The 144,179-nt window shown below is 42.5% G+C and overlaps 1 pseudogene; it reads left to right on the plus strand.

Moving 5' to 3' along the window:
- Positions 1–12,706: 12,706 nt before the first annotated feature.
- LOC115658851 lies at positions 12,707–111,592 on the plus strand (annotated as a pseudogene).
- Positions 111,593–144,179: the final 32,587 nt, after the last annotated feature.

Here is a 144,179-nt window from a genome sequence, read left to right on the forward strand (position 1 = left end):
TAGACAAAGAGCAGACAAGATATGAGCAGATAAGATAAGAGCGTTATTATCAACAAAGTCAGTTCTTCATTCGACAGACTATCAGGCAGAGTCTGGCAGCAACATGATATTAACATGGTATTAAGCTTCAGACCAAGTTAAAAGTCCATAAAACAGTTGTGCTGTCCAACTTGATGTATGGTGTAAAACCTGGACCTGCTAAAGTCATCACATTAAGCATATAGAGTTCCATTTATGACATCTGCATACCATACTCTGCATCAAATGGCAGGATAAAGTTACTAATAGTAAGATTCTGGAATGTAGTCACATCACAGGAATTGAAGCCATGCTCATCGCATCACAGTTACTCTGGGCTGGTCTTGTGCCAAGGATGGATGACACCAGAATGCCAAAGCAGTTGCTGCATGATAAACTGAACATGGGCAACTGCGTACAAGGTGGCCAGAAGAAAGTGTCAAAGACACCCTGAAGCATAACTTGAAACAGTGCAACATTGGCCTTGACAGCTAGGAGTTGTGAGCAATGGCTAGACAATGTTGGTGAGCAGTAGTCAATGATGGGGTTAGCCAGTTTGAGATTAAACACCATATGAATCCTGAGGGACAGAGGCTGAGTCATAAACAGTGCCAGACTCAGCAGGCACAGATTGCGATCCCTTCCTTGGCATTGAGCCACCTATGCACTTCATGCGGAACAAACTACCACTTGTGCTTTGATCCTTTTAGCCACAGTCCTACACACAAGACATAAAACTGTCATCAGTGTCATCTTTGGTCACCAAAGCCAACAGCAACATGTACAGTGCACATAACAGTTTTTACATTGTTTTCAGTGGGCGTAGGATTTGCCTCTGTTTGCATGTAGGTACACGATTGCAGGAAGTATTTTGTTGCTTTGCTTGAAATAGCTGTGGATTTTGCACATCACAAAACACTTTTTTGGTAGATAGCATTTGATATGACCACACATCAGACCCATTAAACCTATGGTTGTAGCATGGGAAATATGTTTTAGAACACCTGAAGCACAGAACTCACACACAGAAAAGACCTGTTAGATTACCCAGTGAATCTCTTACCATTGCAGGATTATTCCTTCTGCACATATCTACTCTCAGATAGGAGGAGGAGGAAACTACAAAAGGCTTTTGTGGGTTTTTTTAAACCTGTCACTCTCACTATATGTATTAGCATAAAACTGATATAATGGTGGTTAATATTTTAATAAGGGGCTCTTAAGAACCGCTCCACAAGGACACTGAACCCTACTGTATAAGGAGCAGGGCTGGTTGAAATTTTTACATCAAAACTGTTTTACAATGGAAAATTGGGGGTTTGATTAAACAATTTTTTGATGATGTGACTGCCATGATCCATTGCATCGCCTCAGCAAGAGGTGAAACCATGATGCAGTACTCCTGGGAGATGTAGTCCTACCAGAGAGAGAGCCAATAGAGGAGAATGAGAGTATAAGGCACCTGGACTACAATTCCCATGAGGCACTGTGGCAACATTTCAGAATCAAAATATTTCAGATTTTGATTTTTCACCAAAACCTCCAATTTTTTTATAACCATTTAAAAAAGAAAATTCATCTGATTTTTTTCTGCTGGAAAAAAACCACAAACATACATTTCCTGTCCAAAGAGCAGGAAACTTATAAAGTCTGAGGCCTTTGTTCCACCTGAATTCGTCAGAAAGGAAGGTGGGTTCTTGTCACTCTAGGTTCAACTTTAAAAATAGTTCTTGCTGAGGAAAAATTACAATAATATAACTCTAAATAATCATTTTTTAAAACCACAGGATATATATCTCTTGTCAGTTATTTTGTGGAGCATCATTTCAGAAGACACTTATTCTCTCCATGTGGTGTGTGGATCCTTCCTTCGATTAGGAAATATATTCCTCTTTCAGAAATAATGAGCCTAGATGTGAGTGCAAAGACCATGAAATAGAATAGATATGACTGCATTTGAAAGATTCCTTAAACGGGTCCTGTATCAATGAATTATAATAGCACAAAAAATATAGCCATGGCCATGATGAAAAAAGGTTATACATTATAAAATGAAATCTATATGGAAAGGCATTCTGAAATAAAATAGCTGTTACAGAGGAGTCACTTTCAGGAGAAAGGGGGAAATGAGAAAATTATGTGGCATACGCTGTTTGTGAACGCAAATAATCTACTTTCCCTGGAATAAAATAATGGACTAGATTGTGACACGCCTTTATGCAGCTGTGCGGTGGAACAGGTAGGAGTAAGCATTCTTCATCCCCTTACCTGAAAAGTAAAGCTACCTGCATCACAGCTCTAGGACTTTGGGAGAGTACAGCGGATATGTGCTGGGTGCTTCCCACCTGGATGGGATGTGGTGGGCGAGGAGTAGGTATAGCTATGTCTTTGTGTACAGACAGCCAGAAGTGCTGTCTGGCTGTGCAAAGGGAAGTATGCTGCACCCTGTAGTCAGCCAGATCTAGTGGTCCTCTCTTTATGTCATTTTATGTTCCCCTCCAGAACACCCACTCCTGGGCACGCTCTCGATTTGCTGTGGGAGGTGGGCTCACTTCCAGGGTCCTTTGAGTCTAATTATCTCCAGTCCAAGATGCTACTCCTCAGGTCCAGCTGCAAGGCACTGAGCAGACATCCAGAGCCCCTCTCAGGGTTGCAGTGTCTGTCTGCCCTAAACAAGGGGCAGGAGGGAAAGAGAAGGCTAGTCACTGACTTGGGCTGGGCTCCCTGGGCTACTGAGCTCCCTACCAGTCTCTAGCAGCCTCTCTTCTTGGGAAAACTTTCCCCTCCTGCCACCCTGTGGCCAGCTCCTCCATTTTAAGTTTGCCTTCCCCAAGCAGAGCATGCTCTGCAGATGTGTCTAATTCATGCTGCCTGAAGTGCAGGGACACTCGTTAGGCTTGCTGTCTGAGGGATGGAGGCATGTCCCATCACACACCTCATCAAGGGATGCGTGGCAGGGCAGGGGTAAAACCCCTTTAAACCCCTGCCAAAATGCTGGCTACAGCCTGCTCTCTGGCCGGTAGGCCAGGGGTAGAGATGCAGGTACTCAGCAGGGAGCCCAGCTGCAAGCCCTAATGAGGGCTGGCTCAGAGGAACCTGCTGGGCTAAGTAGTGGCAGCTGGGCTGAGGCAGGAGAAGGCTGTAAAAGCCTTGGGCAAACCTCAGTGGGGAGGCTAGCCTGAGAGGAGACAGGAGAGCAGTATCTCTGTCTCCGTGCCAAGAAGGAAGCCTCAAGGGCCAGGAGACCCTGGGGAGGGTCTGTGGGGCACTAACTGTTGGGGGATCTGGGCACTGCATGAGCACTGTAAATAAAGACACTGGCGTGATTCAACAAAAGAGGGAGTGAACACTCCTTATTAAACCAGCCTAAACACAGGGTGCAGCCACACAAGTAGGAGAACAAGTGCTCACCCTGTGATAGGATGTTATAAATTATTCTTTTTTCCCCATTCAGCATGGAAGCCCAGGGAGGAATCGTATCTCTGTAAAGTACAATATTTTCCTCTGCTCCCCATGGCAGTGCACCTAGTCATCGCTCCTTAAAATGGGCAGCATGCAAAAATGGCATCATCTCATGATATCTAATTTAAAGGCCAGGGTTTCAGTAAAACCCTCAGGGCTTTTGTAATGTATTTATCATCTAATGGCCTGGTCCTGTTCTCCTGTTGAGTAGTACTGTCTTCTGCAAGCAATCTCGTTGATTCATTGAAGCTGCTTGCAGTGTAATGGGGACAGATCTGGGCTGTAAATTATTTTGCCCCACTGCAAGCTTCCCCAAAATAAACTAACAGCATGTTTAGGGCATCACATCAATTTTATTTTCCCTTCCTTATATTCCACCCTTGATTTTTATATTTTTGTGTATTTTATTAAAAAATAGAATTTATGAATATACTTTGGTCAGTACTTGAAATAATATTGTGGTCACAATTTAAAACACCAGTCCTGTTATTAAAAGGAGAAAAATTAAATTCAGAGTGGGAATCTTCCTTGCTGATATTAAACAAAAAAGGGTGAAGTGGTATCTCTCTCTCACACACACACACCTCTGAATATTCTTCCAAAACCTAAGCCAACACTGAACCAAAATTTAAGATTAGAAAGATTTTATTGACTATATGTCCTACTTTTTCTTCTTTCTGCCTGACCTGTACTTTCTCATTTTGGTCTGAGGTCAGGAGTAGTACGTCAAAATGTCGCAAGAAAAGTTGATTTGTGGTGTACTGGAAATGTCAAGTATAAAGGCTATTTTCTGCAAAGCTTACTTACCTGAGTAGGACTCTCTGACATCACTGGAACTTACTTGTGTTTACTTAGGGCTAGTCATTTTAAAGGTTGCAGGATTTTTTCTGTTCTTTTAAACATTCTGTGTCTATTTTGCTAAGCAAAGAGGTGGAGCTAGTCCTGCTTCACATATGTATCCACATTTCAAGGGGTTTTACTGCACATTCAAACCAGCAATTAATCTTTTTCATCTTTGCTGATTGCTACTGTGTTTTAAATCTAATTAATGTCTTAATTTACAAATTGCCATTGTTTCTCATTTTGCTGAAAAATGAATTAATCAATAAGATCTAGAAAAATCCAGAGCCACCTTTCTAGGCAAACTTGACTCTCCTTGTACATTTTACTAGCACAGCCAGGATACAAGGTCCAAATCATACTGTCCTTAACCTGGGAAAAACTCAGATATCTGCCAAGCATGAAACAGTCAGCGATCAACAATATATGGATTTTTAAAAAGTCAGATCTGTATCCTGGAAAATGACAATAAGAAACAACCTTCAAAAAGCAAACAGACCAAAACAAACAAAAAAGCTCTAATTATTTTGCCCTTGCCTGTTCAGATGGCAGATATTCATTCATTCAGTGCTAAATTTTTATGACGCATATTATCCTTTGCAATTAAGGCACATTTCATTTCTTAATTTTCCAAGATTAATGCTAGAAAGTTCAAGCTGGTGCACAAGCCTTTAGCAAGGCAAATTTTTAAATTAGTTTCAGTCAGCTATCAAATTATACTGAGTAATTTCATAAAGCAACAATGATTTATATTAAAGAGATAACCTATTCATTACTGCAAACTAAACTCCCCTGGAAATGTAGAGGCCAGACTCTCCTCTGATGTAAATCACCATAGTTCTATTGAAACCCATGGAGCTTTATTGATGTACACCACATGAGGATCTGGCCCAAGGCCTCCTGCCTTCCCTCTTGTCTAGTATGCAGGACTTAGCCTCTGACTGGTCCTTAGCAAGTGTTGCCACTGGCACGATGTGAATTAAAACAGACACAGTACAGTACGGTAGGTGGAAGACTACAGGCCATAACTTAATGAACATGTTTGAACATGGTAATAATACATTACCCTGATACAAGCTGGCAAACATTCCTTGCCTCCTTAGTCCTTATCTGACCTCTGATTATCCAATGCCATCTTCTCATATGCAAATGATTATAAATGCTTCTAAACCTGGCCCCACTGAAAGCAATGGGAGATTTGACATTGAGCTCAGTGGGCCAGATTTTGTCACTTTATGCTTATATTGCATAGTGCCTAACTCTACAAATAATTGTGTTTAAATCAATGGGGGCTACTTAAAGGAGTCAGGCACTACTCAGTGTGTGTGTAAGGGTAGCAGAATCTGGCTCTGTATGAACATCTCTGAGGCCCATTAGCCCTGTGGGGGGCAAATAACATCTGCCCAGCCTCAGAATCCTATCCCTGTTTGTGGATGTTAGTTTGAAACTCTGTATCCCCCAAAATGCTTATTTTCACCCAAATCCTTTAAAACCCCCACACATTTGGGCACCGTGGAAAATGGATACCTGCATTGTAGACAAATGTAAAGCTGAGCCAGTGAATAGTTTTCATAGGAAAAGGAGAGAATCACTTTTTGCCCTCTTTTTAAAACAAACAGATTTTGTTTTTACCTAAAGTTATTTAAAATTGTCAAATCCATGGAAACAGCTGCTATGTCCTTCAAGAATTCGTGGTGCCTAATCACCACCATTTTCATTTTTCCTTTTCTTTTGCCTTTCCATTTGTCTAGAAACCAGTTGGTATTTCCCATTAAATGCAGAAGTCTAATGCAGCCTTTATTATGGTGCTGCTTGCATGCATCCACTATCCATGCATCCATCCATATTGTGACCTTTATAAACTCAGGCCCCCACCATTTAGAACTGCACAAGCAATTCCATAGGCCTGTGCAGACTCTCATGGACTTCAGTGGGACTCCATTCAAACACAGAGCCCATCCATGTGATTCTCAGGGCAGGATCAGGCCTTTGGCAGACTGATGAAGAAGGAATATAACGTCACAGGGAAACAAAAAGAACGGTGCCAATTAAGGGTTTGGTTGAAGTCAATGGGAGGTTTTCTATCGACCTTAGGATTTGGATCAGGCCTACAGAATGCCTTTTTGTTTAAAAGAGTAATAGGTTTTTCTTTTGTTATTCCAATAGTTGGAGACAATGTATTCTCTGGCGAAGGTTAACTGGGTAGGAGGAACAAAGGTCTGAGCTCCAGTTTAGAAATTCAAACATGGTTTCATCTGGCAGGGTGAACTAAATTAAACACACTGATCACAGAGAATCTGTGAACTTTTTTCAAATTACTGCCCACAGCACAGTGTTTATAGATTTGATTATTTAATTGCATAGGAAGGTCTTGGTAATGCAAATATTAATGACAAATATCAAACCAATTTGAAACAGTGTCCATTATTCTTAAGTAGAATTTTTCAAAAATGAAAGAAAACAAAAAGCATTAGTAGAGAATATAATTACCCAAATTAGCTAATCACAGCAAAAAAACAAAAACAACCCCCCCAAAAGCAACAACAAAACCCTAAAAAACAAACAAATAAAAAAACCCCTCATTATCAGTGCCAAAGTGAGTTCCATCTAGAATTAATTGCATGTTATGAAAGTTTCAATCAAATACAGCATCCAATATATATAAGTAAATAGAATTAGCTCTCAGTCTAAATTGATTTTTTTTTTACTCCAGATTAGGCCTGCAGCAGCGAAAACAGCTATATTCATGATATGCTTGAAATAAAACAGCTTTAAGTCACCAATCTTGCAAGGGCAGACCTTTACACCCTTCCACTACTCCACTGAAATCAATGGGACCATGGGTAGGTAAAGGTCAGTGCAGAGCTCATGGTAGGTTCGGGGTCCAAATGTATAAACCAGCAATGGCTCGTGCTTTCTATCAATATTAGGAGTATTCCAAGTTCTTTTATTATCTTCTAGCCTGCATCCATTAGATCTCTGCTGTTGCTCCTGATTTATGACTCTGCTTTGCATAGCATCCTCTGGCCCCTGTTCATGACCACCATTGCTAACCAGTCAGTAGGTACCTCTGAGCATATTTTCTTCCATTTTTCTACTCTCAAAATCTTGCCTGCCTTTCACATTTTCCTTAGAAAACTTTTTATTTTCTTTTTCAATATTTTTAGGCTGAGATTTCCAAGGCTGCCTTATGGGATTTGGATGCCCAATCTCAAGTTGATGGGAATTGCGTGTCCATTTTGCCTAGGCAGCCTTGAATATCTTATTTCTTGGTATATGTTGTAGTTCCAGTCTAAGTCTACATGAAGGCAATAATGGTTGGGTGGTTATCCCTAAATAAAGGTATATTGTAGTCACTTGTTGTTGATATTGCAGTCTGACAGTTGCTACTCTCTATAAGGTGAAGGATCTGAAACAAGGGTAAATAATTAAGGAAACATGGTAAAGATAATAAATAATAAGAATAATTATGGTAAAAGTGAGGGTGGAATGAAGATAGCAAGTCAAATCTAGAAGATCCAACAATAGGAGGCTGGAGAGTTCACTAAAGTGAAAATAACCTCCAGGGGGAAGACAGTAGGTTCTGACTGTACATATAAAGAATACATTTTATCCAGGGGGACAGAATTCATATTCACACCCTGATTCCTTTCTAGTGGCATAATCCTTTGTTCCTCAGTCACATCAGAGCCAACTAGAATTTTTGCTTAAGGAATGAGTATGGGGTCAGACCTTCAGTGAATAATTTTGATAGTTTTCCACTTCACATTATTCATCCCAAGGACACTGATAATGCAAAGGCTTATGCACTGACATAACTTTACATGCTGTAAATCGTGAATACAATCAATGGAACCAGTCACAGTAGGTAAAATTAAGGAATTGCATGAATCTTGGCAGAATTAAAGTCTTACATTCCGATTCAGGGAAATATCCCTATTTGAGGAAGCATGTGAGCATATGTTTATATTTAAGAATATTCATAAGTCCCAGTGAAGTCAGTGGGACTCAAACACATGCTTAATACTTTCCTGAATAAGGATGTACTTAAGCTTGTGCTTAAAGTACTTTCCTGAATCAGGGTCTTAATTAGCAGCAGTTGACAATGTATTTATTGTATGTTTCCCACTAAAATGTTTAACTGAAGGAATTAGATAGTTAAGGATCCTCTTACAAGACTGAGTTTTAAAAAACCTATCAGTGTGAAAAATAACTTCCTCATTAATCTCAGTGTCATCAACATCCCTTTCAGATAAGCCCTAGAGTTTCAGTCCTGTATTTTGATTCACATAAACAAGTAAAAAGAAAATAGAAGGATAAACTCTAATACAAATATTTACAATATTACAACACTGGTGGAATGAATGAAATAACTCTTGCATTGGAAATTTCCAGGGAATGATCTACATAAGAACATAAGAATGGCCATACTGGGTCAGACCAAAGGTCATCCAGCCCAGAATCCTGTCTATTGACAATGACCAATGCCAGGTGTCCCAGAGGGAGTGAACCTAATAGGCAATGATAAAGTGATCTCTCTCCTGCCATCCATCTCCATCCTCTGACAAACAGAGGCTAGGGACACCATTCCTTACCCATTCTGGCTAATAGGCATTAATGGACTTAACCTCCATGAATTTATCTAGTTCTCTTTTAAACCTTGTTATAGTCCTAGCCTTCACAACCTCCTCAGGCAAGGAGTTCCACAAGTTGACTGAGCGCTGTGTGAAGAAGAACTTCCGTTTATTTGTTTTAAACCTGTTGCCCATTAATTTCATTTGGTGGCCCCTAGTTCTTATATTATGGGAACAAGTAATTAACTTTTCCTTATTCACTTTCTCCACACCACTCATTATTTTATATACCTCGATCATATCCCCCCTTAGTCTCCTCTTTTTCAAGCTGAGAAGTCCTAGCCTCTTTGATCTCTCCTCATATGGGACCCATTCCAGACCCCTAATTATTTTAGTTGCCAATCTCTGAACCTTTTCTAATGCCAGTATATCCTTTTTGAGATGAGGAGACCACATCTGTATGCAGTATTCAAGATGTGGGCGTACCATGGATTTATATAAGGGCAATAAAATAGTCTCTGTCTTATTCTCTATCCCTTTTTGAATGATTCCTAACATCCTGTTTGGTTTTTTGACTGCCTGAACAAATAATGCATGTCTTCTTTGCTGTACTAACACATTGATTAGGATGGGGTAGCTCATGTTTTGTACTGTACTCTTCTAAACATTTAATAAAAAAAAAAACAGAAGAAAAATCCATACTTGAAAGCACAGTAGTGATGTATGAATTTAGATCAGTTGCTCAGGTGTCTGAGAAATATTTCAAGTCTCGGTACTGTTGAGAATTTACTGATGACATGTTAATATGTATGTCTTTTTAGAATAATTTATCCTATCTTTCCATTTTAACAGATGAATCTATAACCCTGGATAATGATCCAGTCCATAGTGAAAATTAATATAGAATGGCACATCCCACTGAGTAAGATTGTGTGAAAATATGGAATTTCTGTATAACTTTATAAATTCTTTACATGTACGTGTCCCAGGAATGCTAGAATCAGGGAGCCTGATTCTCCACTAACTTGCACTGCGGAAGCGCAAGGGTAATTTAATTGATCTCAAAAGAGTTATTTTGGATTTCCATGGGTGTGAGATAAGGGAGAATTGGGCCAAAAACATTTACTGCACCTCAGAAATTTGAATTCAAACACCTTTATTTAAAGATACTATCTTTATATTTTTTACAGTTTATCCCAGCATTGGTTTTCATGCTCTCATATTTAATGTAATATGCCATTTTCTCTGCTTCTAAGATACTGGAAAATATTAAGCCATATTTTCCTGACATACAGTTTCCTCCTCATAAAGGGAATCCAATCTCCATCCTCCTTACCAAGAGTTGATGAAGATCTGGCCCTTTAAAATTAATTCATTCCAGAGAAAATGTGTATCTGACTTATATCGATGTATGAAATGTATGTTCATTTTAAAGGACAAAAGGGGAATAGTTAAGGTTGGGTGGTCAGTTAAAATTGATTGGGGCAATAGCATCTGTTTGACCCCATTCTTCACCATAAAGTTCCATTTAAAAGGAGCCCATTTATAAGGGGCTTATGAATACATTCATAGATGCATGTTACAGACATGAGTAGTATGTCACGTAGATGATTATGAGTCATAATAATAGGCAACCTATTGCCCTGTTGGACCCAAGAACATCTGAATAACCATTCATTAAAATATCCATTAATCTTTTATTATCTCTTTATGACATTATAAATGAAATCTTAAATTAAACTGTGTTCCAGCAGTAACAATGTGGTAGCGAGGCTTTTGTGTGTGTATTTGTATAAGAATTTATCAATACTGCAGACAAGATAATGATACCTGACAGTTAAGCAACCTGACTAGATCTTTGCTTTCCCACTTTTTCTCTAGTTAGAGGCTCCTTTCAGCAATTGAGTTCAGTAGTGAATTTGACCTACATGCTCTCCTTGTCCCTTCAGTCTCTTCTCTTTAGGCTTCACAGTGTTTGCCTTATCCTTTCCCTCGTTGATACAGTCACTTGCCACTGTTCTTTTTCATTCCCTGATTTCTTTCATCTGCTTCATTTTCACAAAGTTTCTTCCCATTTGGCTCCACAATCTCCCTTGCTGCAGTATGTGATAATAGTTATAGATACCAAAACATTCCGTGCCCCCATGAACTGTACCTGCATTTTGATTTCATCCATTTTCCATTTGTCCTAAGGGTTATTTCTCTTGTTTTGTCTTGGGGGAGGAGTAAAGGGGGAAATGAACTGAGATAGCCAATTCATTGATTTCCCTGTGTCTTTTGAAGGCTCATTAGCTTTACTAACAGCTGTCTTTTATAAGACACTCTTTCATAAGGGACTTAAGTGGTAGTTGGGGATGACATAATGGGGGCAGTGGCAGAAGCTGGGGAGACAAAGACAGCAATAGTAAGTGATGCATTAACAGATGTTGCAGCAGCAGTAGATAAAGTTAGTTACCATGTGGGGTTGCAGTACCAAAGTCCATGCCATAAACTACCATGCCTAGCTGTTCAATGGGATTCTGCACCAATATTTTGTTGTTGGGTATGTAAAAGCTGACCAGGAAGATAAGACATGATGGAGGGGAAAAGCACATGAAAACTCCCACCCTACATCAGACCAATTTTCCAGCCAGTTCCATTTCCTGCCTTTTGACAGTGGCCAGAGGGAATGAGCAGAACAGGCCAATTTCAAGTGATCCATCTCCTCCAGTCCAGTCTCAGAGGTTTAGGGACACCCAGAACATGGTGTGGCATTCCTGACCATCTTGGCCATTGATGGACCTATCTTTCATGAACTCATCTAATTCTTTTTTGAACCCAGTTATATTTTTGGCCTTCAGCATCCCAAGGCAATGAATGCCATAGGTTGACCGTGCATTGTGTGAAGAACTACTTACTTACATTTGTTTTAAACCTGATACCTATTACTTTCATAGCTGAACCCCTGTTTTTTGTGTTGTGTGGCACACTGTCTATGGTGAATAATTTAGAGCACCTCAAAAATGCAAACATTACAAGAAAATAATAGAAAAAAAATGAGGGACACATTTTGTTCCCCTTATGCAATTCTAAAGATATCTGTGCTGAACAGGCACATACACAGACAAGAATGTGGGCTAGGCAAACTGGTCTTAAAATATGCTACTAGAACCACATTTTGCTCTCCTACCTACAGTATCCAATACAACCTGAATCATATTCTTATCATGTGGAACTTCAGTTATGTAGAGAGATATTCAGATATATTCCATAAATTCTAAACTGGGAAACAAGGCACTTGCTTCCTATTCCTTTTAGTTTTAATTACAAAACTTCTTAACAACACATGAAGTTAGAAGCGGCCTAGCCTATGAAATCCAAATCTTGTATGAGGGAGGTTGCGCTCACAGGAAAGACCTGTCTTTCCTTTTATTTCCGTGGTGGGATCCTTATCCAGTGAGGGGGAACAATCTGCTCCTTGTTCCCATTCTCCCCCAAGTTGCTTGGATCTACGTAGTGAGAAATTGCCTTTAGACAATTATCTACTCCTCTTCAAGGCTAGCACTAAGATTATTTGACTTTTTGAGCCAAAGTAACTGATGATAAAATGTGGAAAATATTCCACAACAACAAAGTGAAACAGCAAAAATTAGTGAAATGTTGATCATTTGGAGGGACTCCTGTTATGTTTTAGTTTCTCTAAACATGTTTTTCCAAAACCAGTTGCATTTAACTGAGAAACAAACAAAAATTAAACACAAAATGAGCAAGTTGTTAGAAACATCATAATAAAGCAAATCACAGAAGCACATTTCCCGAACCTGAAAGAAATGATGGCAAAAGAGATGAACTTCGTAGCAGAAAGTTGTGATGCCCTACAGGAATCTGTCTCTGCAAGTGATGCAATATTTCAGCAATTGGGTTCACAGTTAAAAGCTACTAATGGGAAGATCACTGATTTGGTGATTGACCACGGTAACATGATGTCAGAATTAACAAAGAAAGGTTCTTAAAAGAAAATCAAGTTAGGCGTGCTGGAAAACAAAATGAGAGAGAAAAAATATTGAATTCCTGGAGCTTCCCTAAATTTTTAATCAGATCAAAGGGGAAGCTATTCTTAAGGAAGGATGGCTATAACTTTTGAGAAGTTACCAGCTTCTGTCTCCATTACAGTCCTCTTTCAGCTTTTCAATGCTAAGGTGACAGGTGCTTTAGAAATACAGACAGGCAGATGGATGCATGTAACGATGGGTAGAGAGATAAATCCTTTCTCCAACTGAAAGAAAATGCTAGCTATCAGGCTTTTGCATTTCAGTCCTGTTTTTCCTACAGTAGCTGTCTGTAATTGGACCAAGATTCTTGTGTGTTGCAAAATCAGTTATACTTTGTCTGAAAATTCAGCTGTGAGATTTTGCCCCAGGTAATAACTCCACTCATGGCCAAGAAATGCTTTTGCTGGAGGCAGAAGACAATAATATACTTTAGGTCATAAGTGTTCTGCTGTTTCCCATGAAATTCAGGATTGTGGTCAGCTGCCATGATTATGTTTCTTATTTTACAAGAGGAGATGATTCATTTTGTGGACTGACTTGAAATGGGACGTATATGGATTTGAAAAACTTTGATATGAGGAGAAAAAAATCTATTTAAAATAGGTTGAACAGCTCAAAAATTGTTGTTATACCCTTAGTTGTTCCTCTACATATTTCCCTGATTTGGGGGTATTCCCACATAATTTCTGAAATTTTAAATGTACTGATTGTGTGTAAATTTAAATGATGATATATATGATATTGGCTTATTTTCCCACTCTGTTTGCCTTCTGATTTAAAGTGATTCCAATACTCTCATTTGTTTGCTAAGTATAACAGGTTGGATAGTGGTTTGATTTTTTTAGATTTGGGACTGATTTTTTAAAAAAGTTGTTGTTGTTAATAATCAAATATATTGCACTGGTGCCTACAAGACTAAATCATGGAGTAAGACCCCAATGTGCTAGGGGATGTGCTAACACAGACTACAAAGACATGCCCTGCCCCAAAGAGCTTATAATTAAGTTTTACTCGGGAGAAACCATATCAACTACCTTCTAAGCGAAACTAAGCAAGTCTAAATTAGTATGTTAGATCTTCTCCTGCCTCTCTGAACATGTGAATTACCCCAGTTTGCCAGAGACAAGGGTATGGAAGGGAGTGTTTGCTGCATGTTTGTAAGTGGGCGCAAGTCTAAGAGAGTCTTACTGAAATAAGAGATAATGGGCACTATTGTGTAACCACTCTTCATGATGGTGAGTGTTCGCTAATCTAATTGAAGTCAATGGAACTACTCAGTCTGAACAGGAGTTGCAACATGGAGTCCTGGGAGTCTACATTGGCCCAGTGTAAATCTCTTTTATTAATTTAGATTGAATACGTGACCCAAAGTGTCAAAGGTGTTAACATGACTTTGAAACTGTCCAGCGTGAAAGAACTGTAAACAAAGTGTGTGGGTGGGGGGGTTGGTTTTCAAGACCTCAGCCTGCTTAATACCATGGGAAACACAATATTAAAACCTTTAAAACCCTTTATTAAAGATTGAGAAAAGAAGGAAAAAGAATGGAAGCTTTTGAAATGTAAAGTATTAGTAAGGTTTCATTTTAACAACATCCCTGGTTCCCTTTCCCTCTAGCTGGAGAGAATTTTCAGAACTCCCCTTTGTTTAACAGTCTCACAGATTGTTTTAAAGATGGTAATAACTGTCCATTTGAGGAAAAGAGGTGAAGTTGGTTGACATGGGCTGGAGCTGTCTTTGCTGGTGATGTTAAAGTCTGATCCTGTTTCCTCAAAGGCAAAACAGGATAAACACACACAAAAGGGGCAAGAAAAGAATGGCAAAGATACAAAATGCAGCTTCTCTCTCTGGTGTTAATTCTCACATGCAACCTCACTGTTGGAAAAAACACAGGCAAAGCACACGGTCTTATCAGTTTCTCAGTGCCCTGACAAATTTGTACCAGCCCTAGGCTGTTTAGCTTCCTTTCTGGTCACAGGTTTACAGCAGTGTTGCAAAAAAGACAGTTTTGGTTGGCTATGCCAGACTCTTTTTAGAAAGAAGGAAAAAGGAGAGAGAGAGAGAGAGAGAAAGGGAGAGGAAATACAGTGGGGGAAGGAAAAGGATACATTGCGGGTGGGAGGAAGCCAAAGTTTCACATCATAGGTGGTGGTCAAGATGGAGCTGGTAGTGACATCTGGCTTCCTCTTGCTGGCTTGGTCTGGCCAGAACATCTCTCAGGACTAGGACAAAGAAGGTGCCCAAGAAACAGGGGCATGGCAGCCATGACAGTGAAGCTTGCTTCTTCCCCTTCTTTCAGTCAACCAGTGTTGTGATAGCCACCTTTCCCCCGAAAGTCTTTTCTTTTAAAGCCCTCTAAAGGGCAGTGGTGGGTGGAATAGCCCATCCCATCATTATTTTGTCCACCAATTAGGCCTAATTTCCAACACATCAAATTTGGTTCACTCAGTTCTGGTCCCACACTTCTCTTGTTTAGCAGGCATAGTCCTAACACAGTCCTTAGAATTATATCATTTGGCCTTTTTGTTTGGACGAATTCAGTCTGTCTGTCTCCCTTTTATACCATTTCCCATCAAGATTTATTGACCAACATTTATTGATGGGAAACATTTCACTTGTCACAGCTGAGCTCACAGTTAGGAGGCCCAGTTATCACAACAGATCTTCAGTGGTAAAATCAGTTGAGGTCCTTTTTTTACATGGTAATATATGATATCCTGCTCACCCTTGAATGAATAAGGAGCTAGCCCCACTGCCATTGGCCTCAATGGCAAAATTATATTGGAATGAGCCCCAGTTTTGCCCAGTGGCTGGCCCTTGGCATGGTGTTGTCTATTTGTTAAAAAATACTTTTGGATTCATCATGATGGAAGGCACTACAATATTTCCAAAGCCAACAAATTTGCCACTTTGGGCAAGATTCTCAATGGGTGTAAATCAAAGTAATTCCATGGTCAGTGACATTAATGGAGCTATGATGAATTTCATCAGCTGATGGTCTTGCCCTCAATCTCTAAACACATTGGATTCAATTCTGCCCCTTTCAGATTCAATACCCAGACTCCTGTTCACTGCAGTGATGCAGAATTAGGTGCTTTGTGACTCAATTTCCAAGTTCTTTACTGTAACCATTGATATTTAGTGGTAATCAATGTATTGTAAATCAGTAAAGGGCATTTAAAAGTCCTGTGAATCCCAATGTTGTGTATGATGATTCACTTCCTAGGAGACGTCACCTTCAGCCCTTGCTTGGGTCAATTTCTGTGCAAAGTCTCTTTGCTTATGATCAGTCTATTGCCGTTTCCATTCAGCAGATTGTGAAAGAGTTGCTTTGAAGTTGTCAGGTTATTTTGTTTTACCTACATTGTAGAATGTTTCCCCTCCACTTTGCCCTCAGTAATTTCGCCATGCACAAGATGGCCAAGACACACCAGCATTCTGTTGTGAGAGTAAAAACAAATGAACTTTGGAAATTCAAAAGAAAATGTCCGTATAAGTCATTTTAAAAAGGATGTAGTGAACAGAATCTTTGCTGCTACCTGAATGTTACATCATCATAGTAGTGGTATCTTGTCAGTAAAACTGCTCTTTTGATTAGCTGCTTTACTCTGCATAATTCGCCTTGATATTTCTGGTTGAGCAGTTGTGTCAGTCAAACTCATGTTTAGACCAATGACACTACAGGGATATGTAAATCATGTTGGTTTTTTTTCTGAATAAAGTTCTAAATAGGCTATAATAATAATAATGGCCATAGCTCAGGGCTTTTCTTGGGGGAAATTTTAACAAACTAGGGCTAATGGGCTCAGTTAAAACTCTTTCATCTTGTCATTATCACCTGTAATGATCTGAACATCAGTTGCTGTTGCACCTTAATTATAGCCCAGAGTGAAACTTAATCCAGCATTTTAACACAGTGTCATTTTACAGCCATATCAGCTAACAATTGTCTGCATAATAAATACAATATTATATGTGGTTTGCAGCAATCCAATGTCTTTTTACAGTCAAATGATTGTTCGTGGATGATCATTACAGAAGGAAAGGGGAAAGAAAAAAATCCTTACATGTGCTGCTCTTGCGTATGAAGAAAATTAGTGTTACAATAATGGGTTTAAGAATATTGGTCAAGGTTAGGTTGTACTGTGTATTTTTGAGGTTACAGATCACACACTGGAATGAAAAAGAAAAAAGGCCTAGACATGATAGTGGACGAATGAATGGAGCATGCATAACAGCTATAGAAAGGGTAAAGATGGCTCAAGAAAAGTTTTTATGTGGAAGTAAGATAAGGTTATTTTAAGTGTAGATAAAGATAGACTGGTTTACATAATCTGCAACTTGTAAAGCAGCATGGCAGTAGGCCAGAATGCTAGCAGCAGAAGACTCACTCGGGTCTGCAATGGATCCTAGAGTTTTTGAGCTCCTGGAGTGTTTCTGTGGTATAGAGGTGAAGAACAGTAGATTTTTCTATCTCTTTACAATTCCTAAGGTCTATCCCAGTGACACAGTAAAGAGCTGGAGGGAAGCTAATCAGTCTAGAATCCCTCACCCCTGCAATAAAGTTTTTCTTATTGCAAGAACTTCCAAATCACTCATATCTGACTCCATGACTGGTGCTACAGATGCAGCAGCATACAGGATGATAAATGTTCCGACTTTTTGTGGGAGTTCCACATGGTGAAAGAGAGGAGGATCTGTACTAAAAAATCTGTGTGTGGCCACCTGCAAATCCAGCCAGTTGATACTGGCCTCATTATTGATAAAAACCGTTAAGGGCTCCTGTAAAAAAAAGCTGGATACAAACCACCCTGAAATGTGGAGGCAAAGGTTAGACTTTCTATTCAGGAATGACACACTGACATTCACCTACTCACTAATAATTATGCATTTGTATTCACGTACTCTCTGTTTGGACCCAATTATTCTATGCAACATACAAACACATAAAAGAGACTTGCCTCAAGGTACTTACAGTCTAAATAGACAAGCCAGACAAAGGCATGGAAACAAAGACAGGAAGTGGCTTGCCCGATGTCAGACACTAAATCTATGGCAGATTCACAAATAAAACCTAGATCGTGTATTTCCTAGTCCAACACATCCAGTGAGCCATACTACCAGTCTCCACAGTTCTATCAAAAAGCAATTGACATCTAAAAGAAAAAAATAAACACACACTTAGTTAACATGTTTTTATACCATTTGGACTCTGACCTGTAAGATAAAACAGATTTTCTTGTGAACTCTTATTTATGTTTCATAGAAATATCCTGCAAAGGTTATAAACACCATCCCATTTCTACTTTTTTATTAGCTGATGATGGAAGAGTTCAAAGTATTGTTCTCTTAAAATAACTAATATTTTATTTTTGTTGAAAATATTGTTACTGATATGAAATATTTATTTACAAACTACTAGGGTTTTCATTCTCTGAGTTAAGTTTTGGTGTTAAATCACATAGTTACATTTTTTGTTTAATCCCTGTGATATAGACTTTTGTATTTCAAATGAAACTAAGAGTTTGATAAGAAGTTTAATAATAATAATACATTATAATAATATATAACTACATAATTCAAGCTTTCCAAAGAGAAGGCAAGATGCCTGGGGGCAAAAAAAATGCTATTTTGGTTTTCTGAAGAATAGGGAAGACTGGGAAGAAAGGAGCACTTTAGGGAAGGAGGAAAGAAGAAAGAAAATTGGAGTGAGATTCTGTATGAACATGATCCTATTCCGATGAAAGTCAAGGGCAAAATTCCTATTGACATCAATGGTGCAGGTTCAAGACTTAGGTGCCAGGCGTATTGAACTGTAGGGTGTTTAAAATCTTTCCGTATTCTGTTTGGAAGAAGGAAGAGCATTCAACTTGGCTTCCATCCACGATGCACTACGTGCAAGACTTGTTAATCCCTTGTTGGTGGATGGTTCAGAGGCAGTGTGTTGTATGGGTGTCTTGAAGTGTATGTGACATACGGGACCAATGTAGCTTTGAAATGTTCAGCCTTGGTTTTTAAGAGTATCTTCATCAGTATCTATTTCATGTTATTCCTTTCTCCTTCCAAAACATCAGTTGAATGTCATCCACTCCTGGTAATTTACTGCTCTTATGTTTCTCGGGTTGATCCCTAATTTCCTCCTCAGACCTCAGTTTCTCTCACATCTATACTCCCATTTCCAACCACAGCTATCTCTGGAAAATTAATTTACTCCTCATTATCTTTAGTGAAAGACTGACATAGTAACATCGTTTCACTGCTTCTTTGCATCCATTTTAACTGTTCCATCTCCCCTTGATTATCTGGAGGCCCTACCATACAGTCATACATGCTGTCTTCTAAGGAATTTGTATTTATATACAAAATTATCTTCTTTCCTATAAAAATCTGATTTTTTAAAATCAAGGATACTTTTTTATATGCAATAAACTCATTCTCCAAATAACCCTGCAGTGTTTTGCTCTCCCTGCTTGACTTCATTGGTTCCATTAATTAATATGTTTATTTACTAAGTTGTTATCAAACCATCTGCTTCTTAATACAGTGTTTTCTTAAACATTTTCCAGGGTGAACCTATGGTTGTAATGCAAAGAAATGAAAACAGCTGTATGTTCAGCAAAGAGTAACTTGGAGGAGGAGGTGTTTGGGATGAAGGACATTAGCTTGAGATTCTAGCAAAGAATGCTTTTTTATTATATATATTTAATGCATTTGGTGAATGTCAAAGGTGAAAGCGACACTGGGAATGAACAGCTGGGACGAAGCAGATGGAATAGGGAGTGGTAAATGGCTGCCAGTCACATTAACAAACAAAGGAACATGTTATTTATTTTGAGCTGTAGAAACTTGAAGATAGAGTGGATTTAAGAATCCAGGAGTGAGGCAGCTAGGATGGAGGAGGGGAAATAGCTTCCAGAAACACGGGAAGAAGACATGGTTTTGTCAGATGCATATGTCAAGTCATATGCCAGCATGGATAACAAAAATGATATTTACAGTTGGTATGAATCTGTGAAGCAATATTCTATGTGGTGGAAGAAAATGTTTTTATGGACTTAACTTCCTAATAAATGTAAATGAACATACATGTTCTTCCTATGTCATTATTATAATGATCCTCGATTTAAATAGCACTTTTGGTGCCTAAAGATACCACAGTGTATTATAGACTTTACAAACTGATATAAAAACTACATATTGGTGTCACTTGATCCATCACAAAAATATAGCTGTTACCTCTGTTCCCCTAAAAACCAACCCAGGGTCATACTTGTATTAGTTTTATTACAATGCCGGTGTTGGGTCAGATAGAAAAGAGATGGAGCTTATTCATACACACACACACATTCACCACATTCATACCCTCATACACCCACACGCTTACACAGGCGGAGAGTTACCAGAGACAGCATGGAGGCTGAGAAGCCGAAGCATGGTAGATCTGGTGTGTCCACCTGCGGTCACGAATCCAGGCTGCTGAGCAGGTCAAGAAGCAGCAGCTGCTTGTCTGCATGGCTGCTTCCTTTTGCTGGAACTGGGCAGCTCCTGTCACGTACACTGTGTCCATCACCGAGAAGCATTCCCAGCCCAGTTTGTTTCATGCATATCAGGTTCTTCTTTTCTTTACAGCACTTAGTGATTGCCTTCTCAGGGCAGATTATATCAGACACACCTGGCTCCTGGCTCTGAGCTCCTTTCTCCTTGCAGGTTTCAGAGTAGCAGCCATGTTAGTCTGTATCCACAAAAAGAACAGGAGTACTTGTGGCACCTTAGAGACTAACAAATTTATTTTAGCATAAGCTTTCGTGGGCTACAGCTCTCTTCTTCAAATGCATAGAATGGAACACACAGACAGGAGATATTTATACATACAGAGAACATGAAAAGGTGGAAGTACGCATACCAACAGGAAGAGTCTAATCAATTGAGATGAGCTATCAGCAGCAGAAGAAAAAAAACCTTTGAAGTGATAATCGAGATGACCCATAGAAGGTGTGAGGAGAACTTAACATGAGGAAATGGATTCAATTAGTGTAATGACCCAACCATTCCAAGTCTCTGTTTAAACCTAAGTTAATTGTATCTAATTTGCATATTAATTCGAGTTCAGCAGTCTCTCTTTGGAGTCTGTTTTTGAAGTTTTTTTGTTGCAAAATTGCCACCTTTAAGTCTGTCACTGAGTGGTTAGAGAGGTTGAAGTGTTCTCCCACTGGTTTTTGAATGTTATGATTCCTGATGTCAGATTTGTGTCTATTTATTCTTTTGTGTAGCAACTGTCCAGTTTGGCCAATGTACACGGCAGAAGGGCATTGCTGGCACATGGTGGCATATATCACGTTGGTAGATGTGCAGGTGAATGAACCCCTGATGACATGGCTGACGTGGTTACGTCCTATGATGGTGTCACTTGAATAGATATGTGGACAGAGCTGGCATTGGGCTTTGTTGCAAGGATAGGTTCCTGGGTTAGTGTTTATGTTGTATGGTGTGTGGTTGCTGGTGAGTATTTGCTTCAGGTTGGCAGGCTGTCTGTAAGCGAGGACTGGTCTGTCTTCCAAGATCTGTGAGTGAGGGATCATCTTTCAGGATAGGTTGTAGATCTTTCATGGTGTGCTGGAGAGATTTTAGCTGGGGTCTGAAGGTGATGGCTAATGGCGTTCTGTTATTTTCTTTGTTGGGCCTGTCCTGTAGTAGGTGGCTTCTGGGTACTCTTCTGGCTCTGTCAATCTGTTTCTCCTTGCAGTTCCTCTCCTCCCAGTCCCACATACACTCCCTTGTTCACACTCCCTTATCTTCCCCACACACTCCCTTGTTCACACTGATTGTGTGGTGGGATATTACACTTGATCTGAGCCACAGCTTGGAAGTTCATGCAAGTGGTAACTTGAAAAGGTTACAGAGCTTGCAAAGGTTACAAAACTTAAAAGGCTATGCTAACAATAACTGCAGTTACAAAGTCTGTAAAAAGGTTGCAGGGCTTAATGATATAAGTTACAGATCTTACAATCTCATTTGAGAGAAGGCTTTACATAACAATAGCCACCTTTGAGGTGACATGTGGAAAGCTATTCAAAAGTTTACACCAGTAACAGGGCTGGAAATGAAGAATACTCTTTGCCTACTGGGGAGGAAGCATGGCTTCTAAGACTAGACCTGGGAATCATTATACATTGGTTCAACTCCCAGGTGTGCCCTTGGGCATATCAACTTGCCTCTCTGTGCCTCCATTTCCCTTCCCCCCACTTCTGTGTTTAGATCATAAGTTCTTCAGGGCAGGGAGGGTCCCTGCTGATATGTTTATACAGCACCTAGCAAAATGGGATCTCAACCATGGTTGGTGATTCTAGGTGTTACTGTAGTACAAATAAATAATAATAATAAATTACTTCAGAGTAGTTTGATACATTTTTGGAGGATAAATCTTTTTACCTTTTTTCATTATCTACAAAACATTCTATATATTAAAACAACACATGGTAGTGACAATGAAGAGCTTTCAGAATTTCTTATTGGTTACAGTTTTTGAATGTGTCTGGTATGTCTGGGGTGGTTCAAACTTAACCCATCACTTGTTAATGTCTTAGGGGTTGCAAAGGGTTAAAGATTGAGATAAAGGGCAAAAAGGAAAAATCTGTGTCAGCTGATCTATCTGAATGGTGATAGGACCAGGTGAAGGTTGTTATAAAGGATAGGGGCTAGCACAGGCTTGGGCCATGAGCAAAACACAGACACTTGGGAAAGGGGTTGACCTGGGTCTAAATACAATATAAACACTCTGCAGTGATTACTGTCTTGGAAAGAATGAGAAAAGTCTTAGGACGAGGTGATTGTGCTTTCCCGGCTATACTAAGATCAAGCTAGATACTTATTCAAAATCAACAGGGCTAAAGCCAGACCTGTGCAAATACATTGTTTATTATTTTATTGGTTAAAATGTGCATGTTACTTATAGAGGTTGTGGGATAGCTATTGCTGGGTTAATGGAGTGTCAGGGCTTTCTTTCACACAATCCTATTTTCTGCTAAGTTTTCCTTTGTAGCAGACTCTTTCCTTTCTTCACTTTATGCAGAGAATTCTTTAAAAAAATACAAAGAACCCCCCCACTTCAGCTGTATAGATGATGAATACATCTTTCCTCTCTGTATTTTAAAACTTAAAAAAAAAAACCAAAAAAAAAAAAACCCCAAGAAGTCAAAAGTCTCTAAGGGAACCCGTACCAGCTTTAGTGAATAGAGGACGGAGGAAAAACATAAGCCAAACTTAAGTCACTGAGAAATCACTTTGAAGCACTCATATTCCATTCTTGGTAAGATTTTAGCAGAGCCACATAAAGCCCCATTCACAATGAGCAGATTCTCGTCCCTTCAGTTAATACCATTCTTATTGAAGCAAAATAGAATTTTTGATCATGTAGGCTGTTTTCTTGCATCTTTTTTGGAAGAACGGCTGAGAGGTATAACAGACCAGTGAAATGAGACAATATTGGCTGAATTACAATAATATAAATTTGGCCCATATTTCCTCATGGAGTTCAACTGTTAAACTCTGATACTGGAAGGGTAAGTAATTCCATTTCTCTAATTCTTTCATTCTGGTCAACTATATTTCTCTGGCTGCTATTTGTTTTGCTACTCTAGATATAGGCTGCAGGCACAAGAATTCGAATCAGTATCTATCTGATTAATTTTAGCAAATCAAGACATTTTACTACCATGATAGCAATAGGCATTTGGGTGCTATATCATTGAAATAACTTTTTGAATCAATTTTTTTAACATTAGACCACACAGCTTTTCAACTAGGCACAATTCCTTCCAGCTTAACTAGTCTTGAAAAACAAAATCATCATTTCACTCTCTCTAACTTGACATTCCATAAGTATCCCACTGATAAAAGCAATCCCTAATTTTCAACTGCTTACTTGTGAGTAGTAATATAAAGCACCTTACTAACTTGTATAGGAGCCTTTTGTAGATTTAACTTTTCTACACACAGTGAACATTTTCTGGCTATACCAAAAGAAGCACAGGAGACATTGGACATGGGTTTAATTAGGATGCAACTTTATTATTAGATGTCTGGGTCTACCTGGCTGATAAAAGTAAATCACATTTATTCCATAATTACCCGAGGGACTTCTGCCAGCTCCCCTTCACCATCCCACCCCCAACCCATAAAGCACTGTTCCTTTCATTCGGCCAGCCAGATAAATTCCCCGGGCCCCTGCTTAAAGGTGTGGTGTGGTAATTTGTATTATTTTCAGTCCCCACAATTAAGCATAATTATTACTTCATTTGGCAAGAGCAGCAGAACTCTATCTTCCTTAGAAAATACTTTCCTCGTAAAATGGATGAATTGTCTGTGTCCCCACCCCCGTACATTTAAACAAGCAAATCTCTTAAGACAGCAAAGTGTCTAAATCCTTGCATTATTAATACTATACTAAAAAGCTCTCTCTCATGCCAAGTAGACTGCTCAATCATTTAAAATTTTTACTCTGAAATTATCAGGAGCAATTTTAATGGTGCAGCTGACTATAAATGGAGGCAGGTTGCCTGTGGCAATGTCAGATGGAATTCCATCATGCTGAAGGCCCTTGTGATAATCTGGAATGACAGCTTCCTCCATTACTGCTTTTCCCTCTCTGTTATATAGGCATGTGGCATGATGCAAGCAGATAGCACATGCATTGTGTGTGCAGTCAATGTATTGGCACTGTGCACTATGCTTATCAATGCTGAACGCACCGTGTGTTGCAAATGTTACAGTGAAAAGGGACAGCCAAGGAGTGGCCACTAAAAGATAAATGTATTAGTGGATTATCAGTAGGTGTGAAAGTGCATTCTTTAATCCTCAAGGGTACAACTATTCTCTGCTACCCATATACCATGCTGTGTTCTCGCTGTTATGAGCTTGTAGAAATAAATTGTTTTCAAAATTGATAATTTACCAATCTGTGAAAATGCTGCAGTGGACAAGGCAGCAGAGGTTAATGTGCACCTTTGAAATGTTGGGTAATCAATAATATTGTTCCATTTCAACTAGTTATTATGATTGTGACTGACATAGTTTTCTGTTTATGGCTCTCAGAAACTACAGCCTTGATTTAGCTGTGCATACTAAAAATAAATTCCTGGCCTACAAATCACATAAATATATTGTTCATCTAGAACCATGAATAGAAAAATACTGAATGGTTTGAGAAGCATAGAGTAGGAAAGGCAATGAAGGTCACTTTCACTCACATGCAGTTGCCAGTTTGGTCCCATCCTCCTCCTCCTCATTTGAATTACCTTTTCAAAAGGTCAGAAATGAGAACTTTTTTCTATGGGTTTATGGTCCCTAGAGCTATGGGGCCCCCATTCCTGTTGGGCCAATAGGCACTACTGCAACACAGATTTGCAACACGAGTTGTAGAAGAGTAAGTAGTACCTCTTGAAGAAGTACTAAGTCATTTTGAAAGCAAGGAAGTGATGCTGGCAGAAGTACAGTCTTCTAAGCCATCTATATACCATATGTTCTTTAATTTGTTAGTAATCAATGTGAATTCCAAAGACCTATCCCAAACTTTTCAGGTGCTTTTCAATCTAATATTGTATAAGCAACACGATCCTCAACATCGCACAATAGTTCACCTTCTTGTCCTGTTTTTCTTCAATATCTTTGCCTCTCTAGCCAGGTTTGATTATTTTGGGGTTTTTGGGCTGTGGCTATCCGAAGTAAAGTGATCTTATGAGACCAAATGAAAATGTGATTTGCAGAGTTAGTTTTCTTAGGGACTAGGTAAGAGTTGAGTCTAGAAAACTAAAGAAGAAAACTTTTAAGAGTATATTCAGAGGTCTAATCGTGACTTCCACTTAAGTGAACTTAAACAATGGATAAAGCCTAGATCATCAAGACTATTAAGGTTTCGGACAATTCTAATTTTCTTTTTAACCCCACGTCTCTTTGTGCATCTCTCCAATTTATTAAAATATATGTTTCTACTCCTGTATGAGGAAAAGAACACTGGACAGTTTAACTACATTCCTTTCAGCCACAAAACCAATTGCTATTTTTTCAAAAAGATAAAAATGAATCTTTGCCCTCTGTGAATCCTTAGGTGGAAGGTACTACTCAAGTGCAAAATATTATTATTCATTTTTCATGACAGTAGCTCTAAAAAAGGCAGATGGAGTACTTCTAAAATCTGGACTACAGGGAACTTATCCATTGACCTAAATGGGCTTTGGATCGGGTCTTGATCAAGCTTCAACAGTGCATGCAGATGTACACATTTCTTTGAAAATTATGGCATGATTCACTGTTATGTAAATGTGCTATTGTGTAATGGATTTTAAGGATCAAGCTATTTTAGCATCTAGTGTACCAGTGCATAAGAATGCACAGTTTAAAGTACATAGACATTATGCAATATAATAAAAGAAACAAATCAATTTAGACTGGGAGTTGTTAGAGGCCAAGGAAAATGTTCACAGAAAGCTTTGTATTACCCGTGTGTGTACTCATGTGTAAGAGTAAAGGTAACTAAAATGACTTAACTCATATAATGAAATAACAAGGAAGAGTTGAAAAGAAATGCATATCTTGAAAATAAAGTGTATTCAGGTGGCTTTAAACTAAGAAACTTTTCCTGAAAAATACAAGGAGATTATGAACTGGAAATTAAATTGGCATAAACCTACAGAAACCCAAAAGACAACAAAGAAATTACATGAAAGTCTGGAAGTGCTAACAGAATGCACATTATTCAAGAATACAATTTATGTATTGGTGAGTGGTATGTACATGTATATGGCAATATTTATCAGTCATTTGTACAGATCCATGTTTGAAAAACTTTATTATGTATAGTTTCTTTCATGCAAAGTGTACACTCCAGAATTAAATACCAAAAGTACAGTGGACATAGAATATATTAAAAAGGAAAGAGTTAAGATATGGCATGATGAATATTAAAGCATTAATTCAATTAGAGAATGAGGGTTTAAATTATATATTCTCAAATGAGATTTTAAATATGGACAAAGAGTCAATGAGTAAGAAAGGAATGGAAAGGCTGCAAAAGGCATGGGACTGTAGGGAATCAGACTATGGCACCAAGAGTGGTGAGATAGATAGAGGGACAAGGAAACAACACATTTTTAGAAATGTATTGGGTGTCAGTTGAGTCAAGGCATTGGCTTATAGATTCATAGATTCATAGACTCTAGGACTGGAAGGGACCTCGAGAGGTCATCGAGTCCAGTCCCCTGCCCTCATGGCAGGACCAAATATTGTCTAGACCATCCCTAATAGACATTTATCTAACCTACTCTTAAATATCTCCAGAGATGGAGATTCCACAACTTCCCTAGGCAATCTATTCCAGTGTTTAACTACCCTGACAGTTAGAAACTTTTTCCTAATGTCCAACCTAAATCTCCCTTGCTGCAGTTTAAGCCCATTGCTTCTTGTTCTATCATTGGAGGCTAAGGTGAACAAGTTTTCTCCCTCCTCCTGATGACACCCTTTTAGATACCTGAAAACTGCTATCATGTCCCCTCTCAGTCTTCTCTTTTCCAAACTAAACAAACCCAATTCCTTCAGCCTTCCTTCATAGGTCATGTTCTCAAGACCTTTAATCATTCTTGCTGCTCTTCTCTGGACCCTCCCCAATTTCTCCACATCTTTCTTGAAATGCGGTGCCCAGAACTGGACACAATACTCCAGCTGAGGCCTGAGCAGCGCAGAGTAAAGCGGAAGAATGACTTCTCGTGTCTTGTTTACAACACACCTGTTAATGCATCCCAGAATCACGTTTGCTTTTCTTGCAACAGTATCACACTGTTGACTCATATTAAGCTTGTGGTCTACTATGACCCCTAGATCTCTTTCTGCCATACTCCTTCCTAGACAGTCTCTTCCCATTCTGTATGTGTGAAACTGATTGTTTCTTATATGAGCTGTGTTGCACAAGTAATTGTAGGCAGATACATAGACATAAAGATGTCAGAGGCAAAAAGTTCATGGCCAGATGGAAGTAAATAGGCAGTTTGAGTCAAAGAGGGTAACATAGGTGTTAGAGTTGTGTTTTGAGGGTGCCTTTTTATCCTGGTGAAACAATTCTGCCTCAGAAACATTGAGATGAAACAAAGGCAAACATTTACATGGAGGGACAGATCATAAGGGTGAAGAGGGAGAAGTTACTAAAGATGTCAAAAACAAAAGCTAAGTTTAGTTTAGATCAAGAGTTCTCAAGCCCATACCTAACCCACACACTGAAGGTCTTGAGATCCACCACGTCACATGATACACAATGAACTGTAAATTGGTGCAACATGTTACTTAAACTTCTTTTCTGAACTGAGGCAAAAGATTCATTTGTGATTCCTTGGAGTCTTTTCTTTACCACACTCTTAACTGGATACATTGTCATTGAGATAGTTTGATCTCCTCAACAGGGTACCACCATCAGAAGTGACATAGCTCTGTCTCCCAGTCACCTCTCTAGGAAACTAGGAATCTAGGAAACTATCTCTCCGTGGAGTCGCCTCACTCCCAGTGGGCTTGGCTTTTGGGTAGGGTTCTCTGTCTCTCCATTCTGTGATGATTTCTGTCTCTTTCTAGGCTCTGTCTAGGTGTTGTGTCTGCTGGCTCGTGTCTCCTGTTCCTTCAGATCACTCGTCCCTCTTGTGCAGTCTTCTCAGATGACCTGGGTGCCTCTGCACTCCTCATGATTCCTTTAGTCCACTCCTTCTGGTGGCTTTCTAATGGCTAGATTCACACAGAAGTGTCTGTCACTGTGATGTGTAGATCCTTGGCTGACCTGTCATACTCTAGTGTCTAATTTCTCTCATTGTTGGTCATCTCTTCTCATCAGTGTCTCTGATGACTTTCATTTACAAATCTCTTTAATTCTGTTGAGGAAAACTGGGGTCCGTTGATGGTGAGCAGTGTCCAGAATGCTGTATCTCCCAAAGGAGGCCTTCAGTTAGCCAATCACTGACTTGCTTCTTGTATCAAATTGGGCATCAAACTCCAAAAAAAAAATAAAATTGAATAGTAGTCCACTGTAATAAAATTACTTTTCCAGGAAATTATAAATAGGTCACATCCAACTTTTTCCCATGGTCAGGTGGGTAGCTCATGTGGTAAGACAATCTCTTTCTGCTGGTTGTTATCACACTACTAACAGATGTCACATTTTTCTGCCATGGAGCTGTGTATTCATTCCTTGCCAGTAAACAAACTGTTGGGCCTGTCTAAGAAGATGGTCAATGCTCAGATGTGAAGCATGCATTTTTTGCATGACATCTTTATATAATGAGGTGGGGACAACACCTATTTTTCCTTGAAATATGATTTCAACCTTCACACACAACTCATCTTTAATTGGAAAATATGGTTTTACTCCTGCCGGTACTTGGCTTTTGTCTTCTATCCACTCTGTGAGAATTGCTCTCTTGACTGCCTGTAGTAGGATGTCGTTTTTCAAAGCCTCTTTTGATTTGTATCAGCTTCGCTGTTGAAACAGAGAGATATTGCAGCATGTTAATGGTCTTCCCCCAGCTCATTTGATATAGGGTATGTTTGCCATGCTCCAGGTGTCAGCTAACATCAGCAATCATCCTGGACAATATCTGATCTCTATCTGCTAGTGCTGGAGGCACATCAACATGTACTGCAATCTGTTTGGAGCACTAAGATGGTACTTTGCTGTGATTGTCTCTAGGGTTTTGCAGTCTGATTGCACTGTTACTGGATGGCCATAGCTGTGCTGATGGAATCACTCCACTACAAGTATCACAGCCAGAAGCTCATTGTCTATTTGGTCATACCCCGTTCTGTCTCTGACATAGCCTTGCTGGTATAAGCAACTGGTTGCTCCCACAAAAGAATGATACCCGGTCATTTCTCCAGTGCATCACACTGGAGCATAAGTGGCTCTCCAGGTTGGCAATACTTCAGGATAGGAGCATCTGTTATCATTTGTTTCAGCACCTCAACTGCTTGCCCTTGGGGCCGTGCCCATTCCCATGCAGCATCCTTCCTTGTGAGCTGATGGATGGTTTCTGCTACTGCAGCCAGGTGTGGACAGAAAATGTATCATTCCTGTGAAGCGCTGTACCCCTTTCACAGCCACTGGAGCTGGCATGTCTTGATCTTATAGGATCTATCTTCTGTTCTTTTCCTGTGAACAGAGGTCCACTGTATGTCATCTCACACTGTTTGAGTCACATTTTTTTTATGCATTGAATGTTATGTTCTTGTCTCTGCATCATTGTAGAAAAGCTTGTAGTGTTCTGTCATGGTTGTGTTCAGCTTCTATATCATTATGCCCATCAGCCAGCACGGCCATCTGTAGTGACCAAATGGTGTTGCAAATGTTAATATGTTGGACTCTTAATCCAGGTTTATGTGCCAAAACCATTCCTCACATTCCAGAACATAAAGTTTCTGGCTTTGGAGAACTACAGCAAGATATCATCAATTGTAGGCAGTGGCTAGTGGCATCTTTTCAATGCCCAGTCTAACGACTTTGGGTCTGTGCAGATGCATAATTTGCCTGATGACTTCTTTACCACCACCATGCTGCTTACCCAGGCTGTTCTGGTTTCTACAGGTGCTGTGATACCCCTGCTCTGCAGCAATGGCAGATTAGCCACTTTGGCCCAGTGGGGCCCCAGCCAACTGAGGGGCTCTGTAAAAATGGGTGGCCCTGCTCCCTGACCCGCTCTGCTCACCCACCTGGCACTCCTGCCAGGGTGTGGGGTCAGGGCACAGGAGCTTGCCCCACTTTGCCCACCCGCCCAGCACTCTGCCTGGAAGCATGGTTGAGGGAGTGCCAGGTGGAGTGGGGCAAGCCCCTGTGTCCTGACCCCATTGCCAGCAGGAGAATCGTGGAGGTGGGAGACTGCAGGTGGAAGGGTGGGGTGAGACCCCCATTTGCTCTGGCCCAGGGCCCCACAGAACCATAATCCACCCCTGCACTGCAGACTTTCAAGTTCCTTGCATAGTGGATTACATAGCATCACTAAAAGTTTCCTTCATGATAAGTGCACAGGTTCCACTGTGGGATCTACTTCCAATTTTAGCTTTCCTTAGAGGCACCTTTCACCTTTGAAAACATCCCCATATGCTTTTAAAATTGTCTCTGTTGTCCATGGGACTTCACCTTTCGCTTCTTGCACTGCAGCTATAAAATTCTGATGTTGCACCTTGATCAGATACATGGCTTGTATGGCTATATTTCCCAAGAGAGGGCTGTGGTGAATACCATCTGCCACCACAAACTTCAGTTGGTACTATCTATTGTTCAGGTTAATTCAGGGATCCGCAACCTTTGGCACGTGGCTTGCCAGGGTAAGCACCCTGGTGGGCTGGGCTGGTTTGTTTACCTGCTGCGTCCACAGGTTCGGCCAATCGTGGCTCTCATTGGCCACGGTTCACTGTCCCAGGCCAATGGGGTGGCAGAAAGCGGTGGCCAGCACATTCCTCAGCCTGCGCCACTTTTTGCAGCCCCCATTGGCCTGGGATGGCCAACCGCGGCCAGTGGGAGCTATGATCGACCGAACCTGTGGACACAGCAGCTAAACAAACCAGCCTGGCCTGCTAGGGTGCTTACTCCAGGGAGCTGCAGGCCAAAGGTTGCTGATCCCTGGGTTAATTACTAGGAGGTCACATTTTCCTATGAGCTGCATTATGTTCTCATTGTACATGATTATGACTCTTTGTGACTGGAGTGTTTGACTTCAAATTCACCCTGAGGAATCACATTGCAGGAAGCCCAGCTATCCAGCTGAAATCACATAGGACATTTCCCTGTTAACATTGTTGCATGCACGGAGCTTAGTATTGTCCCTTGTTGCTTTCCTGTCCTGACAGCCTGAACCAGATATGCTCTTGGGCTAATGGAGAGAGTCGTGATGTAATTTCCACTTTCTGAGGTGCCTTCCTCCTCTTTAAAGATTCCGTCGGACTTTTATGAGACCTTCTTCTATTCTGGCACACACTGCTAAAATGGTTCAACTTGCCACATTCCTTGCAGTGCTGTCCTAGCATGGAACACTTCTCCTCTACCTGTTCATGCTGTCTTGGACAGTAATGCATCTCATTATGGAACCCTGGGCAGCTGCTCTCCTCTGCTGTTGTCTCACTGCATGTTACTTGTGGGGATTTTGTGCCTCATAGGGGCTTTCATCATTTCTCGTGAGGTTTCTGCTGCACGCCTCATGTCTAAGCTTCTGTCTAATGTGACATCACCTTCCCAGAGAAGCCATCCCCACATGTAGTGATCCCAAGTGCCATAGATTATCTTGTCCCAGATTAGGCCGTCTGTCAAATCCCCATAATTGCATATAGTAGGCTGTGTGCTTAAGGCAGTAAAATAGGGGTCTTTCCCTTCCCTTTTTGATTGGTCTCTAATGAAAAAACCTGTGTCATTTCAGTTTCATTCTGTTTTGGGAAAGCAATAGATTCTCAGGGCCTCTAGGACTACTGTGAGGCTTGAGACAGTAATGAGCTTCTGAGTGGGACAGCTTTATTCCCAGGGGTGGCTCTAGCTTTTTTGCTGCCCCAAGCATGACAGGCAGGCTGCCTTCGGCAGCCTGTCTGCGGGAGGTCCTCGGTCCTGTGGATTTGATAGCTTGCCTGCGGGAGTTCCACCGGTCCCATGGCTTCAGTGTACCTGCCACCGAATTGCCACCAAATCCGTGGGACCAGCGGACCTCCCACAGGCAAGCTGCTGAAGCCTGCCTAACTGCCGCCCTCGCAGGGACCAGCGGGGTGCTCCCAGTGGCTTGCCACCCCAGGCACACTCTTGGAGCACTGGTGCCTGGAGCCACCGTTGTTTATTCCCAAATAAATTAAAACAATATTTTTATTTTCCTGCTGTTGTTGTCCTCCTGTATGGTTGGGGTCTTTGTACAGCTCGAACTCCTCCTTCTACTGGGCTGGGTTTGGGGCTGCAAATTCCAAGATTCCACGGGGCTTCAGACTGAGTGCAATGATTTAAGCTACCAGCTGCAGCACTGCAAAGAACTCAGATGCTGCCACTATGTTTCATTAGCAAAGAGTGAAGTTGGATGCAGGTTAAGTTGAACAAGTTGAACATGCACTGCTTTGTCCACGTGGCTGAGTTGCTTTCAGCCTAACTTCTGGCGTTCCCTGTTTTCCTGGTGTCCAGTCACAAACATTTCCCTCAGGGAACGCGGGACCTCTGACTCTAGTTCCACTGATCATAATGTGCTAACCAAACTTTTGCCTGAAACTGAAACGAAACCCTTCATTAATATTCATTAATTAACATAATAGTAGTGCTCAGAGGCCTTTTACTGGTTAGAAATCTTGAGGCTACTGTAATTTATGCTGGGGGCCCAGCATGCTTCACAGATAGTCAAGGATCAGGGTAGCAAAAGAGTGGCTTTAAGCTCCCTTTGCACATGCCCTTCCTCAGCTGCACTTTGCAGTTCTCAGGCATAGCTCAGGATCAGGACCTAATTTTCTTCTTGACCTTCGTGACTTCTTGAGGCTGATAACAGGGTGTGAGATTGCAAAAATAAAAATGAATGTCAGCTAACTGGCTATGTGATCAAATAGTGTGCAATGTGCTTTCTATTATGGCTTGGTCAATAAAAACAACTGACATTTGAAATAGGAGCAAGAAAAAGAAATCCATGATGAGTTCTGAATAGCATACACATTTTTCTAGCAAAGCAGGTGGATCTGCTAAGTAATGGAAACTCAGTTAACAGTCTCTGATTTTTTTTCAGCTCAAATCATGCAGTATATTCTTTAGAGTTAATTAAATCAAATAACAGCTGACAGGTGAATTTCAGTATGGGATGGTCTATTAGTTCCAAGAACAAATAACCCTGATTTTTATTGGGGTCAAATTGTACTGAAAACCTAGGGCAATATCAGATGAACACAACTTGGATAGATCTTGTAGCTGCTAGAATATTTGGAGCATGGGAATTTTACAGCTTTATTAAGAAGTAGAGATATCTTGGAGGGCCATTTATGTTTCACAAAGTGGATTTTTCACTTCAGCAATCACAATATGAAGACAACTTTTGCAGAAATGACAAATAAATCCCTCACCAACTTTAAAGAAAAATCCAGGATGGATTTAGTGTTTAGAGGTTATTACAGAGTCCTCTTAACATATCAACCATCATCTCCTCTGGAGGTAAACAGTTCATTTTAAATGGAGTGGCAGTACCTAACAGCATACTTTCTAGTGCTGTTGAAATACCAGTTCATTGGAATTATGCTGTATGTCTTCCATGGAAATAGGAAAAGAAGTGTTAACATATTTGTTACATAGCCAAAGGACTGAATCCTTGAATATGTCATATGTTGACACTTCTAGGCTTTTATGTAATTTTATGTGGCCTGTTAGGTAAATTGTCTGCACAGTGTTCAATAATCTATATACAATCATACAAATCAGCTTCTTTGGTTCAGTGTGTACTGTAAGATGGGCCAAGAATGACTTCTAGTGAGTCAAGCTTAGCACAACTCATTGTGGCTGTGGCCAGCAGCAGCTTGAAGCCACAGCTTCAGTAAGAGGTGTGACAGACAGCAAGAAAGAGATACTCAGTGCATCAATCTGCAAGTTGAAAATTAAATAAAAACATGACTTGTAGGATGACTATCCAAACCATTTGAAATGTGTTCCTGCTCTTCCTTTCTCTGCATCATTTTCCTCCACCCAAACCAATCATATTATTTTTCCAGCAACTCCATCCTTCATCAAAGATGTTTCCCATGTATATTTCCCTCCCTATTACAATATCCATTCTCTAGCTGACAATCAACTCTTCCTCCAAAAGTCTGTGGACTAAATTTTGCTCTCAGGCATAATCCATGTTCATTGCATGAGTGTAGATAAGAATGAAATTGGTGCTGTGTCTCATAAATAGAAAACTTGCTTCCAATCTTCTACATAAGGATCTCATACTACTAGTAGTTTCATGCATAATATCATGTACATAGCAAGATTCCTATTACCACCACTAAGAGGGGCAGAAATGCCAACTGTATTTAAAGCTCTATTTGGCAGTATATTTCAATCCATTCATAATCAGACATGGTTTATTTTAAGTTATGAGCTGAGAAAATAGGTGTTGTTGTAGTTAAGTCTCCCCACTAGTCCAGATTACTCACACAATGCAGTATTTTGCCCTTCAAGTTTATAGTACCAGGATCTGAATTCCTCATATAAAATGAAATAATGAAAGTTGCATATAGATACTCATGTATTTAATGTCTTTTATTTTATTCTAATAAGGTAGGATTTGTCTTGCTGTTGTTTTTTAAAGTAATATTACTTAATGCCCAGAATATAGCACAAATTAATGTTCTTCTAATTGTATGAATAAGGATAACTCTGGAAATGGGAAGTGGAAATCATGTAAGCTTTGCATGAGTTCATCTGTTCCTATATGTTAAAACAAACAGAATATACAGTTTAGAGCCTTCATATTTACTTTTCTCCATTTGCAAGCTAGCGTGTAGTTCTGAAAAACTCATCCAAGGAAATTTATCTCCTCACATATGTGTCTTCAATCATTTTTTAAAATTCCTAATGGCTTAATTTCTCTGATGTCATTGTTATGAGCATTTATTTGAACTTGTAGGTCCCCATCTTTTCAGCTGAAAATAACAAGTCTACCTCGAAGTTTTAGGGTATTGTACAGTACGCTGGAAATAAGAATATTTTTAAGAGAAATGTTTTGAATCTGTAGCAAATAACCTATTTGTATTTGGTGGGAAGCATACATAAACTTTGCTTTATGATTTTTTTTCTCCTTAGTTATAAAAATCTAATTGCAATTATGAGTTTCAGCAAAGAGATTTATGGCCAGAGTTCCAAAAATGCTGATTGCCCAGCAGCTCCCAATGAAAATATTTTTATTTGCTAGCTGTTTCACCCCCACTTTGCCCAGGTAAAAATGACTACACAAAGTGCAAGGCAGTAGAGAATCCACTCCATACTGTGAAATAGTGAGTTCTGGAAACAGACAACGAAAAAAATCTCACTGCTTAGGATCAGATTTTATCCCCTACTCCAGTACAGCAGAGACCCCCAACTGTAGAGAAACCAGTGTTGTTCCACTATACAGAGGCACGGGACAGATGGTGCAGGAAGAAAGATTTCTTTCACGATGGGGTTCCCGTTGAGTATGGGTTGTAGCTGTTTGATGATACTCCACATGGGTTCTGGTGTGTGGTGGTAGGTGACAAGCAGGTGTGTGTGATCAGAGGGGGGTTTAGTTCTGTACTGAAGCAGGTTCTTTCTGGGTATTTGGATGGCTTGTTCCATGATGTGATCTACTTCTCTGGTGGAGTGTCCTTGTTTGGTGAAAGCATTTTTTAATGTATTATGGTGTATACCTTGGACTTTCTCCTCAGAGCTTATTCTGTGGTATGTGAGTGCTTGGCTGTAGATAGATTTCTCAGTGTGTTTAGGGTGGTTACTGGATCTATGAAGGTAGGTGTAATGATCCGTGGGTTTCTTGTATTAATTTGATTAACTGTGACTGAAGAGTTTTACTGAATAGGGGTGGGATTTAAATGAGAGTTTAAGTGCTTTCCTGAGTCAGGACTTAACATCTGGAATTCAGTAGCTGTGATTCTAATGCACACTTTATAGAGTCGGGGATTCGGGTTGCCCAAATATCCATTGGATCCTGTAGCAGTGCGAAGAATGTGGGGGTTATCTATATTTTTTATAAATATTGGGTGCATCTTTCTGTGTTTGGTGGTTAATGTGCTGCTCTATGGAACACCAAGAGTTAATTCCTGCTGTAAGTCTTCATACATACACAGAACCAGAGGATGTTTAACATAATTGTTGATGCTTAATGGACAATACCTGAATCCACTGGTGAAGATTACAACTGATCCCTCTGGAGAAATCCACAAACTAGTTTGGCCAAGTTCAGATGTCCTACTTAACACCACAGGAGGTCTTCATGTGGGAACTCTTGAACGAAGGAACTTTGGAATAGATAAAAGAGAGCCTGTGATTTAAAGGAGAGAGACACTTACTTGGGAGTCAGATTGTCAGAGGGGCAGAAGTCACAGGAGTACAGCCTGTCTTGCCCAGCACTGATGTTTGGGGGTACTTGAGTCAAACAGAACCTACTTAAACTGGCAAGGTAAGACAATGTGTGTCCAGGCTTTTATTATTTTATAATTGTTTCTCTCTGCTTGACATATTCCTAAGGATGGATAAATCAGATCTGTTTTGAATAAGCTCTTATGTCACTGCATTTATCAATTTGTCAGAGCTCCTGGGCAATGCAGTTGGGCCTGCTAAGGTAAGATGATTCATAGAATAACAGGGTTGGAAGGGACCTCAGGAGGTCATCTAGTCCAACCCCCTGCTCAAAGCAGGACCAATCCCCAACTAAATCATCCCAGCCAGGACTTTGTCAAGCCTGACCTTTAAGGAAGGAGATTCCACCACCTCCCTAGGTAACCCATTCCAATGCTTCACCACTCTCCTAGTGAAAAAGTTTTTTCCTAATATGCAACCTAAACCTCCCCCACTGCAACTTGAGACCATTACACCTTGTTCTGTCATCTGGTACCACTGAGAATAGTCTAGATCCATCCTTTCTGAAATCCCCTTTCAGGTAGTTGAAAGCAGCTATCAAATTTCCCCTTATTCTTCTCTTCTGCAGACTAAACAATCCCAGTTTCCTCAGCCTCTCCTCATAAGTCATGTGCTCCAGACCCCTAATCATTTTTGTTGCCCTCCGCTGGATTCTTTCCAATTTTTCCACATCCTTCTTGTAGTGTGGGGCCCAAAACTGGACACAGTACTCCAGATGAGACCTCATCAATGTTGAATAGAGGGAAATGATCACATCCCTCCATCCGCTGGCAATGCCCCTACTTATACAGTCACAAATGCCATTAGCCTTCTTGGCAACAAGGGCACACTGTCAACTCATATCCAGCTTCTCATCCACTGTAACCCCTAGGTCCTTTTCTGCAGAACTGCTGCCTAGCCAATCGGTCCCTAGTCTGTAGCAGTGCATGGGATTCTTCCGTCCCAAGCGCAGGACTCTGCACTTGTCCTTGTTGAACCTCATCAGATTTCTTTTGGTCCAATCCTCTAAGTTGTCTAGGTCCCTCTTTATGTTATCCCTACCCTCCAGCGTATCTACCACTCCTCCCAGTTAAGTGTAATCTGCAAACTTGCTGAGGGTGAAGTCCATGTCATCCTCCAGATCATTAAAGAAGATATTGAACAAAACCGGCCCCAGGACCAACCCTTGGGGCACTCCATTTGATACCAGCTACCAACTAGATATGGAGCCATTGATCACTATCCGTTGAACACGATGATCAAGCCAACTTTCTATCCACCTTATAGTCCATTCATCCAGCCCATACTTCTTTAACTTACTGACAAGAATACTGTGGGAGACCATATCAAAAGCTTTGCTAAAGTCAAGGAATAACACATCCACTGCTTTCCATAAAGCCAGGTATCTAATCATAGAAGGCAATTAGGTTAGTCAGGCATGACTTGATAGGGGACATGATAACAGTTTTCAGGTATCTAAAAGGATGTCATAAGGAGGAGGGAGAAAATGTGTTCATCTTAGTCTCTAAGGCTAGAACAAGAAGCAATGGGCTTAAACTGCAGCAACAGAGGTTTAGGTTTGACATTAGGAAAAAGTTCCTAACTGTCAGGGTGGTTAAACACTAGAATAAATTTCCTAGGAAGGTTCTGGAATCTCCATCTCTGGAGATATTTAAGAGTATGTTAGATAAATTTCTATCCCGGAAGGTCTAGACAGTATTTGGTCCTGCCATAAGGGCAGGAGACTGGACTCGATGACCTCTCGAGGTCCCTTCCAGTCCTAGAATCTATGACTTGCCTTTGATGGATCCATGCTGACTGTTCCTGATCACTTTCCTCTCCTCTAAGTGCTTCAGAATTGATTCCTTGATGACCTGCTCCATGATTTTTCCAGGGACTGAGGTGAGGCTGACTGGCCTGTAGTTCCCCGGATCCTCCTCCTTCCCTTTTCTACATTAGCCTTTTTCCAGTCATCCAGGACCTCCCTGGATCACCATAAATTTTCAAAGATAATGGCCAATGGCTCTGCAATCACATCCGCCAACTCCTTTAGCACCCTCGGATGCAGCACATCTGGCCCCATGGATTTGTGCTCATCCAGCTTTTCTAAATAGTCCTGAATCACTTTTTTCTCCACAGAGGGCTGGTCACCTCCACTCCATACTGTGCTGCCCTGTGCAGTAGGCTGGGAACTGACCTGGATCGTGAAGACAGAGGGAAAAAAAAGCATTGAGTACATTTAGCTTTTTCCACATCCTCTGTCACTAGGTCGCCTCCCTCATTCAGTAAGGGGCCCACACTTTCCTTGACTTTCTTCTTGTTGCTAACATACCTAAAGCTCTGGTGGCCGGGCTGGGGCTGGATTTAAAGGGCTCTGGGCTGCTGCTGCTGTGGTCAACCCAGAGCCTTTTAAACCCCCTGCCCGCGGCTCTGGTGGCCACGCTGGGGCTGAATTTAAAGGGCTGTGGGCTGCCATGACAGCAGTCAGCCCAGAGCCCTTTAAACCCCCCGCCCGCAGCTCCAGTGGCTGGGCTGGGGCCAGGAATTAGAGGGCTCTGGGCTGCCGTGGCTGCGGTCAGTCCAGAGCCTTTTAAACCCCTCACCCGTGGCTCTGGTGGCCGGGCTGGGGCCGGATTTAAAGGGCTCTGGGCTGCTATGGCTGCGGTCAGCCCAGAGCCCTTTAACCCCCCCGCTGCAAGCAGCCCAAAGCCCATTGAATCCCTGCCGCAGCTCCAGTGGCTGGCCTGGGGCCAGGATTTAAAAGGCTTGGAGCTCCCCTCAGCGGCAGGAGCTCTTGGCCCTTTAAATCCCTGCCCCAGCCCCACAAAGCTCAGGGTTCCCTGCAGCATCCAGAGCCCCGGGCCCTTTAATTTGCCCCTGAGCTCTGGGGGCCTCCCAGCTACTTCTGCAGCTGGGAGGCCCTGGTTGATTTAAAGGCCCTGGGTCTCCCAGCCACAACTGGTATCCTAGGGTCTTTAAATCTTGAGGCCATGCCCCTTCTGGATGAGGCCATGCCCCTTCCAGATGAGGCCACGCCCCTTCAGGACTCCAGCAGTACCGGTAAGTCCTGTAAGTTACTTTCACTCCTGGGTATACGCCTCTAACTTGACAGAAGGGTCCATGGAGAGACTGAGAGATGACAGGTGAAGCTGAAACAGGGGGTAACAGTAAAAAGCCAGACACTAGCAGTATTAGCTTAAATGACTCTTTATATGTATATCAAATAAAATGTCTTTCCTAGCACATACTCTACCTAAAATGTGCTACATTTCCTCTAGTTTTACTTAAATCTCAATTGGATGATGACTCTTTAACTCATTCCAATTCTCATCAGTATTTAAAACAGGCAGGTTATTTCTTCCAGGGACTCATTGTAGATTCTGTTCAGTAACTAATAAAAAGCTTGGTTAGTAATGAGTCACCTTTTTCATATCACTCAATGTAGAGGCAAACGGGGACAGGAATTCAGTTAAAAATACTGTCATAGGTCAGGATAGAAGAATATGAAAATTTCCTATAATGCATATTATCTGTGATCTGCCTGTAATGCTTTTTTAATCTCAGTTTCAGAGAAGTTGACTTCATATCCTTTTTATAGGGTTCAGCGATCATGGTAATTATATTGTATATAGCACTGCCAGTAATCTGTGAGCCACATTAGACATTTGAATGCGCAAAGTAAGGGGTTGCTGAATGGGTTCCTGTACACTGTAAATTTAAGTGGTGCCCTTTCTGATACTAAGACTTTCTTCTTTAATTAATGCTAAACTGTTTGTGAAAACAAATTTCCACAGAAGCTCAGAAAAGCAAAGTTCTTGGTAATTGTTGATAGGCCAAGTGAAACAACTCTTATATTCAACTCAATAACATTTTTCTATCTGTCTGTCTGCAATGGCATTTCTCTGTAACACAATAATTTTGAACATTGCATCCAATCAACTCCAAAATTTCAGGGACTGTTCTCGGCATCAGTGGGCAGAGCTCTATTTATGTAAGCGCCTGGGAGTAGGATTCTTTCTCATTATGGGTTTGTATCGCATCTAGCAAACTGGAGTCCAGATATCTGTTGAGGCATGTGGGTGTTACTATAATACAAATAAGCAATAAGACAAATAGGTTTCTGAATACACTTATACTTTGGGGGAAACTCAGAAATGGATCCAAATTTTGCACTTTGATTCCATCTCTCAAATATTTTTACTAGAGGGTTGCCCACTTCATTGCTTGTTGTATGTTGAGCTTTATACTCATTGAGAGAGCAGCATGTGAAGGGGCTGCCTGTGATATCTGTAGGCAGCAGCAGCAGCAGGGGGCACCAGACAAATTTCTCTGCCTGCAGTATCACAGTGGCATTCAGTGAATCTGAGTTTCCTCTCACTTACACCATGGAAATCAAGTACACATGAGAGACAGTCCTTGCCCCTCAGAATTTACAGTCTAAGGAGACAGGATAGATACAGTGTGGAAGAAAGGATGTGTTGTTATTCACACTTTACAGATGAGGATTTGAGGCATAGACACATTACTGTAAAGCACTTAGCCATATATGTATTTTTTAATCAATTTAACATTACAATTAATGGACTTTAAGCATGTGCTTAAAATTAACCATGTGCATTACTGTTTTGTTGAATAAGGATGCACTTAGAAAAGCACTTATGCCTGAAATTAAGTGATTTTCCAAAGGTCACACAAGAAGTTTGTGACAGGGCCTAGAATATTTCCATATTTTGCTTTTAATTGGAATGAATGTTTCAGCATTCCTGAATTGAAACATTTTGTTTAGGTTTGCCAAACAGAATTGAAACTGTTCTTTTCACTCAGTTCAACATTAAACCGTTTCTGCCTGAGGTACCATGGTGCCACATGAAATGTGTAGTTCTGGTTCCTCAAGTTCCCATTCTCTTCAGTGAGGTGGTCTCCCCTGCCAGACAGCCTCTCCCATGATGTACCATAGTCATTCAGCCAGATGTCCAATCCTCAAAACATTTAGAAAGAAAAATTCCAACCAGCTCTCCTTAATTATGACCAATATTATTTGTTTATTGCGGTGGTCTACAGCCAAGTTGGAGAAATGGTGAGCTTTATTCAAGTAAATAACAAGCCAAGTAAATAAAACAATGCTAACATCAGGGTGCTAGATCCTTTAACATAAGCCATGAGGAAAGCCACTTGGGACAAACATAGAAATGTTGATAGTTCCCCTAGAATGTCCAAGTGAGGAAGAAGTCCATACCATCAAATACCCCAATGAGCGTGTAGTGGTTCTACAGGCAAAATTTAATCTGCTCCATGAAGTGACATAAGAATGGACACAGGAAAATGTTGGCATTTCCTACTGTCAAAAATGTTGTATTGGTTTATAGTGGGTCACATCATGTTAAATCACATCACATGTTGTACTGCATCCCTTCACAGAGCATCAACGATTTAACAGAATTTTCTGATACCTGCTATTAGCCAGCATTTGAAGAGACCATCATCCTGCCATGGCGGATTTTTTATTGTTTATGGTAATTAATATATAAATATAAGAGAACAGGTAGTTATGAATCATTGCCCTGACATTTGCTTTTCAGTTGTCCCATAAAATCTGGATTCAAGCTCTAGACAATTCCAGCTTTCTGAACCCTCGAATATCCAAATAGCTGAGTTCAAATTTATAGCTGTCCGAATATGCAACATTCATACAAAATCCAACTGTTTTTATATAACCCATATTTTACAGATGATTCAGATGCCCTCCCAATACTGTGTAAAACTCAAATTTTGCTATGTAGCCTCCTTTTCAAAGAGATTAAGATGGAGACAATGAGTTATGGATTACTTGCTTTGCTCTCTCTGGAATAGTGGCTCACATCAGGTCAAAACCTGGCCTTAATTTAATAATTGGCTATATTTTCTAACGCTTTCAAGTGTTAAAAGTACTGACATTTCTGAAAGTTCATCTCCAGTGCATCCAAATATACGTTGAATTGTTGGTGAGGCTTCAGAGCAAAATTACTGCATTTAAAATGCCAGTTCAGAATTCTGATCATCATTACTCTGCTAGTGATGGCTGAATTTCAAATTGTTCATTGGTATGCTTTGCAAAGGCCCTGAAAATTTTTGCATGTTTAACCAAACTTACTGAGAAGCTTTTGTGGTCTGCATCCAACGCTTCCCCATTGCTATTATCTGCTATAGCTGATAATCTGCACCCAATGAACTCAGGTTTCTCTGTCTTTCTTGGGTTCTAGTCAGCAACTGACAGAGGTAATGCAGTACACATTATTTCCGTCCTCTGATTCTGAAGGAAACTCGTGAGGTTAGATCGGTATCTAACACTGCAGAGACTGCCGGAGGCCCCAAGATGGAATCCAGTGAAACAGACAATGTGGAGGTCCTAGAATGGGATTAGAGGAATGCTTATATCAACTGATGATGACTTAACTACTAGTTTAGGTTGGATTTGGTTAGAGAAAGGGATGGATTTGGGAGTGGTTCCTAGTTTGTTTGTTTTTTGTTTTGGTAAACTGCTTTGCCTGTCCACATATATTACAAAGTCATTTTTGTTTTTCAGTCTCACTCATCTATTTTATTAACAGATAGCAGGGGTAGCAGAGCAATGTGCCTAGCACAAAGGGGTCCTGGTCTATGACTAGGGGCCGTAGGTGCTGTGGTAAATACTAATAATAATTAATTACTTTTCAAAACAAAGCAACATAAAGTAGTTGACCTGCTAGCTGGGAAACAGTGTCAGAAATGGCTTGTACGTTGCCAAAGGCTGTGTAATATGAAATTAAATTATGTCTGTGAGATCACAAGTTTGGATCCGGACAGTGACAAAAAGATGTTTTATCATTTAATCTATTGAGATCTAATTCTTTCTCATTGTAACATATTTCTGATACAGGACATACTTCAGCTGTGAATTTCATTTAAGTGAGGACATTTAATTCTATTGCTCTGATTTTAGTAATAGTGGAGTAAACCACAACTCTTCTGTCAAACAATCATTTAGAATCTCTCAAAAAAAGGAAGCCCAGGTTTTCACACTTGCACTGAACTTATGTGGGGTCAGAGTCAAGTGAAAAAATAGTGCATCTGAGGTTGACATCTTGCACACATTAAAAATAAATGAGAAGAAGAAGAGGATTTTCTTGTTCTGCATCAGGTGTTTTGGAGTGGGAGGAGAAAAGTAGAGATATCAGAGAAGAGGAGAGTGACAGGGAGGCTAGCACCGGAGCTGGAAGGAAAAGAGGGATTAAAATGAAATGATAGCACCAAATTTAAATAGATGGCAATTGTAGGTACAAGCAGTGCTGCGGTGAAGAGGTGAGAAAAACTTGACCCTAACTTCTTGTCCCTAAATTAGATGCCTCTGCTGTTGATGAGATATGGTATGGTGCTACCAGTCATCATGAGACCGGATAAGGATGGCTTGCAGTATGGTTTACTGGCTGTATATTTGTATTGCAACTCTCTGGATGGAATGGAAGACCTGTTCATTATGTGATTATGATCTCCTATAGTGGCTAGAGAGCTATAGGAGCCAGAACAATTATTTCTACTACAGCAAATGGAGATTCTCTTTTGGTATAAATGGTATAGACCTGTGTTTCAGAAGATGAAGATTCTGAGTGAGTCTTCTGCCATGATACAATACAGAATAGTAATTTGTGTGTATATTAATGTGTGATGTTGCTCTCTAGTGGCTGCCCAAATGATATGGAACCTTCAGCTGCTCTCAATTAAGTCTGTTCTCCTTTAGTTCAAGTGATAGAGGCCTGTGTTTCTTGAGTTGATGGGCTGGACTAAGGTATAGGTGCTATAGGGCCATTCCTAGGGCTCCAGCTTCTGAAATCATGTGATTACATCAAAATCTAATATTTCATTTTTGGTTAGATTTTGTTTCTAGCACCTGTGGCCACAAAGAAATTCTTGAAAATCTGATTTAAGTGTAAGTGACAAAGTCGTATCTGCCACCTGCCGGAGTCTACAGACAGTCTGAAACAATAGGTCTAAGAGGGGGAAACTGTCCCATTCATGTCTGTTGGGGCAATTCAAACACCCACTGACCAATGCCCTTGCAGAAGTGTCTCTGTGTGGCAGGAAGAGAGGGCAGCAGGCCTGACTAGGAGATATACCCAGTTGCTGAGTTAACTAGAGGGACCCCTCCCCACTCTGCTGCAGCTCTACCTTTTTGAGTCAGAGATGTGATCCTGCTGCTGACCCTGAGGGGAGGATATCCCTGCTGCTGCTTCCAGGGGGATGGAGGGCCTCTTGTCATCACCCTTGCCTCTCTAGAGCCCCTGCTAGTACACAGTTGTTGAGCCATACAGGGGCACAGCTATGTGGTTTGTCTGTTGTGGGGGGCATAGGACCTTTCGTTGCCTTAATCTGGCCTTGATCCTGGCTTCATGTGTGATATATAGACTAGTTATTAAGCTTGTTGTGATGGGGTGTCTACCCTGCATGAGGCCTGAGTAGGTAAAAAGGGCCATTTAATGCTGTGACAGGCTGGAGAAGAGTCAGGGCTGATGAGGCCTGAGGGCTGGTGAAGCCCACTGGGGGAGGATCTGGGATAGGCATAAAGAGAGGAAGTTGGTGAACTTTACAGTTTCTTTCTAGAGAGGAGGGGGAGTTGGCAAGAGATGATGAGGAGTCCTAGGGGGGAGAATAAGTCCTGGGATCCAGCCTGGGAAAACAGAGTCTGAGAAGAATCTGGGAGGGGGTGAAATAGCCTTGGGGAGCAGAGGAAGCTCCACCAAGGGTAAATCTGGGGGAGGGGAGGCGGGCAGCAGAAGATAGGAAGGAGACCACAGCAACAAGATCAGAGCTTGACTAGACTCTGGTTGCTGGGCATCGAGTCCTTGGGATGGAACTCAGAGCAGTGGGCAGGCTTAGATTCCCTTACCAGCCACTGGGGAAGTGGCACAATCTGGGCACTAGAATGGAAGACTGCCTGAGACAGATTGTCCAGTAAGACTTGGATACTCTGGTAGGGGAAAACTACATAGTCACCTGGCAGGAGGGCTAATCCACAAAAAAGACAGCATCCTGACTCTCAGAAAGGGGCTGCAGCAGACAGAAGGGGACATCAAACTGGGCAGAGCTATTCCCCAGATGCAGCCAAGGAGGGGTGCCCCAGTTGTGAATAGAGAACCCCATGATGTTTGTCCACAGCCCATAGTTCGTATTATACTGTCTGTAGCAGGGTGGACCCCTGCTCCTGCCCTGAAGGGGTAAAAACACTCCTGGGAGGGGGCTATGGTTGGAGAAAGCAGCTTTTAGGCTGGGCTGATTGGAGGCAGGGCCGGCTCTAGCAATTTCGCCGCCCCAACCACGACGGCATGCCACGGGGGGCGCTCTGCCACTCGCCGGTCCTGTGGCTCCAGTGGACCTCCCACAGGTGTGTCTGCGGGAGGTCCACCAGAGCCGCGGGACCTGCGGACCATCTGCAGCCATGCCTGTGGCAGCTCCACCAGAGCTGCCTGCCACCCTCCCGGCAACTGGCAGAGTGCCCCCGGCGGCATGCCGCCCCAAGCATGAGCTTGGTGTGCTGTGGCCTGAAGCCGGCCCTGATTGGAGGAAATGGCTGCAGCTGGGGCCATGCCCCAAACAGACTCAGCTGGCCCTATAAAGGCAAAGAAGCCAGGGGCAGACAGAATTCTTCATCTGCTGTAGAGGGAGAAGGGCCTGGCTGCAGGAAGCTAGACACAGGGTATCTGAGCAGAGCCGGGCTGGAGAAAGGCAGAGGAGCTAGGGAGCTCCAGCCTGGAAAGCCCCAAGCTGTGGCCTAGCATTGGGATAAAAGGTACTGGGGGTTGCAGAGGGCAGCCCACGGGTAGGCCAAGGCAGCAGGTCCAAACCCTCCTTGCCAGTGATGAGTAGGCTGATACTGCAGTCTGCCCCAGGGTGTGGCGGCTAGACGATGACTGGCAGTAGCCATATACTGAGGTGAGGTGGGGATAGTGGGTGGGAGTTCCCAAGGGAGGGGAGCCCCTAAGACTGAGAGGGTTACTGCCAGGGGGCAGCACCCCTTGTAAAAGGACACCTGGGTCCAGGGAGGGGCACGGGAGCCAGAGAACAGATGGATCTCTGGCCTGCAGGGGGCTCTCCAGAGGTGGAACAAGCTAATTCCCAAGAGTCACCAGCAGGAGGCGCCGCAGGGCTGAGTCCGCACATCTACACTGTCCTTGATTTAGCATATGTACAGCTTACCTTGTATCTGAAGAATCTGTTTGTGTCAGTGGTTATGTTACAACAGCTGAACAATTATGCAGGTAAACAGCAAATATTGCAAAAGGCTTGCGAAAGTTTACAGGAATGAAGCATTCCCTCTAGAACTCTATTTCTAGTTTCTGGGATGATGGACAAAATGCATTTTGTCCTCTGCAAAGCATAATGAGTTCACAAATGCTGACAAAGTAAAGTTTACCTAGAAGTGAGTAAATTGCAAATTACAAATCCTCTCTGCTGCCTATAGTTTTGCATGACTTTACGTTGTCACAAAGGATGGCCTACTCTGGAACTTGACCAGGCATCCTTAGCAGTTTGTTAAATCAATAATTACTGTCTAAATAGGAACCGGAGTAAAATCAGTGGGACTTTCAGTGCTGCTTTGAAATTCATTTTCAGTGGCATGGAAGTGTTGCTTAAAGTTAAATTCTCTCCGTGGTTAGTAGTGCTGCAATTAGGAGATTAAAATGTTAAAAATAAAAACAAATGACCCCTCACAGTATGAGCTGTTCCTTATAAGAAATAAGTCATTAATAATTATATCTATCTATATCGAGAGAGAGAGAGCGAGAGAGAGACCTTCTCACCAGTACATTTCACAGCACTTTACAAAGGCACTAAGTATAGCATTATTCTATTTTCCATGTAGGAGTGTCAAGGAGAGTCTTGTGTCCATGCATGTGCCAGTCAGATCTTTTACCTCTTGGTTGTGATCAAGAGGATGTTTGTATATATAGCAAACATCACAGGACTATGGCATGAACACTACCATGTATCAGTAAATGAGTTTATTGCTACTATAATACTATGGTGGCAATGCAAGATTTCCTAATGTACTGATCTTGTAGATTTTCTCCTTCAAGCTGTGATTTTTTAAAATCAGAATTAATAAAACAAGCAGTTTTGGTATAGCTTGGTACTTGGACGGGAGATCTCTAAGTAATGGCTTAGAGCTGCAGGAAGTGGCAAAGGTGGTTCAATACATAGTATTCTTCCTTCTGAGGCCTGGTATAACTTCAAACTTATGTTGACATAGCTTCAGTGCTCAGGGGTGTGAAAAATCCACATCCCTGCGGGTTGCTGCTATGCCAACATAAACCCCCAGCGGGGAGACAGCTAGGTTGATGGGAAAATGTTTCTGTCATCCTAGCTCCCATCACTTAAGGAGAAGGAATTACTGCAGCAAAGGAAAAACCCTTTTTGATGCTGTAGTGTGAGTCTACCTGCAGGATTACAGCGGCATGGCTATTGCAAGGTAGCTATGTAGTTGTCACCCCCATAATATAAAGAACCCTGGAAGGAGTATGGTATCAGTGCAGCTGCTCTGTGGCAGAAGTGGGCATTGTGCTGGTAGTGGTACCATCTTTCAGATGAGAAGTGAGAGTAGTCCTGATCATTTGGGGGCATTCAAAATCCCATGGCATGTCTTATGGAGGCGTTAACCAGGTTAACGTCATCTTGGGCAATAACAGTATGTTCTATCTACCTAAGTGATTCCTGTGATTTCAGTGTGATGTGGTATATTTAATTCCCTTTTTACAGTGTTGTCACGTGCTGTTTAAAGCATTGCCATGCTTCAGTCCAGAAGTGGCTGCATTTTACTAGCAGACAAAGTGGCTAGTATGTTTTATGAGTACCTAAGAGAGAGATTTTGTATAATCTGTTAGTAAAATCTCTGATCTGCTTTGGGATTCATTTGGATGATAGGCACTATATAAATGAAAGATTATCTTTAGGCTTCATCATAGTTGGGTAATCCTTAGAGATACAGTGGTGAGATGTCTAGTTATTTGCCAAATTACTGCAGAATATTACTTGATGTGATTACCTAACTATCAGTTACACAATTCTTGTCTCCACTGCATAGAAGAAAAATATATTATCACTACCCCTTAGCCTCCTCCATGACATCAAATTCCAAGCACTAAATCACTGAATTAATTTGTAATTTTGTTTAACAATTTCATATACTTACAAATTATATTCATAATCCCAGTGCTGAAATTAAAGGACGGAGAACATGAGCTATTCTAAGGGAACAAGGGATTATTCCTTTCTAACTCTGCTTTCCTTTATTCTCATTAATCTTTGCCATCTCCTCGTAGATCTGCTATACAAGAGCACTTCAATTGCAGTGGAGGATAACTAGCAGGAAATATGTTTTTAATAGGAAAGACCCAAAGTTGCTGCTCATCTTAAACAAGTGGAATGGTGTCTAGAAAAGAGTGACTCGGGATCAACCACTGGACTGGAATGGAGAGGCTGTTGATCTGCTGGATGACCTTGGGCAAACCATTTAACTTCCTTGTTAAATTTAGTTTCTCTATCTGGGAAATGGGAATATATTTCCCTGACTTTGTAAAGTGCGTTGAGAACTTCAAATGACAAATACTGTGTAAGAGCTAGGTTTTACTATGACATAATCTTGGTCAATACTGCCTGGGACTGAGGAGGAAAACTACGTTACTACAAGTCAACCTGTGTATCTAAAAGGTAAAGATTGTGTGTGAGTGCTCCATACCTTTGGTCCACTCCTGTCCTTTGTCTCTGATGATCTGTACTGCCCAAATCTCAGCAAAACACTTATCCAGAGCAGGGAGCAGTGACTTTGTCCTCCTAACGCAGGATCAAAAATCAGCTTGGAAAAAGCTCAGGCATTAACTAGGCCAACAAGCAAAACTTCACAAACTGTCAAATGTGAAAGAGGACAGAAATAGACAGCATTCCGAATGGGTTCTCAAAGCTACAAGCAATAACCTCCTAGGAAAATCCTGCAGTGATCTGATTTTCCCTAGAGTTGTGTGGGGAGTACAGGTAAATGCAGAATTCAACTCTATGCATCTAGTGACGTAATAATAAGAAATAATTAATCACAACTGTGATGGGACAAGGCCAGATGGCTACAGTAAAGTAGTAAGGAACAGGTATGTTAGCCCCAGGCTAAACAAATCCCTGGTACCATGGTAACCAAATGGCAGTTGCTCCAGGTTAATCAAGACACCTGGGGCCAATTAAGATCTTTCTAGAAGGCAGTGTAGATAGCTATATTGATTGGGACACCTGAAGTCAATCAAGGGCTGGCTGGAACTAGTTAAAAGCCTCCCAGTTAGTCAGGGAACACTTGGAGGAAGCACAGGAGACCCAGTGAACCCATTATAACCACCAAGCAAAGCTTCGACGGTTCCAACCAGGGGATCGAGTAATGGTCCTGGTGCCCACAGCAGAAAGCAAGATGTTGGCCCAGTGGCAAGGACCTTATGAAGTGATTGAAGCCGTGGGAGAGGTAAACTATAAGGTGCGGCAGCCAGGCCGCAGGAAACGGGAGCAAATTTACCACATCAATCTTCTAAAACCTTGGCATGATCGAGAGGCATGCTTAATCACCCAGGAGACCCTTCCCCAGGAGGATAACTTACACGAACAGGTGAGGATATTACCCAACTTGATGCCAATCCAAAAGATTGAGGCAGCCGACATAGACTCATAGACTCATAGACTCATAGGTCAGAAGGGACCAATATGATCATCTAGTCTGACCTCGTGCACAAGGCATGATTAATCTCAACCGAGATGTGTTCTCTACAAAACCGGGGCGGATGACTCAGACCGATCTCCCTATCCTCATGATCCCCGAAGCCAAGGTAACACTGAGACCCTACTGAATCCCAGCAGCCAAAAGAGAAGAAATCAAGGCTGAAGTAAAGAAAATGTTAGAATTAGGTGTTATTGAAGAATCCTACAGTCAGTGGTGCAGTCCAGTCGTTCTAGTGCCTAAACCTGACGGTACCACAAGATTCTGTAATGACTTTCGCCGACTGAATGAAGTATCGTAATTCGATGCATACCGCATACCATGCATCGACGAACTGGTTGACCGACTGAGTAGTGCCTGATTCTTGACTACACTGGATCTGACAAAAGGGTATTGGCAGATTCCCCTGGCCAAAGAAGCTAAAGAAAAGGCAGACGGGCTATTCCAGTACATCGTCCTCCCTTTTGGGTTACATGGGGCCCCAGCCACATTCCAGTGCCTCATGGATAAGCTGCTGCCCCCCCCATACTAGTTATGCAGCCACATACCTAGATGATGTCATCTAGGGCCGGCTCTAGCAATTTCGCCGCCCCAAGCACGGCGGCACACCGCGGGGGGCGCTCTGCCGCTCGCCGGTCCCACGGCTCCGGTGGACCTCCCACAGGCGTGCCTGCGGGTGCTCCACCGGATCCGCGGGACCAGTGGACCCTCCACAGGGACGCCTGCAGGAGGTCCACCGGAGCTGCAGGACCAGCGGACCCTCTGCAGGCATGCCTGAGGGAGGTCCACCGGAGCTGCCTGCCACCCTTCTGGCAACCGGCAGAGTGCCCCCCGCGGTGTGCTGCCCCAAGCACGTGCTTGATGCACTGTGGCCTGGAGCTGGCCCTGATGTCATCATCCATACACCAGACTGGGGAACCCACTTGGAGAAAGTTGAGGCAGTGCTACGCACCTTAAGGTGGGCTGGCCTCACCGCTAATCCCACTAAATGCACTATAGGACTAGCAGATGCTAGGTACCTGGGATATATTGTAGGAAGGGGTATAGTGAAGCCCCAAACTAAGAAGCTAGAGATGATTCAAAACTGGCCCAGGCTGACCCGAAAGAAGCAGGCCCGTGCGTTCCTAGACATGGTAGGCTACTACCGAAGTTTTATTCCCCACTTCGCCATTAGGGCAAGTCTTCTAATGGACCTGGTGAAGGTCTGAGGTCCAGACATGCTGAAGTGGACTGATGCAGCAGAGGGGGCATTCATAGACCTTTGTACGGCCCTCTGTAATGACCCCATACTCATAGCCCCGGACTTTACCAAAGAATTTATTTTACAAACAGATGCTTCCAAGGTGGGGTTGGGGGCCGTTCTGTTGCAGATGATTGGAGAAGAAGAACACTCGATCCTCTGCCTAAGCAGAAAGCTACTCCCAAGAGAACAGAAGTATGCAGTAGGCTAGAGAGAATGCCTTGCTGTCAAATGGGCCATGGAGACACTGCGTTATTACCTCTTAGGCCAGCGATTTACTGTTGTGACGGATCATGCACCCCTACAGTGGATGCAGAGAAATAAGGAAAAGAATGCAAGGGTCACCAGGTGGTTCTTATCCCTCCAACCATTCCAGTTCCGCATAAGGCACAGGGCTGGATGCCACCACGGCAACACTGATGGTCTATCACGAGCACACTGCCTGGCATCCCAAGTTGCCCAACCCTATGGTGTTGAGTGGGGGGGTGGGGAGGGTATGTGATGGGGCAAGGCTAGATGGCTACAGTAAAGTAGTAAGGAACAGGTATATTAGCCTCAGGCTAAACAAATCCCTGGTACCATGGTAATCAAATGGCAGTTGCTCCAGTTAATCAAGACACCTGGGGCCAATTAAGATCTTTCTAGAAGGCAGTGGAGATAGCTACATTGATTGGGACACCTGAAGCCAATCAAGGGCTGGCTGGAACTAGTTAAAAGCCTCCTAGTTAGTCAGTGAGGGGGGCATGTGAGGAGCTGGGAGCAAGATGTGCAAGGAGCTGAGAGTGAGAAGGTGAGGATGTGCTGCTGGAGGATTGAGGAGTAAAGCATTATCAGACACCAGGAGGAAGGTCTTGTGGTGAGGATAAAGAAGGTGTTTGGAGGAGGCTATGGGGAAGTAGCCCAGGGAGTGTAGCTGTCATGCAGCTGTTACAGGAGGCAGTATAGACAGCTGCAAACTGCAGGACTCTGCGTTGGAACCTGGAGTAGAGGGAGGGCCTGGGTTCCTCCCAAACTCCTCTAGCAATTTCGCCACCCCAAGCATGGCGGTGCACCACAGGGGGCGTTCTGCCGCTCGCTGGTCCCGTGGCTCCCATGAACCTCCCACAGGCGTGCCTGCGGATGCTCCACCGGATCCGCGGGTCCTGATCAGACACAGGAGGAGTTGACCCAGACTGTGGGTTCCAAGAGAGGGGAAGATCACTGAGGTGAGCAATTCCGCCAATAAGTGAAGGACCCACCAAGGTAGAGGAGGTTTGTCACACAACCTATTCTTACAGCATCTAGAAATCATGTTCAGTATGTGGCAGTGGCAATCTTACTCATTCTTGTCAATGACCATGACACTTTCTCTTGAGTCCTGCTTCCTGTCAGTGCGTGGTGCTACAGGAAGTCTTAAAATTCCTGTAAATCTCACAGCAGTGCTCTACTCCCCTTCCCCTGAACATATACAGGCAATGAATGTTTCTAGAGTTTGTCAAAGGTGCCTTTCCTGGCTAGCACAATTCACTTTACAGGGAGGATAATCCTCAGAAGCCAGGATTTTTGAATGGCAAAGCCTGACAGACCCACTAGCAGAGCAGAGCTAATGAATCCTGCCTGACCTAATCTTCCATAACTCAGTTATCTGTTTCAATAGTAATAACATTCCTCAATATTCTGATTTTAACAGAACATGCAAGAAAGATTCCTCACGTGTGTTGCTATATTGATTGTTGCATTAATAGGCTTTTTCACCTAAAGACCTTTTAAAAAAAATGGGAACCATCCTGTTTTAAAAAGTGCCTTGACACAAAATAAAAAAAAGATACATAAAAAAATCACAGAAGTGGATCTTAGGGTCCCTCTAGTACCTCCCCCCCAAAATCATTTTCTGTGCCCTTAATGTGAATCCTTAGAGTCCATAAATGTCTTAGAATTGCAAGAGGGAAAAAAAAGATGAAATGCTGATGGATTTTCTTTTGACTCTTTAATGAAGCTAATAGGCTCCTAAGAAGTATTTGGTAAGGTGGAGGAAAAAAAACATACACACACTATAAAAAGCCTTTTTAAGTCTAACTTTTAAAGTGTTTCTCCCTGAGGTACACAGCAATTTCCTCTCTTCAGATTGTGAGAAGCCCATCAGTAAATTAAAGAAGACTAGTAAAAAGAGCTAAACCTAGCAAACAAGCACACTGAAAATATAGTGAATCCTAGCTACCACTGATACAGTAGGCCTCAGTTTACATCTACAAGATTGTACAGCAGCTCCACAGCAGTATAATGGTCTTTTGTGGTCACACATGGCTATGTCACATCTTGAGTGCTATCAGTAAAAATCTCCTTGACTTGCTAATACGTGCCTTGGCTTCTTGTCTGTTTTGCCCATGTCAACTAGGATCTTCTGTTGTTGATCATGATTGGGGGTAAGGGGAATGCTTATAACCCTTGCATAATGACAGATTTCAGAGTAGCAGCCGTGTTAGTCTGTATCCACAAAAAGAACAGGAGTATTTGTGGCACCTTAGAGACTAACAAATGTATTTGAGCATAAGCTTTTGTGGGCTACAGCCCACTTCATCGGATGCATGCAGTGGAAAATACAGTAGGAAGATATATATATATATATATAGACACACACACAAAGAGAACATGAAACAATGGGTGTTACCATACACACTATAAGGAGAGTGATCAGTTACGGTGAGCTATTTTTTCTAGTGAATATGAATAAGACTTGAAAAACACATAGGGATCATATGATGCCACCAACACTACCTACAAATCCACTGAAGAAACAAGAAATTTCCTGGATTGCTGAGAACTGATCTCCATAGGTAGACCACTTCCCTAGAGTATATATCAACAAGGATATTTGTATGACCTTCATTACCATAATACCTGAGCAAATTACAGACCTCAGTAGATTTTATCTTCACAACACTTCTCTGAGGCAGGCATCTATTGTCCCCATGTTACAGATGGGGAACCGAGGAACAGCGTAGACTAAATGACTTGCCTCGAATGACACAACAACTCACTGTCAGAGACAAGACCACAGGTTCTGAGCCCTAATCTAGTGCCCTATCCTTTGCTGTATCTTTTACTGTGAAATTTTCTTAAGCTATAGCTTAAATAGCTCTTCCTTCTTGGTCCTTACCATCTGATGTATTTATAGAGAGCAATCCTATCCTCTCAAAGAAGCAAAGAAAACTGAGGGCCAGCAATGGCAGATCTTCTGGGACTTTTCCTGTCATCCATGAGTTCGCAAATAATATTCCCAGTGGCTCCAAGATTTCTTCACTAATTCCTTCAGCACCCTGGGTAAATAGCATCAGGCCCTGCTGACTAGAATTCATTCAAATTAGTCAGAAGATCTGACATATTCTTCACTTATCCTAATCTGCATCCCTTCCCCTTTATGGTCTATGATAACTTTGCTAGTCATCGGGTCACATGTTATTTGTTGTATTAAAACTGAAGCAAAGTGTGCATAGAGCAGCTCTGTCTTCCTATTATCTTCGGTTACCAACTCATCTTCTCCACTGAGCAGCAGAACTTTCCCTAAGCTTTCTTTTTTGTCTAACATATTTGTGGAACCCCTTTTTGTTGTCTCTAACATTTCTTGCCAGTTGTAACTCATTCCTTGCTTTGGCTTTCCTGATTTTGTCCCTACATGCTTGTGCTATTCCCCTGTATACTTCTTTAGTGACATGCCTGTCCATCCAGCCCCTGTTTGCATCTGGCTGTTAGATGGCTAAAATATTGGTCTCCTGTGGCTCTTCTTATCTTTCCTCTGTGTCTGAATAGCTTGATGTTGAGCTCCCTAGTATTACATCTTTTAAGAACTGCCAGGTCCCTTTGACTCCTTTTCTTACTAATTGGTCTCTCCATAGGACCTCGCCTACTATTTCTCTGAGTTGGTTGAAATCTGCCCTTGTGAAGTCCAGTGTCCTTGCTTTGCTGTTGTTATGTTCGTCCTCCTTTCCTTAGGATCTTGAATTCTATCAGATCATGATCACTTCCTCTCAAGTTCTTGACCACCTTTGCATTAGCAACTAATTCATCCCTGTTGGTCAAAACCAGATCCAAAATGGATTGCCCCCCAGTTGTTTCCTCCACTTCCTGAATCAGAAAGTTGTTCCTTTGTCCCTTTACACATGATAAGAACTTGCAGGACATATTATTTTTTGCTGTATTCATCTTCCAACAGATATCAGGGAAGTTAAAATCCCTTATTCATATTATTTCATGTGTGTTAGCTAATCTTGTTACCTTCTTGAAGAATGCCTCATACACTTCCTCTTCTTGATTTGGTGATCTATAATAGACCACCATAACATCACTACTATTCTTTTCCCTTTTTATCTTCATTCAAGTACTCTCAGTAGGTCTTCCACTCACTTCCTCTTGGACCTTGGAGCAAGTGTATACCTTCTTGACATATAGCACAACTCTTCCTCCTTTTGTCCCATATCTATCTTGGTTATCCAACCAAGTCTCTATAATGCCAGTTAAATCATAATTTTCTTCATATACCATGACTTCCAGTTCATCCTGCTTGTTCCCCATACTGTGTGTGTAACCCTCAAGGTGCTTACTCAGGTTCATGGGGCTCTGTGTACATTTAACTCAGGGAGAAGCATGCTGTCTCTGGGAGAAAGGGGGCAGACGCGGAGTCTGGTAGGCCACCAAGAGTGGGAGAGACTATTTAGAATGACAGAGCCCTTGTTGGCTTGGCGGAGGATTGCAGCAAAGGGAAGGAGGGGGCAAAGTCAAATGATTGACAAGGGAAAGTCATGGAAGAAGAGCTAGCCTGACCAATAGGAAGTGAGATGCCCTCCCCTCAGTGCCCTGGAGGAGACCGAAGCCATTTTGGGAGTTGTCTGGTGCTAACCACAGAAAGGGCAGGGCTGGCTGTGTGGGGAGCTGGTGAATCCCAGGCCTGCATGCAGGGTTTCCCCTGAGAACTGGTCTGAGGGGACCTGGAAGCAAGATCCCCTAGCTTAGCCCTTTCCCTCTCATAGGTGACTCCCAATTTAAAGAGCTTTGTTGGAAAAACATTCTCCAGCCAGGCTGAGTTAGTGCCTTGGCTCCCTAGTGAAAATCAGTCACCACATGACAAGCTCTGCTCTGGCTGCTAGTCCAGGGCTGCCCACCTATTGAGAGTGTATCTGCGCAGTAGGGTAGGAAAATAAAGTTTGGATTTTTACTATAGTTTTGTAACCTGCACCCTGAGCTCTGCACCCCTTTGTGGTGAAGGGAAATCCTGAAATCAGAGGTGGCCTGACTCCTACACAAAGAGGATGCCTGCCCGCAGCAATCATCATCCCCTCTGAAGTGAGTGAGGAGTCCACAGTCATCTCTGAACCTGAGGCTCATTCACACAGTTGTGAGTGCACCATCTTTTAGTTAGCTAGTTAGGGAGATTGTTTGGGAGACTTCCTATTCCCTGAATCGTGTCCTCAAGCCATGGGATAAGGGTTTGGAGATTTTTATTATCTGCTGCCTACTAAACTTGTGAATCTTCTGGGCTGTACTGAACCCAGTCAGCCAAGATGCTAACTGAAGCACAGAAGACATTGTGGTTACAGGTAATCAAGAGCCCCGATAAAGTGTACCAACAGTACACTAATTTTCACATTTGCCATATCAGGTCATGTGACTGGGGAAATTCATGGGTATTATTAATGTGGGCACTGGTGACCTTTAGAATAATGTTTTACCCTGTTATGTTGTATATTTACCTCATGTTTAATATAATTACTGTGTTGAATATATTGTATGTGTTTGTGTTATTTCCTGGGATAGTCTCCAACTATCTAGAAAGTAAGCAGAGGTTGCCCTGTGCTTAGAATTTTCCTCCCAAGCTGCCCTAGTGACCCTGCCAGGAAGGAGAAAAGGGGGTAAAGGCACCGTCAAATAAATTCATATGGGAAGAAAATAAAGAAGTCACACCCTACTGAGTGGGAAGCAGGATCCATATGAACCCAGACCTGTCCATCAAAACCCATCAGAAGACTGGCGCTAAAGGAGGTAACTGGATGTTTAGGGGGCACTACATTTGCATTCTTATACAGGCATTGAAGATATTTTGCACACTGCCTTGTTTTTCTTCTTGCCTCTTTAATGTAGTTGTGGTTTCTAGTACTTTATCCAGAATTTAGCCTCTTCCCCTTGTCTTCATTACTTGAGTCTAGATGTACATTGGCTGGATTTTTGTCACCATCCCCCAGAAGACCTAGTTTAAAGCTCTCCTTATCAGGTTAGCCAGACAAGGTCCAAATATGTTCTTCTCAATATTTGATAGATGGAGTCCATCCCAGCATAGTAATCCCCTTTCCTGGAACACCAGCTCATTGTTGAAGGAGCCAAAGCTCTCTCACCAACACAACCTATGTAGCCATGCATTTACTTCAACAGTTCTATGGTCCGTGCCCGGGCCTTTTCCTTCATCAGGGAGCAAGGACGAGAAGACCCCTTGTGCCCCAAACTCTTTTATCCTTCTTCCCAGACCAAATAGTTTGCAGTGATCTGCTCAAAGTCATTCTTGGCAGTATCACTGATGTCCATGTAGATAAGTAGGAAGGGGTAGCGGTCCAGGTCAGTCACATCCTGAATTCTAGCTCCAGGCAAGCAGCACACTTCTCAGGATTCCTGATGAGGACAGCAGATGGATGTCTCTGTCTCCTTCGGAGGGAGTCCCAGACCACCACCTCCTCTTGGGAGTCCTGGTCATTCTTAGGATAGTGCATCCCATGCTTTTTGACAGGGTCCCCTTCTGATCTCTTCCCTCAGATGACTCCTCCAAAGCATTCTCAGCAGTAGTACCTTTGCCAAAAGCCTGAAATACATATACACAAACATTGGGCAGAAATGAAAATGACTGGAAACAACTGTACAGAAAAATCATCTTTAGAAATTGAGGCCAACAAAGAAATAATTGTAAGCATATCATTACAGAATGAGAATAGATGTCTGTGCATTTGTTATTTCAGCCATTTTAATCACACTTCTTATCCACCTTACCACTAGGTGGCAGCATAGCAATACACATCATTGCTGCTCTAAAAATACAAAAATTACAGCATTAGAAGCTCTTGAAGTAGTAGTTTACTGTTTATAAATATATTAATTTAAATTAGTATTCCACTTCTTTCATTAATACGTCAGCACTATTTGCAAATATTTTCATTCATTCGTTTCAATTTCACAGAAGTTAAAATGTTCCTATACTGTGTCAGTAAAACTAGAGTAGTTATGAATAAGCTAGAGGGGAAATTTTCCCCCATCTCAGCAATTTAGATTTAAACTAAGAAGTTCTAAGAAGTGGACATATTGTTCTACTTTTTTCTTGTCTTCCTCTGAGTCTGCTTTAGTTATCTTTATATTTAGTTTCTTTATTTCATGGCATTGAAACTTTTACTTTCCCTTTTGGATGTATAGACCTTGCATGAACAATGAAAGAAAACAGAAGTAAAGAAACAAAGTTTAACAATGGACAAAGCATAAATTCACAAGTGGCCTTTTAAATAATATGTAGCTAGTAGATAAAGGATTTGTAAGAAGAAGAGTAATGTATGATAAGCTTGCAGCTGCAGCTATGCTTACTGGCACAATTTCTGGTGGATGGACAGTTTATGATCTATATAGGGATTGGTTCACAAAATCCAAGCCAATCATAAAGCATGTGATACAAGGTAGAATGCAATGTGCATGTGTTAGTCTGTTTTAGAATATGTATATAATCTGATTTATAGTTATATATATTAGATTTGTGGTGCACCCAAACTGCAGTTGCCAGCTTTCATGCAGTAAATAAGCACCCTGACTTTCACAATAAGCCAAAAATCAAGCTAATTCCATTTCAAAACAAGGCCAAAACAAGCCAGTCCCTAAGAATCCCAACACTCTATGTGACTAGATCTCCTGGCCTGCAGTCTAGGCCTGTGGTGGGCCTGCTGTGCACCCTCGACTCTCTCCCCCACTTGCCACTGCTTGCTCCTTGCCCCTGCTTGACCTCCCTAGCCCCTGCCAATCAAAAAAAAAAAAGCAACAAGCTACAAGCCAAACAAGCTGCAAGCCAAAAACTTGCCAACAAGCAACTCACAAGTCAGTTAAGTCAAAAACAAGCCCAATTTCTGTGTTTTTTTCCCTGCAGGTTTGGCATGTCTGACCCTAACCCATCCCCTATACCTGAGTCTAAGTTCATCCTTTGCTGGTGATTTTTCAGTGTAGTCTCCAAAATCTTGTATCTTGCTATTTTCTTTCCTCTTAAAAAAATATATATCAGTCCACAAGCAAAATTTTTACTTCAGGTCTTTTAATTATGTATGGAAGTGTATGGTAGAAGGATGCTGTATGCATCCTACTACCTGGTTTCTATTTACTATCTGAGTGACTTTGAACATGGACGGAATCACCAGGAAACAGAATCTTCCAAAACACCTCTGAAGATCTGTTGGACTGTAAGGCATCTTGTGGTTCTATCTGTTTGACTTTATTTGAGCCTTGATTTCTAGGCCATTGCAGATGAGGGGAATTCAGCAGATATACTGTACTTCAAGTAATTTTTCTAAACATAACTGACAAGTTTCCACATCAGGGATTAATGAGTGAGGTAAACAGTAGTGAATAATAAAACTGAAAACTGGTTTAGGATCAGACATCCAGGTTGCTATGCATGACAGAACTTTCAATTTTGAACTTTTAGATAGGAGTAGAACACCCTAGGGATTCTTTTTGGGATTCTTTTTCCTTTTTTCCCCTCTCTTCTTTCACTTTACAACGAGGTACCTTATACAATATGTATATGTGTTTATATATTTGAATCCCATTTCACAAGAAGTTTAACTCCTTTGGTACAGAGGAAAGGTAAAGACAGCCATGCACCAGGCTCAGTGTCAAACAACTATAAATATGCAATGACTAGCATCCCCACTTGGAGTCAGGAAATCAGTATAAATCTGCTAGATGACAAAACAGGAGCCTCAGAAAATCCCATGCCAAAATCACTGTATTTGTGACCAAACAAGCTCTGTCACTTCAGGGGAAATAGAACGCTGTAGTATGAAACAGTTAATTAAAAATCTGCTTAATTCAGTTTCTTACCTACATTAGCGAAAAGTGACAGGGTGTCCCTTTTGCATTAGATCTTGGATTAATTAATGTCACTGGTTCTATCTCAGCAGTCGGTCCTATGAAATAGCTGCTTTTTCCTGTACCATCCAAGTTCAGAATACCCAGACTTATTTTCTAGCCCCATTATATATAGATATAACGGAGCAGCTCGGAGGCCCAGGGTACTCCAGGGAGACAGCACCATAACCCTGAAATCTAGATGTGCACAATATTGCAGCTATTTAAGAAGCCAGTCAGACTGTGTGTGTAATATTTGGCTCCCAATCGATGACTTATACATAACTTGAATGAGTGTTTGCTTCTCTGACCTGGCTTTGAAAGTTAGGTACCTTTATCAATAGCATTCATCACAATTCAGACCTATTACGACTTTGTTTCAGGTGATGAATGGGATTTTATGGTTACTCTGAGCTCCTTTCTGTGGTGGAAAGATGCTAATAAAGTCTATAAAGGAGAAAAGTTTTAAGTCACAGCAAATGTGCACAGCTCTTATTACTTCCGTAAATGAACTAGAAAAATGTCTCATTTTGCGACCCTGCTTAGGGTATAGGGTGCTTCTCAACATTGGGAAGGATGACCCATATAAATGATGCATTGTTTTTAAAGCCAAAACATGGTTTGGGTGCTCTTAGAGTAATAATAGAAACTGCTCTTTCACTGAACACGGCATGACTTAGTGCACATAAGTTATAACCTATTGTGAGTCTGGAGAACATCTTCAGTTACACTCACTGATGGCGCTGATATGAAAAATCACAATTTGATCCACCATATTTACTCTTTGTCACAAGAGAGAACAGACGAAGGCCCAGGTGTTTCTCACAGGTGCAGTGAATTCCCTACTCTATCTCCTCGTTTTTCAAGAAGAACTAGAAGGTGGTTTAAGGTGATTTTTGCCGGCAGACTGATGTCACATTATCACTCTTGTGTCAGTTTCTGCTGTAAGGCAAAGAGGTGATAGGTGGGGGAATGAGCATATTTCTCTGAAGGTCTCCACTGGCTTATTAACAGCTTTGATTCCCTCAAGGGGAAGGCTTGTGTGCTTTCAGAATGATAATGTGCTAAAACCTTGAAGAAAGCAGATTTTCTGTAGCCAATTCAAGTGCACATTTTAGGCACTGTCCAGCTTTGTAACGGTTCAGTAAGGGACTGATTAAAGAAAATCAAGATGGATAGCAATCTCCCATAAAAAATCAGAAATGCCACATCTTTTGATGCTCATTATTTCCAACTGCGAAGGAAATTATATTTGATGTAAATCTGTTGACTTTTTAAATGTAAAGCTATTGGACTCTGAGGGCGGAGGGGGGAAGTTTGACACTGAAAGAGCCATTTTTATGAGTTGCAGGAACAGATATTACTGGCAGAAAGAATGAAGAAAGCTAATGTGAGGTGCCATTAAAGCTGTGTGAGCAAAGGCCTCTTTTAAATATCACTAGGGTCAAATTTCCATACTCTAAACAAAGCCCAATAAATTCCTGAGGGACACACAGAGTCTTCCTCCTCAGTCCAACATTAGTTGGGATTTCAGGAGCAGCGGATGCGTCTTCCAGCACCATGAATACATCTCAGTGCCAAAGATGGCGCAAGGATTGTCCCTTGAGAAATTAGGCCATGGTTAATTTAAATAATTTGGGAGACTTATAAAAGTTTTTGCCTGATGCAGCCAAATTGAAATTTGCCTTGTTGGGAGGATGGAGAGGGGGCAAGGGAGATAAGCATCAGTCAAATTTTTTATCAAAACTTTTTTTCTTAATTAAAAATGGTTTTTTTTCTGCCAAAAAAGACGGTTATTCACCTTTGTAACTGTTGTTCTTCGAGATGTGTTGCTCACATCCATTCCAGTTAGGTGTGCGCGCTGCGCGTGCACGTTCGTCGGAAACTTTTTACCCTAGCAACTCCAGTGGGCCGGCAGGTCGCCCCCTAGAGTGGCGCCGCCATGGAACCCGATATATACCCCTGCCGGCCCGCCCGCTCCTCAGTTACTTCTTGCCGGCTACTCCGACAGTGGGGAAGGAGGGCGGGTGTGGAATGGATGTGAGCAACACATCTCGAAGAACAACAGTTACAAAGGTGAGTAACCGTCTTTTCTTCTTCGAGTGATTGCTCACATCCATTCCAGTTAGGTGAATCCCAAGCCATACCTAGGCGGTGGGGTCGGAGTGAGAAGTAGCGGCATGGAGCACTGCAGATCCGAAGGCCGCGTCCTCTCTGGACTGCTGGACCAGGGCGTAGTGGGAAGCAAAGGTGTGGACCGATGACCAGGTCGCTGCCCGACAGATTTCCTGGATGGGCACACGGGCGAGGAAAGCCAGCGACGACGCCTGCGCCCTGGTGGAGTGCGCAGTCACACGGCCCGTAGGAACGTGAGCCAAGTCATAGCAGGTCCTGATACAGGACGTTACCCACGAGGATATCCTCTGCGAGGAAATGGGAAGCCCCTTAATGCGGTCCGCTACTGCCACGAAAAGCTGGGGGGATTTGCGGAACGGTTTGGTCCTCTCCACATAAAACGCGAGAGCCCGATGGACATCAAGCGAGTGGAGTTGTTGCTCCCTGCGTGAAGAATGAGGTTTTGGGAAAAAAACTGGGAGGAAGATCTCCTGGTTGACGTGGAAGGCTGAGACCACCTTGGGGAGAAAGGCAGGGTGCGGTCTCAGCTGCACCTTATCTTTATGGAAGACTGTAAACGGGGGATCTACCGTGAGAGCCCGGAGTTCCGACACCCGTCTAGCTGAGGTAATAGCTACTAAAAAGGAAGTCTTCCAAGAAAGATAGAGCAGGGAGCAAGTAGCTAACGGCTCAAAGGGGGGGCCCATGAGCCGAGACAAAACCAGGTTAAGATCCCAGGTAGGGGCAGGGGTAGAGACGTTCCAGCCCCTTAAGGAATCTAGTCACCGTCGGGTGAGAGAAAACGGAGCGGCCATCCCCACCCGGGTGAAAGGTGGAAATAGCCGCCAGGTGGACCCGCAGGGACGATATCGCCAGGCCCTGTTGCTTAAGGGACCAAATATAGTCCAAAATATTGGCCACCGAAACTTCCATCGGGAGGAGACCCTTCTCCACGCACCAACAGGAGAAACGCTTCCACTTGGCCGAGTACGTCGCTCTAGTGGAAGGCTTCCTGCTGCCCAAGAGTACCTCACGTACCGGGGTGGAGCAGCGCAACTCAGAACTGGTCAGCCACGCAGGAGCCACACTGCTAGGTGCAGCGACTGGAGGTCTGGGTGACAGAGAGTTCCGTGGTCCTGGGTGATCAGGTCCGGGTGAAGGGGCAGGGGAACTGGGTCGGCTATGGCCAGGTCCAGCAACATGGGGTACCAATGTTGCCTGGGCCACGCCGGGGCTACCATGATCACGCAGGCCCTGTCTCTGCGCACCTTCAGAAGGACCCTGTGGACCAGCGGGAACGGGGGGAACGCGTAGAACAAGTGGGTCGTCCACAGAATAAGGAAGGTGTCCGCTATAGACCCGGGCTCCCGGCCCTGAAAGGAGCAGAATGCCTGGCATTTCCTGTTCCCCCTGGACGCGAAGAGGTCCACGCGGGGACAACCCCACCTCTGGAAAATCGAGAGGGCGACGTCCGGGCGGAGGGACCATTCGTGCGCAAGGAAGGATCTGCTCAGGCGGTCCGCCAGCGTGTTCCGTACTCCGGGGAGGAAGGAAGCCGTGAGGTGAATGGAGTGGGCTATACAAAAGTCCCAGAGTCGCATCACCTCGTGACATAGGGGAGAGGATCTGGTGCCACCCTGCTTGTTGATATAGTACATGGTCGTCGTGTTGTCGGTAAATACCGCGACACAACGACCCCGAAGCTGGTGACAGAACGTTTGACAAGCAAGGCGGACCGCTCTCAACTCCCGCATGTTGATGTGTAGTTCCACCTCCTGTGGAGACCACAGGCCCTGTGTCCTCAGGGTTCCCATGTGGGCCCCCCAGCCGAGATCGGAGGCATCCGTCGTTAGGGACACCGAGGGCTGGGGTGAGTGGAATGGGAGCCCCGCACACACGACGGACTGGTCTAGCCACCAACTGAGAGAATCCAACACCCCCTGGGGGATTGTGATCAGCATGTCTAGTGACTGCCTTGCCGGCCGATAATGTGCGATGAGCCAAGACTGGAGGGGACTCATGCGGAGCCGTGCATACCCGGTCACAAATGTGCAGGCTGCCATATGGCCTAACAGGGTTAGACATGTCCGTATCGATGCGCTGAACGATCGCCGACAACGACTGGAACCTTGGCAACGGCAGAAGGGCCCTGGCTATGGTGGAGTCTAGGACGGCCCCAATGAACTCCACCCTCTGTGAGGGGAGCAGGGTGGACTTGTCCACGTTGATCATGAGGCCCAAGGTAGCAAACAGGCCGGTGATCCTGCGGACGTGGCTGCAGACCTGCAGCTCCGACGTGCCCCGAATTAACCAATCGTCGAGGTAAGGGAACACGTGAATGCGACTGCGCCGAAGATGTGCCACAACGACGGCCATGCATTTTGTGAATACCCTCGGAGCCGTAGAAAGGCCAAATGGGAGGACCGCAAATTGGAAGTGAAGGCGGCCGACCACGAACCGAAGGAAACGTCTGTGGTGTGGCCATATGGCAATATGAAAATAAGCGTCCTGCATGTCGAGGGCGGCATACCAGTCTCCAGGATCCAGGGATGGGATAATGGTCCCCAGGGATACCATGCGGAACTTCAACTTTACTAGATATTTGTTGAGCTCTCGCAGGTCGAGGATAGGCCTGAGGCCTCCCTAGGCCTTGGGGATCAGAAAGTAGCGGGAATAAAACCCCTTGCCCTTCTCGTTCTCCAGAACCGCCTCTATAGCTCCTTTGTTGAGGAGCGTCTGTACCTCCTGGCGGAGGAATTGCTCGTGAGAGGGGTCCCTGAAGAGGGACGAGGATGGGGGGCGGGAGGGAGGAAATGATACAAACTGCAGACGGTATCCCGTCTGCACCGTGCGTAAGACCCAGCGGTCGGATGTTATCCGGGACCACGCCTGGAGGAAAAACGAAAGGCGGTTGGAAAACGGGGGGAAAGGATCCATGGGGGATACTGGTATTACGCCCTCGGGCACACCTTCAAAATGAAGGTTTGGGTCCAGGTGGGGCTTTAGAGGAGCTTTGGTTTTGCCCCCCTTGATTGCCCAACGGCATGCGCCTGCCATTTCTGCCGCAGCGCCTATTAAGATCCTGCCGCTGGCGGAACTGGGGGTATGGCCGACGCTGCTGCTGTTGCTGCGGTCGGAAGGGTCTGCGTTGCGTCCCAGGCGTGTGCATACCAAGGGAGCGCATAATGACCCGATTGTCCTTAAGACTTTTCAGTCTGGGGTCTGTCTTCTCCGAGAACAGGCCCTGGCCTTCGAACGGGAGGTCCTGGATGGTGTATTGGAGCTCCGGAGGAAGGCCAGAAACCTGAAGCCAGGAGATGCGGTGCATCGTCACCCCCGAGGCGAGGGTATGGGCAGCCGAGTCTGCAGCGTCCAAGGAGGCCTGCAACGAGGTTCGTGCAACCTTTTTGCCCTCGTCAAGAATCGCTGCAAATTCTTGACACGCCTCTTGTGGCAGCAGCTCTTTGAACTTATCCGCTGCCACCCAAGAGTTAAATGCATAGCGGCTAAGAAGGGCTTGCTGGTTGGAAACCCTGAGCTGAAGGGCCCCAGCCGAATAAACCTTGCGGCCGAGGAGGTCCATACGCCTGGCCTCCTTGGATTTGGGGGCTGGGACTTCCTGTCCGTGACGCTCCCTCTCGTTCACCGACTGTACCACCAGGGAACATGGTGTCGGGTGAATATGGAGGTACTCATAGCCGTTGGAGGAGGCCATGTACTTCCTTTCGACGCCCCGTGCAGTAGGGGGGATGGAGGCCGGAGATTGCCAGATCGTATTGGCGTTGGCCTGGATCGTCCGAATGAAGGGGAGGGCGACCCTGGTGGGAGCATCGGAGGAGAGGATGCTGACGACGGGGTCCTCGATCTCAGAGACCTCCTCAGCTTGCAGGCTCAGATTCTGTGCTACGCGCCTGAGGAGGTCCTGATGTGCCCTGAGATCCAGAGGAGGAGGGCTATTAGAGGAAGTGCCAGCCACCGCCTCATCGGGAGAAGACGATGAGGAGACCCCTGGCAAGAGAGTGTCCAGCGGGGGGTCCGCCTCAGCCCTCGCCTCTGGCTCAGGAGGGAGATCAGGGTCCTGTTGCTTTGACCCGTCCTCCCCGTCCGGGGAGGGAGGGGGGCGAGACAACGTCACCTCCGGTGCCCTGTGCTCTGCCGTTGCAGGCCTAGGAGGAAGCTGTTGGGGGCCCTGGGCTTGATGGTATGCCCAGGATGTCCAGAACCCCCACTGTTGCGGACCCTGGTCCTGTTGCGGAGGGTCTTGGAAAAGCGCCGCTTGTCTGTCAGTGCCCAGCGCGTATACACTGTCCGCCTGCGATGACATCGACGGCTGTCTGGAAGGCCATGGAGGGGCTGACCGCGGCTGGTAAGAGTCTCCGCGTCCTGGCGCCGAAGATGTTCTCGGTGCCGGGGATCGGGACCGGGAGCCATACCGGTGCTGGGATCGGGACCGGGGTCTGTCATGGACTCAGTGCTGGGATCGGGACCGGTACCGGCCGCTGCCTCGGTGCCGGGATCGGGACCGGGACCTGCCACCGACGCGGTGTCGGGAGGTCAACCGGGACCGGGACCTGCCACCAGCTCGGTGCCGGGAGGTCGACCGGCGCGCTGATAGACGGCGGGACTGGCTCCTAGAGTCCCGTGCCGGTATCGGCGGCTGGAACCAGACCGTGACCGTCTGGAGGCCGATCGGTGCGTCGAGTACGACCGGTACCGCCGAGGGGAGCGGTGCCAGGACTGCGAGCGGCGGCGGGATCTTGAGCGACCATGGTGTCGGGACCTCGACAGCGAGCGTGAGTCCCGAGACGGCGCCGACATCATAGGTTTGCCCCTGGACGCTACCCGCACCGGAGGTACCGGGGGTGGAGGCTGAGTTGACTCAGTCAGGGCAATGAGGTCCCGTGCCGAGGCGAAGGTCTCTGGCGTCGATGGGACCAATAGCTCAACCCCAGATCTTATGGGGGAGCTCGGCGGGACAGGACTCGACGGACCCTCCGGGCCCGGAGTTGACGGTGCTGGTAGCGCCGCGGCCAATGTCAGTGCCGGGCGCTCCACTCGAGTCTGCCTGGATGGAGTTGCAGACTTCGAGGGTCTTGCTTCTGCACCCGGTGCCGGGGAAGGTCGGTGCCGGGGAGTCTTTCCGGTGCCGGCGCGATCCGGTGCCGGTGTCAAAATAACGGCCTGCGAAGCTGCCGGGTTGAGTGCCGCTTCCATGAGGAGAGTCCTAAGTCTCTGGTCTCTCTCCTTCTTTGTTCTAGGCTTAAAAGCCTTGCAAATGCGGCACTTGTCCGACCTGTGCGATTCCCCCAGGCACTTTAGACTCGCGTCGTGAGGGTCGTTGGTCGGCATCGGCTTCTTACAGGCCGCACATTGCTTGAAGCCTGGCGAACCAGGCATGAGCCTGGTGCCGGGAGCCGGGGAGGGCTACGGCCCAAGCCGGCTAACAAATATCTACAATATTATCTACACTATTAACTATATATAACTAACTACACTTAACTACTAACTATCAACCGTAGAACAAGGACAGCTAGGGACTTGGAGGACAGCTATGCCGCGCTCCACAGTTCCAACGACCGACACGGCGGTAAGAAGGAACTGAGGAGCGGGCGGGCCGGCAGGGGTATATATCGGGTGCCATGGCGGCGCCACTCTAGGGGGCGACCTGCCGGCCCACTGGAGTTGCTAGGGTAAAAAGTTTCCGACGAACGTGCACGCGCGGCGCGCACACCTAACTGGAATGGATGTGAGCAATCACTCGAAGAAGAACTTCCATTTCATTCAAAATGTTGCAGTTAATTGAAAACCTGGAAATTAAAAAAAAAGTCTTTTGAATTTTCTCACAGAAAATACATTCCCTTTCCCGAATAACTCAATACTCCGTATTCTCTGCTGATCATGTCCTGTATGTTTCTATCACTGGAGACTTATGTTTAAGAAGAGGACATTACATCTCCCCTCTTTATTTACAGCCAAAAGAAACTTGTCTTCAGTTCTTCCTTGGATCAAGCATTGAATCAGAAAATCTTCCAACTTTTTTCAAACATACTTATGCTTATTAATTTTGCAAAGATTGTGAACACTATTCAAAAAGGCATTATGTAAACTTTCCTTCATCAAGTGCAGATATCATCTGCTGAGAATCTAATCACCATTCCTGGACAAGTTCAAAGCCATGTTAGTTAAGATTACTTTATGTAATAAACCTTAAAGATCATTTATATTGAAATAAGTTGAGTTAAATTTGATCGCTTATAGTACATACTGCTTTCAATTCAATAATGAATTGTTACAGGTGCTATTTGACATTCTAATAAAAGTTATGGCTTAGTTGCTAGTTTTTTATGCTGATGTAAAGTAGACTCGGTATCACACTGCTCATTACAGTACATTGTTATTTTCTTTTAAAGTGCTGAGCTTTGAGTATTGTACATCATGCCTAAAAATAATTCAGTTCATTCAAAAAGAGATTTGAACAATTAGAAATCTAAGATATATGTGTCTTAAAATTGTTTTCTTTCACTACTTTCTTCCCTTTGCATACAGAAATAAACATATAACATCAAAATCAAAACAGTCTATTTACTTTGGTCACTTTGGAATCTGCCATGGAGCTTGGACACGAGTTTTTTCCTTGGCTCCCCCATTAATGGCATCTAAGTACCTTTCCTCTAGAAATCAAATACATACCATTACTCTACACTTGGATTCTGTTGACCCAAGGCCACTCTAAACCTTAAGTAGTCTCAAACAGCAATAAGAAATGCTGTTTGCATACCACCAAGTCAAAACATACTTCATATTTTATATTTCAAATCCTATTTCAGGCCAGTAAAATTCAGCAGCATGAGAATCTATGAGTTGTAAAATAACCACACAGTGTGTGTAATTCCTAGTCGTGCAGTAGTTTCTCATTTCAATCACATTTCTGATTACTTCAGGCCTGTTATATATGTGACTTAGAATTAAAAATTAGAGGCCTTGCTATCAACCCTGCAGCATCGCTGAAAAACCATGGCAGATAAGATATACAGTATCTTGTTCACTTTCAAATGTATGCCATGCTTATAACTCTGAATCTGATCAGGAACTGGTGGTTTACTTCTTGCTAATGCTGGGTAGTCTTTTTCTTTCTCTGATATCAATTTTCAGTATTGAGAGGGGAAAATCTACTATTAGAAATGGAAGCTTAGCTAAATTTCTGGTAATTGAAACTAAACCCACAAGATAACAGATTTGGGAACAATCTATCTAAAGTCTCCATTAACTGATAGCCCACCTAGTGCTAAATTACAAATGCCTGTGGAAGCAAACTGGGTGCTTGCATTGTAACCAGGGCTGTAATCAGTAACAATGAATTTCAGGTGAACTTTAGTGCAAGGCACTTATCTGGATTATTTATTTATTAATAGAGCCACATCACCTTCTAGAGCCCATACATAGTAGGTTTCAGAAGCAGGGCGGGCTGGAGAATGATAGTTCTGTTTCATGACAAGTTTCCAGGTTTAGACATTTGTTTTCATTTCCCATTGGAAGGAAAACAAAACCTTTTAAATATTTTCATGAAGTGGAGTTGTATTGGAAAGTCCTTTTCTGATCAAAAAGGTCAGGTTTTCTATTGCAAAGTGGCTGGAGATTCTATCCTGGACTTCAGAAACCTTCCAGTTGAAAATATCGTTGCAATTCATATGTCTGTGTGAAATGTTTTGGCTTCAACAAAATAACCTATTGAGATGCAAAATCCTTTAGTCAAAAATGTTCCAAGTGGCTCTGTTCAGAACTATTGTAGATGATGACGGTTTGCAGAACATAGAATAGCTAGTGAAGATAAATCAATTTTTATATCATTATGTGGTGCTAAAACAATAATATGAGCCTAGAAGGCCAAGGGAATAATTAGAATCTGTTTAGAAAAAAACAGGACACTAGTCTCAAATGTTACCTCTCACTGTCACAGATGAGCAGTGTTGGCTAGCAGCATTTGTCCTGCTATAACACAAGAAGAGAGTGCTGTCTGGTTTTTAATGTAATTGCAGGACATCATCTGCAATCCAGTTCATGGGCCACAATCCCAGGGAAATCAAAGTCTGGACTTGAACATGTGGTTCTCCCTTGAAAAGTGGTATTAGATCTGGCTCTGTAGGGTTCCATATCCCTATGGCTCATGGATTTCTATATCAAATTTGCTCAGTTTGCAGGTAAAATTTTGCCAGCCCCACAAGCTCATCCTGGACTCTGACTAGCATGCTGAGTTCTTCCTATCTTGTGCATTATCACCAGTAAATATAGACTGCAGATCAAGTTATAGCTTTACCTACACTGACTCATCCCCAATGTCTTCTAATGACAATTCTGGAAAAACTCACTGAAGGCTAGTGGTTTTGTTGCGTCAGTGTCCTGAGATAACTACAACAGTGGTCATGGAGTCAGTGGATACTGACTGTTGTTATATGTCATCCCTAATTTGTCACAGTCATATGTTCTACTTAGAATACTGTTTGAGGACAGTCTGAAATGGAACTGACAAGAGAAAAGCTTGACAAAAATAGTTTCTATAGGAGCACTGATATTGAAATATGTGTAGATTAGCAAAGAGGTTACAATCTCAGCCAATCTAATATCCTGTGAATTACAAGATGTCCTTCTGTGAGATGATCAAACAGTGTATATACTTCTAAAGTCCTGAATAATATGATGGTTGGGACAATGTAAAATGTTTGCAGATTTCCAGAAATCATAGAATATGAGAGTTGGAAGGGACCTCAAGAGGTCATCTAGTCCAACCTCCTGCTCAAAACAGGACTAATCCCCAGACAGATTTTTGCCCCAGATGGCCCCCTCAAGGATTGAACTCATAACCCTGGGTCTAGCAGGCCAATGCTCAAGCCACTGAACTATCCCTCCCCCCCAACTGAGTGAACTTATTTTTGCAGATATATGCGACTTATTACATGACATGTCCCCTTTGAATTTTGGTTTTGAAAACTTTTTCTGCTTGAGCAGACATTTCCACTACATGCATCTGACGAAGTGGGTATTCACCCACGAAAGCTCATGCTCCAAAACATCTGTTAGTCTATAAGGTGCCACAGGATTCTTTGCTGCTTTTACAGATCCAGACTAACACGGCTACCCCTCTGATACTTGATATTTTTACAAAGTTTTCAAAAAACTATAAAGGGCGACATTTTGCCATTTCTCCATACAAACACAAAGGCAATCCTAGAAGGAAGGATACCAGACTATATGGTCTGAGTCTGCTAAAGAAACTCCTGCTGTATGTATTGCTTTACACTCTTATCAGTGCAAATTACTGAGACTTGGAGATTTCCTGAAGCTCCTTTAAAAATAATTCTCGTATCATTTGCTTTGTTTTGAAAAGCACTCAGATCAGTGCAAAGATGTCTTGAGCCATGGATGTGAAGGATAAGTAATGGAATCACACACACCTCAGTATGTGAGATGTACTGAAGCCAAGACATTGTTTTTAAAAAGTTTTTCATAAATATTTCAGAGCCAGTTGAATGCAGACGACGAATTATACAAACTGGCTGGGTAGTGCTATAAAAATCAAATACACGTTCAGAAGAATGGCAGAAATACCCAGACCCCTTTCTGTCGTCTGCATGTTAATATTCTCTCCAATATTGTATACAGGTCAATGCCAAATAGCTAATGAATCTTAATGTCATCTCAGTAGGCTAGTTCTAAACCTTCTAGTTGTTTGAATGTGAGGTGGGGGACTTTTTCAATGGGTAAAATTTTAGGTCTGTCAACCTTGACAGTGTTTTTAAACAAATCAACATTTTAAGAACTCTTGACATATTATTAAGGGTCAGTGAATTCTGTTCCCAGGTGGTGAATGGTGTGTGCTTGGGAATTGAAAAGAAGCAGTAACAATAATAATTTGTATATTGTGTAGTTGTCACCATGTCCGTCCCAAGATATTAGAGAGAGAACATGGGTGAAGAAATATAATGTATTGGACCAACTTCTATTGGTGAGAGAGAGAAGCTTTTGTGCCACACAGAGCTCTTCTTCAGGTCTGGAAAATGTACTCTGAACATCACAGCTAAATACAAGATGGAACAAATAGTTTAGGACAAGCAGTTAACACACATTTTAAGGGACCATTTAAGGTAGAGTGATCCATTAATACCTTTGCAGTCACAGAACAAAAAAGGGAAATTAGTTGTTCAGATTATTATAATAAGCCATAAATCCAGTGTCTCTGTTCAGTCCATGAATTTTAGTGTCTAGCAGAGTTGCAAAGTTAAGCTTCCGGGCTTGTCTTTTGAAGGTGTTGTGCAGGTTTCCTTTTCAGAATGAGGACTGATAGGTCAGATACAGAGGGATCATTTTGTGCAAAGTGTTCATCCACAAGTGATGGGGTGTTTCTGTCTTTTATCATTTTCCTGTGAGAGTTCATTTGAGAGTATAGAGATCATCTGGTTTCACCCACATAGTTGTTATTCGGGCAATTAGGGCCCTGGATGAGGTACACCACATGTTGTGATTGGCATATGTAGAACCCATGGAACTTGAAAGGTGTGTTGTGGGGAATGTTGATCATTGTAGCAATGGAGATATGTCTGCAGGTTTTGCATCTGTTCTTGCAGGGTCTGGTGTTGCACCATCATCAAATGCATGTGTTTCTAGCTGCTTATCCACTGTGACCCCCAATTCTTTTACAAAGTTATTGCTTCCCAGGTTAGAGTCCCCCATCCTATAAGTATGGCCTGCAGTCTTTATGCCTAGATATTTACAGTTAGTCATATTAAAAGGCATATTATTTGCTTGTGCCCAGTTTGCCAGACAATCTGGATTACTTGGAATCAGTGACAGGGCCTCGTCATTATTTACCACACCTCAAACTTTGGTTCATCTGCAAACTCTGTAATGATGATTTTATGTTTTCTTCCAGGTTAATGATAGAAATGTTAAATTACCATCGGGCTGACAACCGATGCCTGCGGGACCCCACTGGAAACACATCTACTTGATGACGACGCCACCTTTTACAGTTATATTTTGAGACCTATCCATTTAATGGGTGCCATGTTAATTTTCTATCATTCTAAGTTTTTTAATCAAAGTATCATACCGTACCAGATCATACTCCTTACAGAAGTCTCAATATATTGTGTCAATACTGTTACCTTTAGCAAGCAAACTAGTAACCTCATCAAAAAAGGTATGCAGTTAGTTTGATGGGATCCATTTTCCATAAACCTAAATTGACTTGCATTAATTATGTAGCCCCCTTTTAGTTCTTTATTAATTGAGTCCCATATCAGCTGCTCCATTATCTTGCCTGAGATTTATGTCAGGCTGACAGGCCTGTAATTGCCCTGGTAATCCGGTTGACTTTTTTTTTTTTTTTAAATGATACAACGTTAGTGTTCTTTCAGACTTTTGGCATCTCCCCAGATATAAAACTATCATAACAGCCCCCTGGCTTCCTAACAGCTGCCATACTCCAGTTGTAGGAAAGAGAGGTTACTTGAAGAATGATGATTTTGAGATTAAAATACTAGATTGGGACTAACAAAATATGTGTTCATTTTCTAGTTCTGCCAAAATCTTTGTGCAATTTTTGGTTAAATCATTTAATCTCTTGGTGCCTCAGTTCCTTGTCTGTTGATAATTCTTTATTTCACAGTGTTATGAAACTAAATTCATTAATAGATGTGAGTCATTCATATACTACATTGATAGTTACCATCTAAGTAGCTAGATAGGCTTTCTGTTCACATGAAAGCAGTTTGCTATTCAAGTGCTAATCATAAAACATAACAAAAGAAAGATGTGCATAACATTTAGCAAACTGTGATTAATGTTATTTTCAGATTTGCATCTACAGTTATACACATGGAAATCATTGTCAACATAATATATTAGATTGATTCTTAAAATATTTTTATTACATTACACATCATCATACAATTCTTCTGGTCCTTGTAAGAGAAGAAGAAATGCAAAGATTGAGAGCCCAGAGATAACCTCTACTGAATATTTGTCAACCTGCAAAGGGGTATGAAAAGGGCTTTTCGTACACAACAGCTGTAACTTTCTTGAAGGCATAAACAGGGTAATGAACAAAAGAAGCAGTGGAATCCTTTACTGCCGATCCTTCTAAAAAACTGAGGTCTAGCTTTTTGCTTCTAAAGGTTTTAAACCCACTCTTCTGCCAGAAGATCATTAGTAGCACCATCTCCAGCTGCAAGCTGAAGCTCAGAAAGCTTTAAAGCTCCTCTTTTAAATTAGTCCTGGAATACTATGTCAATTCTGTAGAGAAACACAGGGAACTATTTCTGCCAGAACAGGAATGAAAAGGACAAAATATTTTATAGGGAGTGGAAGGGGCTTGTACAAGACTCCTAGAAACCGTTGCAGTGAGAGAGCTACTTAGCTCAGGCAATAATGAAATACTCAGGTACCCAAAACATTGTCATCTAGACAAGGCCAGTGGGACAGATCCAAAGTCCAGTGAAGTCAAAGGGGGTATTTTTGTTGACTTTGATGGCTATTGGCTCACAAGCCGATTAGGAGTGACTTGAACAGGAAATTATACTTCACTGAATGGTTGGTATTTACAAGTGACCCCACTCAAAGGAGTTTGGTGTCAAGGCACTATGTGTATTCTCAAGTAATGTACAGCCAAATTTTCAAAAGTGTTCATTGAATTTAGGAATTCCAGCTACTGAGTTGCTTAACTTAAGACCTCTATGACTTGCTTGTCAGAGCTATTGAGAACCTATAGTTCCCACTTGTTTCACTTGGAGTTTTGGGAACTCTGTACTTCTGAAAATTAGATATTGCTTTGGCAAACTGATCATCCAAATGCCAATGGACTCTTCTGAAAATGTTTGCCATAATTTTCTGAAAATTGAGAGAACTTTAGTTGCAGCATAAATCCCTTAGGACTGACCTAACTTGTGCTTTCCTAGGACCTGTGAGGGGCAAAGGTGGACTTCCCCATACAAGGTTGTGTACTTTCATGAAATATAACATGGAATCTGGCTGCAAATATAAAATACCATCAGTTAGTTGAAACAGATTAAATCCCAGAGAAACCAAGTTCCATTAAGAGAAGGTGGGACTGACAATGGACATTTGTGTATGCTGTTTATCTTGAACAGTGAGGCGTGCAGTATAAGAACTATTTGGTGGAGGTTCATACTGCAAGGACAGAAATAAAGGAAAATAAGAAGCATAATATACAGTGATCTTTGACCAAAACAGAATAAGTAACCTTCAAAACACAGATCCTTTTTGTATTTTATTCTCAGGCTTAAAGCTCCAGTGGTGTAATTATTACTTTGATTTCTGATAGGGATTCTATTTTTCTCTTGCGATGTTTACAGCACCATCAGATCTAATTATTTCTGTCTCTTCTGCAGTGCTTTTACGGAGGGAAGGAGCACTACCACATATATCTTCAAGAGACTAGAGATGAAGAAATAACAGTTGCTTTATATTGGTTTCCTATCTTCCTGGCATTCAGGCTCCTAAATTTCAAGACAAATTAATATATATAATTGGGTCATAAAGAATAATAAGGAAAAGTTTGTGTTTCATTTTCTTAAATTAGAGCACTTTGGACTCTCTTATCATTTATTATTTATTTTAATTAGTTCTAATTGCTGTGACAATTTGCATTTTAATAGATACCCAGATGGTTAAGAGAAAAACTCTTCCAGTGCCATAATCACTCTATTTCTAGAGATTTGAAATTCAGCTTTATTGCAAACATTATCTCAGCTGTGTATGTTGAGACCCGCACAGCTACTGGCATTCAGATTTCTTTGCAACTTAGATTTTTCCTCAAGGTGCAGTAAACTATTCACTCCATTGGAAAACAGTCCCTCAGCACTATTGTTCTCCCAGAGGCTCACTTCCCTGCCAATTTAAAATGACTCTTCCTAAATATGGCTAGTTCAAGACTTTTATTAATCCTGTCACACTGAGCTCAAATGTTTAATTCAGTATCTCTGTTAAAACATAGCTGTTGGGCTGTCTTTGTAATCTCTCCAGTGGCTACTGCAATCCTTTGGAGAGTTTGTGTTTGTCCTCTGTGCCTGATCCCTAGAGGATATGAATCTGTTGCATCTTCAGCTAGGGAGCCTTAGCTCTTGAGCTCAAGCTGTAGTATCTGATGCTTTTGTCTCTGGAGGTCCCAGAATGTGTCAGTCAAGATGTCAGCCATCACCCTACTACAGTCTGCGATGCTGAAGATAGTCTAAATGTCCCCTTCTCGTTATGAATAGGAGTCTTTGTGTTGACTACAGCTGTCTGGAGTCAGATCTTATAGTCTCCTCCAAACTCTTCTACTTGGACTAGGGAACTTTACCCCCAGGGAAAGAGGGCAAACACAAATTGTGATTGAACCGATAGAACTTCTATAAAGTCCACCATCACCCACATCTCCCATGCATGGAACGTGGGTCCCCAGATGTACTACCATTGCCCACTAGCATTACAAATCTTACAGGTTTCTGGGTCTAATTCATTGGTGCAACCCCAGAATGTCATTCTCTTACAAAAAACTATATTGGAGTCTGGAGGAAATTCCTACAGTCAGAAGTCCATTAAAACTCCAGAGGAGGAGAGCTCTCTAACCCTTCTGTTGCATCCACTGGAAGATGGGATGTCAGAAGGGAGGGGGTGGATATTAGAGTCCCGTTTAGGCAAAGAAGCGGTGATTAAGAATGGTTTAGTTACCATCAGAATATAGGGGCAGAAATATTCTGAGATTACAAACTAACAACTGAAAATACAAGCACCATTTGTATTAAATATATTATAAATTGTAAATAAATTGTATTTAATATCCAACAGCTCTTCATCAGGATATTTCAGTGACTGCAGTAAATCTTTCCATATGAGCTACACATCACCTCCCTCTCTCATCTTTTTATGCAAGACTAAGGGTATGTCTACATCTACAATTTTGCAGCGCTGGTTGTTACAGCTGTATTAGTACAGCTGTATAGGGCCAGCGCTGCAGAGTGGCCACACTTACAGCAACCAGCGCTGCAAGTGGTGTTAGATGTGGCCACACTGCAGCGCTGTTGGGCGGCTTCAAGGGGGGTTCGGGGAACGCAAGAGCAAACCGGGGAAGGAGACCAGCTTCGCCACGGTTTGCTCTCGCGTTCCCCGAACCCCCCTGCAAACCGCAGGGAAGGAGACCTGCTTGCTCGGGGATTCGGGGAACGCGAGAGCAAACCGCAGGGAAGGAGACCTGCTTGCACGGGGGTTCGGGGAACGCGAGAGCAAACCAGGGAAGGAGACCAGCTTCGCCACGGTTTGCTCTCGCGTTCCCCGAACCCCCCTGCAAACCGCAGGGAAGGAGACCTGCTTGCTCGGGGATTCGGAGAACGCGAGAGCAAACCGGGAAGGAGACCAGCTTCGCCGCGGTTTGCTCTTGCGTTCCCCGAACCCCCCTGCAAACCGCAGGGAAGGAGACCTGCTTGCACGGGGGTTCAGGGAACGCGAGAGCAAACCGCAGGGAAGGAGACCTGCTTGATTACCAGAGGCTTCCTCAGGTATGCTGGGATACCTGCTTATTCCACGGAGGTCAAGAAAAGCGCTGGTAAATGTCTACACTTGATTACCAGCGCTGGATCACCAGCGCTGGATCCTCTACACCCGAGACAAAACGGGAGTACGGCCAGCGCTGCAAACAGGGAGTTGCAGCGCTGGTGATGCCCTGCAGATGTGTACACCTTCAAAGTTGCAGCGCTGTAACCCCCTCACCAGCGCTGCAACTTTCTGATGTAGACAAGCCCTAATATGGAGAGAAATCTGCATCAGTAATTTCCAGAGGTGCGGGAGGCAGTTGGTCTCTCCTAAAAGGCATCATAACATGGCTTTTCCTTGTCAGCCTCCTTTTTGGGGAGGCTGGTGCAACATAGGGCACAGTGACGGAGAAGTCCCTATGTTCAAGGGAGTGCAGGGAGAGTAAATATACTTGGCTCTAGTCACCATCTATCTCCAGAAGAACTATATTTGTGGCTAAGAGATGACAAAGGAAGGACAAGGTCAGTATATAAAATATTTGAAAGGGAAAACATCTAAGGACACAGAGAAGTAATTTCATGTGGGACTTAGTGTTATAGCTGGGAATAGTGGATTGAAATTGGGAGAGATAAATTTAACCTGAATATCAGCAAAAACTTCATGACGTGACCTGTTAGTCTGTGGAATAGATGATAGAATCAAGCAGATATTTGATGGAAGCCTCAACATTTGGGACACTTAACACTAGACTGCACAAAAGAATAGAAAATAGTTTGTAGAATGCAATCCTTAATGAAAGGGAGAATAAGAAGTCTCTGTTTTTAACTTCCATGGCTAATTAATGTACAGCTATTTCTACCTAATTAAAATATTATTAAATGAACTGTCATAATAGCTCCATTTTGCCAAATAAATACATAAATAAAAAATACAGGAATGATTTTAAAAGTAAGAGAAATAAACTAAACTAATGTAATGGGCTATATGATGGAATAATAGACAGACTGATGTATCTCCACTGATAAGGATTGAGTTACGCCAGAGATACATTTGCTCATTATGTAACAAGAAAATTTTGTTACTCTTCAGCATCACATAGTTAAACATCTGTTCCACTTTCTGCTTTGTAGGAAATATTTAAATGAAAAATATGAGACAGACATCACGACTAACAAAAGGGACAATCAACATAATAATTCTGAAAAATAAGAAACAACTAAAGACTGGAATTGTAGAATGCCTCAGCAATACAAAGGAGATAAAATCACAAGCATATGCTATACCAAAGACTTGAAGCATTGGCCAGTGTGCAACTTCTCCATTCTTTTTTCTAAAGGATATCTCACCCAGATGTTCTTTTCTTATTATTCACATTTAGAATACCCACTGATGTGCCTATGAAAAGCCCCAAAACTGGTAGAAGAATTAGCAACTTGGGATAAATTAAGTTCTTAAATAAGAAGTTTTTCAATAGAAAAAGTACACACAATAAACAAAATATCTACCCCAAAACTTAAGATTTTCAAGTGATTCCAGAAAAAAAACAACACTATGTAATAGGTCAGATTCTCAGATGGTGTAAATTAGAGTAACTTTGATGAGATCAGTGGAGCTACACTGATTTATACCAGTTAACGATCTGGCCTGATATAGTCAAATAAGCAAACAAGTGCTTTAATGACTACTACACAAATATTTTATTTTTTCCTTCACTGAAAATCTAAATGAGATTATCCGGCAACTTCCTCCAGCGATAGCAAAGAACAGTCTGGATCTCCATTAACAACTAAATCAGGTCCTATTCCTAATCCCACTTAAATCAAAGACTGCCATTAATGTCAGTGGGCTTTGATCAATCTCTTAACCATGGAGCTGCAAAGAGCAACACATTGGAACAACTTGTTAATGACAGGCCTGCTCATTACCCCAAGATCCAGCTGTGGAGGGGATCTTCTGTGCATGGAGTTCTCCTTTCCGCACTGAAAGGGGAGTCCTCAGACACCTTCAAGCATTCTCATCTTTCTGTAAAAGCAGCAAAGAATCCTGTGGCACCTTATAGACTAACAGACGTTTTGGAGCATGAGCTTTCGTGGGTGAATACCCACTTCCTCAGATGCATGTAATGGAAATATCCAGGGGCAGGTATATATATGTGTGCTAGCAAGCAAGCTAGAGATAACGAGGTCAGTTCAATCAGGGAGGATGAGGCCCTGTTCTAGCAGTTGAGGTGTGAAAACCAAGAGAGGAGAAACTGGTTCTGTAGTTGGCAAGCCATTCACAGTCTTTGTTCAATCCTGAGCTGATGATGTCAAATTTGCAGATGAACTGAAGCTCAGCAGTTTCTCTTTGAAGTCTGGTCTTGAAGTTTTTTTGCTGCAGGATGGCCACCTTAAGGTCTGCTATAGTGTGGCCAGGGAGGTTGAAGTGCTCTCCTACAGGTTTTTGTATATTGCCATTCCTAATATCTGATTTGTGTCCATTTATCCTTTTCCGTAGAGACTGTCCAGTTTGGCCGATGTACATAGCAGAGGGGCATTGCTGGCATATGATGGCGTATATTACATTGGTGGATGTGCAGGTGAATGAACCAGTGATGGTGTGGCTGATCTGGTTAGGTCCTGTGATAGTGTCGCTGGTGTAGATATGTGGGCAGAGTTGGCATCGAGGTTTGTTGCATGGATTGGTTCCTGAGCTAGAGTTATTATGGTGTGGTGTGCAGTTACTGGTGAGAATATGTTTCAGGTTGGCAGGTTGTCTGTGGGCAAGGATTGGCCTGCCACCCAAGGCCTGTGAAAGTGTGGGATCATTGTCCAGGATGGGTTGTAGATCCTTGATGATGCGTTGGAGGGGTTTTAGCTGGGGGCTGTATGTGATGGCCAGTGGAGTCCTGTTGGTTTCTCTCTTGGGTTTGTCTTGCAGTAGGAGGCTTCTGCGTACACGTCTGGCTCTGTTGATCTGTTTCCTTATTTCCTCATGCGGGTATTGTAGTTTTGAGAATGCTTGGTGGAGATTTTGTAGGTGTTGGTCTCTGTCTGAGGGGTTAGAGCAGATGCGGTTGTACCTCAGTGCTTGGCTGTAGACAATGGATCGTGTGATGTGCCCGGGATGGAAGCTGGAGGCATGAAGGTAGGCATAGCGGTCGGTGGGTTTTCGATATAGGGTGGTGTTAATGTGACCATCACTTATTTGCACCGTGGTGTCAAGAAAGTGGACCTCCCGTGTAGATTGGTCCAGGCTGAGGTTGATGGTGGGGTGGAAGCTGTTGAAATCATGGTGGAATTTTTCCAGAGTCTCCTTCCCATGGGTCCAGATGATGAAGATGTCATCAATGTAGCGTAGATAGAGAAGGGGTGTGAGTGGACGAGAGCTGAGGAAGCGTTGTTCCAGGTCGGCCATGAAGATATTGGCATATTGTGGGGCCATGAGGGTGCCCATAGCAGTGCCACTGATCTGGAGATATATATTGTCATCAAATTTGAAATAGTTGTGTGTAAGTATAAAGGCACAGAGCTCAGCAGCCAGTTGTGCTGTGGCATCATCAGGGATAGTGTTCCTGACAGCTTGTATTCCATCTGTGTGTGGAATGTTTGTGTAGAGAGCCTCTACATCCATGGTGGCTAGGATGGTGTTTTCTGGGAGGTCACCAATGCATTGTAGTTTCCTCAGGAAATCAGTGGTGTCGCGGAGATAGCTGGGAGTGCTGGTGGCATAGGGTCTGAGTAGAGAGTCCATATATCCAGACAGTCCTTCAGTGAGAGTGCCAATGCCCGAGATGATGGGGCGTCCAGGATTTCCGGGTTTGTGGATCTTGGGTAGTAGATAGAATAACCCTGGTCGGGGCTCTAGGGGTATGTTGATTTCTTCTGGTGTTAGTGTAGGGAGTGTCCTGAGTAGATGCTGTAGTTTCTTAGTGTATTCCTCAGTGGGATCTGTGGGAAGTGGCCTGTAGAATTTGGTATTGGAGAGTTGTCTGGCTGCCTCCTTTTGATAGTCAGACCTGTTCATGATGACAACAGCACCTCCTTTATCAGCCTCTTTGATGATAACGTCAGGGTGGTTTCTGAGGCTGTGGATGGCATTGCGTTCTGCACGACTTAGGTTGTGAGGCAAGCGATGTTGTTGTTCCACGATTTCTGCCTGTGCACGCCGGCGGAAGCATTCAATGTATAGGTCCAGGCTGTCATTTCGACCCTCAGGAGGAGTCCATGTGGAGTTCTTTTTCTTATGCTGTTGGTGGGAGGGCACCCGTGTATCAGTGCACTGTTCAGTGTTGTCCTGGAAGTATTCTTTGAGTCGGAGACGGCGAAAGTAGGCTTCCAGATCGCCACAGAACTGTATCATGTTGGTGGGGGTGGCAGGGCAGAAAGAGAGTCCCCGAGATGGGACAGACTTTTCTTCTGGGCTGAGTGTGTAGTTGGATAGATTGACGATATTGCTGGGTGGGTTAGGGGTACCACTGTTGTGGCCCCATGTGGCAGGTAGGAGTTTAGACAGCTTACAGTCCTTTTTCCTTTGAAGAGAGGTGAAGTGAGTAATGTAGATCTCCTGTCTTATTCTAGTGAAGTCCGTTTGTATAGAAGTTTGGTTATTAATGAGAGTCTCCAGGTTGGAGAGCTCTTTTTTGATGTTTTCCTGTTTGCTGTATAGGATGCTGATCAGGTGGTTCCTCAGTTTTTTTGATAGAGTATGACATAATCTCTCACTGTGGTCTGTGTAGTATGTAGATAGCAGTGGATTTTTTACCTTTAGTCCATTTGGTATGATGTCCATCCATTTGCATTTGGAAAGGAAGATGATATCTGTCTGTATTTGTGCAAGTTTCTTCATGAGGTTGATGGATTTCCATTCCATACGGAAAGTCTCAGGGAGGTGTATGTGTGGGGAGGGGAAGAAGTGAGTGAGCCAGGGAACGTGAGGTGGAACAGAAGTGGGAAAACCAGAACCAAATGCAGTGACTATTAATAACCCATTCTGGCACCTCAGGATCGGTCAGATACAAGGGATACATGCCTCCTTTTGCTACATGTACCCCCATACAATGAGGCAGAACAGTGCAAAGCCATTTAACTGCCATTATTTTCAATATACAGAATAATGTTTGTATACACATATAATATTATAGAAACATAAAATAGGGTTTGGGTGTATTCAGAGTTCCAGGAATTCTGCAGTTGGTCTTGTTGGTTCTTGTTATTATGGTATGGTATAGGAGAAACTCACACCATGTAAGTGAAATGTGTTGTGGATTTCTATTGTTTTTCCTGAAGAAACTGGTATTAGAAGTCTTTTGGAATTAGAGGCCAATTTTATGAATGTCCTATAAATAATGAGAATCCTGTGACTGATAGTGATTTTCTTGGCCAATAGTGAAGTCAATCACTCTAAAAATAATTTATTTCAACAATAGAATTATAATTCTTTCCTTTCCTCATTTTAAAATGCCATTATTTATGCCATTGCATGGTGACATTTCCTCTGCTATTATGTATAATAATATTTTCTCTACTGTTAAATTAAATTAGTTCAGCAGCACTAAAATATATAACACATGAAAACCAATAGCATTATTGGAAAAAATATAGCCCATAGTTGAGTAATTCTCTTTTAAGTGATTTGTCATTCAAATGCTTTGGCTGTTGAAATTTTAAAAGGCAAGTCTACTGTGATTAAAATAATAAAGGTGGCACTCATGCCATTCTCTGTCCTTCCCTCTGAGTGCTCCAGCAGACATGTTATTTTACTGGCAGCCTTCTCAAGTAAGTCAAGAAAGAATCCCAGCATAAGAACACTTGAGCCCTAAATCTTCAGTACAGCCATCTTTACATTCCATTGACCCTGAGACTAGGAAGTTGATTCAGACCTGGTGCAACTTTGAGTACCCCGCCCCCGCCCAGGGCTGTTCTTAATGGCACCCAGCTGCCTATGATTCCAGTGGCCCATTCCAGCAGCCATGGATTGCCAGAGAACAGCAGTCCTGATGCAATGTTCCCTTTTGCCTAGCCACGTCTCCTACACCAGAGAGCTGTGAGGGGACAGTGTTGCATTGATCTGGCATAGCTGACTCCACCCCACCTAAGGATTGCTCCATGCCGGAAGAACCAGAGAATCAGACCCAGGAACATCAATATGTAGAAGAGGTCAATGGGTCAGAGTGCTAGAGTAATCTAATAAGGGTCTCCACATGGAACATTTGACTTCCTTTTTACTGCACCATAATTACTGCTAACAGATGCTGAATCTTTGAGGTCTGATGTGATTACTATTAAGCACACATTTATGTCCTATTGTAGTCCTCTTCTAAAATGCTTTCTTTGGATGGAAAATATAGACTTTGTTAACCATTTTGGCTGGGGCTATTGGAGTCCTGGTGGTGTGTAACACCAATCTCTTTCATAATGTGAACATCTAATGAAAGATTGCTCATGAGGATCACGTTGACTGCCAAAAGGTTAAAAATGATGAATGGGACAGTTAAGGAGAAGTTCTACCTATAGATCAATGAACATGGGAGAAACCTGCTTGCCAGTAACAACAAGATGGGCATTTATGATCTTCTTTACACAAATGTCCTTGACCTTGACTCCCAGGGCTGTGATTTAGCCTCATGACAATCTTTCTCTTCAGAAGTGCGCCCTCATGTGGTCTGTCAGGGTGGGGCATAGAGATGAAGGCTGAGATTTTCTCAAGGAATCAGATGCCTTGTCTATACACACACTAAATCAGTTTAGAAACCTATCATAAACATATTGCTATTCTTGATATTCTATACTACTCTGTGTGATAGTGCTCTGACTGTTGTAAGAACCCAGCTGATGTTACAGTTGTATCCTCAATATCAAAATATCTGAAAGAGGTATATTTGTTTAGTTGAAGCACCATTAATAATAATCTACTTTCATTATTCCACATCCATGTAAAATTTGTCATCTTATGCACACACAAGCAAATGCTCATCTCATGTTACATATACCATACACAGTCACAGCATATTGTACATATTGGGTCAGATAGTCAGCATATGAGATGGGCATTGGTATCAATAGAGTTTGCCAGTTTAAAACAGTGGATGATCTGGACCATCTGGAAGTATCTCTGTGATTCATAAGAAGTCCCAGAATATTTTGCCAACCCAAGAATCATTTAAGCAGTTACAAAAATGCAACCATTTCTGGGACAGAACACAACAGCTCTTTAACAGTTCACAGCAACCCTAATGTATACAGTCATTTAACAAAGGAAGGAAGGAAGAGACTATGCACAAGTGAAACTGCAGAGAGGGATGAGAATGAGGACTTTAGCTTGACACTGTACATAGCAAAGTTGGAATTTGTCCAGTATTGAATTTTTGTATTATTATTTTCTGCATACATGTAAATATTTAATAAAACACTTCAAAGCACATAATTATTTTTAAATACAATGTTTGCACTGTAGATATTAGTTTTGGAATCAGAAATCATTGTCATTTACTGTTTACAGATATATCTGACATGATAAAATGAATACAGGTGGAATCCTACTTCAAACACATGATAAGCTGAAAGCACTGGAAAGGTTTGTGGATGGAAAGGGAGGGCAAAGACTATGATCCAGTGAACTTGGAAGATCAGTGCTTGTATTTTGAAGGTAATATACTTTGTATTTTAATATGTAGAACACTAGCAATATAAACACTAAAAGTAGTCCTGAAAATGACTTCTGAGAAGTTTTCCATAAACTTACTAAATTTCACTTACTGTAATAGTTCTTCCCCCATGCTAAAGAATAAACAGTCTGTTCTTGTTCCTAGTTTGCTAACCAATTTAACAGTGCATTTATTTATTATTAATCAGCTGTGCTGTCACTTTCCCTCTATTGTTCTCAAATAAACATTTGTCTATGTCACAATGTATAAATTCTGTGTTTGCCTTTTGATCAGTGAGAGGGAAATTCACATTCACATTTTCTTTGTTTTCATTCTGCCCCATGAAGGTATGAAGACCCATATGTTATTTTGTTACTCATGTAAGGCATCTGATTCAGAAGAAAATATTCATGTTATATAGGCTGACTAAGCTTGGATCCTAGGCTTTATTAAAGAGAGATCTAGAAATCAATAAATTATTCTACTGACCAAATACTGAATGTTGATAAGCATTTAGATGTACAATATTATAGCACTGTACAGATGTAATGAATTTTGTTGTTCAACTGTTTTAATATATATACTTTTAAATGTTTTCTTTCTAAAAATTAATTGAGACCCAATTCAGCAAAGTAATTATGCACGTTTATAACTCCACTAAATTCAATGGAAACACTCACATGCCTAAGGTTCTGCACATTCTTAAGAGCTTTCCTGGATAATAACTATAGATAGCATACATGTTTGCACAGCAAAGTTTTCAGTGAAAGTTGCCTGGGTGGCTGACTAAAATTTTGGCTCAGAGTTAATATATTTAAAAGGGTGAAATCAGAAGATAGTTAAACTGAATCAAATAACGGCTAAGATGAATGCTATGCTGTACACTACATACTAGACTGTAGTTTACCATTGATCTTCCCTTGTCAAAAGTCAGACTATATGAACTTTGAATCCAGATTGCAATTCAGTGCATTTTAAGCACGGTAAAATGAAGAAGTATGACTAAAAGTAGGTTATGCTTTATTACTATGTCGTTTCCACCTGTTTTCCAGATATGAACCAAGAACGTATTTCCCAAAATAAATGTTGCTATTCCAGATGTCTTCACTATAAACATCCCAGTAACACTTTCATGCAGACTGTAAACTTTAATTATGCCCAGAGCCAGACACCTTTGGGCATTTTATTAATCTAATCACAGATGTTATGATGATTGCTGTTCTGCTTCCTACAACTCATGATACCTGTCTGTTTCCTAGTATTTATTAGGGAAGTAACTCCAAAGCAGCACACTCATTTATATATATATATTTATTGTTAGCCAAGGACTGAATTAAATTGCACTGGATGTCCAAAGACCATATTCTCAGGACTCACTCTGGTTAACTGCCCTCCTGGATCCTGTTCTAAGAAAACAAATCATAATCATTCATTTAGAATTCATGTTTTGCCTTTTGTTTAGGAAGGGCTGTGCTAATTAAGCCAGTGCAACCAGAAACTGTATAGGGATCTATGCTGACTTGTAGTTAATAGCAGTTCCATGTGAGGAGAGCTTGCAAAAGCAGGTGAAGTCAATGGGAGTTTTAGCATGACTTCAGTGAAGTCAGGATTTACCCTCTATTTGCATAACATACTGCTGTTTGTATTCTTTCTCTGCTCTGTTAGTATCTGCTTACCTTTGGATCAAGCTGAACAGCAATGCTCTAAGAAACTGTGGTATTTCCACATGCATCAAACCACTTTTCAGTCCATTGCAACATACAGTTTTTCCTCCTTCAGAAGAAGCTGAAATGATTTAAAATGCACTTAGCAATTTTGAAGCAGAAACTCACCTCGCTTTTTGAAAACATATACAGGATTTAATACTAAAACGTCTTTCTTTGTTTCTCAATAGGCACCAGGATAATACGTTACTATGTACCGCAGACCTCCCACCAGGCACTGTGGGCACCTGAGTGTGGATTTAATGAAACCTTAAATCTTCCTGGGTTCCTGCCAAGGTTGCTACCACACAGCTTCAGGCCAATGAAACTATATTCCCTAGATAAGTTGTGTTGCTGGGGCTGGAGACCAGGAGGACAACATAAAGGTGCTTGGAAACAGTGCGATGTTTCTAGGATCTGGGTACACAGGGCCTGAGCCAAAGCCCATTGAAGCTGAGCAAAAGATTCCCCTGACTTCAGTGGGCCCTGGATGAGGCTCAAATTCTCAGACTCCTTGGTTTAAAGGCCCTCTCAACTTTTAAATCTCCCATGGCTTTTTAAGCCTTTCCTATTTGTTGTGACATAAAAAGAGATTTTCTCTCTGCCTCCAGATTTTCCATGGGAAGATACAATATGATCTAAAGAAAATAAGTTTAGACAATGAAGAAGTGAAAAAGATCATATAAGAATAACTATTGATAAAGAGAAAATACAAGGAAAACTTGAACATATGTAAATAAATCAAATGTTCAAGAGTAAGTAAAACCTCGGCAGTATTAAGGAAATTATCCTACAAAGTTTTTGTCCGACGTACACTTTTTCTGAAAAAGTGTGGAAAACTTGGTTAGTACCAAAAGACTGGAGAAAAGGTAACACACAGTACTTGGCGTCTATTGTTAGAACAAATATTAAGAAAAAAAGAAAGCCCCTTGAGTGTGCAGAGGATATCAAAATCGTAAGTAACACAAGGTTTACAGAATTAATCTTGCCAAGCAACTTGCCAAGCACCCTGCATGACAGCCAGTTGCAATTGCAGTCCGAGCATGTAAGGACGCATAGGGACTGCTCTCTCTGTGTGTTCTACCAGGAATGCATTGCCCCAAAGGGGGCAGGGAGGAGGCAGAACTATGCCCAGCCTCACCATTTACACTGGGGCCCAATCTCTCCTTGAGCTCCCCTGAGGCAATGCAAATTTATGTAGCCTTTTAACTCAAAGGCACAATCTAGGTTCTGGAAGGGACAAAAATGTTCTAGTACATTGCGAGGGAATTTAACTAAAAGTCATTGGGTGGAATTAAGAAAAGAAAATAATATTTGAGGGAAACATTGTAGCTGTGAGATCTATTAGGTCACAGAATTACCTTGCAATAGAAATGGTGGATGTCTTGGGACAATGGAAAAGAATCTCAGAATGAGTTGGTTTCTTCTTACACTGAACAAGGACCTCTATTGGAATGAAAGAAACAGAATTGTCCCAAAATGTTCTGTCTCTTCCTTTACTTCATCATAGAGCTTTTTCCTAAAATATTCCATGAGCTAGTCCTGTGGGCTTTCTGCTACAGATTTAAAGAAATGTATACATATTCTCCCTGTGGAACGCCCATTGCTTCAACCATGTGTAATGAATCAGGGCAAAACTGAGTGTCACCAATTATCTCTATTTTATTGCAGATCTCATGATATTTGGTGTTGTTCTTAAAGCTGTAGCTCCTAGATTTACATGATTAGGTGATAATCTCAGGTTTCATGTATTCATAGATTCTAAGGCCAGAAAGGACTATTATGATCATCCAATCTGGGTCTTGTTTAAGATAGACCATAGAATTTTCCCCAAATAATTCCTTGAACAGATCTTTTAGAAAAACATCCAATCTTAATTTAAAAATACTCAGTGATGGAGAATCCACCATGACCCTTGGTGAATTGTTCTAATGATTAACCCTCATCCATATTCATAGAGTAATATTGTACACTGTGCAAATATATATATTGCGATAATTCATGAACTATTGGCCTTCCAACTATCCTGTTTTAGGACATTGCCACCTAGGCACATGTACATAATTCATCAAAAAAAATAGCATGAAAATATTTTTTTGTATCAAAAAAGTACGTGGGGCACAAATGTACCCCAAACTTGCTGTACTGCTATCATGTAGTGGTTCTGTGTAAACATTTATTTCTAGTAAGAACCACTGTAATAGATAGCATATACTAACTGATAATGCATCGCAGTGACAGTGGTTGCTTCATACAGTCACCCTTAGATATAAGGTACTGCAGGGACGCTGGTCCCTTCAAATCCAGTTTTAAGTATCCTCAACATAGAGTGGACTGATGCTGGCCGAACACTCTTGAGGGAATTTTCTTTCTAGCTATTGCATTTCAAACACTGCAGACTCAGGAGACTCTTAAAGAGATTGTCTGTGTTGTGTAATTCAGTATGGCAAACAAGCAGGCACAATATCCTGCTTCTGACCTTATAAAAATGATTTGCAACTCTGAAAGCGAGTCATTGTGTCATAATATATTATATGGTAGTGACTTTGTGCCAGATCATGTTGAGAGTTACTTTGAAAAGGAAGACCATGTTTCCATTGATAGTTCATCAAATTCATCTTCAGATGATAAGGAGCTCATGCTCAGCCTTGGGATAAGTCTGGAAGAAATGTAGTTGAGGATAACTTCTTCACCAGTATTCACCTTGCTGAAGATCTACTCAACAAAAGTTTGACCGGTGTTGGAACAATCTGACAAAACAAGCCAGATATACCTGGTGAGATGTATCCACCTTGAAGCGGAAAATAATTATCAGTATTTGGATTTGTTGAGCAATCACCCTGGTTTCATATTTTCTTGAGAATGGTGTGATACGGTCAACAATTCATCCTGACAAGGTTATAGAAGGAAATACAAAAAAGCTGCACATAATTCTCCACTACAATGGCACTAAAGGTGAGGTTAATAACTTGGACCATCTTGAAGAATGTACTTCTGCTGGCACAACATACGTATGTGGCCAATGGTTCTTGTCTTCAATATGCTTGATGTTGCTGGCATTACAAGTTTAATCATTTGGGTCTTACAAATGATCCTGCTTGTCACACTTGATCAAAACAAAGAAGGTATATGTTCCTTGTCAATCTAGGAAAATGGCTTGATACCCATCATCTCACCATGTCCAACAAAGCAGCACTCTTGTTCCTTGCTACCACCAAAAAAACAGCCACCATGGGACCACCGAGCATACTTAGTAGTAGATGCTGACGCATTTGTCCAAGGTCAGCTGACTGGAAGAGATGGAGAATGCTTTGAATTTGTATGTGCTGACCACTCCAATCCTTATGTATGAAAATTGTATATAGACTCACACTGAATTAGACTCCTCTAGTTCTTTCAATTTGCTAATTAAATCAGATTTTTTTGTCTGATTATCCACCATGACCCCCAAACCTTTTTCAGAGTCACTGCTTCTCAGGTTGGAGTTCCTCCATCCTGTAAGTGTGCCCTACATTCTTTGTCTCAGAAGTATACATTTACATTTAGCCATATTAAAATTTGCACCCACTTTACCAAGTGATCCAGATTGCACTGAAGCAGTGACCTACCCTGTTCATTATTCATCACTCCCCCAATTTTTGTCTCATCTGCAAACTTTATCAGTGATGATACATTTTCTTCAAGGTCACTGATGACGATGTTAAATAGCGTAGAGCCAGGAACTGATCTCTGTGGATCTCTATTGGAAACAGCCCCACTGTATGATAATTCCCCATTTACAGTAATATTTTGAGACCTACTATTAGCCAGTTTTTAATCCATTTAATGTGTGGCATGTTAATTATATATTGTTCTAGCGTATTAATCAAAATGTTGTTTGTGGTACCAAATGTGGTACCAAATCAAACTCCTTACACAAATCTAAGTATATTACATGAACAATATTATCTTTATCAACCAAATTTATAATCTCTTAAAAAAAATATCAAGTTAGGCTGACAGGATCTATTTTCTATAAAGCCATGTTGACTTGTATTAATTAGATTACCCTCCTTTATTTCATTACTAATCAATGATGATTTAAAAGAAAAGATATGCTTCTAACCCCTGTGGTTGCAGAGAAAAGCTTAAACATGTGACCCAAGTACACCCTAAAGGCTCAGAAATCAGCAGATGAATATAACAAACCTAAATATATTTTTTAAACTATCTCAAGATTTTTAAGCCCGTCTCATGACTTTTTGAGTCCTGACTCATGATTTTTGAACACTTGGTTTTGGCAATATTAAAAACTCCAGTAAATGTACTAATAGGGAACAATTGTACATTAGCAGGGAATTTGACTAGATGACCTAATAGGTCTTTTTTGTCTCTCACTTCTTTAACTCTATGAAGACAATTTCTTCATTGCCAATGCTCAGAGGTGTATGTGTGTAGCGGCTAAAAGACAATGTGGTTATTACATTTCTACCTGCTTTGAATGTGTGCTTCATGTTGTTTAAAAGATCTTGTAAATCCCAAATTCATATGAAATCTCTGTTCATGTGTAAACAAGATAATTAGTCCGTGTCCATATAAAGTATGAGTTCAAAGTGATTTTATTAAGCAGGATCTTTATTTGTCATATTTTATGGATGAGATATTTTTCTGTAAGGTCTCCTGGCCTTGACTTTTATTTAATTTTTCACATTAAATTCCTTTCAGACATGTGAGTTTTGTCAATGTTGCATATCCCAGCATCTCTGATTTCTCCCTCAAAAACAGTTTGAACTATGGGTTGTATTTCCCTGGAGCCCTGTTTTCCTTCACAATGTGCACCTCACTCTTTTCATGTGTTAGGCCTGCTCCTCAGCCTTTCAGCTGTTTTGTGTCTTTTAGCCTGTAAGCCTTATGGGGGAAAGGATTGTCTCTTGTCTGTGTTTACATGGAGCCCATCACTTTAGGGTCCCAGTCCATGCTAGGGCTTTTGAACTGACTACCTTGCAAAATAAAACTTATCATTATGCACTCTGGTTTCAACTATGCAAATAAAAAGGAATCAGCTGTGTGCTGGACAGTCTCCATTTGGAAAGATTGAAGTTTTGTATCAGTTTCTGATGAGTGACAATTAAAAAATAAATAAATATAAAACACCACCACCACGATGGAAACTCATAAATTTCTTGTTGCAGTGAATGAGCTATCAAACAAACACAATGCATCAAGTGTATTTAAATAAATACATCTTCGGGATCATCTCTCAGCTCTTGCTTTTAATCCCAAATGTCCATAGACAAATGATACTGTGCCAGTAGCTGAACATTTTAGAATACCCAAGAATGAATGGACAGTGCTGTTTAGTCTAAAATGTAAAGCAGCCTTTATGCTGCTGACCTAATTACTTTTGACTAACTTTGATTTTCCTACATATTTAACTTGGATCATAGTTTCTTTTTGCATAAAAGCAGCTGTTTTGAGGGTTTTTCATGTATTTGGTTTTCTATGGGTTCACGATGATGAGGTACTCTAGGTGAGGTGCTCACACATTTTAAAAGGCTCCTCGTGCCATGCATCTCTGCCTCTTTGAGGACTGATAAAAGAAAAATGCCTGACTTGACTTGTTTTTTTAATGCATGAAAAATCAGTAACATAGACTCATAGACTTTAAGGTCAGCTCTTATTCTTTTCAAACGGGCATCATGAAGTCTGGTTTTCTTTTCTTTTTCACGTGAGGTAATTGTTCCCTCTGCTCTATCAGCAGAGCAAGAGTTATTTGCACTCACAATGTATTATATACAAGAGAGGGATGGCTGAATATCAAGTGGTTTCAAGGTTCTCTTCAAATATGTGGATGCCTATTGGAACTTATCATTCCATTTGGTATAGAAATGCTTGGTCAGTTATTATTTAATCATTTTCTAATTACAGAAATGAAGCCTTAATATTCCTGAAATCTTTACTCAGGCCATGCACCCAATTGACCTCAATGTGGCTTTTAAACATGAGGGGGAGGGATAGCTCAGTGGTTTGAGCATTGGCCTGATAAACCCAGGGTTGCAAATTCAATACTTGAAGGGGCCAATTAGGGAACTGGGGTAAAAATCTGTCTGGGGATTGGCCCTGCTTTGAGCAGGGGTGGACTAGATGACTTCCTGAAGTCCCTTCCAACCCTATGATTCTTTGAAAGAACTGAGTAAGGGTAATACACGGGGTTAGTGTGTATGAGCTTGTCTCTGCTTAGTGGCTGGTTCCAGTGATGTTAAGGGCCTTTTATTTACTAAGGAGTTTACCTTATCATTCAGCTGATACAATCTCTGCTTCTGAGGCCCAATCCAAAATTCCCATTGACTTCAATGCCTGTTGGTCAGGGCCTTCATGATGAAGATTCTTTGTGGTCTGTACAAGAATGATATAAACACATATAGGCAGAATGTCCTTAAATATGCCCATAGATTCATTATATATACCTTTACCCCTATATAACGCTGTCCTCTGGAGCCGAAAAATCTTACCGCATTATAGGTGAAACCGCATTATATCGAACTTGCTTTGCTCCACCAGAGTGTGCAGCCCCATTTCCCCCCAGCCCCGAGCACTGCTTTACTGTGTTATATCCAAATTCATGTTATATTGGGTTGTGTTATATCCGGGTAGAGGTGTATCTAAACAGACCTACAGTTTCTAGCCCATATGGATGGGCAAGGCATTTGGCTTATGGTCCTACCATAGGTATTTCCCATTGAAATGATCCTGGTTGTAATAAAGAGTAGGTATTAACTACTAATGCAATCAATCTATCCTTTATCATTATTATTTATAATTAGTCCCCCTTTCCCTTTAAATAAAATATTGTCTCTTGTCCATTAACTTGCTGTGTTCTGTTTCGAGTTTCTACTGTTTTCATGGCTTCGGCAACAATTGTTGCATGAGCTTGTTTGATATCAATGTGTTAAAGCAAAATAGCCATGCCTAATTATTTCCCAAACTGAAAGCTCATTCCCTTCCTTGAATTTCCAGTGGAATATGGCATGGATCACTTGCAGGACTGGAGCCTAACTGTAGATTTTCATATATAAGACAGAATGAGGAACTATTGTCCCTTTCAGGCAGAGAGTCAGTAAAGGTTGTCTTGTTCTTTCAGCTTTTCTTTCTGATGACACCTACATTTTTAGAACATATTAAATAATTCATCCTAATTAACTATTGTATGTAGTTTTAAAATATATAATATGGTTCTCAGACTCTGAGTCACCAATTAAATGACATCATCTAGGATTTAACTCATTGATTCAATTACTGAAACTTGGACTTCAAAGCCATCAAAGTTTTGATTGTTTTCCCTTAATTCTTTTGAAAAGCTAATTCAGTGTGACTCATTAACTGCAGATGGCTGCAAATTTGGATAATGCCTTTAATCAAAGAAGCTTTAAGCACCTTTGATTAAAAGATTTTCACAGATGTCTATTTAACTTTTGAAGTTTATACACTGAGTTTCAATTAAAGAATGGGTTTAATTCTCAAACATTTAAACTTCCTTAAACTTTCTTAAACATGCAACAGGACTAGATTTTCCCTCTAAAATTATAGGGGATCTGAATGGTAATTGCTGTAGAGTACAGCATTTATGCTAATTCAGGGTCATTATAATAATTCCACAGCAACTGAAAAATCTGTGAACAAACAATTGCATAAATGAAACAAAGAGATAAGCATACTATATGGTTAACTAGGTAATTCAGCACATTAAAACACTGAGCTACTGAATTACCTAATTAAACATGGTCCTGGAAGTGTACATTCATGAGTGGGAAACCAAACAAGGGCATATGTTATAATCTGACCTGACAAATCACAGCACCAGAATTAGGCTTGTAATCATTTTTTGTCAATTTTCTAAAGTTTGGAAGTGGCAACGTGTGGAGAAAGTATTATATATTCTCCTCTTACTCAGCCCCTCCCTAGACTCTCCTCCACCATGAGAAAGAAAGTGAGTATAGAGGTCTGCCCTATCCTACCATCTGTGACAGAGAATTAGTTTTATGTTGGCCAGAGCTAAGTGGGGGCTGCACCGATTTATACAAGCTGAAGTTCTAGCAAGATATTGTTTAGAATGTGAGCAATTATGCATGATTGCAACAAAAAGGAAATAACAATATAAATTAGTGTCCATGTCTATCAGTTTAATCTGTTTTATATATTTATAGAGTACAATTTGTACCACAGTCTTGAATTGCTAGAGTTTACTGTTAAATGTCGATTAATACAGGCAGAGACAATTACTACATCCAAATGCTAAGGGGATGTTATCAGTACTAGTATTATAAAATGATGAATTATCAATAAGCACTATGTAGCAGGTACCCAGCATGTCTAAGCTGAAGACTGAAACTGACAACAATCATCTATTTTTTGTGCCTATGTATAATGTTCCACATGGAAGTATGAATAAAATTGCATAAAGATAATAACAAATAAAATAGGTGAGAAACTTTTTATAAAACTTTGCATAATAAATATAAAATGTTTTGTTGCACTGTGTCAGGTTATCAGTGGGTAAATTATAGTTGCAATTTGTGTATATATTGTGTTGATCTCATGAGTAAAATGACAACATTATATTCAAATAAGGAAATGGTCTGTGAAGGGCACCATCATAAGTAAAATGAAAGGTATATATCATCTAAAATTGGGTATTCAGAATTGTTCACATTGGCCTTGATTCTGCAGTCCCAGCATGAATGGACATCTATTTCTATGGTTAACACATGCTGTCTCATGCACACCACATTATTTACCTCTGTAAGGTCATTTGAGGGATAGCTCTCCTGTATGTTTATCTAGGAAGCGCTACTAATTAAAAATATCTTGCATAACTACACAGACCTGTAGCACCCCAGATTCTTAGTTGATGTAACTCTACATAGCCCCACTCATTTCAGTGGAAGTCTGTGCTGAGGACCTGGGTCTAAAATGCTAAGATTGCATCACCACATCAATTAAAAAAGGCAAATATCTAGTGTGCTTTGCTATTATAACATGATACATAGAAATATTACTACTGACGGTTATATTTACAAGACTAAGGTGACAGCTTTAGGAGATCAGAATTTCCTTTACATGCCATCTTGAAACATGAAGAAAAACTGAGGTTCATGCGGGGCGTAAATGAAAGGCTTTAGCATCACAGAGGTCTCATCAGAGGAATAAATACCAGGGAGGGAGAGGAATTATTTAAGCTCAGTACCAATATGAACACAAGAACAAATGGATATAAACAGGCTGTCAGGAAATTTAAAGTTGAAATTAGACAAAGGTTTCTAACCATCAGGGGAGTGAAGTTCTGGAACAGCCTTCCTAGGGGAGTAGTGGGGGCAAAAGACATATCCGGCTTCATATCTAAGCTTGATAAGTTTATGGAGGGGATGGTATAATGGGATAGCCTGATTGTGGCAATTAATTCATGTTTGACTACAAGCGATAAATATGCCCAATGGCCTGTGATGGGACACTAGATAGAGTGGGATCTGAGTTACTACTGAAATTCTTTCCTGGGTGTTTGGCTGGTGAGTCTTGCCCACATGCTCAGGGTTTAGCTGATCGCCATATTTGGCGTTGGGAAGGAATTTTCCTCCAGGGCAGATTGGCAGAAGCCCTGGGGGGTTTTCGCCTTCCTCTGCAGTGTGAAACACGGGTCACTTGCTGGAAGATTCTCTGCCCCTTGAAGTCTTTAAACCATGATTTGAGGACTTCAGTGGCTCAGACACAGGTTTGATATAGGAGTGGGTGGGTGTGATTCTGTGGCCTGCATTGTGCAGGAGGTCAGACTAGATGATCATAATGGTCCCTTCTGACCTTAAAGTCTATGAGTCTATCTTTTCAGTCACATACACAGAATTTCTCTCTGCCTTGCTTATACTACATGACCATTTGGCAAGGTGAAAATACAAAGGTGTGGGTATGTGAGTTTATGTGAGAGAGACAGAGAGAGCTCCTACTGTGGTCCCTAGCATCTTTGATGGTAAAGTATTTTGACAAAGGAGGTTACTAGTTCCATATATAATGAGGGAGAGGAGCCCTTTACTGCTGTTTCCTGCTTCTACCATATGTCTTCTGAAGGCTGTTGTAGCTGTCACTGCACCTTGACGACTGGAATTCTCCCACAGACTGGACACCATCAGCATGATTCCCTTCTCATTACAGATACTGGTGGTGCTTCTCTCTCTCATGCATGCGTGCACACACACACACAATAATGGAGATTCTGTTTTCTATTTTTCTCCTCCAAATATAATATTTTCATTTTTTACCCACCACTTTAAAAGAGTTTTAGCAAATTTAGTACTGGTAAAAGGTGTTAGATTAGTAGCCCTGGATACCAGAATCCCCTATTTTTATTCTTTATTTGTATTTACCTCTGTATTGTCATTTGAGGAACAGCTTTCTTGTACACTGATCTAAGAAGTATTGGTAATTAAAACAATCTTGAATAATTATACAAGTGTCTAGGTCTATAGAGATACATGGGGAGAGACAGACGCTGTCCCAGAGAATGTACAGTCCAACAGAGGAAGATGGACAATGTCTTTGAGGGGAAATAGCAGTACATAGAGGTGACTTGGGCAAGCTTGCACAGCAGGTGTATGGTCAAGCCAGCAATAGAATGCAGGGCTTCTGCTTTCCGGTTCAGTGTCCTATCCACTAGATGCAATTGTTTCCCTTCCAGTCAGTCACAGCCCAAGTACAGGCAACAGCACTGCTCAGCTCCCATCACCATCAAACATCAGCCAGCCCTCAACTCAGCTGCTACATCTGAACTCCCCAAGGGCCTTGCAGACAGAGGGGCTATGCGCACTGTACCCTTACAGCTGAAAACTCCAGTAACTGTATCACCTGCTCTCACCACCTGCCTGTGTTCCTGTCTCTGGCAGACCTACATTTTGACAGACCTTTTCATATCTGCTCCACCTTCCTTTGCCTGTTGTCCTCCTGACAAACAAGATGGCTAAACACACCCCAGCGGCTTTGTGCTTGCTTACAGGCTTGTTAGTGCTCAAACAACCAGAGGTTGAAAAGGAGGCTCAGTTGCACGTGAGGAGAGAACTGCCTGGGGCCTTGGTAACACTTAGGTTTAGCAGTACCCTTGGAAGCCTCCTGTAGGGGAGAGAGAAAGCAGAGAACTTCACAATGACAGAAAGGAAGGTGCAAGCCACTGACATGGAACAAAATGAACTGTAGGTTTCCAGTGGGCTCCACAGCTGCAGGAGGGAAAATCTGTTTCAGGAGTAAGCAAGGTCGATTGCAGAGGAGGAAAATAATAGAAGCTAAAAACAATGGTATCAAACTGTACACAGAGTTTGGGAAGCTGTGCTGCAAGGCAAAAACATGGTATATTAAAAGATTTGGAAAACATTGTAAAGCCATTATCAAAATCTAATACTTACTGAAGGATCACAACCCCCATGCACTTCTCGGAAGCTGAGATTTTGAAATGGTTTAACAAAACTTAGCAGACCATGTTTTTGCTCTGCACTGCCACCTCACAAGTTCTGCAACTGGAAGAATGATTTTTGTATTGACTTTAACAAACATTGTGACTGCCATGTACTTGTTTTCTGCTCTCGTTTCTAGTATATAGGACCAAGCACCATATATAGCAAGAGCAGCTAGAGACAGTTGCCCATTACTGCACTAACCCAGATCCATGTGACTGGGGGCCAGGGAATCAAATCCAGATTTCACCAGCACTCCTGTGTATCGGACACTATTTTATACATGTCATGGGACTTTTCAATGATTCTGCATCATGAACATTGTCACCTTCATTTTGCATTTAATTAAATAGAAAATTGATATGATAGATATAAGCCATTCCCACCGTTGGAAGCAGGTGCCCAACTTGATAGCCACAGCTTCCAGAAGTATGTCTGCACTTAAGTTTCCCTTATTTGGGACAGAGTCTGCCACTCTTACTCACCATTGAACAACACCGTATTCAGTGAATGGTGCAATGAAATCAATGGGATGGCTTGTGGAGTTAGCTAACCTCAGTGTGAATAGATGTGGCAAAATCAGTCAGCTGCAAAGAAAAAGTCTTCTTTGACCTTGAAGAGCATACCCTGAAAAGCCCGAATTGTAGATGCACCAGCCTTTAAATAAGGCTTCTTAGAAGTCACTGTTAGAATGGCAAACTCTAGCACCCAGCATTGCTAATTGACGCCAGTGTGTGGGGGACTTTCCTTGCTTATCTTGTGCCTAGGTGCAGTGTAGTGCACACATTGTATGAGTCATGTCATATTCTTTCCCAGTTTAAACTTCTGTGAGCACTATAGTCATGAAAGCTGCTAAGTCCATGGGAGTTTTGCTATTGATGTCAATGGGAGCAGGGATCTTCCTAAAGTGTAATTGAAAAAATGATTGTCATGCACTGAAGTGTAGTAAAGTTGTGAAGTCAGACAAATTAGTATTATCAGAAAGTCTGTGAGCGCAGGTGAAACGGGCAACTTAAGAATCATGACACGCCCCTGTGATGATTCAATTTACAAGACAAATCTTTGCCTTCGCAGTAAGGCAAATGATTTGTTCCTCACCCACAAATCTTCATGATAAATTTTGTCATTTTCTGTGGAAGGCACACAGCGGTTCAAAACACATCTTTTTTGAATTGCACACAATGTTTAAAATTTTGCAATTGTTTCCCTTTACCAGCAGGGCCAGTGACCCTGTTGCAGTACAGTGATATGTTTTTTAGCATGACACAGGGGACATTCCATTTGCCGGTAATCCAGAAACAAGCACACTTACCCTGTTTGCCGTACTGTGATCCCAAAGGATGCCTGCTTCATTCTCTGTGACACCTGTTTATCACCTCATTGCTGTGAAACCTTCTATACTCACTCCTGGAAGGTATTCCAAAATAGTGACACTCTGTGAAATTTTCCTCTGTGCAGAGGACCAGCGCAAGACTGATGCACCATGTAAATCCCACTTAAACTCTGTTTTGAGGGGATAAGTGAGATTAAAGTGGTACATAGACCTTGTGTTTGCCTTCTGCACAGGGGTGAGTTCCCGCCACTGTATGTGCAAAACTGCATGGAAAGTGATGTGTTTTAGTGGTGTGAGCACAGGGATTGGATGTGATGAATGCCCTGGTTCTACTACTGACACACTGTAATTTTGGACAAGTTACTCACTCAAATGCTCTGAGTCACTTTCTTCATCATGCAATGGGAATATGACTATTATGATTCATTATGTGTAGTGAGGGCCAATCAAAGAGCCCAAATTATGACCCTGGACCATGTTATGCTAGGTGCTGTACAAACACAGAATAAAATGACATTTGCTACACCGAAGAGTTTACAATCTAAGTATAAGAAAAGATACAGCAGAGAGGCAGGTAGGAGTGCACCAGGAAACACAGAGACAATATAGTATAGCATGTATTATTAACCTCCCTCATAGCAGTGGTATGATAAGAAAGCTTTATAAAGCCCTAACCATTCCAGACCTCTGTGTGATTGGCTCCCCATACGAGGGCAGCCCCACTGATTTCAAACAGATGGGCTTTGCCGCAGGCAATACTACAAATGAACTGATTTAAATATGCTCTCCCCACACACAATTATTTTTGTGTGATTATTGGATACATATTCAGAGACACTTGAACTGCTTCCAGACTGTTTGACAGGCTTTCGGAAAATGTTCTCACTTATTGCTGGAGTCAGTTTACCATATCATCTGATTTCATTTCCCAGCTTATCAAACACAGTCTTTTTCTCCTTCACTGATCTTTCTTTTGGCAAGTCCAGCTTTGTATGGTCTCACACTTCTCTTTACATTTCTAGTAGCCTCCTTTGCACCTCTTAACACCCATCTCTATAGCCAGAAAAATCTTAATTTCTTGTTTTCTCTAACCTTGTATAATATACTGATATTATCATTAACAGGCAATAGGAAGACCTAAGTTCAGTAAACAGAGCTCAGATGTCTCTAGGTATGGGTAAGCAAATGTCATAAAATATAGGCCACATATAATGAAATTGATAAAGGCAGATTGAAATACTTCTGTAAAAGCAGTATATGTATATAATCTAATCCATCAGAGATGACTTACTAGGTAAACAAATTCTTGAACCTTATGGCTTAGATTCTTGGTTGGTGTAAACTAGTATAGCTCCATTGATTTCACTGGAACTGGGCTGATTTCCCCTAGCCATGGCCCCATGACTTTTTATCAACAGTGTATTACGCTATTTGCCATTTTCTGCCTCATTCCTTTTCTTTCAAAGTCTGTTTATTTATGGGTTTGGGGTTTATTTCTTCAACATCCCTGTTCCTAATTTTACATAACTGCTGATTTTTCTTTAGCAGCAATCCGGGACTGTTCAGACAGTAAGGAATTTATTAGTCAACCTGAGAGCACATGGAAGTGCCAGCCCATAATTTTTTTTGTACAATAAAGTCCAAAATTCAGCATGGTACTTTGGTACATACCTATCCTTAAGCACCTGAATTGCCCTATTAATGTCAATGGGTTTACTGATATACTTAAAGTTAGGCATGTCCTTATATACCTGGTTGAAAAGGAATCTCTACCTGTAGCTCAAATCCTTCCAAATTAATAAGAAAGTCAGATAATACTAGATAATATGTAGTCCTGCCATAAGTGCAGGGGACTGGACTAGATGACCTCTCAAGATCCCTTCCTGTCCTATGATTCTATGAGTCTATAAAGTAAGTGTAATAGTAACAAATGGTAATTAAATAAAAGGGAGATTCTCCTTCTGCATACAGACACCTCTTGCTGATAATAAATGTCAATGCAGCTGCAAGACAGACTGTGAATCAAATAAATATTCAGCTAGAGAAAGAAATTAGGAACAAGCAGTTCCAGATTTAACCAAGCATGCAAAGCCCTCTGTTGATGTAGAATTTAGAGATTTCCATAGTCTTTTGAGCATATCCCTGAGAGTATCTAAATGCTCCCCAAGGTTAATTCAAGAATAAAAAAGTATCTATAATCATTGTGATTTCATGAATATTTCCATTAGATAAAGTTAATGGGATTTGTAAACTACTGTTTGGTTAATCATTAGCTATTTGCTTGGGAAAATGATGCAAAATCCTGTTTATTAATGCATCAGTACATCAATGGGAACCAATAACAGAAAATATTCCCTTTTTGAAATGTCCGTGGGTATTTTTTCATGGATTGCAGGACCAGGCCATTAGATTAAGTATCCTAATATCAGCCCTTCCAAGGGCCTGATCCAAACCCATTAAAATCAGTGGAAGGACTCCCACTGATTCCTACAGGTTTGGGATCAGACCTAATCTGGCAGCGCTCATGTTTTGAAAATTTCCAATAGTTAAACAATTAAAGTTGGTGATATTTAAAGGAGTAAACTGTGTATAGCGACATAGATATGGAACCAGCACAGGACCTAATGCAGGGAAGTCCCCAGTTGAAGCTATTGTGCACTGTCATGGGAACTTTACTTTTGCTCTTTCTTATTCTGTCCCTCCCATCACTCCTGAAACTAAAATACAAGACTTTCAGAATGACAATATATGGTTGCTCTTTGTTTGTGGAGATCATCAGATTGTACTAAAGCCAATTTAGGATTCTTTATTTTAAATGGCATGAGCTGCTGGTAGGGATTTCCTTTTTAAATCCCTAGTGGCTGCTCTAACTTCTGCTGGGGAAGAGCAGATACTTAGCTAAGCCCAAGATTAAAGAGAGACAGAAGGGGTGTCCCTTCCCCATTCCTGGCTGTAGCACCTGAAAGCCTCAGCTCAAAATTTGCACTCTCATTGGGATCACACTGCTGTAACAGAATAGAAAACTAAGCCTCATGTGGTATATAGTCTCCATCCTCAGGGCCACCCAGAGGGGAGGGGGGCTAAGAGAGGCAATTTGCCCCGGGCCCCACAGGGGCCCTCATGAGATTTTTTCCGGGCCTCTGGAGCGGGGTCCTTCACTTGCTCCGTGGGCCCCAGAAAACTCTCACGGGACCCAGGGCCCTGGAGCTTCTTCCGCTCCGGGTCGTCCTCAGCAATTCGGTGGCGGGGGGTCCTTCTGCTCCAGGACCCGCTGCTGAAGTGCCCCAAAGACCCGCAGCAGGGGGCATCCTTCTGGCACTTCGGCAGTGGGTCCCGGGGTGGGTCTTCGGTGGCAGGGGGTCCTTCCGCCCCGGGAGCCACCGCTGAAGTGTCGGGTCTTCAGCAGCAATTCAGCGGTGGGGGCCCCCCCACAGCCGAAGATCCCAGACCCCCTGAATCTTCTGGACAGTCCTGTCCACCCTATGGCCACGCGTTTGATTTTGCTTTTTAGTATCACTGTATATTTTTATATTGATAATTAATAAAACCAATAGAAAACTTTTAAAATGTTGTGTAAAAATGTAATTTTTGCTGTTTCTCAAAATACGTTTCCCAGCTTTATCAGCATATATTTGTCACTTTATATATGAGTTCACTGGTTGATTGCTGCTTTTCATGGTGTTGCTTCTCTCTAATACCATATTTATTTATAAATTACTCTTAAGTCCTTTAAGTTCACTCATATAATAATACCAGCATGAAGCTGATTTATGTTTTAACTGTTAATTTCACTTTAACCAATTGACTAAGAGGTTTCTCTTCATGTATATTTTAGTGGAAGTCACAGAATTTTATGTCTACTGAATAAGAATAATTTTCAGATGCATGACATTGCCAGATGATATGATGGAACCAAAGTATGAACTGTTAAAATGAATAAACATCTAATATGCTGATTAGAAAATTACACTGTAGCTGCTTCATTTGATGCTGTTTTGCTGCTTCATTTGATGCCATTTTGGCGATGGGATGGGAAGAGAAAAGCAGAGCTCTGAGCTTCTCAGTTTAGGAAGTGGAAGTAAAATAATAGAAATCCAAATGATGGAATATTGAAGGATCTCAAAGTCCTTTGCAAATGTTAGTTATTGATACAATGCCCCTGTAAAGTAGTAGTGGCAAATACTATCACATCCATTTTACAGATGTGACATTAACACATAGAAAGGTTAAGGGACAAGTTCTGCCTGCAGGTACAGTCCTGGTCAAAAAGGGATGATGCCACCAAGAAAACCCTCTGAATCAGTATTCCCTCCCTACTTTCCTCTTGGTCTGGGAAAAGGGGTAGCTGTCTAACATGTTTCTGATGCCTCACTGCCCACTGGCACTGAGTAGCCCATCTCTCCTGCATAGGCGTGTAGCCCAAGTCACAGCCTAGCCCCAAGTGACTTGTTAAAGCTGGCACTGGCTCATTGTGCAGAGAGGTGCTTTCCCTTTACTCTTTCCTCTAGAGAACATTCTCTCTGAAATACATGTATATCTATCCCCAGAGTTTCTTCCTGATGTTAATTGGATTTATTCTCATGATTGTATTTCCTGATTCTAATTAACTAAAAATTACAAACCACTGAAGTGCTACATGCCAATCGAGGTAATTGCTGATGCTGTTGAAAGAGCCAGGAATCTTAGCTCTATGACTAAGAAATTATTCTAGTCAGAGGGTGACTCAGGCAGACAGAACCAAGTGTATTGGTGATATGCACAGCTTCTAAAGAACTGCACCGCAGCTAACAACAAGAATTTCTTTAAGATCTTACTACCTTATAAGGGGGGCACATCATCACCTTAGGAGAAGGGAAGCTAACGAGATCTTTGGGCTCAGTCTGAACTAACCAGACACACCTACAAGGCATGCTCTGCCTAGAAAGAGGAACTTTAGAAAGGGAAAGTCTACCACAGGAAGGAGTGGTAACTAGGAGAAGACTGCTGTGCCTTGGAGACAGATGGCTACAGGGATATCTCAGCAAAGAGGAAGACAGTTGGAGACTCTGCTGCCTCTGAGACTGTATGGACCAGGTACAGAGTGGGGTAACCAAAAAGAGGGGGACTGAAGAGGGACCCTAACCCTCTGGGACACTAGAGCCTGCAGATAGATTGATCCCCAAAGGGCTGACTGAGAGACTGACCACTTTTGTCTTTTTTTTCTTTATACTCTGCTTCTCCCTGTCCCTGGGGAGGGACAGGGAAAGAACTGTGTTTGTTTTTTGAAGAATCTTTAGTATGCTACAGGCAGGGGAAAGACTCTGTAAGTGTCAGAGAGGAGAAGCGACCCAAATTGTGGTCTAGTGGGGACTACAAGGAGTTCCTACCAACCATGTTCCCACATGTTTAGTTAAACAAAACGTGTAAATATCTGAAATGACTATCTAGTGACCTCATACTACATTACACTTCCTCAACATTTTGAAATACAGCAGATGTGGGGGCTACTGAAGCAAATCTTTGGTTCAAGGCATTGGAATCTTATAGGTGTATCTCAAAGTCCTGGTGGCTCCTCATAATAATGAATAGAGATGGTGTTCAGTCTGGTACTGGAGTCTTCAACTGCCTTCATTTTAGGAGCTTTCATTATCCAAGTGGAGAACATATCTGACATGCTCATAAGGCCATCAGTCCACAAAGCAACACATGCACTGGTTCTGATCTTTGACCTATGGGCAGATAGCAACTGCATAGTAACATAGAATCTATCCTTATCTATATATCATTTCCTTTAGGTACAGGCCAACTGGGATGTGAGACAACTGTGTTGGGCTTAGAGACTCAGTGAGTTTCAGAGGAGCCTGGTGGAGATGCAAGGAAAATGTGTTACAGACTAGTGACCACTCTTAATAACTGCTCTGCTACTTTTCCATATTTGCACCGGTCTTTCAGGGGAGGAAGTAGTTGGAAAGGGATAGAATAATTTGTCCAGTCCTGAATGAATGGCAGAGACTGCTAGCAAGGACACAATTTATTATTACCAACTATGGCACTTTCTATAATGTAGGACATCTATTTAAGGGAACTGGACTTAGATTACCAATCATTCTCTGTAGACAACCAAGCAGTTAGCAGATGACAATGACTGTAGGGAACTTCAGCTACTAATGGTGGTAGGATCCGCACTGGTAACAACCCTGGTCCACACTACAGGGTTAGGTTGAATTTAGACGTGTTAGGTTGATTTAAAAATGACCGCGTCCACACAACCAACCCTGTTCTGTTGACCTAAAAGGCTTTTAAAATCGATTTCTCTACTCCTCCCCGACGAGGGAAGTAGCGCTAAAATCGACCTTGCTGGGTCAAATTTGCGGTAGTGCAGATGCAAATCAATGGTATTGGTCTCCGGGAGCTATCCTAGAGTGCTTCTTTGTGACCACTCTGGACAGCACTTTGAACTCCGATGCGCTAACCAGGTACATAGGAAAAGCCCCGGGAACTTTTGAATTTCATTTCCTGTTTAGTCAGAGTGGCGAACTCAGCAGAACAGGTGACCATGCAGTCACCCCAGAATAGTAGAGCATAGACTGTTTCTACGCTCCCCGTATCATCTCTGTCCTGAGGTTATTGCAGATTAGAAGGCGAAAAAAAATGCACTTGTGATGACATGTTTTCCAAGCTCATGCAATCCTCTCGCACTGATAAGGCACAGCTTAATGCATGGGGGCATTCAGTGGCAGAGACCAGGAAAGAATTAAGTGAGCATGAAGAGTAGAGGCAGGAAGCAATGCTGAGGCTAATGGGGGAGCAAACGGACATGATGAAGCGTCTGTTGGGGGAGCAAACGAACATGATGAAGTGTCTGTTGGAGCTGCAGGAAAGCCAACAAAAGCACAGACCCCTGTTGCATCCACTGTATAACCGCCTATCCTCCTCCCTCTGTTCCATAGCCTCCTCACCCAGACGCCCAAGAACGCAGGCGGAGGGGTTGGGAGGGGGGTTCCCGGTACCCAGCCACTCCACTCCAGAGGATGTCCCAAGCAACGGAAGGCTGTCATTCAAAGAGTTTGATTTTTAGTGTGGCTACAATAAGCAATGTGGCCTTAGCCTCCCCACCTCTCCTAACCCATCCAGGCTACCTTGTCCGTTATCTCATTTTTTTACTTAATAAAGAGAGAATGCATGGTTTCAAAACAATAGTTACTTTATTTCGAAGGGGGGAGGGTGGTTGGCTTACAGGGAATTAAAATCAATAAAGGGGGTGGGTTTGCATTAAGGAGAAACAGACACAACTGTCAAACCGAAGCCTGGCCAGTCATGAAACTGGTTTTTAAAGCTTCTCTGATGCGCAGCGTGCCTTGCTGTGCTCTTCTAATTGCCCTGGTGTCTGGCTGCTCAAAATCAGATGCCAGGCAATTTGCCTCAACCTCCCACCCTGCCATAAAAGTCTCCCCATTACTCTCACAGGTAGTATGGAGCACACAGCAAGCAGCAATAACAATGGGAATATTGGTTGCACCTGTCTGCTACAGCTGTCCCCCTGCTGCATTCCTTTTTCCCCTCTCCTTTCTGTTTGTCCTGTGTGGCCGCCCCTCCTGGCCATTGTGCTAACTAAAGTCACAGCCCTATTCATAGGAATGGCTTGTACAGACTAAATGGAGCCATTGCTCTGCCTAGGAAGGGGGCTTCTTGCTTCTTCATTTGGCTCCTTTGTTCAGACCCGGGCTCAGTGTGGGGGGCGCTGCCCAGAAATGTAAGACCTGAAGTGGCCAACTAATTAAGCATATGAGTCATATCTGTGGCTCAGAACATGCCCAGGCATGCCTATGCTTACCTGCAGCCTTTCCCTGCCTTCTCTCCTTCCCTGTATCAAGAGGAGCCAATCAAAAGTACTGGTGGGAAACTGCCTGAGTTTGCCTTTAGGGCTGGACATTTTCTGATCAGACCTAGGAGAAGATCCTTGCTTTGCCACCTGGTTTGATCAGCTAGGAGTCTTTGGGGGGCCCTCTCCTTGCTCTCGTTTGTTTTTGAGCGTACCCCAGTTTTTAAACTTCCCTCCCACGGACAACGAATTTGCGCCCGGAGATCTCCTGATTATTGTAAGCGAATCGAGTCCTCTCTCCATCCTCCGATGCTACTGCTGTTCCTGCCTCTGTGCTTGCTGCTGTCCTGGGGATTGGTAAGAACTCCCTCTTGCAGACTCCCCCTGTCCTAGCTGCTGGCCTTGTTTCCCCAGCAGACAGACCCAAGCTAACTCCTTGGTCTGTATCTGTAATCTGTTTCTTGCTCCGCAGCGCCTTTGCTGCTAAAAATAAGCCTGTGTCGCTGCTAAGCTGTGCCTTCCTGGACTGTATCCTGGGCCGGCGGCTTGCAGCTGCCCCAGTGCTGCAGCTAGCACTCGCCCCCCCCGGGGGCTGTACCCTGGGCACACACACTCTGCCCTCTGGAACTGCTCTCCCTCCCGATCAAAGAATCGGCATAGTGTAAGGTGCACCTATTGGAATCAGGTTCTTAGTCTAGATAAGTTGTAATTTCATTTTGCATAGCTGTGGTTAAGTTAGGTTTAAAGAATTGTTTGTATTGTGCTCTGTAAGTTAGGTTTAAAAAAGAATTGTTGCATTGTGTTCTGTTACTTGCTAATTGTGTAGTCTTGGTTAAGTTAGATCATAAATAAGATTTTGCTGTGTTCTGTATAATTGTGGTTAAGTTTGTCTTCCCGCTGCCCTAACCCCCTCCCCTAAGCTTGCCCGTGTCGCCCCCCGAGCTCCCCAGTCACTCGTTGCAGTCTCTTTGCTGTTTAAACTTGCAGCCTGTCTGCTCTCTGTGTCTCCCTGAGTTTAAATCTTCCTCCGCTGCACCTCTGGCTTTGGTCTCTGCTCCACCACGTGCTCCTCTTCTCCCATCTCCCAACCTCATTCCTCTACCACTGCCTTTCTCTCTCTCTTTCTCTTTTAATACCTTCCCCCACGTGTTCACCCCGCTCCTACTGCTGCCAAAGCTCAATTGTATTATTGAAGTCTAGCATAAAACCCCATTGGTTACCCTTTTTCTCTCTGACACACCTCACATTTTACATTTACACCACTGTGACACATTTTTATCTAGAGTTGTTGGTTATTTAACACATTTTACCCATAACTGTTAATTGGTTATATGCTGCTGTGACAAACCCTTTACATAGAAATTGTTAGCTACCTGTTACATTTATACTTCAGTGTTAATCGGTTACCAACTGTATTGTACCCCACTGTATTGTACCCCACTGTATTGAAACCCCCTATACTATTTACTAAAAGAAACCCCTCCCCAATTGTCTACCTTAGCAAACTCCATATCCCTCACTATTGAATTTTCCCTGTTTTTGCATTTTCTTAATAAAGTTTATTTTGCACCCCACCAGTGCAGTAGTTGTCCCCCAAAATCCCCTACCTGCTGGCAGGGTCAGCACCTAGGTCTGACCTAGTCAGCAAACAGCGCCAGCGAGCTTTTAAATGTCTGAAGGCACATTCTACCACCGTTCTGCACTTGCTCAGCCTATAGTTGAACTGCTCCTTACTACTGTCCAGGCTTCATGAGCCATGGGAGCAAGGGGTAGGCTGGTTAAGTGCAACCGTGCAATTCTGCTGGCTGGAAGAGCAGCCTGAGGCAGAAGCCTCTAGCTCACATGACATTCCAGGCAGGATTGAATCTCCATGAGATAAAACTTAAAGAAGAGAATGACCTGAAGTCTCTGGCTCCCATTTGGTGCTCTAAGAGGAGGATGGCTATGTCCAGGCACCCCGATGGACCTCGCTGAGGAGGATTCCAAGGAGTCCTCCCAGAGCAGCAGTACCATGTCTGCCAGCAGCATCCAGAAGGACCAGACCAGATTCCCCAAGCTCATCGGGAGCAGGAGAGCAGAGTTGCAGGGGAAGTGGTGGAATATCAGAATGGGAAAGATTTTGGAATTGGGGAGCTCATGTGGGGGAAGACCAAAGGCTTCTCTTGGTGGCTTGCAATCATCGTGTCCTACAGAGTCATGTCCAAATGTCAGGCAATCTCCGGAATGCACTGGATACAATGGTTTGGGGATAGGAAGGTCTCCGAGGTTTCAGCAGACAAGCTGGTGGGTCTGATGGCTTTTAGGAGCATTTCAACCACTTCATGTTTAATAAGCTGGTCTCCTATCGACGACCCATACACCATGCCCTGGAGGTTGCTAGGAGCTGGGCAGAGAAGACGTTCCCAGAACCCCCGGCCAAGCGGCTACAGACTAACTTCTGCAACAACAGCAAGGAGCAGTGGAGGAGGACCAGAGCAGAGAACAAATGGTTTCTGAAGTCAAAAACAACAATAGGAGCCTTGAAGACAGTTGTTTATCATGCGGGAGAAAAAACCTAGCCACATTCCACCTGCTGTTTGAAGGGAACCTTTGCCAGATTTCAGGGATTGATTCCTGGAGCTCTTCTACATGTACGACAAGGATGGGTTCCAGTCCTAAGGAAAGGAACTGGTGCTGTATAGCAATGCCAGCTGCTGCAGGTGCTTCTGTGTCAAAAGCTTGGAGGCCTGGTAGGGCAAGGTACCTCAGCCAATGCAAAAGAGCAAGAGCTCTGGAGCTGTTTGTTACATGTGTCAACCACAGAAGTGCTATGGGTTGTTACAAGCACTGACTGGACTGGAATGTACAGCTGCAAGACTTCTACACCAGCAACAAAGGACAGGAATATGATGCACCTAAAATCTAAAAAGGCCTGCACATTTCCCAGAGTCACTACCCTTGATAACAGAATGTCAATGATTGCACTGGCTGCTTGGATCACAGCAGCTCCCACAGTAGACTTGCCTACAACAACAGCTCTGATGGTGAGCTAAGCTGTCTCCATGCTTGCCAGAGTATGGAGTCTGCCCGGGTAACCCAGGAAAAAAGGCACAAAATGATTGTCTGCCGTTGCTTTCATGAAGGGAGGGGCAACTGACGACATATACCCAAAACCACCTGCGACAATGTTTTTGCTCCATCAGGAACTAGGAGCTTAACCTAGAATTCCAATCAGGGCCAGCTTCAGGCACCAACTTACCAAGCAGGTGCTTGGGGCGGCAACTCCGGAGCGGGGTGGCACTTTAAGGTATTCGGCGGCAATTCAGCAGGTGGTCTCTCACTCCTGCTTGGAGCGAAGGACCTCCCACTGAATTGCCGCAGATCGTGATCACGGCTTTTTTTTTTTTTTTTTTTTTAAGCTGCTTGGAGCGGCAAAACCCCTGGAGCCAGCCCTGATTCCAATGGGCAGCGGTGACTGCAAGAACTGTGGGATAGCTACCCACAGTGCACCGCTCTGTAAGTCGATGCTAGCCATGGTAGCGAGGATGCACTCCACCAACTTAATGTGCTTAGTAGGGACATATGCAATCGACTGTATAAAATTGACTTCTAAAAATTGACTTCTTTAAAATTGACCTAATTTTGTAGTGTAAACATACCCTTACATGTGAAAGGCTCCATATACCACTGCCACTCTTCAGAGCCAGCCAGTTTACTGGGGATTTTTTTCTCTTTCTGAGTTGGGTCTCAATTCCACATTGTTACATAACTCCTATTGGCATAATAAGATTCATTTGCTTACCTCATGAGGAGGGTGGACCTTTAAACAAGCAGATTTAAAACAAAACTCTTGGGAAAAGGAAGAAGATGGATTTTGCAAATGAATTTCCTTTTAATCAGTTTTCAGATTGACCAAAGGAAAGATTTTTTTTTTAATCTTCTTCCATAGCATGGAGAAGTATATTTTATTGTTAACATAAAACTTTATTGAAGCCAAACATTCTATACTTTATAAATATCTATGGAGATTTTCTTGCCAATGATGAACATGCTGATATTCAACATGCTTTTGATCAGGCTGATGTTCTGTAAGGAAGGGTAAGGAAATTATTCCAATGTTTTCTGCTCTGTGGAGCGGAAGTATGGCTCGATGCTTAAGGACTAGCTGGAGATCTTGGTTCAATTCCCTACTCTGCCTCAAAGTTTCCTGTGTGATCTCAGGCAAATTACTCAGGCCCAGATCCTCCTTGATTTCAGCAGGAGTTAGACACCTCAGTTCCTTTGAGGATGTGGCCTTAGCTCCTCTCTGTCTCAGTTCCCTATTGGTAAAATGGGGATAATGGCACTCACAGGAGTGTTTGAGGATAACTACATCAAAAATTGTGAGGTGCCCAGACACTAAAATGATGGGGTCCATATAAAGACCTAAAATAAATAGAGTTACAAATTAGCTTACAGGATTGAACTTTATAGTCATTAAGTTGAAGTCTAAAGCTTTGTCTACACAAGGATGTTGCAGGGATTTAACTAAACTGATGGTGTTAGATCAGTGCGGGGGGCACTGTGTGGACATTCATTTTGTTTCGGTAATAGTGCTTGTAAAGAGTGACTTTCCCCGTGGGTTGTACAGCCTGGGGCTAAACTAGCCTGGATTATAGGATGAGCCACACCTGGGTTGGATCAGGTGATCCCAGGATAAAAAGAACAGGAAGTTGCTGCAAAGGGAAGGGAAGGGAGCCCGGGAAACTGTATGGAGCATGAAATTAGCAGGGCAAAAAGTGAAGCAGCAAGAATGAGTGGGAGAAAGCTCTCCAGACAGAGAGGCCTGGGAGAGTGCCTGTACAAGCAGGGGAGAGAAGGTAAAGGCCACCTGGGATGTAGACTGTGAGTTAGCATTTTGTTTTATTTTGAGGTTAATTGGGGTGACAGTGAACTGTGGGGGCCCAGAGGGCCAGTATGTATCAGAGGACTAAATAAATAGGACCCCTTCTGGGGATTTTGTTTGAACTGCCTTTGAACTATAAGTTCTTAAGGGCCCTGAAGAGGGGGAAACAAATGCAGAGTGACCTCTGGCCATGATGGGGGTGCTCAGGAGGCAGCTGCATGATATTACAGTGCTTCATATCAACTTAGCTAAATCAGTGCCTTGTTGATGAACCAATATAGTTGAGTTCTATCCATGCAGGATTGCACTGATTTAATAATTGATCCATTTCTAGATTGAGTTAAATCAGTGCAACTCCCCATGTAGGCCAGGCCCAAGGGTCTGAACCTACAGGATATTCTTTGGGGGCCAGACCCCTGAACACATTCAGAGCCCCTTGTATCAGTCTGTGTGAAGTTACTTGCAGGATTGGGGCCCAAGGACCAAAACACAGGTAAATAGACACAGCTCCATTGAAGTCAGTGATGTAGCACCTGCTCAGACCAGACCAGAGCTATTACTGAGTTCTCCCTGGAAATTCCCCAGGTACTAATAACCAGCTGAAACGTTAGTTATGTTGTTCAGAAATGTATCAAAAGCCATAATGAGCAGAACACAGACATGAGTTTACAAACTGATGTTACTTTTTAAAATATCTTAGTTTTGGGGGGCTGAAGAGGTGGGGGGGGGAGTGTAGCCACTTGAGAAGTATCTATCGTTCCAGATTTTGCCCTGTGCACAGCAGCTGGAGTTTCCTGCAGGGAATTCTGACTCACTGTGCTAGAATTCTTCCTGCGGCTGCTAGGCTGACTGCTTTAGTGTGTTAGCTCTGCTGCATTTGTAGAAGGTGCAGTGTGCTCTGTGCTTGGCTATTATAGCCTATTGTACTCTATACTGGTCCTTACTCCCTGCTAAGTGTGCAGCCACGTCATGGGCTGTCTGGAGAGGGACTGTGCTTCGTAAGTGGACTTTAGCTAGCCTGATGCACCCTCCTTCCACATTGCACATAAGCAGTGACAAGTTACCTATATTAGATTGATTAATCAGATCGTTAGCTCTTCAGGGCAGGGCTTGTGTCTGAATTGTGCCAGACTTAATGGGTCCCTGTCTTAGTCACAGTCTTAAGAAGTTGCTGTGGTACCAATAATAATAAACATTTCATATGATCAATAACTAATTATATCTGTGGGCCTCATGCAAATAACTATTCAGACTGCATGGCAGTATGAAAATAGTATATAAAAAAAAGTTTTATGATTTCTGAAATGAAATGGAAGCCCCAGTGTCTCTTTGAAATTGTTAATATCACAGTCTGAAGCTATTAGGCTGTACTTAATAACATTGTTATTGTCTCAGCAATAAAGTTGAAATTTTTATGACTTTTTCAAAGGAAGCAGAACATGCATATGGCAGACTAAACTGTTGCAAATATTTACAAGGGGGCAGGGCACTAACTGGCTCACAGCTCTGCAAATGACACCCTGAGGGTGAAATCTGGGTGCCATTGAAGTCAGTAGCCAAACTCCACTTGACTTTTCAGTTAATCATTTCCCTGCCATAGCAGGGACCTCAAGCCTGGTGCACCTTGATCCCTTCTATTCTCTGCCAGTGGCACAATAGGCTGTGGGCTGTAACATTTAGATCTCATTTCAATAGTTGGGTTTAGTGTGTGGCTGGTGGTGGTGGCCTATGATACACAGGAATACAGACGATAAGATATAGTGGTCTCTTCTGGCCTTAAAGTGACTTCTGTGGGACCAGGACTTGCTTTTAGATCACTGCTTCAAGGTTGGTAGCTATCAGAACATTGACCTCCAGATGATATGTAAAATAAATTGTTTTCTGCCCTGTTCCCAGTGAAAGAGTGTTCCTTTAATGGCAGGATTTTTTAATAGAGTGCTCCTGTTGTCAGTTCCCGCTAATAGGCCCAGGACTAACCAGGCATGGACACTGAACTGTCCTACCCTCATAAGTGAATCCTTTATGAACATGTGACCCAGGAACTTATCACAAGCATAAATTTACACACTAGTAGTAATACTATTAATTGTATTCAAAGAGTTGCTCAAATTATGAATATTCATAATTTTGGTGTATTTGCAGTTAAACAATGTTTTCTGTTTTTCCGGCTTATGGAATGGTCAATTGTCTTGAAATTTTCACCAAACATTTGAATGATTTTGTTTGTTTGTTTCCTTTTTTAAATGGAAAGGCTATTTAAGCAGCTCTAGATATTGTTAACATAGTTAGGCACTTGTATTTTGAGATCCTCAGATGAACTCCATAGTACTTTATAAGCCTTCAACTCACAACATAGCTGTGGAGCAGATACTGTATGTAAGTGTTAAGATTTCCATGCATCTGTACTGTGCAGTTTAATTTTAGGTCAGGCACATGATTCTGCAAACAGTTTTTGAGTTATGTATTTGTCTACAACATAAGCATAGATAATATGCAATGATTGATATTCAAATTAATTTACCTGTCAAATTTAATCAAGGAACATTTTCCTAAACGCCATTATTGGTTTTATACTTTTTTGCAAGAGATCAAAAAATGCCACTTGTCATGACCAATGAAATAAATGCTGTAATACTAAACAAAACATTAAAATGAATTAAACTAGGGTCTAAAATGAACCTAATAGTTTGCACTGTTACAGTCTTAAAATATTCAAGGCCCACATTATATAATTCTCCAAGGAAAGAGAGCTTTTATTTTGAAACTAGCTCTCTACTCATCAACATTCAGGACACCATTATATTCCTTAATAACCAGATCTTACAGCTCTCCTTTGCTCAAAACTTACTCAGGCAAAATTCCCAGTGAGTGAAATCCTGGACACATGGAAATTAATGGGAGTCTTGCTAAGGACTTCATGAAGCCAGGATATCCTGCATTGATTTGCATACAAGCTTTGCCGAAGTAAATCTTGATAAGGATTGCAGAATTTGAAGTCTTGGTTCAGAGAAAAGCTGAAGAATCCAGGACTTTCTGAAGACATAGTGGTTCTCAAACTTTTGTACTGGTGACCCCTTTCAGATAGCAAGCCTCTGAGTGTGACACCCCCCCCCATAAATTAAAAACACTTTTTATTGTATTTAACACCATTATAAATGCTGGAGGTGAAGTGGGGTTTGTGGTGGAGGCTGACAGCTTGTGACCCCACAGGTAATAACCTCATGAGCCCCTGAGGGGTCCCAACCCCCAGTTTGAGAACCCCTGCAGAAGAGCATCAGAAAAAGCTGGAAATTCACTGGAGAAACAGACAGTCCTGGGAAGTTTCAGAGCAGTCAATTGAGAGAGCTAGGAGGACCCCAAAACAAACTATAGAAGGACAGAGCATGAGAATGGTCCTATGGTTAAGGCACTGAACTCTCTCTGTTCAATTCTTGTCTCTGTCACAGATTTCCTATGTGACATTGGGTAAGTCTCTGCCTTTGCAAAATGAAGGTGGTGCTGCTTCTTTTCCACCCCTGGTTGTCTGTCTTGTCTGTTTCCTCCGGGCAGAGACTTTTTTCACTACATATATGTAGGGCACCCAGAACAAGGGGGCCTCAATATCCACTTGGGAGCTACTGTGATACAAATACTAAATTGTATTTCTATTAGGTAAAGGGGCTATCTAGAAGGGAAAAGAAGCATCACTGGGAACTTCAAATGTTATCAGTGAATAACACCGTGAGGTTGATATTAAAAAAAAGGTGGATGTTGGGTACTGAAAACTTTTTTAGCACTTAAAAAAAAACTTTTACTGAATTGTAGAAAATTGATTGGTAAAAATCAGGGTTTCTAGGTGATGAAATATTAGTTTTCAGTGCTTGTGAAATCTGGTGCTCAAATGCAGGCATGGTACAAAATGCACTTGATTCGTGTTGTCTTTGTCCTAGTTTTCATGCGGAGTTGGTGTCACCTATCTCTCCCCTTAATCACCGTTAGATGGTCCAGCTTTGCAGCAACACCAGTGGCTAAAGACGGAGATTTTCTGTTAGCTAGAGAACAACAATTTTGGTGCCCTGATACTTCTGCATTGAGTCCCACATCTGTAGTCATTCTGACAGAGCTCCTAGTGTCCACCGTTTGGGGAGGGTCAACCTCTTAGACTGCTCATCTCAACTGGGGGTGAAAACTTGGATCTGCAAATTGAGAGCCAAAAAAAGTAGACATGTTTGTTCACATGTAGGACTGGACTTTCCAAACATCAAGATTTATGGCTACATAGTATGGATTCCCTCAGCAATATGTACATCCAGCTTGGATTGTTTAAAACTATTGCCCCTGTGCTAACTCATATAGAAGTAATAGGTTTCTAGAATTCAACATATAATGCTGCTGATTAAAGCTTTTGGGGGATAGCATGTGCTATATTTGTGGGGCTTTTAATGAACATGTATTTGTTTACACTTCAGTATATGTTAGTGTCAGAGATATCTACACAATATACATGAAAGGAATTCTTTAAAAGATTAAAGAAAATAAACTTGATACCCCTCTCTTTTAAACAGCTGTTTACATTCTTGGTTTTGCTCATATCTTCAAACTCTTTCACATTTCCTGTCTGAAACAGGAAACCAGAAAACTACACATCTCTTCTCCCCTTATGTTCCAGGATCATACTCCTTCAGTGTTTTCCTCGCTGTGCGTAGCAGCAGAGTGAAATTGACTGACTAGAACCCTAATCTTGGAAGCACAGGCACAGACAGCTTCAGAAATCTGGATTTTAGTTAATTTCACACTGTAATTAGTGTGTTTGCATTTTAAGTGGAGTGGCAGAGAAGAATGATGAAAGAACCACAGAGGTGTATATAAAAGCAGAACACAAGGGAAGGGGAGAGAGACTGGAGGGTGGGGGAGGAAAAAGGCAGAGATTATGTCTAGTTTTGAATTAGTCATGGTACACTCCCTTTCTGAGGAACAGGTGGCGTTTTAGGGTATTTCCTACAGGAACCCAATGTTAATCAATGTAATTACTCTGCAGGACAGGAGGCATTTACAATTCCAGAATAATATGCCGTGCTCTCTAATAAATTCACATGAGATTACTGGCATCCACTATTTTGTTAGTGTTTTTTCAGCACCAAATGTAGCACAGTCTTCTATCCCAGAATGCAGATAGAAAACCAGTAAGAATATTCCAGGGAATTATTAGCCTATCAAAGATAACTCTGTGAACTCCCTGATAACTAACTGTTGCAGTCACATGTTTAAGGCACATAGGATCTGAGTGAAATACTGGCCCCGCTGAAGTCAATGAGTTGTTTTACCAGTGATTTTGGAAGGATAGCACTCCAACATTTTTACAATTGACTAGGAATTTGGGGTATCCATTACTGGGTATCTAGTTCAAAGTGACTTTGAAGGACCTGACTTTCAGGAAATACATAGCACCTGCCATCTGAAAATCAGGCCCCTTTAAGGGGCCTTGGGTTTGGTACCCAGTATTGATAGACCCAAAATCATGGGTCACTTTTGAAAACCTTGGCCATAGATTTTATTTTATCATAGACTCTAAGGTTATAAGGGGCCATCACAATCATCTAGTCTGACCTGCTGCCGCAGAACCTTGCCCACCCACTCCTATAATAGATACATAACCTTATGCTTTGAATCTCTGGAGGAAACAAGAAGGACTTTGGCCTCAAATCTTGGCATCAGAATGACTGATGGGCTTCATTACAAAGCAGGAGCTGTTTAACTGGCTTAGTAAGAGAAGAGCTGGCTTAAATGCAAGACATAATATTGTGCTAACTATTAAGAAAATACCATGTCTTTGACCATTGAGCTCTGGAATTCACAATGGCAGGGAGAGGATTTAATGGATGGAGAAAGTATATGCAGACATATCCTGACATCTAGTACCCCTGATGTCTTTAAGGGGAATTAGTAGGAAGAATGAAAGCAGAATGTCTTTTCATTTATTACAAATTAATTACTTTGATTTATTTCTGGTTACTTTCCTTTAATGGTTAGATAGTAGATACACCACTAGCTAAATCAGAAATACTTAAAGGTGAGATCCTGGTCCTGTTTGCCAATGACATCAATGGGTCCAGGATTTCACTCTTTGTTTGTAAACTGGTCCTGTACTGGGATCTCCATGGTGTTCCATTCTCTGTTGTTAGCTGTAGTGCCAGCTTTTCTAAACAGTACTGCATTGTCACTATAGTCCTGAGCAGATTTTCCTTGTTCAAAGGGAGAACTCTGCAAATAGTCACTATGCTTTTCTCAGAGCCATTTTCTAATGGCTTTTAAACAATAAGTTTAAAGGCATCTATGACATGCCCTGTGGTACAACCTGGATTTGCTCTTCTAGTGACAGGCAGCCCCTCCAGGCTTTGCTTTCATGAGCATTAGCATATGAAGGCACACCCAAAGTTGCATGAAGGTCCCACAACGTCTCACGAACTATATACAGGGAGACGCCTGAAAATTGCCCTTGCACCCCGGAAATGTGCATGTTACACTGCCCATGACCCCCTTGATCAGAGAAAGTTCTTTATTTGGTTCATCATACCATCAAAAGGTACAAATATACACCAGCCTTTGTGACCTGAGTAGATTTCCCCAAACTTCAATCAAAAGCACACTGGCTTAGAGAAAACATAAACTAATTTTAACTAAACAGAGAGAGATTTTAAGTGATTATATGTGGTATAAGTATAGAAGTTTAGAATTTGTTACAAAAGGAAATAAAAGACTTTAAAATGGCAAACTAAGTCAAATTTGAAGCAGTAAGGTTTCTCTAACCCAAAAACCTCAGCAGTATGTGCTAACTGGAAAGCTTTTGAAGATCACTCCACCAGTTCAAATGGTTCTTTGTCTTGCAAAGGTTCTTGTTGCCTTCAGTGTAGGTGGGGGAGGAGAGATGAAGTGGTGATGTCACTGTCCCTTATTTATACTCTCCTCCAGATGCTGAAAAGATCCTTGCTGTGCCATGGGGTTTAGGCAGCCCCTGGCGTATGTGCACGAGCAACTGTCTTTTGTGTGAGCTGTAAATCTCTTGTTTATAATTCCCCTGCTGGTGAGCGGTCAGTGATGGTTGCTTAACACCTGGCTGGGTGTTGGTCACCCCTTTGTTGCCATTGAAGAGCCAGTCTGTGGGTGTTTCCCAGACTCACAACATGTTTCAGTAACAAACATATAACAATCTCATAACTTCATATACATACATTTCAACAGAACAGCAATGGTCAACATATTATGATGTTTCCAATGATACCTCACAAGGCCTACTTTGTACAAAATATAGCATAAGCATGTACAAATGGTGACTATGGGAGTACAGAGTGTTATTTTAAGGTACAGTGGTACATCACAGCATCCTTACTTATAAAATGGAAGTAGATAAGCTCTTCAGAGGCATGATTTCATTCACATATGGTTTATTCTGCACTACACAATAAGTGATTGGCTTGCACAATTTCCTTTAGTAAACTTTCCTCTTGCATTGGGAGACCGCGAGGAGCCAAAATGACACAGATCTGCTGGAGAGCTGAGTGACTAGAATAAGACTAAGACAAGGTAGTTAAACTTTCTAAGACATTTTTTTTTAAAGAAAAAATTTTGGTTTCAACAACTGTGTGTGTGTGTATATATAATATATAAAATCTTTTAGTGTCAATAAAGACAGTGATGAGAAGGGAAAGGCCATAATGCACCTTTCAGTGGCTGCAGAGATGTGCACTCTCTCAACACAAATAAATTTTCTATTGGAGCTTACACAAGTTTCTCTTCCATTCTCTTTTTCTTTAGGAGTGCCTTCAGATAACAGCAACCAATGTATGGCAGTTCATAAAGAAAGGCCGGAAATGTTTGCTTACTACAAACTGACTGATTATGGGGGCAGATCCTCCACTGGTTTAAATGTCATAACTTAATTGACTTGGAGATGTGGTAATTTACTCCAGCAGATTTTTCACTTGGTGCTTTGTTTTAAGTGGGAGAGGAATCCTGGCTCTAGTGCCATCATGCCCTCTGCTATTTAGATTGTGATGGGCTGGAATGCAAAGCCAGACCCAAGCGAGCGGGATACCTCATACTGAGGTAAATGTTAAAGGTCTGATTGTAATCACCTTGTTAGGAATTGTGCTTTTCTTCCTCATACCATATCCGAGAGTTGTATTTTAGGTTCTTTACCATTTTGTATCTCAGTATGTGGTCTAGTTTGGTGAGATTTTGAGCTGTATTACACATAGTTTCTTTCCGGTAGATTATTTGTAATGTCTTGCACTATAATGGGAGCCTCCATGCTGAGGGGAAGCCTCAGATGCCTGATTCTTGTCACTGCTACGATCATACTCTTGACTGATTGCATTCTGTGCTTGCTGACAAGTAACATGACAGCAGTCTAGACCACAGCACAGAGGTGAGGCACCTCGGAGGATGCATTGCCGCAAGGCTGTCTCTTCATGATTGCACAGTTTCATATCAGTTTCCAAGACCAGGTGCTATCTTAAAAGTCTGATTGATGTCAATTGGAGTTTTTCCATCCAATTCAATGGGTTTTGGATCAGCCCCAGGATGGGAATGCTGAGAAGCTGCAAATCTATTTCCCTCAGGAAGACATTGTATTGTGCATACATAACTTTGCAGCATTGCAGCTGGACAAGCATTGCATCTCTTTGTTGTTCCAGCTAAGAATACACAATAGTTACAGTTGATTCAAAGGGCCTTTATCAAGACTTAACAGATACTAGAATGTCTTGTCATATTTAACTCAGCCTCAGAAGATTCCTCTGGATCCCAATAAAACACTGGGGAGGCTTTCAGGCTTTTTGCTGCTATCACTTAACACTTTGGAAACTGCAGAAGTTGGGAAGGAGCAACACAGACACACCCCGAATATCTCATGCAAATCAAGAGACACGTGTGGCCTCCCTTGAAATCATCAGTGGGAGAGAGGAATATAGACTTCCAAGAAGACTGCATCAGGTAAGGAACTGTCCTGGAGTCTGTTGGAATTAGGACATGAAAGAGGAGGAGAGAAGGGTGGCCTTAGACTGGCCCAAGTCGTCTCCAATAATTATGGTGGACTTCAATGAGTTTCAGGTTTGTGTTAAAACTCAGAAGTGATTAATTATACCTGGCTTGGGTTCAAAGACATAAGGTTCATATTGCCCTGTTTTGGGGATGAGAGAAAACTGTACCTATCCTCCTCAACTTTCTTTAGCACAGCAGCTATAGTGGACAAAGCAGAATTGAAACTGACCATCCAAACGGAAAGAGGCAACATTTTATACAAATGGCATGTGGCATGGATATGAACAGCAAACTTTGCAATGCAAGGAGATAAGGAGAAAAATAAAATAGTTATCTTGCTCATGCAGGCAATGAGATCCTTCACTACAATGTATCCACCAAGGCTTTCCAGATCACCAATATTTAGTGTGTGATCTCCCCAATAGTTCTTCAAAGACACTTCAGCTCCAGCCAGTTTCATAACTCTTTTTGTTTGTCACACAAATGAGACTGATCTGACCCAACATCCCACACCTAAACATCCACAAACTTGAGAAGTTTGGACCTGATCCAAACTCCCTTGAAGTCTTTTCACTGATGTCAGTGTGGCTTGGCTCAGATTCTGCCACTCTTACTCTCTCTTTGAATAGAACCTTAATTCTTGAATAGTCTCATTGATTTCCCTGGGGCTAATCTACAAGTATCAGAATTTGACCCTTTATCTTGGGCCTATTTCCAGTCAAAATTACTCCAAGCTTCCATTACTGCTATTTTTTTCCTAAGTCAGATTCTGCTGTTTCAGTAGGCTTCCCTCTCCCTCTTCTCCCCCCACCCTCCATTTCTTGAACTGCTTTTATTTCTTTAAGCAGAAATACCTAGCAATGAGGTAGAGCTTGTTTTTTACCCTAATTGACTTTTTTCCTCTGATTACACTGGTCTACAATTTTTGAGAAGTCGTCTGCTTCAGAGATAAAATGTGCTATTTATTATGTATTTTGATGTGCTGAATTCAAATATGACAATTAAAACAACTGATTGGCTACTGTTTCTAAGATATTTAAGTTTTTACATTTTATGTCTATGTATATTGTGTAGATAGTAGAGTTTTAATCATAAATTGTAAACCTAGGTCTTTTCATGTGTTTATGGTTGCTTTACATGATAATATTTCACCTGTCCTGTTTATGTAACACTTTAAGAATCAGCAAAAGGGTTATATAAATAAAATTTATTATGAAACAAAAGGCAAAAAAGTATTACGTACATAGTTTAGTCCTATTCAGTGTCTACTCAGCTCTTCTTGGCTTGTCTCTTGTATTCATTAAATGGAGCATCTCTTGTCACTGTCCAGCAATAGTCTGCAAGCATTGATGGGCTCCATTTGCCCTGATAGCCTGCCAGGAGATTCCACTGCTGTAGTCTGGAGCCCAACAGCTCTGCCTTACTCTTGAGTAGTTCCAAATCTCTGACAAGGTCATTCAGTTCACCTTGTGTAAGGAGGTGTGGTTCAGAGGAGGAGGATGGGAGAAAATGTGGGTCCTGTGACATGGATGGTTCAGGACCAGAAGCTTCATCCTCTTCCTCTTTCTCGTCTGACTCAAGTGAGAATGATTCTGGTGCATCAGGAACAGGCAGTCCTTCTCCGTGGGGTACTGGGCGTATAGCTGATGGAATGTTTGGATAATGCACAGTCCACTTTTTCTTCTTTGACACACCTTTCCCAATTGGAGGCACCATGCAGAAGTAACAATTGCTGGTCTGATCTGTTGGCTCTCTCCAAATCATTGGCACTGCAAAAGGCATAGATTTCCTTTTCCTGTTCAACCACTGGCCAAGATTTGTTGCACAAGTGTTGCAGCATATGTGTGGGGCCCACCTCTTGTCCTGATCTCCAATTTTGCAGCCAAAATAAAGGTGATAGGCTTTCTTAAACATAGTGGTTATACTGCGCTTTTGGGATGCAAAAGTCACTTCACCACAAACATAGCAGAAGTTATCTGCACTGTTCACACAAGTATGAGGCATCTCTGCTCACTTTAGCTAAATAGAAATGTGTCCCTTTGCAAAATCAAACACTGACAAATAAGAGAGCACGACACTGTATGATTTCTAGAGCTGATCTAGGGCAATTTGTTCAGCAGAGTGATGTAAGCTTCGTTATGATTGCATCATCCATGACTTCTAGGAATAACATGATGCAATTCATATCATGTATGACGCAATACCAGCTTCAGATTGCATCATTCATTGTTTTGCCTAAAAAGCAAGTACTGTCCAAACCCAGTCATAGATTTATTCATAGATCCAGTCAAAGATGTATTTTAGTCATTTCTGGTTTAAATTGAGATCCCTTCCCTTTATAACTCACTTATCCTCCGCCATTCCCAAGTCAAGGGTCGTATATACTGACCCAATAGCATATCTTGAAAACTAGAGCCAATCAACAATTTTAAGCATCATTTTCATTCTCAGTGACCCAGAATTAGTAAAGTTGGACTACATTTATTTCAGAAGCATTTTGGCTGTAGAGCAGTGTTATGAGCCATTTCTATATTGTCTATTTAAACTATCATTGTGACTTCCATATACTTGTTGCATTATTTTGATGGATTTAATTATAAGAGAGCTAAAATGGCCAACATTATTCTGGAATGTTGCTAATTATTTTCCTACCCCTGTTGTTAACTGTTCTTCAGCTATTTAGTTGCATTTTTACAGGGACTTGGCAGAGGCTGATCCTGCTCTCCTCGCACTTAACAAGAGTTTTGCCACTGATTTCACTGGGAGCTGGATCAGGTCCCCTGTTTTTGTTTGTAAAAGTTCTCTATCATGTACCATCATCCTGAAAATGATCATGTCACACCAAAAACAGAAATAAAGCATATTTCCCATTTGTATAGCTCAGGTCACACTAAAACTTCTGCTGGGAGTCCATGGAAATAACTCTTGTTAAAGCAGCTTTATTCATGCTGCCTTAATTAATTAAACTTCTATCAGCAATTAAACCAAAAGCTCTCAGGGACATGTCAAGGTCATACAAATTCACCTTGACTAGGACATTCACCAGTCCATGATAAACTGATAACAGGGCAGTTTAAAATGTCCTTTCACAATAGCTCTTGTTGAGCAGAGTGGCAAATAATGAGAAACACAAACTTTTTTTCTCATTCAAATCCCAGGGAATCCTCTAATTATCCCTGGTATAGAAGCCAAGTGCCATTGGTTAGTGTCTGGGACAAGCTGGGGTAAGTGCAATCCAGAGAGGGAGAGCAAGAATGATCCAGTTGTTTTCAATGAAAAACAAATTAACCTATTTTCTACTGGACCTTTTCAAATACACACCTGTCAGTCCCCTGAGTCAGTGCATGCATGCTTGTCATGTGAATGCGTGCACACACTTTTAATAAATAGGGCAAAATTACTCATTGGTGTAAATAGGCTATAATCCATTGACTTCAATGAAGTTGAGCGAACATGCACAAGCTGTGAATATCGGGTGTGAGTCTCATGATAGTTTCTGAGTTATTTATTGGCAGGTAAATAATCAATGGAAAAATAAAATTCAAGAATTATAACATACCTTATTTAAAAGAAATCATAAATATGCAAAAAGCACTGCATTGCTCTGTATATCAGTTAGTTGATCTAAACTGCAATGGCAAAGCGTGCTAGACTTTATTGATATGTAAGACGTAATTAGGAAATCTATTAGTCACTGTGATTCCAAATAAATTGTAACACTTCAGTCCTTGGGGCAGAAATACAACTGGAGAGAGGGCATTTACTTTAAAGTCTAGGATAATGTATGGTAGGATCAAGTGAGTCATTCATAAATATTCCTTTATTGGAGAAGGAATTTATAAAATAAATTACAGTACTAGTCTGTTCAAAATGACTATAGACTATATAACATCATCCCTTTTAAAAATACCAGTGCTGTCACTAAAGGAATTACTAAGAGGAAATTCTACATTGGATATTACCCTTTGATATTTCACAGAATAAACTTCTCCGGCCTTATCTTGAGTTACAAAAAACTAAGTTTCTTACTCTCTCACAGCAACAAAACTTCTATAGCTCTTTAGGCCCAACCTCATGCCAGTTAAGTCTATAGGTACTTTGTCATTGACTTCAGTGGGATAGTAAAGAAGTTTTTTCTTAGCACATCAGTGTTTTCAGATCTGGCTGTGACTAAGGTTGCCATTCTTTGCTCTACCATTTTATATAAAATAATGCCACATCCTTCTTGCTTTACTTTCTGAAGTCAATAGGCCTGAATTTCCAAAAAGTCTAAGCATTCACAACTGAAATTAATGGGAGTTGCAGGTTCTCAGAAAATCAGGCTCAACAGAACTCCTAGTGTGCATAATGGAAATGGGCATTGTATCATTTACACCAGTGCAGCAGGTCAGCATTAGGGCTGGCCTAATCTCTCAGGGGAGGGATGGCTCAGCAGTTTGAGCATTGGCCTGCTAAACCCAGGCTTGTGAGTTCAATCCTTGAGGGGACCACTTAAGGATCTAGAGTAAAAATCAGTACTTGGTCCTGCTAGTGAAGGCAGGGGGCTGGACTCAATGACCTTTCAAGGTCCTTTCCAGTTCTAGGAGATAGGTATGTCTCCAATTATTTATTTATTTTATTTTAGGGCTATTGGAAAATTAAGTTCTATTTTAAGGATTTGAATGGAACTTACACCTTGTGCTTTGGTGAATTTCAGCCTTTGTGGACACTCTCCCTGGGGAAAAAAAACACCTCCTCCAAAATGGGAGACAAATCTTCAGCCAGGCTGTGAATTGACTTCTATGTACTGTAGATTCTGGTTTTTAGAAGGAATTAAATTATATTACTGAAGGCAATATGCTTATAATTGTCGTTAATTAAGAGCCTTTTAAACCATGGAATTCGCTAATCCTGAATAAAATGAATGACTTGTTTCATCATCATTTCCTTTTTTAAATTAAAGCTTGAAGGATCATTTTTCAAACTTGCCAAGTTGATCCCAAACCTGTTAAAGACAAGTCATTTCTGTCTCTTTACCCATTAATTCTTAATCTTAGAATTTAAGACAATGTACTTGGTAATTTATAGCTAGCAATTAATTGTCATGTAGTCATTCAGAATGGCTACAGACTCGTGTAATGAAAATTAGCTTAAAATATAATAAAGATTAAAAACTCAGCAACAAATTCTAATTTGCCTGTGAAAAGGGGCATAATTTAATTACTTTTGGTGTTAAATGAACTCACTTATCCAATGACCAAAATCCATTCTTTGGCTACAAATGGATACATCCTGCTTCTCACTAGAAAAACCAGTATAGTGAGTGTCTGAAAAGTCCTATTATATGACAGATCAGAAATAATGTTGACTGAATTAGTTTTTTTAAGAAGTGCACTGGAGACAAGTATAAATATGGTAGAAACAGTATGGTTTGTATTTAATGTTTGTATTATAGTAGTGCCTAGAATCCCCAGCTGAGATCCTCACCCCATCACATACTGGATAGTGTACAAACATTTGCTGAGAGATGAAGAGATTTGCGCAAGGTCACAAAAAAGGTTGGTGGCAGAGCCAGGAAAAGAACCCAAGTCTCTCAAATCCCTGTCCAGTATTCTGACTATAGACTATTTCCCTATAGATACATTTTCCACTTTATGCCCATTAAAGTTGTACCTAAGTAGGGGACTCCCCAGCTGAGGAGAAGCTGCCCACTTCTGCTTCCTCTGTGGTGCAAAGGGAGTGGCGTGGAGCAGAGACACTGGACATATCTTTTATTGGTTGGTTTTGTTTTCTGAACTTAGAATTTGAAGTATTTCCCTTTGAATGAAAATACCGTATGATGGAAAACTGGCTCTTCAGAAAACCTTTGATGAAATCCCTGGGCTAATTGAGTTCTCTTGCAAATGGATGCATCCCCATTGACACTGGGGTAAAAGCAATTGACTTCTAACTTGGCCCACTATCATTGCAGCTGACTCTGGAGCAGAACTTGAGATTTCTTGTTGATGGAACTGAGAAACTATTTTTAAAATGAAATAAATATTATGCAAAGTACTATTCTCCACCCACATCCACAGAACCTTTCTAGTTATGCCATTTCTATTGTTAAGCTTCTTTCCATACCAATATCTTTTTGGCTCATGATTATAAATGTTTCAAAATACCCAAGCCCTATGATCTGGTACGTAGTAGGTAATATAGCTTCTTATTTCCAGAATGAAAAACAACTCATGCATTATTCAGGAAAAACATATTGTGGTGTTTATCAGCGAAACTCTTTTTCCCTATTGCATCTTCTGGACTTTCCAGTTTATTAACTACTATGCCATACCTCTAAACATTCTACCAATATAAATTGCATTAAAGGAAATCTAATGCATAAAAAGATGAACCAACCATTCATTCATCAGAGTAAGATGCTTGAGAGAGGATATTATCCTTTGGGTGCTCGTAATTAACATACACAAAGCATAGGAGAATTAGATCCCTTCCTGCACTTTAAATATCAAATATCTGAAGTCTGACATTCTTTATCCTCCTCCCAGGCTTATGCCGCAGGATTTAGAGAGACCACCTCAGGGATCTGGATTTTTTCCCTCTATATAAAGCACTGCATAGTTGGCCAGGTGCATTATGGGTATCTTCCTCTTCTGAAGCACTGAGTGGTGCTCACTCGTGGACTTGATGAACCAACACTTATGAAAATGTCTTGTAGAATTTAACAGAAAAAATAGGTTATTTAGAGTAACCTATGAATTTTATTCCTGTTCTAGGATTCTGTAAGATGGTGTGTAAATTCTTTAGAAAGAATGTAATTCCCTATAAACTCTATATATGTCTTTAGAGTAATATATGTAGATCCCAATTACATTTCTATAGAACAATCTCTTGAAATTCTATAGGACTAATACAATATGGCCAACCCTAATTACCTTGAGCAAGTTGCCCAAAGGAGCAAAGGATATCCTCAGATGCAAACTATTTTCAAGGGGAGAATTTGCTCAGAATCCAAACTCAGAACCATATTGTATATAGCTTGACCCTAATTTTCATAATGGGCTGAATAAAAACCCTGATCTCAAACACTTCCAAATCCCTTATGGAGAAGCCCTATAGAAATTAATAGGGCTAAAACCAAAAGAGTCTTATACAAATGTAATAGGAATCTATAGAAAGTACTCAAACTAAATTTTTTTGCACAAAGATAATTTCAATAGCTCTTCAAAACAACCTTTATCATTTTTAATACAAAACTCTATCCATGATACTCTAATGCAGTAGATCTAATTTACTTGGATTTCAGTAAAACATTTGATACAGTTCCATGGGAAATTATTAGTTAAATTGGAGAAAATGGCGATTAATGTGAGAATTGAAAGGTGGATACAGAACTGCTTAAAGGGAAGACTACAACAGGTCATACTGAAAGGTGAACTGTCAGGCTGGAGGGAGGTTAGTAGTGGAATTCATTAAGGATCAGTCTTGAAACCAATTTTATTTAACATTTTTATTACTGACCTTGGCACAAAAAGTAGAAGTGTGCTAATAAAATTTGAAGATGACTCAAAATTGCGAAGTAGTGCCAGAATAGAGGAGGATTTGAATATCATAAGATCTAGATGACCTTGAAAACTAGAGTAAAGATATGGGATTAAATTTAGTAGTACAAAGTGCAAGGTCATGCACTTAGGAACTAGCAAGATTTTTTTTCTGTAAGCTGGGGATTTCAGTTGGAAGAGACAAAGGAGGAGAAAGACCTGGGTGTATTGATTGATAACAGGATGACTGAGCCACCAATGTGATGTGACCATGAAAAAGGCTGATACAGTCTTAGGATGCATCAGGCAAGGTATATCCAGGAGAGACAGGGAGGTATTTGTACTATTATACAAGGCACTGGTGAGACATCATCTAGAATACTGTGTACAATTCTGGTCTCTTGTGTTTAAGAAGGATGAATTCAAACTGGTAGAGGTGCAGAAAAGGGCTACTAGGATGATCAGAAGAATGGAAAACCTGCCTACCTTGCCTAACAAAAGGAAGGCTAATGGGCAATATGATCGCTCTCTCTAAATACATCAGAGGGATAAATAACAGGGAGGGGAAGGATTTAGGTAAGTTAAGCACCAGTGTAGACACCAGAACAAATCAACAAGTTTTAGGCTAGAAATAAGGCAAAGGTTTCTAGCTGTTGGAGGAGTGAAGTTCTGGAACAGCCTTCCAAGGGGAGTAGTGGGGGCAGGAAACTGAACTGACTTCAGGACTGAGCTTGGTAAGTTTATGGAGGCAATAGTATGATGAGGTTGCCTACAATGGATGTGGCCCATCCACAACTACTATAACTAATTTTGCCAATGGCCAGTGATGGTGCACTAGATGAGGAGGGCTTGAAGTTACTACAGAAAATCTTTTCCTGGTGTTTGGCCTTAAAGCGTATAAGTATTGGTGTTAAGAATATTACTGAAGTGCCTGGAGACAACCACGGTTGGCTCCCCCAAGGCACTATATAGTGTCACAGCGAAAGACCCTAAGTCAAAGACCTTCCATTCCAAATAAGCAAGACAGACAGAAGGTCAGAGAGTAAAGCAAAGGTGACCTGCCCATGGTCACAGAGCAGCTCAGTAGGCAAGCCAAGAATAGCTCTCAGATCTCCTGATTCCCAGTCCAGAGTCCTAGATACTGGACTGCAATCCTTCTGCATTGAAGCAGCATGACCCACATCACTCCTGTAGATAGCATGTCTGCTTTAAGTATATGTAATTGTATAATGTATTTTTAAGTGCAACTTCTTGTGCAAATACAAATGAAAATATACTTTGCATTCTGTAATGGACAAAGTGAGCAGGTTAAAAGGATTCCAAGGAGTGTCTGAAAATACTAAATTAATGTTACCTTGTGGACTCTAATAATTTCATGATGCATAGAGATTCAATTATTGTAACACTAAAAATCATATTCATTACTTTAGGCAATTAACTTCAGAGTCAAGTTCTGTTGATGCAAACAAACAAGATTATACTTTTATGCTTTAAAGATGCTGTATTGATTTTTATCAGTGCGGTGTTTGGAACCTATGCAATTAATTAACATTAGAGGCTATTTCTGACTCAGTATGCTATGCTTAAATTTAGTACATGGAACAGATATTCCCTATTCAGGCATGGACCCTAATCTGGAAATTACTTTGGGGCTTGCAATTCACAGTAAATTTCAAGGCAAGTGAATCAGATCAGAATTGGACCCTTGCAATTAGTGCATTATTTATTATTGTATTTGTAGTATCCGAGGGCATAGGAATCTTACTTTAAATATGGTTTAACAATTAAAGACCAAGTACATGTGCCAAATGTTAAATTAAGAGAGGATGTTTCTATTACTGTTTCTCCATCCCATCCTGTCACGTTGATCACCCTAACTATCTGAATGCTGTGCATTCTTACCTAGTACTATGCTATGATTTAGAATGTTAAAGCAAGTAGTGTTTTTCCCCATTCTGGCAGTCTGGGGCCCTTGAATGTTGAAGGATAAAACATTGACAGCGGTTCACAGAAGATTTCCTTGCGTGACTCATCTTTTTTTGTGTTTTATGTTTTGAAATGTTGCCTGATTGTAAGGCAAGCCTGGTAGCTCCATTTTGAGTTTTGCATGATGATTAAGCATCATTTTTAATTAAGCCAAACTAGTTCACCCTCTTGTACAGTGTTCAAAGATTAATAAACACTAGAGATGATCAAAACTAGTAATCATTTTCATCACAAATTCATCCTTGTCAAAATTGTCATCAATTTCAAAATTCAGAAAGTTTTGACTAGCTTTACTGCTGGCCAAAATCCAGCATTACTATTTTTTTTTTTGGGGGGGGAGGCGCAGAATGGGAGGGGAAGAAGAAAACTCATCCCTGTTTCCATCAATTTGGAAAATGTTTTGAGTATCTCTAATATTTTAGCACCATTCAAGACAGGTGCATTACAGCACATGCAGAACAAAATGTGCTATTGAATCAAATCTCACCAGCCAGTCATAAGGAATCTTAAATAGCCTGACACATGAAGCTTAATTCTCCTATCATTTACATTGGAAAATCAGGAATAAATCCACTAAAACAGCTGTTGAAACTAGTCTATGAAAGGGGGTAGCAAATTCAGAATTTGGTCCTTACAAGACTAACCCAGAAATCAGGGAACTCAGTGGAAAGACTAATTGACTTCAGTGGGCTTTTGATCAGCTCCTAAGGGCTGAATGTCCTTCTTTCCAATTGACTCCAATGCACAGGTACAGGGTTTAAGACCTTGCAGAACTGTGCCCTAATTGCTGGAGAAGTCCAAGAGCCCTGAGGAAATGGCTCAGTAGGCTGAGGAGAGAGTGGTATCTTGTGATCATTAAAGGATAAAACTTTGACTGTGGTTCACAGATTTCTGTGCATGACTCCTGGGTTTTGTGTTCTGTATGTTTTGAAACGTTACTTGAAAAGTACAGCTGGTTTATGCCTCAACTAGTTCCACGCTATGGGTGAGGGATGGGATTTCTCCTGCTTGCATACACATCCTCACACTAACTCTCTCATCAAGCTAACAGAAGTAGAAATACCAGAGTAGCCACAATAGCATGGGTAGTGGCAGTGGAGGCCTGGCTAAGCCATGCCGAGTAATACTCACTGGTTTCTGGTGGATTTGTACTCTGCAAGGTTTACCCCGTCACTACCCTGCTATTTATCTTTGTGTTAGCTGAATGAGAGTTAGTTTGAGGATGTGTACACAAGCAGAAGAAATCAAACCATTAGCTCATTGAAGAAACATAGCCTCCATGATTAGATAGCTATTTGGCTGTGTGTGTGTGTGTGTGTGTGTGTGTGTGTGTGTGTGTGTTTTCCCTGTGTACTGCCCCAGCTCCGCGCAGAGAGACAGCATAGCAGACCTCAAACAAACTGCCCAAAGACTACAAGACCTGCTAAGGTACGAAGGCACCAGGCCAGGTTTATTGTCGACAAAGCACTGTAATAGCACCAAGCAGATTCTATGAGGATACTAAGACATGGAGCAGGTCCTCAAGGAATCCCTTTTGAAGCACTTGGGGGAGAGGAAGGTGATCAGAAACAATCAACATCGATTCATCAAGGGCAAGTCATGCTTCACCAACCTTATTGCCTTCTATGATGAGATAACTGGCTCTGTGGATACGGGGAGACCGGTGGACATGATATACCTTGACTTTAGCAAAGCTTTTGATATGGTCTCCCTCAGTATTCTTGCGAGCAAGTTAAAGTAGTATGGATTGAATGGACTATAAGGTGGATAGAAAGCTGGGTAGATCATCGGGATAGGTAGTGATCAATGGCTCGATCTCTAGTTGGCAGCCGGTATTAAGCGGAGTGCCCAGGGGTCGGTACTGGGGCCGGTTTTGTTCAATATCTTCATTAATGATCTGGATGATGGGATGGATTGCACCCTTCATAGATGACACTAAGCTGGGGAGAAAGGTAGATACGCTGGAGGGTAGGGATAGGATCGAGAGTAACCTAGACAAATTGGAGGATTAGGCTAAAAGAAATCCGATGAGGTTCAACAAGGACAAATGCAGAGTCCTACACTTATGATGGAAGAATCCTATGCACTACTGCAGGCTGGGGACTGACTGGCTAAATGGCAGTTCTGCAGAAAGGGACCTAGGGATTACAGTGGACAAGAAGCTGGATATGAGTCAATAATCTGCCCTTGTTGCCAAGAAGGCTAATGGCATATTGGGCTGCATTAGTAGGAGCATTGCCAGCAGGTTGAAGGAAGTGATTATTCCCCTCTATTCACAACTGGAGTAATGCATCCAGTTTTGGGCCCCTCACTACAGAAAGGATGTGGACAAATTGGAGCAAGTCCAGCAGTGGGCAACAAAAATGATTTAGGGGGCTGGGGCACATTACTTATGAGGAGAGGCTGAGGGAACTGGGCTTATTTAGTCTGCAGAAGAGAAGAGTGAGGGGGATTTGATAGCAGCCATCAACTACCTGAAGGGGATTTCAAAAAGGATGGAGCTAGGCTGTTCTCAGTGATGGCAGATGACAGAATAAGAAGCAATGGTCTCAAATCATAGTGGGGGAGGTCTACGTTGGATATTAGGAAAAAACTATTTCACTAGGAGGGTAGTGAAGCACTGGAAAGGGTTACCTAGGGAGGTGATGAAATCTCCAGCCTTAGAGGTTTTAAAGGCCAAGCTTCACAAAGCCCTGGCTGGGATGATTTAGTTGGGGTTGGTCTGCATTGAGCAGAGAATTGGACTAGATGACCTCCTGACATCTCTTCCAACCCTAATCTTCTATGATTCTGTATATGCCCGTGACAATGGACACAGCTCAGTGAATGGTGGGACTTTCCACTGCCCCCTAGGCTGAACCAACACACTCTGAGATGTTTATACCCCAATACAAACAAGTTAATTTCTGCCACTCTGTCATAGTTATTACTGCCCCCTGACATGGCTAGTTATAAAAGACGGTTACTCACCTTTGTAACTGTTGTTCTTCGAGATGTGTTGCTCACATCCATTCCAGTTAGGTGTGCGCGCCGCGCGTGCACGTTCGCCGGAAACTTTTTATCCTAGCAACTCCAGTGGGCCGGCAGGTCGCCCCCTGGAGTGGCGCCGCCATGGCGCCCAATATATATCCCTGCCGGCCCGCCCGCTCCTCAGTTCCTTCTTGCCGGCTACTCCGACAGTGGGGAAGGAGGGCAGGTGCGGAATGGATGTGAGCAACACATCTCGAAGAACAACAGTTACAAAGGTGAGTAACCGTCTTTTCTTCTTCGAGTGATTGCTCACATCCATTCCAGTTAGGTGACTCCCAAGCCATACCTAGGCGGTGGGGTCGGAGTGAGAAGTCGCGGCATGGAGCACTGCAGATCCGAAGGCCGCATCCTCTCTCGACTGCTGGACCAGGGCGTAGTGGGCAGCAAAGGTGTGGACCGATGACCAGGTCGCTGCCCGACAGATTTCCTGGATGGGCACACGGGCGAGGAAAGCCAGCGATGACGCCTGCGCCCTGGTAGAATGCGCAGTCACACGGCCCGTAGGGACACGGGCCAAGTCATAACAGGTCCTGATGCAGGACGTTACCCAAGAGGATAACCTCTGGGAGGAGATAGGAAGCCCTTTCATGCGGTCCGCTACCGCCACGAAAAGCTGGGGGGATTTGCGGAAGGGTTTGGTCCTCTCCACGTAGAACGCGAGAGCCCTACGGACATCAAGCGAGTGGAGCTGCTGCTCCCTGCCTGAAGAGTGAGGTTTCGGGAAAAAAACCGGGAGGAATATCTCTTGGTTGACGTGGAAGGCTGAGACCACCTTGGGTAGAAAGGCAGGGTGTGGTCTCAGTTGCACCTTGTCTTTGTGGAAGACCGTATATGGGGGGTCTACCACAAGAGCTCGGAGTTCCGACACCCGTCTAGCTGAGGTGATAGCTACTAGAAAGGCAGTCTTCCAAGAGAGGTAAAGCAGGGAGCAAGTAGCTAACGGCTCAAAGGGGGGCCCCATGAGCCGGGACAACACCAGGTTAAGATCCCAGGTTGGAGCAGGGGGACGGATGTTAGGGAATAAACGTTCCAGCCCCTTAAGGAATCTCGACACCGTTGGGTGAGAAAAAATGGAGCGACCATCCGCACCTGGGTGAAAGGTGGAGATAGCTGCTAGGTGGACTCGCAACGACGATATGGCTAGACCTTGCCCTTTGAGGGACCAAACATAGTCTAAGATGTCGGTCACCGAAACTTCCATAGGGCGGAGATTTCTCTCTACGCACCAACAGGAGAAGCGCTTCCATTTTGCCGAATATGTGGCTCTCGTGGACGGTTTCCTGCTGCTCAAGAGCACCTCCCTCACCGGCGTGGAGCAATCCAGCTCAGAACCAGTCAGCCACGCAGGAGCCATGCCGCCAGGTGCAGCGACTGCAGGTCTGGGTGACAGAGGGTCCCGTGTTCCTGGGTGATCAGGTCCGGATGAAGGGGCAGGGGAACTGGGTCGGCTACGGCCAGGTCCAGCAGCATGGTGTACCAGTGCTGCCTGGGCCATGCCGGGGCCACCATGATCACGTGAGCCCTGTCCCTGCGCACCTTCAGCAGGACCTTGTGGACCAGAGGGAACGGGGGAAACGCATAATACAGGTGGGTCGACCACTGGATGAGGAAGGCATCCGCTATCGACTCCGGCTCCCTGCCCTGAAAGGAGCAGAACGCTTGGCACTTCCTGTTCCCCTTGGACGCAAAGAGGTCCACCCGGGGATAACCCCACCTCCGGAAAATGGAGAGAGCGACGTCCGGGCGGAGGGACCACTCGTGTGACAGGAAGGATCTGCTCAATCGATCCGCCAGTGTGTTCCGTACTCCGGGGAGGAAGGAAGCCCTGAGGTGAATGGAGTGGGCTACGCAAAAGTCCCAGAGTCATATCGCCTCGTGGCACAGGGAGGAGGACCTGGTGCCGCCCTGCTTGTTGATATAGTACATGGTCGTCGTGTTGTCCGTGAACACGGCGACACAACGACCCTGAAGCTGATGACAGAACGCTTGACAAGCAAGGCGGACCGCTCTCAACTCCCGCATGTTGATGTGTAGCCCTACTTCCTCCTGGGACCACAGGCTCTGCATCCGCAGGGTCCCTAGGTGGGCCCCCCAGCCTAGATCTGAGGCATCCATTGTTAGGGATACCGAGGGCTGAGGGGGGTGGAAAGGGAGACCCGCACATAACACGGACTGGTCCAGCCACCAGCCGAGAGAGTCTAAGACCTTCTGGGGGATTGTGACTAACATGTCTAACGGCTGCCTTGACGGCCTGTAATGATTGATAAGCCACAGCTGGAGGGGCCTCATGCGGAGCCGAGGGTAAACGGTCACAAAGGTGCAAGCCGCCATGTGGCCTAACAGGGTCAGACATGTCCGCACTGACGTCAATGGGGCTGACCGCAAACGTTGAACGATCGCCGACATGGTCTGGAATCGTTGCAGTGGCAGCAAGGCCCTGCCCACAGTGGCGTCCAGGACGGCCCCGATAAATTCCACCTTCTGTGTGGGCATCAGGGTGGACTTGTCTGTGTTTACCAAGAGGCCCAGACTTGCGAACATGCCGGTGATCACGCGGACATGGCTGTTGACTTGTTGTTCCGACGTGCCCCGAATCAACCAATCGTCCAGATAAGGAAACACGTGGACACGATTGCGCCGAAGATGCGCCACAACAACTGCCATGCATTTTGTAAACACCCTCGGGGCCGTGGACAGGCCAAATGGGAGGACTGCAAATTGATAATGAAGAGCCCCCACAACGAAGCGGAGGAAACGTCTGTGGCGTGGCCAAATGGCAATGTGAAAATACGCATCCTGCATGTCGAGGGCAGCGTACCAGTCTCCCGGATCCAGGGATGGGATAATGGTCCCCAGGGATACCATGCGGAACTTCAACTTCACCAGGTATTTGTTGAGCTCTCGCAGGTCAAGGATAGGCCTGAGGCCTCCCTTGGCCTTGGGGATCAGAAAGTAGCGGGAATAAAACCCCTTGCCTTTCTCGTTTTCCGGAACCGCCTCTATAGCTCCTTTGCTGAGGAGCGTCTGCACCTCCTGCCGAAGGAATTGCTCGTGAGAGGGGTCCCTGAAGAGGGACGAGGAAGGGGGGCGGGGAGGAGGAAATGAAACAAACTGCAGGCGGTATCCCGTCTGCACCGTGTTTAAGACCCAGCGGTCCGATGTTATTTGGGACCACGCCGGGAAGAAAAACGAAAGGCGGTTGGAAAACGGGGGGGAAGGATCCATTAGGGAAACTGTTACTGCGCCCTCGGGCGCACCTTCAAAATGAAGGCTTAGGTTCAGGCGGGGGCTTAGAGGAGCCTTGGTTCTGCCCTCCTTGGTTCCCCGAATGCCTGCGCCTTCCATTCCTGCCGTGGCGCCTGTTAAGGTCCTGCCGCTGGCGGAACTGGGAAAATGGCCTGCGCTGTTGTTGTTGCTGTGGCCGGAAAGGTCTACGCTGCGTCACGGGAGTGTGCATCCCGAGGGACCGCATGATGACTCGGTTATCTTTCAGACTCTTGAGTTTGGGGTCTGTCTTGTCGGAGAACAAGCCTGGCCTTCGAAAGGAAGGTCCTGTATAGTATGCTGGAGTTCCGGCGGAAGGCCGGAAACCTGCAGCCAGGAGATGCGACGCATCGTAACTCCCGACGCGAGGGTACGGGCAGCCGAGTCTGCAGCGTCCAAGGAGGCTTGCAAGGCCGTGCGTGCGACCTTCTTGCTTTCCTCCGAGATGGCCGCCCACTCTTGGCGAGCGTCTTGTGGCAGCAGCTCCTTAAATTTGTCTGCTGCCACCCAGGAATTGAAGGCGTATCTGCTCAGCAGGGCTTGCTGGTTGGAGACCCTGAGCTGCAGCGCCCCAGCCGAGTACACCTTACGGCCGAGGAGGTCCATCCGCCTGGCTTCTCTGGATTTGGGGGCTGGAGCCTCCTGGCCATGACGCTCTCTATCATTCACGGATTGAACCACCAGGGAACCCGGTGTCGGGTGCACATGGAGGTACTCATAGCCTTTAGAAGGGGCCATGTACTTCCTCTCGACGCCCTTGGCAGTAGGAGGAATGGAGGCCGGAGACTGCCAGATGGTGTTGGCGTTGGCCTGGATGGTTCGTATGAAGGGCAGGGCGACCCTGGTGGGAGCGTCAGATGAGAGGATGGTGACAATTGGATCCTCTATCTCCGAGACCTCCTCGGCTTGCAGACTCAGATTTTGAGCTAATCGCCTGAGGAGGTCTTGGTGCGCCCTGAGATCCAGCGGGGGGGGGCTGTTGGAGGAGGTACCAGCCACCGCTTCATCCGGGGAGGAGGATGAGGAGACCCCAGGCAAGAGAGTGTCTAACTGTGGGTCTTCCTCAGCCCTCGCCTCTGCCTCAGGAGCCAAAGCGGAGTCTTGTTGCTTGGACCCTTCCTCCCCATTCGGGGAGGGAGGGGGGCGAGACAACGAGGCTTCAGGAGCCCTACGCTCCGCAGTCGCCAGCCTAGCAGGGAGCTGTTGGGGGCCCTGGGCCTGATGGTATGCCCAGGGTGTCCAGAATCCCCATTGTTGCGGGCCTTGGTCCTGCTGCGGCGGATCACCGAATAGCGCCGCCTGCCGGTCGGTGCCCAGCGCATACCCGCTGTCCGTTTGCGAGGATACGGACGGCTGTCTAGAGGGCCATGGTGGGGCCGACCCTGGATGGTAAGGGTCTGCGCGGGTCGGCACGGAGGATCGTCTCGGTGCCGGGGACCGGTGCCGGGAGTCATATCGGTGCCGGGATCGGGATCGGGACCAGGTTCTGTCACGGTGCCGGGATCCGGATCGGTACCGGGCGCCTCTTCGGTGCTGGGACCTGCCACCAGCTCGGTGCCGGGAGGTCGACCGGGACCGGGACCTGCCACCAGCTCGGTGCCGGGAGGTCGACCGGTGCGGCGAATAGCGTCGGGACCTGCTCCTGGAATCGCGGTGCCGGTCTCGGCGACTGGAACCTGACCGCGATCGTCTTGATGTCGACCGGTGCCGCGAGTGCGACCGGTACCGCTGAGGGGAGCGGTGCCGGGACTGCGAGCGGCGGCGGGACCTGGAGCGACCATGAGGTCGGGACCTGGATCGCGAACGAGAGTCTCGAGGTGGTGCCGACATCAGGGGCTTGCCTCTGGACACGACCCGCACCGGAGGTACCGGGGGTGGCAGCCGAGTGGGCTCAGTCAGGGCTATGAGGTCCCGAGCCGAGGCGAAGGTCTCCGGTGTGGATGGGACCACTATCTCAACCCCAGATCTCGTGGGGGAGCTCGGCGGCACCGGACTTGACGGACCCGCCGGGCCCGGAGTCGACGGTGCCGGCGGCGCCGCGGCCGATGTCGAGGCCGGGCGCTCTAGCCGGGTCTGCCTGGCCGGAGTAGCGGACTTCGACGGCCTTGGCTCTGTCTCCCGTGCCGGAGAAGGTCGGTGCCGGGGAGTCTTCTCTGTGCCGGTGCGATCCGGTGCCGGCGCCGAGATCACGGCCTGCGAAGCCGTCGGGTCAAGTGCCGCCTCCATAAGGAGAGTTCGGAGTCTTTGATCCCTCTCCTTCTTTGTCCTTGGCTTAAAAGCCTTACAGATGCGGCACTTGTCGGATCTGTGCGATTCCCCTAGGCACTTCAGGCACGCTTCGTGGGGATCGCTGGTAGGCATGGGCTTCTTGCAGGCCACACACTGCTTGAAGCCCGGCGAAACAGGCATGAGCCTGGCGCCGGGTGCCGGGAAGGGCTAAGCCCCCGGCGAAGAACTATTTAACAACTACTTAACTTAACTACTACTTAACAAACTAATTAACAACTACAATAATACTAGAGATAAACGATAGATAAACGATAGATAACTAGGAGAGCTAGGGACGTAGAGGACAGCTATGCCGCGCTCCACAGTTCCAACGACCGACACGGCGGTAAGAAGGAACTGAGGAGCGGGCGGGCCGGCAGGGATATATATTGGGCGCCATGGCGGCGCCACTCCAGGGGGCGACCTGCCGGCCCACTGGAGTTGCTAGGGTAAAAAGTTTCCGGCGAACGTGCACGTGCGGCGCGCACACCTAACTGGAATGGATGTGAGCAATCACTCGAAGAAGAACTCATCTCCCTGTTCATGTCGGTTCGATCAAAACATCTCTATCAGACTGTCATCCTGAACTCATCTTTTAGGGGAGGTCAGTGTGTTCCTGTTATCTGTGCGGAACGTTTTTGTACTATCCTCGATATCAGAATGTTCTGATACTGCTCTTCTGGAATTTGTTTGCATGAGTACTCTGTGCCTAGCACTTCTTAGAAATGTGTAAAAAGAAAAGGAGTACTTGGGGCACCTTAGGGACTAACAAATTTATTTGAGCATAAGCTTTTGTGGGCTACAGTCCACATCATCAGATGCATAGAATGGAACAAATAGTAAGAAGATATACATATGCACATGTGTGCGCACGCGCGCACACACACACACACACACACACACAACATGAAAAGGTGAAAGTTTCCATACCAACTCTAAGAGGCTAATTAATTAAGATGAGCTATTATCAGCAGGAGAAAAGAACCTTTTGTAGTGATAATCAAGATGGTCCATTTCAGACAGTTGACAAAAAAGATGTGAGGATACTTAACATGGGGAAATAGATTCAAAATTGTGTAATGACCCAGCCATTCCCAGTCTCTATTCAAGCCAAAGTTAATGATATCTAGTCCATTTATTCTTTTTGAGTATTCTTTTATTCTACGCAAAAGAATAAATGGACATAAATCTGACATCAGGAATCATAACATTCAAAAACCAGTAGGAGAACATTTCAACCTCTCTGGTCACTCAGTAACAGACTTAAAGGTGTCAATTTTGCAACAGAAAAGCTTCAAAAACAGTCTCCAATGAGAAACTGCTGCACTTGAATTAACATTCAAACTAGATACCATTAACTTTGGCTTCGTTCTTTTCGCGGATACAGACTAACAAGTCTGCTACTCTGAAACCTGTCCTTAGAAATGTTTGTTTCTGCAATATCAGCCTCTGGTAACAAAACCTGGAACTAGGCAAAGTTCACTTGGTTTAGGATTTCATTATTATCGTATTTGGTTTCCATTAACAGCATATCTGAGTGTCTCACAATCTTGAATGTATGTATCCTCACAACACCCCATGAGATAGGGCAGTGTTGTCATTGTTCAGATGGGGCACTGAGGCACAGAGAGACTTATGTGCCTGAGGTGACACTGAAAGTCTGGGCAGGAAACTGAACCTGGATCTCCCAAGTCACATGCCAGCACTAACCACTGGACTATTACAACATTGAAATTCAGGTCAAGTTTGATAATAGAGGCTTGGCTGGTTCAGAAGAAACCAGCTAATTTTTGTTTTAACACTTTGGGTTCATCGGAACCAGATTTTCTCAAGGTACATCCCCTTAAGAACTCAAACGAGAATAAAACTAGTGTGTGGAGCCCTGTGGCTTTAAATTGCTGGGTTTTCTATAGCTCTAGTTAAAAGGATCATGATGACTAGAGCAGTGTTTCAGAAATTGTACAGCTAGGTAAGTGGCATTTTGACACAGCTGTTCAGAATTAAAACCTGCTGTAGTGAGTATATCCTGGACCAGGTGCTATGCCTTGTCAATCTATTAATTGTTTTCTGTATTTCCTTTAGGTCAATATCAGCATCTGGTTCTTTCCTCTCTTGTTGTTGAGATTTCTCAAGAACACTGTGTGCTGTACATAAATAGAAACTGTAATGCTCTGTAAAGCAGCCAGAAGAGATCAGCTTTCTAAGAAGCGTGTTTATTCTGATTTATGAAATGTCAGTTCTCTAGGTTGGAAGCATGTGAGTAAGGTATCATAAATGGACCAAAGATGGATAATTTGAGACATTGATTAACTCTGAGCCCCAGTGTCCACCACCATCTGGAATAGTTTCCTTTTTTGTTTTACATTTTAACATTTGATTAGTTTTATTATTTAGAACTATCAGTATGCCTGGTGCTGTAAAAGATTTGAAGAGAAGGTCCTGGCCCTGAGATGCTTACAATCAAAATAAACAACACAAATTAGACCCAAAACTCACTGGGAACTTCAGAAGTTTCCATGCTGGAGAACTTCTTAAAACAATTGGTAGGTGACAGTGTTTGTGCTGAGGTGGGAAAATATTGACAGGTTTTATGGAAAATGTGAGTGAAAAAAACAAAAGTCTACTCATCCCAGAACTATTTTAGCACAAATCTGTTTCCTCTTCCCTTAAGCAGGCTTCCACAAAATGCAAGAGCTGTCTTGGCAGCTGTGTTCTTAAGGCAGTGTAGGAATAAGCCAAAGTGTGTGCATATGTGGCATTTATTAGCATTTGCTGTGCTCCCCCCCGCCCACTTAGGAAACAGAAAACCACCAGCATTGCAATGAGTAAAAAGAACAAAAATATCAAAGATGGAATAAATACTAGAGTTTAGGATTTCTGATAATATTTAATATATTCATTTAAAATTCCCTGTAAAGTCCGTATCAGCTGCAGACCTGTCCCCTCCCTCCCCCTTGTCAACAGGCCAATTTTAGAAGTGTGTACACGTGGCCAATATCAACAATATAATATTTGACACACTCTCAGCTCTTAATAATGAAGCTAATCAAAAATTTAAAATGAAAAACAAAAGGAAAAGATTCTAGATGGTTGTGGGCACTGGCTCATAGTTAATCAATGGTTCGATGCTCCTCCTTTGGTCCATTTATGATACTGTACTCACATGCTTCCATTTTTATGAAATAAAAATTTAATTTTGGTGCAAATAACATCAGACACAAGACCTGTCTCTGTAATACACTATATACTATAAAGCAATAGACGTTGTAAATGTGTTTTGCAAGTGTCACTTTCCCTCAGATACCATGGATTTTAAATTTTCAGATGGCAAGGAAATTTTCAATTTCCAGGGATTAGTCACTGTGCTGGCCCCATAAGGTTGACTGAGACAGAGGAAGTTTGAGTGATAAATTATTCATTGTCACTTATAGTTGATCAGGAAATAATCATTTTACCCATGAAAAATATGAATTAAAATAAATCTTTTTGAACGTATTTTTTTAAACTTTGATAAACTTTTGTGTTGTCTCATAACCTGTTGGGGG

The sequence above is a fragment of the Gopherus evgoodei genome, chromosome 10 (genome assembly GCF_007399415.2).
Source record: "Gopherus evgoodei ecotype Sinaloan lineage chromosome 10, rGopEvg1_v1.p, whole genome shotgun sequence".
NCBI lineage: Eukaryota > Metazoa > Chordata > Testudines > Testudinidae > Gopherus > Gopherus evgoodei.